General features: G+C 44.3%; 1 protein-coding gene across 2 annotated transcripts; it reads right to left on the bottom strand.

Moving 5' to 3' along the window:
- Positions 1–16,271: 16,271 nt before the first annotated feature.
- On the bottom strand, positions 16,272–116,736 carry LOC147709531 (fucolectin-4-like). 2 transcript variants are annotated; one of them, XM_086928074.1, is made up of 4 exons: positions 116,651–116,736; positions 76,557–76,624; positions 25,950–26,253; positions 16,272–16,605 (listed from the first exon to the last, which is right to left on the bottom strand). In XM_086928074.1, the coding sequence occupies exons 1-4, from the start codon at positions 116,719–116,721 to the stop codon at positions 16,458–16,460; spliced, it is 591 nt and encodes a 196-aa protein (XP_086784200.1). In that variant the 5' UTR covers positions 116,722–116,736; the 3' UTR covers positions 16,272–16,457. The 2 variants fall into 2 exon arrangements, with proteins under 2 accessions (XP_086784200.1, XP_086784201.1); XM_086928075.1 differs by lacking the exon at positions 116,651–116,736 and adding an exon at positions 112,539–112,616.
- Between the last annotated feature and the right edge of the window lie 27,443 nt (positions 116,737–144,179).

Raw genomic sequence — 144,179 nt, forward strand, 5'->3', positions numbered from 1 at the left:
CATTTTAAATTTGGGATACGTCTATTTCAATATCTGTGGTTGCATTATCAGGTATTGGCTTTGGAATAGACAGTTTATTAAGGTCTTTAATCTTAGCTAGGCCAAGACAGGTTGTTTGTTGAATTGTGTCATTCAAGAACATTATTTGTTCTGGGATCATGCAGGCTCGAAATAATGCTTCTAGGGCTTGTACCTGCCAATCTTTTGTACCTCAGATTGTTTTTGTTTCAATGTTATTTTTCCAGAAATCAAAACCAAATGTAATCATTTTTTCATAAAATGCTTCTGAATATATCAATTTAGTATTTGTCAGCATGGTTTTCGTCCCTGTTTTATCCAATAGTTTACAATAAAATGTGTCTGCATTACTTGTGTTGAACCCTGAGAAGTATTGGAATTTCTCAGAGAATGTTTTTGAACTGCTTTTAGGTGGAGTAGCACAATGTTCCCATTGGTTATATTTAAAAACATTTCTAGGTTGGGCAGATTCATGTAAGTAGTGGTCTGCGTAATGTGAAAAACAGTACATCTGTTCATAATTAGATGAACCTTGTAAATAATCATGTTCTGTAAATTTTGCTGACAGCACCAAATCTGACATCATATCATTTATACTTTTAAAGTCCCAATCATCAGAGAATGTACTCGGTTTTACAAAGTCACTTAATGAAACCTTGAACTGGTGAGGATATTTCAAGATCTCGACCGGGCCATATATTTCATAGTCTGTCTTGTCCCAAACTACCCCGTCGGGTATTGGAATGGCTGTTACATTTACTGATGATAGTTCTCTTTTCTCCACGTGAGATGATCTGTGTGGTTTCAGAACTAAGTTGATGTTCTGACTTGCTGTGTCCATTGAACTGTATTTTCCCTTAATGAATTTTCCTAAGCAAAGTACCATGATGAGCCAAAGCAGGAGGAAAAATACACCTAGCCCAATCCAAAATTCTAACCATGGAGAAATAAGATAGGTTTCTTTGAGTTGATGATAGAGTTCTGTTGCTTTTTCTTTAAAAGTCTTTGTGTCTGGCGTCATTTCAGGGTCGCTTTGATCTTCAGAAAAGTTATCGAAATTGATGAAGTAGCCAGATGCAGTTCTGTCAATTGTTGGAATTGTTTTCTCAATTTGCCTTTCATTAGCACATTCTGAAGCTACATCATTGGAGACTGGTGTTTCATAACGAACTGTTTCAATCTGTGTTTATAGAGGGACAAGTTCCATTGCATTTCTGCATAGACCTTTTTTATTCACTGCAGGTTTATCAAATGTGATTAGTCTTTCAGTTTGAACCTCTTGGATACTCGCACATTTGGGTATTCTGTTACTTCTTGGGAGTCCACTAGGCCTGCTGTTGATTATAGGCCACATGATTGTGGTTTTACCAGGTCAATTGATACAACTCTGTTCTCCTTTTTACCAGCAAGGGGCGGTAGTACTACTGATCTTGTTCCGTTGATTGCTAAGACAGGTACTGCTTTTCTGTAAGAAGGCCCAAATTCCTTCTTTACCGCTATTTTCTCTCTGACCAGATCCCCAATCTTTGGAATCCAGACAGGTCTTACGGGGACAGGTGGTGTGTCTTCAGTGGTCGTTGGCTGTTGTTTTAACTGTATTTTGCTCAGGGCTTTTCTTGTTTCATTTAAGTCCTGTAAAACAGCCAAACGATCTTTGATATCAAAGTCTTTATTCTTATCTTCTACCACTGAAGCAAGACTATCTAAGTCCTGAACATGCATTCTAGTTCCGAACAATAGTTCGTACGGGCTGAAACCTTTTAGAGAATTTCTTGGCAGGTTGTTAAGACTACGTTGGACACTTATTAAATGTTTGACCCACCCATCACCCGAACCTAATACCTTTGCTGTTATAGATTGCTTTATGTCTCGGTTTTTTCTTTCCACTACGCTATTTCCCTCAGGATGAAATGGACAAGAGAATCGCAATCCAATGCCCATGCTGGTCATGGCCTCCTTATAAGCACGAGAGCTAAAAGCAGGACCCTGATCAGAATGAAGCATGGCAATTGCGTATGTGCCAATAAAGACTCGCAAATCTTTTATAACAGTGTTGGCATCAGCCGAGCGCTGGGGCCACATTTATATAAATCCAGTCTTAAACAATGAATAGGACGCTGGATTACATGTGTAGATAGCTGTAGCAATCGCTACCATCGAAACAGCCGAATGCAAAAGATTCCGTATTGGCCGTCCCTTACGGAAATACTACAAGACCCAGAAGGCCATCCGGCGCTGGGGGTTGAATCAATGGGAGGACCTTATATAAGCTCCACCTCCGGAACACAACGGGGCTTGTCAATCTTGTTCCGTATTCTCTCATAGCAGTCTTGGGTGTTCTCTCTCTCTCGGAGTTGATTTTCCGTGAACTACGCTGATGAAAAGCCTGCGTGGTCATAATTTTGATCTGCACGACGCCGACGAAGAGCCAGCGTGGTCAGTCCTCGTTGGAGCAATCAACGCCGACGAAGAGCCAGCGTGGTCAGTCCTCGTTGGAGCAATCAACGCCGACGAAGAGCCAGCGTGGTCAGGACTCCAGGGGAATTCTTGTTGCAAGCCGTATTCTGTCGTGCAAGTATACCTGACGAGTGCGGGCTCGCCTCCTGTTCTTTCGTTTATTGCTATTGTTTAGTTTGGTACAAGCGCATCTGCCTTTATTGTTTATATACTGGGGATTTCCGTTTTTCTCTGCCCGGGTTTTACTGACACTACCTGCTACTTGGGCTACCCCGTTCCACAAGGTGTATTGTGGATCTTACAAAGCGTGGCTTTTAACGCTTAGTACAATTAGCCCTCCTGATATACTTTTGTTACCTATACAGTGTTGTAGGTCGAGAAGTGAAGCTAACTTCTCCGTACTTCTGGCAATCTTTTTGCTAGTGCGCAGTGCGTATTCTTGGATTCCTTCTCGGATACATGGGGTTGAGAAACTGGTGAGTGTTAAATCCAAAGGGGGGAACCAAAGTTCATACAGTTACCGTTGTGGCATTAATCTCTTGCTCTCTGTCCCCTCCTCTACCTGCAGTGTCCCAGTGCCAGTACCAGTAACCTCTTGGTGTAACGACCAGACGATACCAGAAGTACCATTCCCCCGATGCCAATCCACCTCCCGGCCCCTTTCAGTACAGGCTCGAATAGTGGGTGTATTCCATTGTTGGGGCTTGTGCGATGCGGAGTTGGGAGGACTATCGTCTATCGTCTCTGCTGGCCATCAGTGTGAGGTTAGTGGCGCTTTCGTATTCTTGCGCTGCTTTCAATCCCGACAATACCTCTATGCTACCTTCATACATGGCCATGGCATTACTCCACTTGACTCGTTACTGCGGTGTCTGTCGCAGTCTGGGCAGTTCTTTACAAATTTATAATGGTGCAGGCTCATCCCCGGCCACCAGTATACTGATTGTAATTCGGTCAGAGATTCCTTCATCTGTTTGTGCCTTCGACCTCCACCCATGTGTGCGTCTGCTATTAATAACTTTCTCCGTTTCGTGTTTGGAATTACATTATCCTCCACTCCAGGGATTCGAGCAAAAAGAATGGAGTTTGCATCAATTACGTGCGTATAATGGAGTGGATAGTTCACAGGTAGTGCTGCACAGTTGCCTTTTGAAGACGTTTTTACTGCCAGCATGGTTTCCTCGTCTATGTATTTTTCTGAACGCTTTTTTGTGGCTACGGAAGCCGGTTTACTTGCTTCCGTTATGGCTGTATTAGCCAATGAATTCCCTGCAACATGCACGCCATCACGTCGATGACTCAGAGTGTGTATCACTGAGTCTTTTGTAGTTCTTTCTGTAAAAGAACTACTTGTTTCCAAAGCATCTTAAGCTTGATTGTGGCACCTGTGTCATCCTTGTCATCATTTTGAACCCAGCTCTGCAAATCATTATTGCATGAGTTGACGCAAAAATGCGAATCGCACACGATTAGTGTCGGGAATTCACGTTCGGCATTTTCAAGCGCCATCTTTAAGGATCTGATTTCAGCTCGTTGAGCCGAACATTTTCTCAGTGATTCAGTTTTTGTTATTTTCGGTCTGAATTTACCGCAGAGCCAGCGACCTTTAATAATCGCGCAGGCTGCATCGTAGGATTTATCTTCTACATTGTAATGCTGTACAAATCTGTCTGTATAAATTATACAGGAGTACTGTTCTAGAGGGAGAATTTCGATTGGCAGAGGATATTCTTTTTCATATTTTAAATCATTCCGTTTTTTCATGTGCGGGCGAAATAGTATTTCACGTCTTCTGCAGCAAGAGAGTTTTCCCACTGTATCCATTTTGGATCCAGTGACACTGTAGGCAGGTTTACTGGGCTGAATAGTGCCTTGAAGGCTGATTCTGCTGTGAGAACAGTGATCCTTTTGCCTTGTGCTAGTGCTCGTTCTTTCGCTATAGCAGTTTGCACTGCCTTTACAGTATTTTCTGTGAGACTGAATGTTTTTTCTGCTTGTGTGTACAAATGTGATTTATAAGCTATTGGTACCGTTTCTCCCTCATTAGAGGTCAGGTACGTAAATCCGCATCTTCCTGGGATGACTTGGATTACAAGGTTGCATGTATTGTCACGTGTTTCTAATTTTGTTTTCGCTAACATGTCTGTTTGCAGTGATCTCACAATTTCTGTGTGTTTTTGAGTCCAGTTGATTGGTTTAAAATCAGGTTTAATTAATTTGTAGAGAGGTTTAATCCTCTCTGCGTAGTTTAGAATGTAAGTTCTTCCGAAATTCAGGAAGCCTAGAATCGATTGTAAGTTCTTCAGCGTTTTTGGTACTTGGAGTACAGCGCACTTCTCTAAGAAGTTGTCCGCTAGGCTTTTTCCTTTACTTGATAATTCGTATCCTAAGAATAAGACTGTTAGATGGGCAATTCTTGACTTTTTAAAGTTGAATTTGTAACCCTCTGCTGCGAACCCAAGTATTATGGTGTTCACCCTTTTCAAGTGAGTATCCAAGTCATCGTCTGTGAGATAGATGTCATCGACATAAGATAATGCCTCATCATCATAGATTTGTAGTAACTCTGTTACTCTGGCTTAGAATAGGCCTGGGCTGTTCTTGAATCCCTATGGGAGCCTACAGAAATTTTTCTGTGACCCCATTATTGAGAAAGCGGCCAAGTATCTGCTTTCTGGTGCAATGTTTTGGCAAAAGAACCCATTAGATATGTTTAATGTCGTTTTGTATTTTTTGCGAACTATGTTATTCATTAGTGCTGCACTGTGCGAATTTTGTACCGCAAATGTTTTGCATGTTTCAATTACCCCTTGGTATTCAAGTTGATCTAAAATCTCCCTGACCTGCTTTTTAGCTTCTTGCCTAATTGGGTACTGCCTTTGTGCAGTCCGTTGACTTTTTAACTGGATTTTGTGAGGAGGAGAGTCCTCATCCCATCCTACATGTTTTTGTATAATGCGCCCATTTCCTTGCATATATATATTTAGTGTGAATTGGAATGTGATTTGAGAAGGCAGGCATAATCATTTCTTCGCCATGAGGGCACTCCCTGACAAACTCTGGGGGCCAATCTTTCTCGGCTAACAGGATGTCATAGCCTTTTGAGAGGTTATCCCAAAATAGACCCCTTATTTTTCTAGTGTTATCTCCTTCTATACGCAGTGTTATTTCGTATATCTTATGAGGTTCGCTAAGTCTGGTGTCTGCAGTTTCTACCTGAATGTATTCATTCGTGTCCACTGTCTTCAGATGACTCATCAGGATCTTGCGAGCTATGCTGATTTCTGCTGCACTGTCTAGCATTGTCTGTGCCCACTCTCAGTTTTTCAGCTGTGTCCTCAGTATTCTCGGCATGTCCGATTACTCTACTACTGGCTACTTTCTTCCTTGGGAATTGTAATTTTTTACTTTGAGCTGGTTCCTTGTCTTTGGACTTGGTGTGCGCTTCCCTTGGGTCTGATCGTCCTCTTCCTTCCGATTTCTGCGAAAAAGATCAAAAGGGACGTATATGAATACTTTGATATCTATCAGGCTTTTTCAAGTTATCCCTATTTCTAAGGTTATATCTTTTCTCAGAGTGCTCCCTCTGGGGAGACTGGTGTTCTCAAGTCGGAGTTCTTTCCCTCCGTCGAGGAGACCCTCCTCTGGACTGAAACTTTTTCTTTGGGAGTTCAAGTTCAGGGATTTATATAGCGCACTACTCACCCAAAGGGTCTCAAGGCGCTTGGGGAAGGGGGGGTTCAATTTTTGTCGAATAGCCAGGTTTTGAGTTCTTTTCTGAAGGAGATGTGGTTTTGAGTGAGGCGGAGGGGAGTGGGGAGTGAGTTCCAGGTCTTGGCAGCCAGGAAGGAGAAGGACCTGCCACCCATGGTGGATTTTCGGATGTGCGGGACTGCGGCGAGGGCTTGATTGGACGATCTAAGTTGGCGGGTGGGTGTGTAGAAGGAGAGTCGAGTGTTGAGGCATTCGGGTCCTAGTTTGTAGAGGGCCTTCTGTGCGTGGGTGAGAAGACGGAATGTAATTCTCTTGTTGACGGGAAGCCAGTGGAGGTCTTTTAGGTGTCCGGTGATGCGATCTTGGCGAGGGATGTCCAATAGGAGTCTCGCTGATGCGTTTTGGATGCGTTGGAGTTTTTTCTGTAATTTTGCTGTGATTCCGGCGTATAGTGTGTTACCATAATCCAGTCGACTCGTGACCAGTGCGTGGGTGAAAGTCTTTCTTGTTTTGTGTGGATTGTTTATTTCCATCCCAGCTCTTTTTAGGAGTGTTTAGATTATTTTTAATAAATAATTTTTCAGGGTTTTCGAGTAGTTGGGGTTTTACTGGTTTCCCACCCAAACTATCTCTACCTAATTATTCATAGCATTTTTCTATGATTCTGGCAAGCTCAATTGGTTGATCTGTTATATCTGTTTCTTTCAATTTCTGGCGGATCGCCACAGATGCTGCTTCTCCTTTTATGTTGGCTAGTAATATAGCCGAGATCTGCTTGAAGTCTTTCAGTAATTTCATACCAAGAGTTAAAGCAGGTTCTCGACCGTATTCATTCTGAATTTGTTATAGCACATCCGGTATTACCGCCATGGACGGAACACCATGTGCTTTTGTGTAAATGGAAGCAAAGACTGTACCCCAAGTGTCACAGTCCTCCACATGTGGTGTCACCCCCATTGGAAGGCAGATAGTCAGAATTTTGTGTTTCTCAATAGGGGCAGTATTCGGGAATACTGCCTCTATTTGAGTAATTTTATGCGCTAACCAGAAAGGAATTTGTTCCCGTTTTGCGGGAGTTTTTCCAAGAAATGATTGTGTGTTTTGTGGTGTAATTTTATTTGTGTTCCCCTGATGAGGGGTCAGCTGTGGAACATTAACAGCTGTTTTGACTGTTGCAGTCCGCATTACATATTGGACTAACTGTCTATGTATTTTAATCAGTAATTTTAGCTGTGCTAAAAGTTCTTCTTTTGACATTTTACCAATGTCTGGATGTGGTGTGTAGCTGGCTAGGACCGGCCACGTTGCTCCAGGTCTACCTATTGGACCGAGCCTGGTGATGTGATCATTATGTTTTAGGGCGCCTTTAAAGCAGAGCAGGTGCTCTTGGTATTTTAATGGGATTTCAATCTCCTCGAAAGGAGCGTACTCTTCCGGTGGTTCCTCTATTTTGTAATAGTGAAACTCGTGTGTTGTAGTGTTTGCCGCTGGAAAGTTTATCCAAGAATAGAATACCTCTATCTGCCGATATTCGTGTGCCTCTATCACGAAAATGACTGTACCACCTCGTGATGTCAGTCCGTTTTCTATAAGTTTTAAAGTTATAGTTTTTCTTATGTTGACCGGAATGAGGATAGCTTTCTGGTCATTTTGTAGGAGGCTTGTGTCATCCTCCAGTAGTCGGGCTGCTAATCTAGCTGCTTCCCTTTCCTCGTCACTTTCCGACATTTTACATGCAGAAAGGTTTTTCTGCTTGCAGATCAAGTTTCAAGGAAATCAAAGATTAGGTGCACAATATTTTGGAACACTGTATCCTTCAACGTTGACTAAACCAGAAACTCTACATAGGAATCTCTTCCTACTAAGTTCCGGCGGATTTTAACCTTTCACCCACTCCAGACGTCTATTGGAGTATTTACGGGAGAACGGGTCTGTGTGAAAAAGCACAACTGAGTTACTCTAACGTCTTGTGTTAGTTTTATTGCCTTACCAAACGTTGGGCGCCATGTAGTGTAGTTCCTATTTTCCCTATAGGCCCTCCGCATTGGAATAACATAAACAGCAGTGTAGACGTAGGAGTGCAGTCTTCTAGGTCTCTACTGGCTATGTTAGACTTAATTTAGGTTTGCGCCAGCTAGCTCAGAGTTCACTGGAAACTTTCTTAACTGAATAGGAAGTGATCAGCTTCCCTGGCTCAGACAAAAAGGGATTCAGCTTCCGACAACCGCATAAACATGACAACTTTGCTCCTCAGAATAAGAGTCAATCTCTAGAGTCGTGTGAAACAATAGACAGCTATTTCACTCAGTCAGTTGTGCAGATTTTACTTTCACCAGGATGCAGAAAATAGAGAGACGGGCGTTTTTCAATAAAATATATTATTTATTGAGCAGTCTTTCTTCTCATGCAAGAGAAATGAATTGCCACAATTGCAAAACTTGTTATTATGAAAAGTGCGTACAGTAAAAGGAGTAATACGAAATAATACTGTAAGAGCGTTGATATGGTTTCCTAGCCATAGGATGGTTAAAATGAATAAAATATATACATTCATATATACATTAGCTAACGACCTCAACTGGTGCTTCTAACTATGCCTACCCCGGTGTATCTGACCTAAGCCTAATACATGGAAGGGATTAAGTAAGTAGCAGTTTAAGTTAAGTTGGTTTTGCCAAGAGTTTGTTTCAAGAATTCTCTCTAAGGGTTTAGTCAGCACCGTACCTCTGGAATAGAATGCAGGAGGTCTGGTATCTCCTCTCAGGACCCGATATCCCAGTTACCCGCAAGGGTAGGCTGGAAACGCTGGAGCTGGATTTTCTCGGCAGGAGAAAAGACAGCGTCTTTCTCAGTGCGTCAAGGAGGAGGAGGGGCAGCGTCCGTGGGCTTCTCGCATCTGCTGGGCTCTGCAAGGGACAGCTGTTCTGCTCCAGTATTCACCACCACCGTGTGCTTGCTTAAGGCAACATTGGTATATTTATACCTGAAAGGTGCCGAGTTTGACGTAAGTTTTTGGACATAAGACGACAATAAAGATGTCATTAAGAACTGGTCGTTCTTACAGTGCTCGCAGGAGTTCTATTACTAATCAAAACAAAGCAAGCGGGGCTTTCCCAGGTTGCTGGGGGGTTTGAGATGTTGAAGGAACTCAGTGTGTTATCTAGGAATCTAAGGAAGTGGCTTCTGCTGTGTCATGGACTGTCATGAGCTGCAGAGACGAGTTACTGAAATATGGTTCTGATTGTTTATGCCATTATAGGGATATGTATTGATTATAGCCGTATAGGGGCATGAGGTCACAATATTGATTGGGGTCCTAGATAGAACACAATAGGTCCACCATTGGGTGTTGGCGTATTCCGCTCAATTCCTCCCTAAACAGTGAACTTTTCTTCCGTACTAGCCCTGGTAGACATAACCTTTGCCAGATATGCGCTTGAGGCCCCATGGTTGCCTTCCATGTGAACTGCTACAGGCAGTCTAGCCAACACCGGCGCTAAGTCTACAAACATATTTCCCACCTTTCGTTTAGGTGATCTAGGGAAGAGTCCAAGTAAGCAGACATCTGCAACATGGCCAAGCTCCCGCCCCAGTGTGGTATTAAGTTTGGAGATTACTTCCTGCCAAAATGCTGCGGGACCCTACACTCCCAAGTCATATGCAGGAAATCCGCATGCATCTTCTAGGTTGCATCTTTGGGTATCGCCTTAGCTCTCCTCCAAAGGTGACAAAGATTCCATGGGGTGTCAAGTAAGTCATGTGTACATAGTTGACTTGGATGTATATCAATCTCGTGCTCCGCTCTACTTTCTTTGGGGATTCAAAGATTCAACTCTACTCTGCATCCGTGAGCGCCCGTCCCAAGTTTCTGTCCCATTTCTTGCGCAAGCGTAGCCGAGGCCTCGCGTAGCGACGAATAGAACCATTTAATTTGATGTATTGCTGTACCCAGAGTAATTAGCCAGTGCAACACACCATGTGTCCCCAGTTCCTCTATTCTGACCCCAGAGTTGGGCAAACGTGCGCCATAGTGCCTCATAAGTTAGGAACTGGCCCGAGGGCAAGTCACAGCCTTCCGCCAATTCCGAGAATGGGAGCAGATGTTTCTCATGGTAGCTATCCCCCACGTTTTCAAGGCCCACCACCGTCCAAGGTGCTAGTTGTTCCGCAGTAGTGATCTGTTGTGGGTCGCCATGGGGCAATCCCACAAGTGGTAACTCTGGTGAGGATTGGGAGTGTCAGGTATTCTTCTGAGGCTACGCCGCCAACACTGAAAGCTGTGGTCAGCATTACTGAGGTGTAAGGAACCTTAGTTGCAGGCACCAGAATCTTTGCCATCAACAAATTGGGGCTCTGGTCTGATTCCATTAGGAAGGTTCCATCAGTGTGTGCCCTCTCCAGCCATTGGGCCAGCCATTGCTGTTGAGCAGCAAGTTGGCACAGTTCAAAATCAGGAGCCCCCATCCTCATGGATGCTGCATCTATTGAGAATCTCAATATCTGGAGTAACACTCTGCGCCTACCCTCTCCCCAGATTAAGTCACTCTCCAAGGAGTTCAAGTTACGGAAATAAGCCGTGGGCATCAGCACAGGCATATTAGCAAAATAATATAGTACTCGGGAGAGCATAACTATTTTTGTCAATGATATTCTGGCATTTATAAGGAGGCATAGTGTCCCCACAATGTTATGTTAGACCGAAATGACCGCAGTTCCCTGCCCAAGTTTCCAAGGGTTGGGCTTCCAAGGGACGCACCAGCAGACTAGCCAGCGGGAACAAGTATGTTTGCACATGTTGACTCGTAAACCTGAAATGTATCCAAAACGTTGCAAAGCCGTTTCCACTCCCGGAGCAGTGTCACATAGGTAGACTAGTAGATCATCAGCATAGCGAGAGATAATATGCATTCGTCCTTCTATGGTCATCCCCATGCCTCCCCCTCCCTGTCAAAAGAACTTGGCCAATGGTTCTGTGGGCAATGCAAAGAGGAGTGGCGATAGGGTGCCACCCTGTTGGGTGCCTTGTGCAACCGGATATTGTGGGTAGATGTCCAATAGTCGCCCATTTCCAGGCACCTCATAACAGCCAGCAGGTAATCCCACCCCACGGTATTGAAGGCCTTCTCTAGGTCAATCGAGAGAATTGCTGCCGATCGATAGGTCCGCGCCTCCGGGGGGTACAACACAGAGTACAACCGGCGTAGGTTTTATGAGGTGTAGCTGGATGGGATAAACCCATTCTGGTCCGGGTGAACTAGGTTTTGCATACTTGGGAGCAAACATAGCGCCAATACCTTGCTGAGTATCTTAAAATCAGTGTTTAACATGTGGAGGGGGTCTATAGTTTGTCGGGGATGTAGTCTTAGGGATTGGGATCACCAGTGCATCTCGTATGGTGTCTGGCTGTTGGCCCAATTACAGCAACTCCGCATATAGGGTCACCAGTTTTGGAGCCAGGTCAGCCCGGTATTTCTTATAAAACTCGCTTGAGATGCCATCAGGGCTTGGTGTTGTCTCATTAGGCATAGCGACAATAACTCCCTGCACTTCCTGCAAGGTCACTGGCCCGCCCAACTCTTCTCGTGCTTCCGCATCTAATGTGTGGAGGCCTAGTGGGGTCAAGAAGGCATCAACAGTAATATTGGGGGACCCATGGGAAATGAATGCCTTGTTTACTACAAGACCCTTTATGCAGCCCTGTCCTGGGTCGGCCAATATTACTGTTTATGCCTTCTTGAATACAGAATTATTGCGGCATTTGTCCACACGTGCATAATCGGGACTCCTTGCGTTTCCGGACGAATCAACCAGGCTAGGAGACGACCAGCTCAACCCTCATCCCCCTGCACTCTATCTATATATGTCCTAAAATCAAAGGACCGAAGCTGCTCTAAAATGTCGCTGTGTTGTGTGCGTTTTTCCAGTAGCCGTGAATGAGCTTGCGCGTCCCGTCCCTGAAAATTATGTAGCATCTGTAGTTCTCCTTCTGTGGACAACGGCTCGTGGTGAAGTTCCCAGCGTACCCTTACACTATGCCCAATACAGGGTCCTGCACCACCACCTTAAACGCTTCCCACTCTATCAGAGCAGAGGATGCAGAGCGATCGTTGGTAGTAAAATAAACGCTGACAAGGGAGTGTAGAGCCTCTGCAAACGGCTCATCTCCTAGGGACTTCGGTCAAGACGCCACATAGGTATTGGGGGTCATGCTCCATGTGGCTGATAAATCAATAGCAGCGGGCTATGGTCAGACATAGGCTGTCTTACATATTCCGCATGTTCAATAGAAGCACCATGGGATGGAGAGCACCAAAAAGTGTCCAATCGTGTGTGGAGTTGGTAAATAGGGGAATAGAAGGAATACTCTTGTACATGCCCATGCTGGATCCTCAAAATATCTTGCAAACCCCAGTGGGGCATCCAGTCTCAGAGTCCAGCCGAAACTTGGCGGGTCTGGGCCCCAGGCAGGGGAGGGTGAGAGCGATCTAACTCCACATCCGGCACCCCATTAAAATCCCCCTTATAAGTACTGGGTTCACTATCATGTCCTCCACTTAGGTGGAAAGTTCAGCCATATAGGCTCTCTGGTCTTAGTTAGGGGCATACACACAATTCAACGTAAACTCTCACCCCCACAGTCTCCTCAGGAGGAAGACATATCTGCCCTCCTTGTCAATAGCAGACCTTGTTGGTTCAAAGGGCACTCCTGCTCTTATCCAGATAAACGTCCCGCGGGCATATGATGAAAAGGACGTAGCGTATACCTGCCCCTCCACCACCTATGCAGTCTGTCCACTTCTGGTTGGAGTAGGTGCTTCTCCTGCAGAAGGGCTATCTGCACTCCTCACCTCCTAAGGTAATTGTGTATGTAGTGGCACTTAGTCATGGAGCCATCCCGTTGATCTTCCACGTAGTTTTAACGTCTGGGAGTGTTTTGCCATTATCAGCAAAGTATTCTACCTCCCCTACCATCCTCCAGCCCCCACCCCCCTCAGCACCCACAAGACTACAAGCATGTCGATCTCAATACCACAGACCAGACAGGGCTTATATAAAGGTAGGACAAAAAAAGAAAAAAGGAGATCCCAACATGGACCAACTCCCCAGTCCCCAGAGCAGTGTGGCAACGGCCACCCGCCCAAACCCTTCATACAATTGTGGTAGACAATAAAGGACCAAACCAACTATGGTGAGGTCCTACAGGGGGTCGTGGCTTATTTCAATGGCGTGTGTCCGTAAGTATAGTGTCTAGAACCATACAAGGCACCGACTACTAGCTAACTCAAACCTGAACCATTTTACCTCAGTGTTCGAGTGTGGCTCCGCAGGCCCCAGTGGACCCGGATGTGTGACAAAGTTCTTTGTACCTTCCAGTCCTTACTATATAATGCTATCCGTAGTCTTCAGGGTAATCTGTGGCATGATTAGGCTGTCCACATTGGAGGAGACTGATTCTGAGCCCGATGAGCCCCTTTGCGAATGCGACCCTGTCTCGGGCTGCTGCTGATCATCCTGGATTATCTCAGCCACCGCCTACAGTGCCGCAGCTCTCACACTTTTTCTGTGAAGGACTTGTTGGGAGTATTCTTTGTTTGTTGCCTCCTGGTGCGCATTCTGGCCATCGGTTTTGGCGAGGCGGCGCCTGTTACTGGGAACCCCGCGGGGCCTCAGTCCTATACTCCTCCAACAGTGTTCTCGCAGAAGTACGTCTTATCATTCTATATGATACGCAGTCAAGCTGGAAAGATAAGGGAGTACTGAAGATCCTCTGCTCTCATCGCCTTCTTAATCTCAAGGAATGAGCCATGATTTCATTGCACCTGGAGAGCACAGTCCTGAAATATCGAGACCTTACTATTACCCACTGCAAACGGGTCATCTGAATGAGCTCTCTGCAGCAATATATCTTTGTCCTGGTAGAGCAGGAGGCGGGCTACCAACGGTCTAGGAGGGCAGAGTGGCGCCGGAGGCCACACTGGGACGCGTTGTGCTCTCTCCAAAGTATAGAACTGTGTCAATCCTTATGACGCAGCCACTATGCGGAGCCATGGTTCCAAATAGGATATCATATTACCATTTTTGATCCCCTCCGGCAGGCCTAGGGTGTAGATATTGTTTCTCTTATTGCACCCTTCACTATCCTCTACTCTGCGCTCCAGTATTATGACCCTGTCGTTTAGGTCTGCCATTTGTTTAAGCGTCGCCTTGTGAGACGGGGTCAGCTTTTCCAGGGATGTCTCCACCACTTTCACTTTGTCACGGAGTTTCTGGTGTTCAGCACGCAATAGTCCCAATCCCACGGACACTCTGCTTATGTCCTGGTGGAGAGTCTCCGTGTTCGATATGGTCTCTAAGTTCTGAGCCAATTGTTGATATATTGGGTCTTCAGGGGTTGGCTCTTCAGAAGCAGTCTGGTCCAGCTCCCGGTAGTCTCCCTCCCACTCTGGGGCAGCCTCTTGCAATTTTGCCCTGGTTTTACCCATGGCAGCCACTCTGGAACCCAAGTATCACAATACAATCCCAGGGTCTGTCCAGTGGGGTCCTCTTCCCACCAGCAGCAGTTGGAGAAACGAACAAGGGACCAGCTCAAGCTTCCGCAGGGTTCAGCGTTTCTTTCCTCAAAAGGTTCCTCACACCGTAGTAGTCAGGCCTCCCTAAAGTCACAGCCAGGACCAGCATCGCTACACCATCATAGGTGGGGCGGGTGGGGGGGAGAAGCCCTCTTCGAGTGGGCCTACGAGGATCACCCAAAGCCCACAGCCAGGCGCTCACCACGCCTGCAGGGTGACCATGTCATCGCCAGAGTGCCGCATCGCAGACAAATGGGCAACATGGGTTTGGCGAGAGAATAGGACAGTCACAGGCATCTCAGCTAAATCCACTCTCAGGTGCTTTCCCCTGGCTCACACCCCTACAAGGCAGTGCGGCTTCATAGTGCACATAAAGGGCCAGCAGCAGTCATGTGTAAACCAAGCATATCCCCCAGAGGCAGGGTTTGGGCCCCCGCCACCCCTACAAACTCCCAGTTCAGTTCCAGGCCAGCTGACCCCTACCGCCCCCAGGTCTTGTGGGCTTGTGTCATATCGCACTTCTGTGCAATACAGCAGTTGAGAAGGACAGGCACAGCAGCAAGCAGTACTCTGCTCACTACTGTCTGCATGAAGGAGGGGGAGAACACTCATGTTGCTCAAGGTGGGCCAGCATTCGGGTCTGTCCTCCACATAGCCACCGCTCTCAGGGGGAAGGAGGCTCCCAGGTCACTCCCAGTTCAGCTGTGATGCAGGTGAGTGCTCCCAGCGTCGTCGGCCGCACCAACTCCACCCTGATCTGCGGGAGCCACCGTAGGGCCGTCACAGGCCGACAGGCTCTCCCCAGCAGTCTTTCACTGCCTACTTAGGACAGGTACAGCTCACCGCAGGTGCTGATCCCCCGGACTCCACGACCCAGAACCAGCCCGACCCCCAAGGCCGCCGATCGTCATCTCTGCAGGCTCTTTCCATTGCAGCTCTCCGTATCTCCGCCAACACTCGTCGTATGTGGCTACCACAGGGTCCCTCCGGAGCCAACAGGCCCCAGGCTGCGAGTGGTCGCACCCAGGACAGTAGACAGTGATGTAACAGTCTTTTCCAGCCGATAAATGGGTGGTCAACGCGGAGCCTCTCGCTCACCCGTCCACCATTGTTGGCTGCTAAGCCACGCCCCCCTTTTATTTTGTAATATTGCAAAACAAAGCAAACAGACTGCCTTCAAGGGCCATCATGACACAAAAGTGGTCTTAGGAGTCAAAGTCCACTGATACTGCCATAAATAGGTAAAATGTTTGCTTTTGTTGTGATGTGTTTCGTCTATAACGAACAAACTAAACAAAAAGCCACATTGCTATGTTTAAATACCCAGTTATGTGTACAATTGTGAGTCATGTTCTACTTTTTCAGGCAGTCTTCTTACAATCAATTGAGTGCATCACGTGCAAATGGATTGAAAAAATTTATATTTATCTAATTACATCTTTATTAGAGCAATATATATATTTTTGCAAAATACACTTAAGTAAATACTCTGAACACATTCATTGAAGAATAATATGTTTGACAATTGTTTAATTAGATAACAGCACCTCAACATCTACTTCTGGATCTAACATTGAATAGCTGATTTACAATTACAATGAATCACTAGAGAGGCAAGAAGCAAATTTTAGTTTGACATTAACAATCTGAGAAATCAGGACTCATTATCATCAGTTGAGTTCCTCAGCCAGCATGGTCTTATGCAAAGACTCCAAAAACTTGAACTTCACAGAGTGTGAGCGATGCTGTTTTTCCAGGAATTACCACGTTCAGATATCGCCCAAGCATTCCGTGGCACTCGAATGTCATAGTTTCACCCGCACCAATATTCGTAATGACGGCACATCTAGGAATAAATATCAAAGAAATAGAGTTGAAAACATGATGAAAAATTCAAATTCTATAGACTTCCCCATTATTCATTAATAAGAGGCCATCAGGTTCTAAAGTCTTTGGTTTAACGTACACAGTAGCTCTAGAACACAGGCTTGGATGGATGTCCAACAGATTTTACTTTGACATATATTTGTCTTCTAACTCAACAATTGACTAAGGGCCTGATGTACAACCGTTTGTTTGCAGTCGCAAATGGGAAACCGGCTGGTTTGTGACCGCAAAATCAGTCTGCCCTATGTACAAACCCTATTACTGACTTGCTATTAGGAAGGGTTTGCCAAGGGCGTCCGTTCCTAATAGCAAACCCCAATGGTATATACCATTGTTTTGTGAACGCAATTGTGGTTTCAAAACTCTCGAAGTATACACCCTACTTCAAGTTGGTAGTAAGCAACTCACAAACGGGAAGGGGTCCCTAGGGGACCACTACCCCTTTGTGAATGGATGCGAGAATATTATTGTTCAAGAGCAGGCAGTGATCCCATGGACCACTGCCTGCTCTTAAACAAGCATTTGCAATACAATAGGTCTCGCATTTATGCAAGTTTGAGCTATTGACATTGTAAATGACAATGCCTTTTATTTATATTTTGGGTTTTAAAACATAAATAAAAGACATTTTCATTTAGAACACTAATAGCTTAAACTGTCGCAAATGCAAGACTTATTGCATTGCAAATTCTTCCCCAATGCGCCTAAGAGTAACATGGAATTACTCCAGAGTCATTGAAAATCCGTCCAGGTCTAGTCACTGTGTGGTACTCGTCAAGGTCACCGGTGTCTGCGAATCTGTGCATATAGCATATGAATCGATGAATATAGGTCTTATCATTAACAGAGCTCCAGGTGCGTTTTGGATATAACCTGGACTAAATTATGAGACAGTCTGTGCATTACCGTTGAATAATAACGCAGTGGGTAAAAACTAATGAGGTCACAATAGTGGAATGTAGCCACCCCTGCTCTAAACATTGTTCCATCTCCCCTCCCCCTCCTCTCTAATAGTGACTTATTGGCACTGCAGTTGAGTTGTATCATCAAAAGTTTTAAAGACAAGTGAACAGCCTCCGGGGCTGTGTTTTACGGCACCCTGGATTTTATTGAACGTACGCATGTAAATCCAATACCATGGGGAACGTTCTCTGAGGGGGTGGGTGATGCGACACAGAGGAGATGGTGACTTCATTTAATTGAGTGCACAAACTTGTCGTCGAGTGGAACAGTTGAAAGGAACTATCTCCCTCCTACGCTGCAAGATGTTTTCTCTTTCAGTGAAACATTTTGCTTAAATTAGTGGGGAGAGATGCCCCTCCCCGAGGAGGGATCGGACTACCCCCATTGTCAGTGCTCCTCAGCTGCCTTCCTCACTGAAGGAGGTCTGGCTGTACACCGCACAGGCCTTCCAGTTGTTTGCCCACCCAGTTGCAAATCCTCGCTCTTCAGCTGCTACCCTTGCACAGCCCCAACACAGCCCCTTGTACAATCAATCAGAGTAGCAAGGAAAGCTTGACCCGCACTCAGTGTTCCCTGGGAGAAAAAAGTGTGGTGATTCCTGACCAAAGCAGTATTCATGAGGTACATTATAATCTCCCCAACCCCATCTGCATATTTGTTCTAAAACATTCTTTAAACGTTTGTGTGTGAATTTACCCATCTCGAAATATTGGTGGGGCTGATATAATTCAATATTTATTACAGCTTTGTGGAAATTATTTAGATTCGCTGATTAGTATTGTGCTTTCCAAACCCATTACTACTATTAGAATGCGGAATTGCTTCAGATTACCCTAATACATTATGCTAATGAAGGACCAGTTATTACTTTTTTATAGTAACAAATGGGGGACAGAGTTACGAGAAAGTGAGCCATTTGGCTGCGTTGCACTGAGTCACTTTCAGAGCACAGGAATGCAACATATTTACAATGAAATGTTGTATTCCTGTGCTCTCCCCTGCGCTGGCACAGAAACAGCTGTCATGCACCATTTTCCTTTAAGGAAAACGGGCAGCATTTAAAAAAAAAAACCCTGCTTTATTTAAAAAGCATAACTGCAACAAATGATAGACGGAATGCTGAATGATGCAAACATTCTCCCCCAGTCAAGAGATCTGGATTAAATCCAGCGTTCTTTTGCCCACTACACCACTCAAATTTGGACCCAGCCATATGCAAATCAATCTTGACCCTTTGCCTCATGGGAGTAGTCCAGACCGAACTGCTAAGTCAGGACCTCCCTGGTCCGTAAACAAGCATCCTGGGACCAGTTTTGGGGAATGTCATCCTTCATCAGCCAGGCTAGCTTGAATCCAGTGCCACAGTGAGCAAGGGACCCACATCTGGGCATACCCGTCCCACTAAGGGTAAAATGTGTAATGCAACAAATGATGGACGGAATGCTAAATGATTCAAACCTCCTCCCCCAGGCAAGAGATCTGGGTTAAATTCATTGTTGTTTTGCCCACTATGCCACCCAAGTGTGGACACAGCCATATGCAAATCAGTCTTGACCCTGTGCCTCATGTGAACAGTCCAGACCGAACTACCAAGCCAGGTCCTCCCTGGATGGGAAACAAGCACCCTGGGACCGATTTCGTTGTATGTCACCCTTCATCAGCCAGGCTAGTTCGAATCCAGTGGTACAGTGAGCAAGGGACCAAAGTCCCATAAGGAACAGGGTCAAGACTGATTTGCATTTGGCTGGTTCCAGACTGGTGTGGTGAGCAAAAGAATGATGGATTAAACCAACATCCTTGTGACTAGGGGTGAATGTTTGCATTGTCCAACATTCCGTCCATCAATTGTTTCTTTTGCATCTGTCGTCTTAAGTGGGAAGGGTATGCCCAGACGTGGATCTCGTGCTCACTAAACCTCTGGATACAAGCTAGCCTGACTGATGAAGGGTGATGCCCTGAAACTATTCCTAGGATGTTTGTTTCTGGTTCGGGGAGGACCTGGCTTAGCAGGTGGGGCTGGCTCTTCCAAAAATCACTCAGCCATTCCACGTCTGCAAATTGTTCAACCACCAAAGCAACTCGTCCTTTGGCTCTGCACTCAGTAATATCCTGTCCTCATAGCAATTGCCTTTTCTCAATTTGTTCTCCTTTCAACCTCTACAAAGCGCGATAATGCAGAGGTCCTGGAAAAATCGCCTGGATAGAAGGAGATGACAATCCAATCATCTGAGCTAAATCTCTTAGAGTTAGAAACTCCCTTTTCAAAACCTGATTTATCTTGTTCCTTATCATCTTCCCCTTTCTCTCTGGGAACTGTAAAACCATCTTCTCCATATCTACTTGGAGCCCTAAAAACTCCAAACTCTGTGTCTGTACAAAAATAGACTTTTCCCTGTTCACTATAAACCCTAATTGCTCCAGAATGCTCATGATCTGCACTAAATGCTTCTCTAAGTCATTCTTGATTTGGGACATTATCAAAATATCGTACAAATATATAATCAGTCTTAAACCGCACACCCGCAAAAATTATATTACTACTCTCATGACTTTGGTAAAACACCACGGTACTGCTGAAAGCCCAAAAATTAAATACTGAAATTGGTACAATTGTCCTCTTGAATGGACCTATGAATATTTCTGACTCTCTATTCCCATGGGAATTTGCAATATGCGTCCTTTAAATCCAATTTCTCTAACCAATCGTTTTCTAACAAATCTCTCAGACAATGGATACCCTCCATCTTGAAGTGTCTGTATATCAAATATCTGTTCAATTCCATGAGATTGATCACTGCTCTCCAGCCCTTGTCCTTCTTTTTGACCCCAAAAATTGTACTCATGAACTGTTTTGTCATTTCCTCCAAACATATAATTGCTCCCTTTTGTAACATAGACTTTATTTCTAAGTCCACAACCTCCTTAAGTTCCTCGCTTACTGCCAATTCCCTTGGTTCTTTTCTTTGAATTGGCAAATAAACAAATTCTATTACATATCCTTGAACAGTTTCCAACACCCAGGGATCTTGAGTTAACTTCTCCTATTGTCCTATGATGTCTCTTAAATCTCCCCTCCTCTTTTTTGGGAAGAACCAAAAATAATCTCCCTACTCACCTTGGTTTCCTGTGCTCTAACCTTGGGCACTGAAAAACCCTCCTCTACACGCCCTTCCTGCTCTTACGTGACTTAGGTAGAAACCGGGAAAGGCCGGAAATCCTCTTCCTCTGTTTTGAGAATAGTATTTGAGTATCTCTTCCCCAAATAGTAGCCCCTTACCATCTATGCTGGGCTTTCTCTGCGACATGTCCCCCAGTTTTGGGCTTATTTTTATCAGTATTGTCTTTGTTCTCTCTGTAAGCATTGCCCTGTAACACTACTTTGGCTCCATTCTCTCAGTAGATCTATATCAATAGCTGTCTGATTCACATGCGCCTCTTCCACCATATCCATAATTCTGGCTATCAGAGGCATCACATACAGAACCTTATCTTGACAGATCTTTAATGATTTTTTTCCAATCCCTTTCTAGGATCCCTTCCTAATTTAAACAAAAAAAATGTATTAACTCCAGATCCAAATTTGGAGTACTAAAATTTTCTCTTCCATTATGGGTCAAGAGTACACCACTCTCAGCACCTGTCTCACCTCTCTGGTTAAAGGTTTCCGAATCCATTCCTAAAAAAACTTGCCCACATGCTCCATGGGCCGTCAATCACCACTTCGGGGATGTTTTATGTTGTGAAACATTTCCTCACCTAACGGGTTCTTAAGCACTTTCGCAAAAGCAACCTTTTCTAAATTGCCAAATTTATTTTCAAACTCATTCTCTTGCAGATCTAAAATATACTCATCCAAATCTTTTTTATTATCTGAACTTGGGCTTCAAGCAGCTCTATTGCTTCCATCTCTTTTTGTGTCACGATGGACACCTTCCCTCTGTGTGCAGATTGGGACACCCACTCTATGCATGCCACTCAGGGTATTCTCTTCCTGATGGAATTTAGACCATATGTTCCTCTTTTAGACATACAGATGTCCTCTACATGTTTAGTTGTCTTTAATCTCTTTCCACCTTCTCCCACTAACTGGTCATCTTCCTCTGATAATGAAAATATACTCTTATTCTGACTCCACACCTATCCTTCTCTTTTTTCATAGAATGCTTTTCACTGATTCCTGTAATTTATTTTTCATTTCCTGCTGAATAATCTTTCTCACCAAATCCTCATTTAATAATGATACAGCAGTACTCACACTGCTACCCTGTTCTGCTTCCATACTGAACCAAACAACATTAACCTAAACTATCCTTATTAACTGTAAAACCTAATCCCACCATGACACAAAGTTTCCTTTCTCAAACTTGAAAACACTGTCTGAGCACAGCTGACAAACGGTCTTACAATAGTTGAATCTCTTCAGCCCATTTTTTTATTTTACATTGGTGACACTCTGCTACTCGTGGCACTGTAACCTCTGTTCTCCTCAATGCAACTGATCGGAATCTAAGATGGCGGCCAGTTCCTGCGCGTGCTCTTGCGCGTATTTCCACACAAGCCCGATACTGCATGCGATCACAGCGGCAGTCGGCTCTTGTTAGTATGTCACGCTCGCGCTTAGTTCCACACATGCAATCCGGCCCGTTGAACCGGGCATTGTTAGTAACAGAAGGCCCCAACCTTAACTTGGGGCCATAACGCAGTCCGGCCTTTGAAATGTAAAACTAAAATTCCTCTGACATCACCACCATCAACTTCATCTCACCTCTGTCCATGTAAAAAATCTCATAAGCAAAATAATAAACCACCAAGCTTCCATAAATTAGAAGCGCCCGTTCCGCACCAGGCCAAATTTAAGTCCACACATCAACCTCTATACCTCGAAAAAACCTAACAAAAACACTCAACCACCAACAGTTCTAAAAATCAAATAATTTACAAAGTCAAGAACAGCATTTAAAAGAGGAAGGGAATTCTGAGAGGAGATTATTTATGAACAGCAGTGTTCTGGCTCTAGATTGTTGTTGTTAATGGTCTTTAATTGTCTTAAAGGTGCCACAGAGTGGCCTTAAAAGTTAATATGCTTGATGGTAACCTTCGGTCTTGAGATGAAATCCTGACATCTCACATCCTTTGTGACACTGGCGCGCCTGTATTGATATTGTTGGATGCCACGTGGACTGGTACCGGCATACTCAGTGTTTCAGAGGGTTTAAGGAATATTGTTCAAGAATGTGTAAGGGGTGGCGTATTTTCAGGCTGACATCTTGGTGTACGGAAGAGATCAAATGGAACATGACAAGAAATTGGCCACAGTGTTGGATATGTTGAAAGAAAGTGGGTTGACATTGAGAAAAGACAAATGCAGATTTGCAGAGGAAGGTTGACACCATGTATCTCAGAAGGAAGTGGAACTGCAGTTGAAGAAAATTAAGGCAAAAGGTGAGGCTCCCTCCGTTAGCAAGGACCAACTCAAATGGTTCAGAGAACTGTACCACATTTTGCTAGAAAAAAATGCACCATTAACGAATCTATCTGGGATGTAAGCACCATAACGGGTGTGAGTAATCATGGACTAGGTGAAGAAATGTTGATGTTAGCATCCAGAGTATTGTATGGGTGGAGCCTACATATTCCACCTTAGAGATAGAAACTTCGGCTCTCGAGTGTCCAGTACTTTAGAGCGTTTACGTGTGGTCAACTTTTACTTTGTATACTGATCACAAACCTCTCTTTGTTTTGTTTGCAGTTAGGGTGTAGGAGGAGCCACACCACACATTGCTAAGGAGCAATTTCATTGGCAGGAGTTCCAGTAATGTACTTTCCTGAACGGAAACAATTTGCTGCAGATTTTCTTTCCTGGTTGCATATACTACATAAAATGGAACAAGAAGAAGATTGCAGCAATATTGAAATACCTCGCATGATGAGTTATGCTGGGACACTTCTGGATGGTGCGTTATGTGAGGAGGAATGACAAGGTGCGTAGAAGAGGACACTGAGCTGGGGCATGAAATGAAACACATCATCAAGGGTTGATCTATCACTAGAAAATTGGATGGTGATGTAGTACCTTTTGTAACTAAATAGTCGACATGCAATGGTGAATTAGAGTGATGCCTGGGATTATTGGTAATTCCTGAGGGTATGAGAATAAAGGTTTTAAAACTGGCCCATTAAGATCAGGTAGGTATTCATGAAGACGTTTATTGGCCAAGAGTGGACAAGGCATTTGTTTTTTGTCCGAATCTGCATTGTGTGGGCTGAATGATAAAAAGCGTGTCACAACCCATTACCATTTATTCCTGTGGCGGCACCTATGCTGCTTTGGAACAAAGTGGCCTTTGATATTTCGGGTCCCTATGGAGGTTCGGGTGAATATCCATATTTTTCATATTAATGGTAGCTTGCAAGTTACGATTGCTGGGGTTGAAATTTGTTGAAACGGTAACCACCACAGGTGTATTAGTAGCATACAGGCTCTTTTCAACTGGGAAGGGTACCTAGATGAATAGGTTATGAATAATGGGGCCCAACTGGTATCGAGGGAGATGGAACATTAGATGGAACTATAGATGATATCTGAGAGGATTAAGCAAGATCCATTTTTCTGTTTTAGATTAATATGCACAGTGGGATTTTATTCTTGTATATTTTAATTATGTACAGTTGTATCTTTTATGTTTTATGGGGTCATATCAAGAGGTAAACATGATTGATTGAACTGAAAGAGGGTCTTTATGTTCTTTAGAGTTGGGGCTGAGGTAAAAAAAGAAGGCACCAATCTCAACTAGAAAGTTGAGGTATGACAATCTGGCCCTTACTGACATCTCTGAATGTCGGTAGACGAAGTCTCCACATCTACCAATCTCTTCACATAGGGAGGTGCAGAACCATTGTCCTTGGCAGATGCATTCAAGGGACATGTGTTCTACAGGTTATGCTACGTTCTTGGAAATTAAAGGGGCAAAGATGCCCTCCTATGAGACACTACTTCTGAGCTTCTCTTTGCACTAAGAGTGTGCCCTTTTCAGTTTGTGGAAATGGGGTATTTGAAGACATGGGATACATCAAGGATTAACCCACAGTATGGCCAGTGTTACTGCATCACCTTAGCACACACTAAAGCAAAGGAGGAAGAGAAACTCGACTTTACCTGCACTGTTAAACATGTGATGGATCCTACTTCATCGGTATCACTGTTTGTGGTTGGAGAGCAGCACCCAACAGCCAGCATCAGTTAGGATTTACATTGACATGAGGATTTCAAACAAAACCATCACGCAGCAATACCACCTCTTGTCCACTATCAGTGGTTGACACACACCACTATTTAATCTGTTCATTGGCTCCAGTACTGCACCCCCTGCCTTGCTAACTGTAGTAGGGTGAATGTTCTTCTTCTTTACCCTGTCCTCTCTTTCCCCTTGCTGTTCAGCCCGAGTATGTGTGGAATGTTGATTATGTCATGGAATGTTGATTGTCTGATGTGAGTCAGTTGATGTCAGCAGGCTGAGCAGCTAGGAGGCTGCTCTTGGTGGGGCTTACATACAGGCCTACTTACCATCTTGGCTATACTTAAAGCTTCTGTAACCTGTACCTGAATAAAGCTACTACTTGGAACCACAACCTGGCCTCCTGTCATACTATGACACTAACACACCTGAATCATGGTAAATGGACCAAGTTGCTGAGTGAGATGCCCTCTAATTGGCAGACTTTCACTTAAGCTGCTGCGATAGGCTAATCAGAGAATCTGTCTTTCGGCCTGGGATGGCACAGATATCCTTTAGAGAGATCTAGCCCCCACTTGTGCCAGCCTTGTGCAACACTTCAAGGAAAATGCCTAAGACTATGGCCAAAGTCTGCTTCTCTTCCTCCCCTATCACCCACCAGTAGCATGAGTTTTAATCATGGGATGGGAGACCTAAGCATGGAAGTACTTTCAAATAGCCAAGGGCTTGCAATCCATCTGAACCCCACAATGTGGCTTAGCTAGTAAGGCATGTCAGATGGCGGTGCTGTAGCATAGATTCATTATCTCTTCTGTCATCTTTGGAGGGGAAGTATGTTCTGAACTTATGTGCAAAGTTATGCCACCTTTATGTGGATGTCCACATACAGTCATATTTTACACACTTGTTGCAAAGTGCTGCACGAGGGGACTAATGCAAGTTGCTTCCCAAAGCATGTTACTCCCAAGCAGCGCACCAGTCCGCTCAGGTCTGTGATGGTTTAGTGATTTCATGGCCTCCAGGAAGCCTAACAGGAGCTGCGTCTTTTCTTGTGATTCACTTGATCGAAATTCAACAATGAATACTGAATATAGCTTTAATTTACCTTGGGTTGTTATTTCCGTTATTTGCCAGGGAGTTCCCGATGAGAATTTCTGCTCCATTCAGCCTTTCTGGGAATTCATTTCTGTTGGTGATTGAAACTCTAGTAATGTAGCACTCATCTAACATATCGAGCCTCCACCAGGGACCATAATCATCATGTGTATGGGAGCAGGAACCATGGTAGTAATTGGGATCCAGATTTCCGTCAATTGCGTTGAGCGCCAAGCCTAGGTAACCAACAGACTGTGCTCCGCCTGCAATGACACTTGACATGGTGGCTCGGCCTCTCAAAGCCAAATTTTTATCTGAAGAAAGAGAAAGTACTTAGTGAAGACATAACCAACTGTGGCACCAACACTTTTTTTTAAATGTACAAATATATTTATTAAAACTAGTGCAAACTAGTGCAAATATTGCCTCCTTTTTACAAGACACAAATATTTTGAAAACTGCCCCCCCATTCCAAGGTGAACAGTAAAATCACCTTGTTAAAACTGCCTGTGGAAAGTACCTTCACAACATCATTAACAGTTTTAATGGGTATTCATGTTCTTACTATAAACACAGTGTGCTAGGCAGGCTGTAAGCTGTACCCTGACTTGGCTAAAGCTGGTCACAGATCTACATGTCTGCGTGCGGTGTTTAGATTCTGGGTGAAAAAATGTGAGGTGGTTTCTGCTCCAATCAGGTTACCCACTCCAGGACCCTCTCATGCTTCAGGCCACTCTCAAGATCCAGATCAGTCTCAAGTCAAAGATGAAGTTGAGAGGCACAAAATATGTCTTGAGGACTGGTATTAATTTAACCAACTGGGTGAATTGTGCAATGGGCATCAGTGTTGTGATAAGATGTTGTGCCCGGATATGTGCCACAAGGGTTCCCGGAGACATGTAGGTGTGCCGTATGGTTATGACATTTGAAGATTTGAGGTTTTTTGGTGAGAAGACACATTTTGTGTTGGACCATTTGAAAGGCAGCCCTGCTATGACCTGCTCCATAGGCTTTCTTTCTCCACACGGCAGTACAACACCCTTGCAGTGGCAGTTTGTATCCATGGTTGTGCCCCACCATTATGGAAGGAGAGAGGAGATTGGTAAAAATAAACAAGCAATACAAGGGTTGCTGAGATTGTATTTTTTTTTAGTGGGGTGCAACTACACATGCGCCTGATGAGGCTCGCTATTGTTCTCGAGGCACAAGTCATGCAGCTATGTCAGGTGTGGGGCAAGGCCTGCATGTAGTGACTTGGGCATTGTCTGTCTTTGGGTACCGATTGGTGTGGCCCAGAAGGGCACAAGTTCTTATAAAATAGGGGGAACTAATTACAATGGCCAAAGCTCTTTTGTGCAATGTGGAGAGAAAACATAGGACGTGACGTCACAGGAAGAGATGTGACAATGAAATAATTTCCCTGACTTTAAAAGGAACATACTATTTTCCCTTCCCTTTTCTCCCGGCTACCATCTGTAAAGGATTACACAGTGTACACACATTCAAAACAAATTGAATACATTATTGTAGTATTTTTATTGCAATTTTTTTGCGATCATAGAGACCTGTGAACTCACAAATCAGGTGGGACACATTGCAAGCAGCAAACTTGACGGACAGACTCATTGCGATGGGATCATGTTTCCAAGGCGCTATAAAATTATCTCAAGCTTAACCTTGACAGTCTTATGCTCATTGAAACATGCTCTGGGAAAGGGCTAGCGTACATACAGTGGTCCGCACTGTCACTTCCTGTGAATACCTTAAGATCAGCATCCCTACCAATGACAACTGTATGTGCTCTCTTCACACCTTCTACCACCTCCCCAGAGATAAACACACTTTCATTGAACAAATCATGGAAATTAGCTCCTCTAACATTGACGAACCTAACACCCATATTTTTTCTTGGATGTTTCAGCATTAATTGGAACAACTCCATTGAACCTCCCGTGACCAGCTTTAAATCCTTCCTCCAGGACCCAAGTATTATCCAAGACTTCCTCAGCCCAACCCATAACAAAGGGGCTACCTTAGATCTAATTATCGAAAGAAAGGACACCATTCATATTGAACCGATCCTATCTTGTGGCTTGACTGAACACTATTGTATCAACTTCCTAATTTCTGAAAAGGCAACCATCACTATGTTGTAAGAAGAGAGAGGAAGCCCTTGAGTTGGTCAAGGGAAGTGCGGTGTTAGACTAGTTCCCTTGAGACATATACAGGATAAGCTAAAACTTAGCTTTAAAGCAACTAACGATAAAATCATGAACTACTGCAATTCTAAACATAAAGAACACATCAATTTATTAAAGTAACAGAAATAAAAACAGTTTACATTTATAAATCATACAATTGCTAAGAAACAATTAAAATTTCAACTAATAATACAATCTATTGTGACCTGCACAATGCAACAGACAGACAAAATGTTGTTGTAAAACGTAAAGAATTGTAAAATACAAGTGGTGCATTCAATACTACAATTTCATCACTCCCTAGTTTTATGGCCACAAATTTGTATATCAACAGGGGAGGAGAGGACTTGAATTGTACAGAAGTTTGGCGTTGGCGCGTTTCGGTGGTTCTGAAGTGAATATGTTCCACCTTTATCAAGACTAAAGTTCGATGTCTGTCTTGTTTCAGGGTCTGTACAATTCCCCTTACAATAGATATACATACAATTAATCTTCCATTTTCACAAAAAACGATCACAGTTATCATACTTGGTTGGTACTCCACAATTAGATGATCCTTGATTAGCTACTCATTCCTATTACAGGGAAAGTCTTACAGCTAACATAGTACATTCATTAGCTTCTATTTTACTGTCATACTATATCTCTGTAATCTCCCACATAGTTTGCTATTGCACGAATAACCAAGTCTAAATTGCTAGGGATTAAACAGATAAGAACACAGTCACTATTCTTGATCACTTCTTGGATACATTGTTGCCTAGTCCCTGTGAGATTCTTTTGGACTAACTCGGAAACCAACGGGTCCATTTAAGTTCTATATCCCTAATTGGGTATGATGCTACAAAGATCCTAATCAGGTACTGTTAGAATGTTACTGATATTTTCATGACTGTAAGAACCCCCTGTTCCTATTTAATGTGGGATTGGAGTGCATATGGGAGACTTTGAGCTAAGTTTAGCTTATCCTGTATATGTCTCAAGGGAACTAGTCTAATTTCTGGAACCATCACTATGGGCAAACCAGTAAAATCCAAACATTGCATTCAAGACATTCACAACATTAACCCACTCACATTGCCTACCTTTATTAACAAGTCCCTACTTACACCTTACTCCATGCATGGCGTTCATGACCTCACTCAACAATACATCAATTCCATGTCAAATATTATGGACACCCTGGCCCACAGACAGCTAAAGAGAATCCGGTTTAAAATATCTACAACCTATGACAAAGATTTGACTTTTATGTGATTTTGTGATAACTGTGTGTATATTTGATATATTTAGGGGTACTGTCATCCATAACCGTTTGTAGAAGACAATTATATGGAGATGGATCTGTGATAAATTGTTATTTATAATAGCATGTGATTTAAAATGTGCATTTTTAATGTAACATTGGTTACAAAACAAATTGCTTTATTTTTTTATATCAATGTGAAATGTTTACATAATACAGAGGTTGCTGTCTAGAAAGTGTGGATATACATTAATAGGTAAAAGAATACATTTCTTCTTTTTTTAATGAAGAGATATTGTCATATATAATGTGAATTGATGTGTGTGGAACAAAAGAGTTTTTTTATTTGTTTTGATTAACTTTGAGACTATAGAAGGAATAGAAGGGCACTTATCCCAATTTCTTTGGAACCATCACTAAGGGCGAACCAGTAAAAGCCAAACATTGCATCTGATATCTCTGCATCTTAGACACCTACAACATTAACCCACTCACTTTGTCTACCTTTAGTAACAACTTTCTACTCCCACCGTCCTCCATGCATGGTGCTCATGACCTCACTCAATGCCACATCAATTTCATATCAAATATCATAGACACCCTTGCCCCAAAACAGATAAAAAGAATCATGTTTAAAAGATCTAACCTCTATTTCAAATTGTCCTTAACGAGGAACGCCACTACCTCAGACTTGAGGAAAGAGCATGGAGCCACAGCCCCTCACTGTCCAATCTCAAATGTTTACGACAAAGATGGAAGGCCTAGAAACAAACAAGTCACGAAGTCCAAAGCAGCATTCTTCCAACCTCAACTCAACACTGCAATTAATCAACCTGAAAAACTGTTAGAAATTGTTAAAAAAGAGATGATCCGCAAACACGATTCTTCATCCTTGGAAAACAAAACACTACCTATCTGCGAAACATTCACCTCCTTCTTTGTGGAGAAAACTATGCTTATCACCACCAAGATCCAGAACAATATAAAACTCCCTCCTGGCGAGCTTCCCCTAACATCCCACCCCATTTGATTACAATCAATGCATGTGAAACTATCCCCTTATCCTTAAAAACAAAGCCGCCTGGTCCATTTTCAAATCCTTCAATGAAAATGAGGTTCTAAAACCTTTGACCTCTTTGAAATATCCCACTCACTTTAATGTTCCCCTACTCTCCAAACTCCTCTATGAGGCCATCCACCTCTTACTCCCTTTATGGATTATGATAAACAATTCCTCACTCACCTAAGGCTCTATGCCAGAATGCCTCAAAAGTTGCCAGGTTAACCCAATCCAAAATAAAACAACTCCAACCAGTCCGACCCCAACAACTAAGCCCCATTCCCACCATTCCAACTTTAGCTAAACTCTTAAAAAACATGAGGGCACTCCCAGTTCCGCAATGATATAGAGCAAATCCAACTGCTCGACCAATGCCAATCTGGCTTCCAATCGGCCCATAACACCAAAAAGGGCACGGTTCATACTTTTGATGGTGCCCTACACACTCTCAACCATTGTGAATCCTGCCTATTAACCCTACTTGACTTGTCGGCGGCGTTTGACATGGTCAATTGAAATACCCTATTGAACCTAATAGGGTAATATGGGACTTTCCGATACTGTGCTAAAATGGTTCCTTTTCCTTCATAACATATCTCAGTGCATCCTAATCCACCACGCCCTCTCCGATCAGTCACCAGCGTTACTAGGCACACCTCAAGGTTCTACTCTCTCTGCGACATTGTTTAACCTATACATGGAGCCCTTTACTGAAATCTTTAAACTAGCCTGCATTTCCTACCACATGCATGCTGATGACACTTTATGTTACATAAAATTCACTTCTCCAAATCAATAGTCTCAACAACATAGTTACTAAAATGCAACATTGGCTAACTTGCAAACACCTCAAACACAATTCCCTCAAGACCAAATTATTATTGGTCTCACCATTTGCCATTGCCCCTTAGATTAAGGACTGACTTCCTTAATCTTAATGCCTTGAGCTGTACTCCACACATCATTGACTCTGCGAAATCCCTAGGTATAATCCTGGAAAATGCCCTCTTCATGAAAAAGCACATCAGTGCCACCACCATAGGATCCAGCCTACAATTACATGCACTAAGGAAATGAAAACCATGTCTCCCCTTGGCAGACCTGAAAACAGCAGTCCAAGTGTTTGTCCTATCAAAGTTAGACTATGGTAGTGCTTCCCTGTGCCCTCCCAAAAATCACACTTGCTCCATTAAAAGCCATTCTGAATGCAGCAGCTGGGCGTACCACTGGATCAAAGAAAAAGGATCACATCACCCCGGACCTCCAAGCTCTGAAATGGCTACAATGTGATGCTAGGATCCATCTCAAATTTGCATGTGTGAACCATAAAGCACTGGACCACCATACGCCTTCATATTTGACCCAGAAACTGACCATATCAGGGGGTAACAGATCATTCAGAAGCACAAGCTGTCTACTTCTGAAACCAAAAAACATCTACCAAAAGATGATCTACAATGGATACTTCTCCAGAATTGTGCCCAACATCTGGTACTGTCTTCTGCCCAAGATCAGATGCATCTCATCTACTCAACAAATCCCTCTCATACTAAGGTCCTTTCTCCTCTGTGGAGCGACTCCTTCCTGCTGGCCTGGCCTTGCTACATGCTCACACCTTCGCACATATCCCTGATAACCACAAAATCTTCCTGTACTTCCCTGCCATCTTCAAACAGTTCTGACTCCCATCAGACATTGCCTATGCCAGAACCTCTGATTGTCCTTGTGTTCCAATCTCACTTCATACCTTTTTACTCTTGTATATATTGGCCTCATGTCTTACTATATTTAATTATGTATGCGTACTGCTCTGTACTCATATCTCCACACCGTTTGACACTCAATAAATTCTACTCAAACCATTAATGTTAATTGACTATATGTTCTTATCTCCCTTGCTCCTGTAAATACTTTCCCCATGATTTATAAACTGTTTTATTACTATTTCGCTCAGTCAGCAGTGCATACAGTTTCACCAGAATGCAGAGAAATAGAGAGACAGGTGTTTTCAATAAAATGTGTTATTTATTGAGCAGTCTTCTTTCTCATGCAAGAGAAATGAATTGCCACAATTGCAATACTTAAAGTAAAGTAAAGTGCGTACAGTAAAAGTATTATTATGGAATAATACTGTAAAAGCATTGATATGGTTTCTTAGCCATATGATACTTTAAAATAGATAAAATATATACATACTTAAATACATTGACTAACATACTCAACTGGTGCTTCTAATTAAGCCTACCCCGGTGTACCTGACCTAAGCCTAATACGTGGGAGGGGATGAGTAAGTAGCAGTTTAAGTTAAGTTGGTTAAGATTTGTTTTGTCAAGAATCTGCATCAAGAATTCTCCTACGGGTTTAGTCAGCTCCGTACCTTGGTAATAGAATGTGGGAGGTCTGGTATCTCTTTCCTCAGGACTCGATATCCCAGCAACCCGCAAGGGTAGGCTGGAAACACCAGAGCTGGATTTTCTCAGCTGGAGAAAAAGACAGCGTCTCTCTCAGTGCGTCAAACAGGAGGGGCGGCTTCCGTGGGATCTCGCATCAGCTGGGCTCTCGGGAAAGTAGATGGCCGCTCTGCTCCAAACCACCGTGTGTTTGCTTAAGGCAACTGTTGATATTTTATACCTAGAAAGGTGCCGGGTTTGAGGTAAGGTTGGACATAAGATGTCACTAAGAACTAACAGTTCTTTCTGGAATTCAGGAGTTCTTGTTCAAATCAAAACAAAATCAGGGGGGATTTCCCGGGCTGCTGGAGGCTTGGTTTGTTTAAAGAACGCATTGTGCTTGCTAGGAGTCGATGGGATTACCCGTGCTGTGCTTTGGACTGCATGGGCTATTAATGAATATGGATCTAATTCTTATGCCTTTATCAGGATATTATTGATTATAACCTCACAAGGGCATAAATCGGGAATATTGAATTAGGGTCCTAGATATAAACACAACACCCACTCCATGGATTGATGTCCATCATTACTAAAAATCTAAGCAATAGTAAACATTCAACGATGCATGTGTGTTTTCCGACCCACCCCAAAATACATATTTCGCATTTGAAATGGTATAAAGTAAATACACGAAAATTAGTGTTGGTACTGTACACTTTTCAAGCAGTGTCATCATTCAGATAAATGCATATATATATATATCAGCTGAATGAATTTGCGAAAATTACACATGAAATGGCTCTAAATACAGAAAAGAAGGTTGAGACCATTTCATCACATATTTATACAAATTGCTGTATATGTGCTAGAGGCTGAGGTAAAATATTGTCTCTAGTATCCTAAAAATAGAAGCTCTGTTCTCTAAGAATAGTTCTACTTTAAGCAAAGTACCATGTGCCAAAATAAAAAGGTAAATATTTTTTAAAATGGCCGAAAATATTTTCGCTTTCAGGGGAAAAAGAGTTCCAAATATTTTCTGTAGTTTTGTTTTTCAAAACTGAAGGCCGAATTCAGAGTTCAGTCAACTCTGTGCACTCATTGTTTTTATTAAGAGTTATTCTCGTTGATTGGAGAGAACATTATTTCAGACAGACCCGCAAAAAATTGGTCTACCACATCAGGTGAAAGTTCGACCAAGTTTGAAAATACTGCAACTGTGCAGTTCTCTGCGTGATTGCTATCATCAATGGTTGGATCAGCAATGCTCACAGAAGGCTGTACATGTTTGGTGCTGCTTTCCTCTCGTACCTCACCGCCATCTATTCTCAGTGGTGAAGTCTCAATGAATGCCTTTATCAGAATCGGTAGCCGCTGGGGACAACACGATGCATGAGTCATTACAGGACCTAGCAAAGTATCGATATCCATTGGTACTGCTGATTTTAGTGTAAGACAGACGTCCAACACGCATCCTTCTCGGCATAGCAGACATCGAAGCACAGGTATGGTGCAATCTTTCCAGATCGGTCTGAATGAAAGAAACCAGGTTGTACTCAGATCTCTTAGCGGGGCCAATCCGAGGACCTTAGTGATACGGTCTCGGTATCATATTGCTAGGATCGTTTATTCCATCGTTGCTAGAGTCTTGTCTGTGGATTGGCTTGCCATATCAGTGCAGAAGGAGCAAAAATAAAATTCCTGCCACGAGTCCCAAGATTAAGGGTAGGCTCAAAAGACAGAATGGACAAAATTCGGGAAGATGCCCAGAACTGTTTCAAATGGTGCTAATAGTCCCAAAAAAATTGTCTTAAATACATGTGCGATGCCACTGGTATCAGACATGTTTAAGATTTGGCCTAGTATTTCTACGAAATGCACGGGGCAATTTGTTGATAAAAGGGAATGTATATCTGCCGATGTCCTTGCCACTTGCAGATCATACATTTCTTTTGATGACGTTAAAGGCACAGTTGTCTGCAAAAGAATAGACTTCATTCTGCTTAAAGTATCAATTTGAATAGAAGAGATATTCAACCGAGGCCATAACGCAGCCCCCCATATCTGGATTGCTGTGTGGATACAATACTTGCATACAGCAAACGGCCCTGGAAGTTACAGTTGTCAGATAGGCTTTTCCTGGCAGCATGCCACAACAGCTGTGGCCATTTATTAAAACGTAACTGCCGTTAGAATGTGGTATAAAAATGGCTCCATCCATTAGCAGGCGTGCCATGCAGGTGACATGAAAGGTTATTTGAAGACCCTTTGCAGGCTCCATGCAAATTAATACCTTGACACAGAAGTGTACCACTTAGTGATTTTTTACAATTTTTACCACTAAGAAATACCTCCTTGTTCCCTTCACTATAACATCTGTGTGTATAAGGTAAATCCCAGGTTGATTTGATGTATTCTTTACCCAACCTTTCATACTGGCCTACAGGTATATACTCTTGACAGTATTTAAACTGGAAAGTTGTTATCGGAATTGTAATCGTTCCATGTATTATCCATTCAATGACAGGTCTCTCTGACATTGTCAATGGTAATCTCTCGAGTTTTTCAATGCTCAGAATCATATAGTCTACTCCTTTTTGTGCCAAACTGATTTGTTTATCAGTAACGTTAAAGATACCGAATAATGACGTTGTGTTGATTAAACGCTATGGTACGTAGCCTGAACACAGATTTTGCAACGTCCAACCAAGCTGTACAATAGAACGTAATTGAGACTGACTATGTTGTAACATTAGTAAGTCCTGCTCTATTATATCAAAAGCAGATGATACAATGCTGTCCAGTGAATGTATTCTGGATACAGAGTCGTTAACCCATTGTCGACAACAGAAAGTGATTTTTCCAAATTTATACGATCAATTTCTCGTATTTTTTCTGCTGTCTCAATTTGAATTACTTTCCGTGCTTCGTTGTACGCAGCGTATATACCGGCCGCTATGAAACGTTTTTGACGCTGTTTGCGTGGTCCCATTATGAAATCACGCAAGTCAGCACCGTCTTTAAGTAAAGTCAAGTGTTACTTAATTTCAGCCAGTGTGGATTCCTCTAGCCACTCAAGGCATAGTTTCCCTACACTGTATGTTGTAACTATCCCTGCATGTTGTCTCTGGGAGTATCTAGGGTCTGGTCTGGTAATTTTGAACCCCTGTGTTTTGTTCAGGAATCTATCTTGACAGTTATTCGTGTCTGTTGGCCAGATCAACCACTTTTTCCAATCAGGATGTGTTCTGTTTTGGTATAAACTATGGGATAAGTCAATCTCCACATCTGTAGTGCTGTCACTATCAATTATGGGTTTCGGAATAGACAGTGTATTTAAATCTTTTATCTTAGCTAGGTCAAGACAAGTAGTTTGTTGAATTGTGTCATTCAAGAATATCATTTGTTCTGGGTCAGCAGGCCCTAAATAATGCTTCTAGGCCTTGTACTTGCCAATCTTTGGAACCCCAGATCGTTTTTGTTTCAATGGTGTTTTTCCAAATTTCGAAACCAAATGTAGACATTTTGTCATAAAATGTTTCAGAATAAATCAGTTTAGTATTTGTCAACATTGTTTTCATTCCTGTCCTACTTAACATTACAAAATAAAATGTTTCTGGATCACTGTTATTAAACCCTGAGAAGTACTGGAATTTCTCATAAAATGTTTTCAAACTGCCTTTTGGTGGAGTTGGACAGTGTTCCCACTGGTAACAAGATAAAAAATGTCTAGGCTGAGCAGTATTATGCAAATAGTGATCACCATAATAGTTGTAACAGTATAACTCTTCATAATTCGATGAACCCTGTAAGTAATCATGTGCTGTAAATTTGGCTGACATTACTAAATCTGACATCATATTATTAGTGTTTTCAAAGTCCCAATCATCTGAGAATGTACTTGTTGTGACAAAGTCACTTAATGAAACCTTGAACTGATGTGGATACTTCAAGAGCTCAACCGGGCCAAAAATGTCATAATCAGCTCTGTCCCATGCAACCCCACCGGGTATTAGTTTGGCTGAGATGTTTACAGATGTCAGTTCTCTTTTCTCGATGTGAGAGGATGTGTGAGGCTTTAGGACCAAGTTGATGTTCTGACTTGCTGTGTCCATTGTACTATATTTTCCATCAATTAATTTTCCCTAACATAGAACCATGATGAGCCAAAGCAGGAGAGTACGTACACCTAACACAATCCAAAATTCAATCCATGGTGAAATCAGATATGTTTCTTTTAGTTGGTGAAAAGGTTCAATTACTTTGTCTTTGAAAGTTTTTGTTGGAGGCGTTTCTTCATGCTCGCTTGGATCTTCAGAGAAGTCGACGAAAGTGATGAAGTAGCCAGATGCAGTTCTGTCAATTGTTGGAATTTTTTCCGGATTTTCATTTGTTTTTGCATTTTTCATTCTTTCATTAGCATAGTCAGAGGCTACATCATTGTAGACTGGTGTTTCTTGATGAACTGTCGTTATTTGGGTTTCAAGAGGCACTAGTTCCATGGCATTATTGCATAGTCCTTTGTTATTCACTGCAGGTTTATCAAATTTGATTAGTCTCTCAGCATGAGCCTCTTAGATTGTAGCAAATTTCGGTATTCTGCTATTTCTTGGGAGTCCACTTGGCCTACTACTTATTATTGGCCACATGATTTTGGTTTTACCAGGTCGATGGATACATCTCTGTTCTCCCTTTTACCAGCAAGGGGCGGTAGTACAACTGATCTTGTTCCGCTGATTGCTAAGACAGGTACTGCTTTTCTGTAAGAAGGCCCAATTTCCTTCTTTAACGCAATCTTTTCTCTGACCAGATCCCCAATCTTGGGAATCCAGACAGGTCTTGCTGGGACAGGTGTTTTTTCTTCAGTGGCTGTCGGCTGTAGTTTCAACTTTATTTCACTCAGGTTTTTTCTTGTTTCATTTAAATCCTATAAAACAGCCAAACGATCTTTGATATCAAAGGATTTTTCTTCTACCACTGAAGTGTGACTATCAAGATCCTGAAGAAGCATTCTAGTTCCGAACAATAGTTCATATGGAGTGAGACTTTTTAGAGAATTTCTTGGCAGATTATTAAGACTACGTTGGACACTTGTTAAATGTTTGACCCACCCATCGCCCGAACCTAATACCCTCGCCATTATAGATTGCTTTATGTCCCGGTTTTTTCTTTCCACAACAGTATTTCCCTCTGGATGGAAGGGAGAAGAGTACCACAATGCAATGCCCATGCTGTTCCTGGCTACTTTGTAAGCTCGAGAGCTAAACGCAGGACCCTGATCAGAATGTAGCATGCCAATTGCGTATGTGCCGATTTAGACTCGCAGATCTTTTATAACAGTTCTGGCATCAGCCGAGTGCTGGGGCCACATTTTTAAGTGAATTAAGTCTTTATTAATTATGGGACGCATTTTGCCGACTGGATTTCTGCGCTATAGATAGCCTGATGCTATCTAATAGTGGTATCTGGGCTACAGGCTGGTCCGGTTCACAACTGCGATCTCTGTTGCAGTCCTTGCAATATTTTGCAAAATAGTAGATATCTACGCTCATTCCCGGCCACTAGTACTCCAATTGTAGTTCCATCAGAGATTTCAGGATCTCTTGGTGCCTCAGACCCAACCCCATATTAAGCATGGGCTGAAAATTCGTTCCGCTCGTGAAATTTGTGGATTTTCCGCGATTTTGCGATCCGCGAATCTCGCGAAATCGCGGTAAAATCCGCAAATCAGTGGGGACGAATTTTCAGCCAAGCACTTACAGGGTTAAAGCAGCAGGTGCAAAAGTTGAAGCTAATTTTTTTTAACCTTTTACAAAAGGGTTTCAAAGAAATTAACTTCAACTTGGGCACCTGCTGCTGTAAGCCTATAAGTGCTTCCTGGCGCCTCGTTGCCTACTTACAACTATTCTCTGACCCTGCTCTGACCCTTGAAGCAGGGTCAGAGAATAGTTACAAGTAGGCAATGAGGCGCTTGTCACGAAAATTAAACCTCAACAGGAAGCACTGACAGATATAAAAACAAGCATTTGAAAAGCAATATGTCTTGCATTAGGAAAGTTTGAGCTATTGGTCTTGTAAATGACAATTTTTTTTATTTATGTGTTGGTTTTCAAAATAGCTAAATTAATAGCATTGTCATTTACAATGCCAATAGTTATAACTTTCGCAAATGTGACACCTATAGCATTTGTAATGCAACATGTTTTGTATTTACGTGACTTAGCTGGATCAATATTACAAATTACAATGGCTTTTAATTTTTTTAAATAATACTTAAATAAAAGTGATTTTAATTTATAATGGCAATAGCTTAAACTTTTGTAAATAACTTTTGTGAAGATTATGTTCAGTGTATTTTATTGTGACAAAAATCCAAGAATAGATGTGAAATATTACCATCTTTTTGTGACATTTGTAATAAAGTTTGAAACATTGAGAGAACATATTTGAACCAGTTGTTGTTGAATGGTTGTGCAGATTGATGCTGGAGTGGCGCTGAGTGGTGCTGTGGTGGTGCTGAGTGGTGCTGTGGTAATGCTGAGTGGTGCTGTAGTGGTGCTGAGTGATACTGGGATGGTGCTGAGTGATGCTGGGGTGGTGCTGAGTGGTGATGTTGTGGTGCTGAGTGATGCTGTGGTGGTTCTGAGTGACGCTGTGGTGGTGCTGTGTGGTGCCATGGTGGTGCTGACTGATAATGTGGTGGCACTGAGTGATGCTGTGGTGGTGCTGAGTGATGCTGTTGTGGCGCTGAGTTGTGCTATGGTGGTGCTGATTGGTGCTGTGGTGGTGCTGAGTGATGCTTTGGTGGTGCTGAGTGATGCTGTGGTGGCGCTGAGTGGTTCTGTGGTGGTGCTGAGTGATAATGTGGTGGTGCTGAGTGATGCTGGGGTAGCGCTGAGTGATGATGTGGTGATGCAGAGGGCAGAAGGGCACAAAAAACAGTCTAACAAAGGACAGAAGGGCAGAAAAACAAGGGAAAAACGAGTCAAACAGAGGGCAGAAGGGCACAAAAAACTAGTCTAACGGGGCAGAAAGGCACAAAAACGAGTCTAACAGAGGGCAGAAGGGCACAAAAAACAAGTCTAACAGAGGGCAGAAGGGCACAAAAACAAGGGAATAACAGAGGGCAGAAGGGCACAAAAACGAGTCTAACAGAGGACAGAAGGGCAGAAAAACAAGGGAAAAATTAGTCTAACAGAGGGCAGAAGGGCACAAAAAACGAGTCTAACAGGGGGCAGAAGGTCAGAAAAACAAGGGAAAAACGAGTCTAACAGAGGGCAGGGCAGAAAAACAAGGGAAAAGCGAGTCTAACAGAGGGCAGAAGGGCACAAAAAATAGTCTAACAGGGGGCAGAATTAATCCCGCCCTGCGTGTTTGTCCATGAAGATGCCACCTTTTGTGCAATACCTGTACTCAACTGGTGTACTTTCTATTGTTTAATCAGTAAGTGCTCCCTCGTTGGCTAAATGTATAGGGGCAGATTTACAATAACTGGCGCATCCCCAGGGATACGCCAGTTATTGTACACCGCAGCTCCGCCCCCCAAGGTGCACCGCATTTACAAAGCAGCGCACCATGTGGCAAAAAACGGCACAGATGTGTCACGCATCTGTGCCGTAAAAGCAGCGCATTACTGGAGCTATGTCGCGCTTGCCACGCAACACCAGCAATGCTCTGGGGGGCCCTATCTTCCCAATGCTGCATCAAGCCTTGCGCCTGCTTCAAGCAGGCACAGGGTTTTGATGCAGCATTGACCTAAAATTGACTGAGTGAATTCTTGTAGATTTCACTCAGCCACTTTTAGGAGGCTTTCCTGCGCAGGAACGCCCTCCCCTGCGCCGGAACGCCTCCTTATGGCGCAGGGCTTTACAATGTGACGCATCTCTCAGATGAGTCTCGGTAGAGGGTGGGAGTGGTGAACCAGAGGGTGACAGTGATGAACCAGATGGTGGCAGGGGTGAACCAGAGGGTGGCAGTGGTGAACCAGAGGGTGGCATGAGTGAACCAGAGGGTGGCAGTGGTGAACCAGAGAGTCACAGTGGTGAACCAGAGGATGGCAGTGCTGAACCAGAGGGTGACAGTGGTTAACCAGAGGGTGGCAGTGGTGAACCAGAGGTTCTGTGATGAACCAGAGTGTGGCAGTTGTGAACCAGACGGTGACAGTGCTGTACCAGAGGATGGCAGGGTGAACCAGAGGGTGCTGTGATGAACCAGAGGGTGGCAGTGGTGAACCAGAGGGTGGCAGGGTGAACCAGAGGGTGGCAGGGGTGAACCAGAGGGTGGTAGTGCTGAACCAGAGGGTGACAGTGGTGAACCAGAGGGTGCCAGTGGTGAACCAGAGGTGCTGTGATGAACCAGCGGGTGGCAGTGGCAAACCAGAGGCTGGCAGTGGTGAACCAGAGGGTGACAGTGCTGTACTAGAGGGTGGCAGGCGTGAACCAGAGGTGCTGTGATGAACCAGAGGGTGGCAGTTGTGAACCAGAGGGTGGCAGTGGTGAACCAGAGTGTGACAGTGCTGTACCAGAGGGTGGCAGTGGGTGTACCAGAGGGTGCTGTGATGAACCAGAGGGTGGCAGTGGTGAACCAGAGGGTGGCAGGGGTGAACCAGAGGGTGGCAGTGGTGAACCAGAGGGGGCAGTGGTGAACCAAAGGGTGGCAGTGGTGAACCAGAGGGTGACAGTGCTGTACTAGAGAGTGGCAGGCGTGAACCAGAGGTGCAGTGGTGAACCAGAGGGTGACAGTGCTGTACTAGAGAGTGGCAGGCGTGAACCAGAGGTGCTGTGATGAACCAGAGGGTGGCAGTGGTGAACCAGAGGGTGGCAGTGGTGAACCAGAGGGTGACAATGCTGTACCAGAGGGTGGCAGTGGGTGAACCAGAGGGTACTGTGATGAACCAGAGGGTGGCAGTGGTGAACCAGAGGGTGGCAGTGATGAACCAGAGGGTGGCAGTGGTGAACCAGAGGGTGCTGTGCCCATACACGACCGCATTGGTAACTTCGCATGCAAGCGGCCCGCCAACACGCAAAAAGCCCCGCGAACACGCAAAAAACCCTGCGAACGCGCAAAAAAACCTGCGAACACGCAAATAAACAAAAATCTGCATATTCGCACGAATTTGCGGATTGCAAATTCGATTTTGTGCGAATTTGCGGAACGCGAATTCGCAAATTTCGCTCATACTTACCCCATATGTGCTTCTTGTAGTAAGAAGATTCTCCGGTTCATGTTTGGAATAACCCTATCCCCCACTTCAGGGATTCCAACAAACGGAACGGAGTTTGCATCAATTATGTATGTACTAATGAGTGGAAAGTTGAGAGGTAATGCCGCATAATCGCCTTATAATAAGGCTTTTACTGCCAGCATAGTTTCTCCATCTATTTGTTTTTCTGAACGCTTTTCAGTGGCTACGGAAGCCGGTTGAACCGCTTCCTCTGTTGCTGTGTTAGCCAATGAATTTCCTGCGACGTGAATGCCATCACGTCGATGACTCAGTGCGTGTATCACGTGAGTCTTTCGTAGTTCTTTCTTTACAAGAACTACTTGTTCCCAAAGCGTTTTATGCTTCATTGTAGCACCTGTGTCATCTTTGTAACCGTTTTTGATCTTTGTCTGCATGTCAATGTTGTATGATTTGACGCAGAAATACAAATCGCACACTATTAGTGTGGGGAATTTGCGATCCGCATTTTCAAGCGCCATCTTTAAAGTTCTTATTTCAGCTCGCTGAGCTGAACATTTTCTGAGTGATTCAGTTTTGGTAATCATTGGTTTGAATTTACCAGAGCGCCAGCGACCTTTAACAATCGCTCACGCTGCATCGTAGGATTTATTTTCTACATCGTAGTGTTGTGCGAATCTGTATATAGATTACGCAGGTATATTGTTCTAGAGGCAGGATTTCAGCTGGCAGAGGATATTCTCGTTCAAATACTAGATCATCTAGTTTTTTCAGTTTTGGGTCAAAATAGTATTTCACGTCTTCTGTAGCAAAAGAATTTTCCCATTCTATCCATTTTGGATCTCAGGCCACTTTAATCAGATTAAGTGGACTTGTAAGTGCCTCAAGGGCTGATTCTGCTGAGAAAACAGATATTCTTCTGCCTTGGGCTAGGTCTCTTTCTTTTGCTACAGCAGTTTTAACCGGTGTCAGATTTTTTTCTGTAGAACTGAATTTCATTTCAGCTTGAGTGTACAAATGAGATTTGTCAGCTATAGGTAACGTTTCTCCCTCATTAGAGGTCAGGTATTTGACTCCGCATCTTCCTGGGATGACTCGGATTACAAGATTGCGTATGTTTTCGCGAGTTTGTAATTTTGTTTTAGTTAACATGTCTGTTTGCAATGGTCTCAAAATCTCTGTGTTTCTGAGTCCAATTGGTTTGTTTGAAATCTGGTCTTATCAATTCATAGAGCGGTTTAACCCTCTCAGCATAATTTAGAATGTATGCTCTTCCGAAATTCAGGAAACCTAGTATTGATTGTAAATTCTTCAGCGTTTTTGGTGCTTGGAGCACAGCACATTTCTCTAAGAAATTGTCTGCCAGGCTTTTGCCTTCACTTGATAATTCATATCCTAAAAATAGGACAGTTAGATGGGCAATTCGTGTTTTTTTTAAGTTGAATTTGTAACCCTCTGACGCGAACCTAAGTATTATGGTGTTCACCTTTTTTAAGTGAGTCTCCAGGTCATCATCTGTGAGATAGATGTCATCGACATGATATGATATGATAAATTGTGAGGTGCATGTTTCCATAACCCCTTCATATTCAAGTTGATCTAAGATCTCCCTGACTTGCTTTTTAGCTTCTTGTTTAACTGGGTGCTGCCTTTGTGCAGTGGGCTGATATTTTAACTGGATTTTGTGGTGAGGTGAATCCTTATCCCATCCTACATGATTTTTGTATAAAGCAGGAGCTTGAGCCACTGCCCATTTTCTTGCCAACGTGTATTTTTTATGAATCGGGATATGATTTGAGAAGGCAGGCATAATAATTTCTTCGCCATGAGGGTACTCCCTGACAAACTCTGGTGGCCAGTCTTTCTAAGCTAACAGGATGGCATAGCCTTTAGTTTTTCCCAAAAGAGACCTTTTATTTTCCTAGTTTTATCTTCCTCCATACGTATTGGTATTTCATATAGTTTATGGGGCATACTAACTCGTGTGTCTGCAGTTTCCACCTGAATGTACTCATTCGTGTCCACTGTCTCCAGAAGATTCATCTGGGTCTTGTGAGCTCTGGTCACTTTTGCTGCGCTGTCTAGCATTGTCTGAGCCCACTCTCCGTTTTTCAGTTGTGTCCTCAGAATTCTCGGCATGTTTAATCCTAATACTTGCTACCTTCTTTCTGGGAAATTGTAATTTGTTACTTTGATGAGCAGGTTCCTCGTCTTTGGAGTTGACGTGCTCTTCTCTGTGTTCTCACCGTCCCCTTCTTTCCGATTTCTGTGAGGAAGATCAAGAAAGATTGAGCGAGCAGGATCGAGAGGGACGTGTATCAACATCTTGATATCTGTCTGGTTTTCTTATTTTATCCCTCTCTCTAAGGTTATATCTTTTTTCAGAGGGCTCCCTCCGGGGAGACTTGTCTTCTCGGCCTGGAGATCTCTCTCTATGCTGAGGAGTCCTTCCTCTGGACTGGAAATGCTTTTCCCTGGGAGTGGATTGTATATTACCATCCCAACTCTTTTTTGGAGTTTTTAAATTATTTTCAATAAATGTTTTTTCAGGATTTTCAGTTAGTTGGGGTTTTAACAGTTTCCCACCCAAACTATCTCTTCCTAGCTCTTTATAGGAATTTTCTATGATTCTGGCAAGTTCAAATGGTTGGTCTGCTATATCTGTTTCCTTCAATTTCTGGGGGATCGCCACAGATGCTGCTTCACCTTTTATGTTGGCTAATAATGTAGCCGAGACCTGCTTAAAGTCTTTCAGTAATTTCATGCCAGGATTAAAGCAGGTTCTGGACCGTATTCATTTTGAATCTGTCTTAATACATCTGGTATGACTGCCATAGACGGGACACCATGTGTTTTTGTGTAGATCGAAGCAAAGACTGTGCCCCAAGTGTCACAGTCTTCCACATTTGGTGCGATCCCCATTGGAAGACAGATAGTCAGAATTCTGTGTTTTCTCAGTAGGAGTAGTGTCTGGAAATACTGCCTCTATTTGAATAATTTTTTGTGCTAACCAGAATGGAAATTGTTCCCGTTTTATGGGTACTTTACCAAGACATGCTTGTATGTTCTGTGGTGTGATTTTGTTTGTGTTCCCCGGGTGAGGGGTCTGCTGTGGAATATTAATTGTCGGTTGGACTATTGAAGTCCGCATGACATATTGGACCAATTGTCTATGTATTTTAATTAAGAGTTTTAGCTGAGCTAAAAGTTCAGGAACTGACATTTTATCACTGTCTGGATGTGGTATATAGCTGGCTAGAACCGGCCACGTTGCTCCTGGTCTACCTAGTGGACCGAGCCTGGTGATGTGATTATTATGTTTTAGGGCGCCATTAAACCAGAGCTGGTGCTCTTGGTAATTTAGTGGGATTTCAGTGTCCTCGAAAGGAGTGTATTCATCCGGAGGTTCCTCTATTTTGTAATAGTGGAAGTCTTTTGTCACAGCGTGTGCTGCTGGAAAATGTATCCATGAATAGAATACCTCTGTCTGCCGATATTCATGTGCCCCTACCACGAATATGACTGTATCACCTCGTGGTGTCCGTCCGTTTTCTATAAGGTTAAGAGTTATAGTTCTTCCTATATTGACCGGAATAATTATAACACTTGGGTCATTTTCTTGGAGGGTTGTGTCTTCCTCTAAGAATCGAGCTGCTAAGGCTTCTCTTTCTCTCTCTTCGTCACTTTCTGACATTTTACTGACTGAAAGTTTTTTGTTGCAGATCGAGTTTCAAGGAAACAAAGATTAGGTGCACAATATTTTGGAACACTGTATCCTTCAACGTTGATCAAACCAAAAACTAATGCATAGGATTCTCATCTTACTAAGTTCCGGCGGATATTAACCTTTCACCCACTCCAGACGTCTATTGGAGTTTTTACGGGAAAAAGGGGTCTGTGTGAAAAAGCATGACTGAGTTACTCTAGTGTCTTGCGTTAGATAATCGCCTTACCAAACGTTGGGCGCCATGTAGTGTAGTTCCTATTTTCCCACTAGGCTCTGCACATTGGAATAACATAAACAGCAGTGTAGAGGTAGGACTGAGGCCATCTAGGTCTCTACTGACTATGTTAAACTTAATTCAGGTTTGCGCCAGCTAGCTCAGAGGTCACTGGAAACTTTCTTGAATGAACAGGGAGGGATAAGCTACCCTGGCTCAGACAAGAAGGGATTCAGTTTCCGACAACCGCACAAACATGACAACTTTGCTCCCTCATAATAAGAGTGTATCTCTAGAGTCGTGTGAAAACAATAGACAGCTATTTCACTCAGTCAGCAGTGCATACTTAGTTTCACTTGAATGCAGAGAAATAGAGAGACAGCCGTTTTAAATAAAAGGTGTTATTTATTGAGCAGTCTTCTTTCTCATGCAAGAGCAATAAATTGCCACAATTGCAATACTTGCAGTAAAGTGCGTACAGTAAAAGTAGTATTAGGAAATAATACTGTAAAAGCATTGATATGGTTTCATAGCCATATGATACTTTAAAATAGATAAAATATATACATACATAAATACATTGACTAACATGCTCGACTGGTGCTTCTAACTAAGCCTACCCCGGTGTACCTGACCTAAGCCTAAATACGTGGGAGGGGATGAGTAAGTAGCAATTTAAGTTAAGTTGGTTAAGATTTATTTTGCCAAGAATCTGCATCAAGAATTCTCTTAAGGGTTTAGTCAGCTCCGTACCTTGGTAATAGAATGTGGGAGGTCTGGTATCTCTTTCCTCAGGACTCGATATCCCAGCAACCCGCAAGGGTAGGCTGGAAACACCGGAGCTGGATTTTCTCGGCTGGAGAAAAAGCCAGCGTCTCTCTCAGTGCGTCAAACAGAAGGGGCGGCTTCCGTGGGCTCTCGCATCAGCTGGGCTCTCGGGCAAGCAGATGGCTGCTCTGCTCCAAACCACCGTGTGTTTGCTTAAGGCAACTGTTGGTATTTTATACCTGGAAGGTGCCGGGTTTGACGTAAGTTGGACATAAGACGTCACTAAGAACTAACAGTTCTTTCTGGACTTAAGGAGTTCTTGTTCAAATCAATACAAAAGCAGGGGGGATTTCCCGGGCTGCTGGAGGCTTGGTTTGTTTAAAGAACGCGTTGTGCTTTCTAGGAGTCGATGGGAGTAGCCGTGCTGTGCTTTGGACTACATGGGCTATTACTGAATATGGATCTGATTCTTATGCCTTTATCAGCATATTATTGATTATAACCTCACAAGGGCATAAATCGGGAATAACAAATTAGGGTCCTAGATATAAACACAACAATAGAAGTGACTTATAGGCTACTATGTGTCTATATATAAGGTAGATATGGATATACTATATCTAAGTAAGGGGTGATGATACCACCTTACCCAGGCTGTGTGAACAGACCTGTGGTGTCAGTTTGGAAGCCCAACCAGGGGTGGCACAATATATGCTGCAGCCCCTGGTAGGCCTTGGGTGCACCTATGCCCTGGGTACCAATGGTACACTATACAGGGACTCACAAAGGTGACCCAGTAACCAATCTGGTATGTACCTAAAGTACATGGTATCAATTTAGAAAGAGAACAGCTAGGCTGTGGGCCTGATTAGCAAGGCCAAAGCCAGTCTAATGTCGAAAAAAACGAAAATCACAGAAAAAGTGGGGGTGACCATTGGAAGCAGACCCTACTCTTCTACAATACTTTCCTTGTTGTTGTAGTTAATCTGATCCGTCACCCAATTCCCTCTTGTTTGCACTATATAAAACCCTAAGAAGGTAGCTCTGGCTTTGAGCAGCCAGGCATAAACTAAGTAACAAGTGTACAGCATTCAGAAGCACCAAAACAAAGAAATAGGAAAGTCACCCAACACAAAATAAATCTGACACCAATTTACAAACATAGGGGCTGATTATGATGGCAGTTTTCCCTCATCATCCGGGCCGATGGAAGCCACCACCGGCCCGAAGGATGCCGGAAAACCGCTGCAAAGCCTCCACAGACCCACCGCCAAATTAGGATGGCTGGTGGGTCTTGAATTCTGTCCGCAGCTTTTCCGCCGCGGTCGCCTTCCGACTGCGGCGGGAAAGCACTAACATGGCTGGTGGTGTCTATCAGACACCGCCAGCAATATTAGGATGGAGGGAATCGAATGCTTTTCCGTGGCGGCTTTTCTGCTGTGGAAAATCATACGGACATTCACTTTGGGGGCCCGTTGCGGGCCCCCTGGATGAAGGGGGGGGGTGCACATGGGGGTACCTATGGCCTTTGTGTGCACGAAGCAGCAGGCACCGCGTGGTGCCTGCCGCTTAGTGCGTGCAAATGCACTGCTTTCATTTTTTACATTGCAGCGGGTGCTGCTTCAAGCAGCACCCACCGCAATGTAAAAAATACAGCATGTGACCGCCAGGGTGGCGGTCACATACTAATTGCCATGGAGGGACCCATGCGGACGCTGCCCATGCGGATGGTCCCTCTTACTCAGGGGTGGCGGACGGACGCAAGTCCGTCCACCATCATAATAGGGCCCCTAGATCTTATTTTTATGAATTTATAGCAACCAAAATGACCAAAATCCACCAGAGGGTTCCAGAGGTGGAGATTTTTATGTAAACCAAAAATCACTGCTTTTCATTCGTAATTCCAACAATCACTGGTAACTTGAAAGTTTAGAAATGTTTTCACATTTTTATAAAGTTTAGTTAGGGTACTCTGGCCCATTTTGGGTGACCAAATCTGGCAGGAGGGGGATTAAGGGGGCCAGAAGAGGCCAGTAAGGATTTCTTGGACAGTTACCTTGTCACCAAAGCAGTCTCAAGTCCAGTTCTAAGCACTATGGGAAAACAGCAAGGCCACTAGAATTTTGCAATTTAGTGGCCATGGTATATTTATGGATTTGTTGCATTTGCCACACAATCCATCATCTGCTACATAATCTGCAGGTTCCAACAAAAAAAATGTGTTTCTAGCTCGAAAGGTTAAAACTTTACTACATTTTGCAACAGCTCTTGTTGTGGTGCTAAACTAGGACTAATGAGGTGCAACATATGCCCAGACAGTGGTAACAAGTATAACAAGCATTTACAATGCAATAGGTCTCGCAGCATTAAAGTTTGAGTTATTGGCATTGTGTATGACAATGCGTTGCATACATTTTTTGCAAACTTTGAATTGGTGAGCAGTGAGTATGTGTGCAAGAGTACGCTGTTGCTCGCAGCTGTTATTCACACAGCTCTGATGATGCACCTCAGGCACGGGGCTGACGCAGTTATTCACACAGCTCTGATGATGCACCTCAGGCATGGGGCTGACGCAGTTATTATTCACACAGCTCTGATGATGCAACTCACGCACGGGGCTGACGCAGTTATTATTCACACAGCTCTGATGATGCACCTCAGATACGGGCTCACAGCTGTTATTATTCACACAGCTGTAATGATGCACCTGAGCACGGGGCTGATGCAATTATTCACTCAGCACCGAAAGCTCCTGCCCAAATTAAGCGCTGCAGGCACAAAGTCTCATGTAAGCATATATAAAAGAATACACCAGTATCTCTACTTTACATACCTATAAATGTTTTTTGGGACTCATCCCCCTTGGTTCCATTCCTGGTATTTCTGATTATAAGTGAATGATATTTGTTGGTTAAGTCCCATACCCTTAACTGAAGCAAAAACAGACTGCAAAAGTAAAACCCTGAAAGCATTGATTTGTTAAACGAATGGCCAGGTCTGGAGCCTTGCCATGCAATGATCTTCCACCATAATTGGTAATGGCACAAACCTAATTTCTTATGTAGCATTTACTATTACTCAATTTCAAAGCACTCTAGTGTTGCCAAACGGAAAATAAATGTTTAATGAAAAGAACAATCAAAGTGAGATAAGCAAATTTCGCCTAGGATCGCTCAATGCTGGTCCATGTCACCTGGGACTTCATGATCTACACCTGTACATTCCGTTTAGGAACAAGGTCGTCTTAGTAGCTAAATACAATTAGTTTAAAAGAGGCAGATGAAGATTGTTTCCCAGAATGCATGAAGTTTTTCAGTGCATGACTAACCCAAGGACTTGTAACCTCGTGACTTGGAGTCATCTGTTACCCATATCTGCCACTGATCAGGTCCCAAACATTGTCTTAGAAACAAACTTCTGTTTGACCCCCAAACTGATATAAAACAAGTTTTGTTTGGATTATTGGTAGGGCTACCGGAATTATGGAATTCTGCTGCCACTTATTTTTTCACATAATTATGGATTTGCTACATTTGCCGCATAAGCCATCATCTGCAGCATAATTTACAGATTTTGAGAAACCAAGAGACAATTCTGTTTGTGTTGCTCGCTGACTAATTGGGTAAGAATATTATTGTATATTATGTGGGGTGCCTTCCTGAGGAACCAGGTGAAAAGGTTAGCATGTGAACTAGTAGGTATGCTAATTTAAAGGTTACCAGTTCAGCTGACTCCAATAGCACTAAAACTTCCACTCACATTGGCTGAGAAAAGTCCGAGCAGCTAAATTATAATCTGTTCAACCAGGAGACCTGGACTCTAATCTCTAGAAGCCCTCCCCGCCCCCCCTCACACCCCTGACCAAATTGGAGAACACGTGTAAATCGATTACTTTCTGTGTGCCTTTTCGAGCATCTTCCCATACCTGGAGTGTTTATAACAGACTCTCGGAGTACGAAGCGTTATACTTAAACCTGGATATTATATCAAAGATGTCTAGAAAGGTCCTACGTTAGCCGATCCTGGAAATCCGATATGAAGATATTTGGCTTTTAGTCTCCAATAACCAAAAACCCCATATACGTCATTCCATTTATGACCTACTAACGGGAGAGCCTAGAAACAGCCTAATTATGCTTATTACAATAAAATAACTGGACATTTATGAGACATATGCAGAAGAATGGAATTTCCTGCGCACCTATTAGCCCCTAATGAAAATGTAACGACATTTAGCCCCCCGCGCCCCAGATTAGTGAGGGGGAGGTCTCGGGGGTCCCCTCCTTTTGTATGCAAAGCATGAGCCCCCCGTTTTGATTGCTCCATCCTCTCCCCCTCTCGTTATGTCGATGGCGGAGGCCCCGCTTGGCCAATTCCACCCTCTCAGCTGTCCCCAGAGTACACAATGGGCAAAGTATCTTTTGTGGCATTAACGGCTTTGCAAAGGGAGGGGGAGGGGCAGTTGAAGAGGTTGCAAAACAATGTGTGAGAAGCCGAGGATGTGGATTTCCCACACGGCCCAGCCTGCTCCCTCCGCCCCCACCCACGGCCGCCGCCCCCACCCCTACAAGTGGCAGGCGCACAGCTGATCGTGCCCAACATTGGATTCTACGCCCGCTGTTTGTGCCATCGAGGGAAGCCAATCTTTGTGGCATCACTGAGTGGGTGTGTCCCCCTCCCCGCCCTTAGACTTGCCTCGTCATAGGATGACCAAATCTACTGGAGAATTTGGAGGGATGAGGACGATCGATGTATTGATATTGAGGTAGAGCAGCATTGATCGCGTGCAGGGCGGCGAAAGCGCGTCTCATCCCTGCGTTTCATGCACATTCTGTTACCTGCATAACCGGCGCCCCCAGGGTCCACGCCAGTGTCCAGCACAGCAATAACCATCCCGCGGCCGTTGTACTCTGGGAATGGGGCGAGGAAGCACCCCCCTCGTCACTGGCTCTACTGTCTGCTCTGCTTCCTGTGTGCTCGCAAAACGAAACCTATCGTGGGGCGGGACTTCCGTGTTGTGAAGCCCGCGCCCACGGAGTGCCTGGAGGAGTAGTGGTGACGCGGGGCTCCCATGCGCGGAGAGCCCCGCGGTCGGAGGCTGCACAAGTCCGGAGTGCCGGTGAGCAGGGAGGGGCGGGATGCGGGGAGCGGGGGGGTTGGTGCCTGTATCTGTGCGTGTGTGTGTGGGTGGGTGTGGGTGGGTGGGAGGGAAATGTCTCTCCGTGCGTGTGTGTATGTATGCTTGTGTATGTGACATACGTACAGGGAGAGACAAGAGCGAGCTGAGACGAGCATGCAGAATTGTCTCCTTTCTCTTTGCACGCGGTGAAAGCAAAGCACGGACCATAGTGTAGCAGCTAATTAATAGATGAAAGCCCGGCGTCTAAAAATGGAAGCGCTTGATCCTTTTTTAATAGAATATGTAGATAGGCGGAGGGAATAAGATTATGATGAGCACAAGCAGTTTGGTGGATGAACGAAGGAGAAATAATACGATGAAAAGTCTCTCCGTGTGTGTGTGTGTGCTTGTGCATGTGTGCGCATGCGTGCAGGGAGAGGTGTGCCTGTATATGTTGGCGCTTCCCAGGAGAAAGCCGCGCGCGTGGCCTGCGCCGATCGCCTTTTGAGAGAAGCGCGTCGCCGGCGCTGTCTCCTGGGAAGCAGAGTCAGTGACAAAAGATCTCGGCGAGTACAGTGCTTACGCACTGTATCGCTACGAGACCTAAAAATGAAGAAATAATGCATTAAGACTTCACAAGATTTGCCGCATTCTGCCACATAATTTTGATTTCCTTGCTGCATAATTTTATCAATCCGGCTGGGTATTTGGCCCTACTGTGCTGCAAAATTCCAGTGGATCTGGCAAACCACAATTAATGGAGTGGTCCTGGAGCCAGGGATGCAGGATGCTGAGGATGCTGAGAATGCTGTTTAGTCAACAGGGGTCTTTCTGGGGTTACTTCAAGGTCCACTGTCCAGGTGGGGTGACTTTGGCCACAGGGGTAGATGTCCCTCGAAGTCCTCTTGGGTCTAGCAAAAGTCCAGTTGCAACTGGAGTACTGGTGTCTGGTAACAGTGAAACCATTGGTTCCCTTTGGTGAAGGGTAGTGTCCATCTTGGGAGATTAAACTGTACTCAAACAGATCTCTAGGGTCCAGTAGACTTCGTTGCAAGTTGTGGGTGTCAGAGGTCAGTCTCTCGGGGTGCGTTTCAACAATCAATGGTGAACAAGCACTTGTGGCTACCAACGTGACCAAGGTGGTTTTTTCAGCTTTTGTAGCAAAGTTGAGTTAAGGACATACAACTGCTCTTCCCATGCACAATCTACTGGTGTGATCATGTAAAAAGAGGCATGTCCTTACATATCCTACCTCTAGTCGAAAGATAAGTAACTAACTAACACTCTAGTATTTCTCATCATCTAAGTTGAAAAACATGGAAAGGTCATCTGCAATGGCGTGGTAAGTCCCAGGTCTATGTACCAATGTAAAATCCAAATCCTGTAGGGAAATTGACTACCTCAACTATTTGAGGTTCTCTCCTCTTATCTGCATAAACCAGCCTGAGAGGTTTGTGGTCAGTTTGAATTCTGGAGGGAGTCCCAAACCGGTAGGATGTCAGACTCTTCAGGTACCAAACCATAGCAAAGGCTTCCCTCTCAATGGCACTCCAACACTGCTCTATGGGAAGGAGTCACCTACTGATAAAATCAACTGGTTGACGTTGGCCCTCATCGTTTACCTGTGACAGAACTGCTCCAATCCCATGTTCAGAAGCATCTGTCTTGACAATAAACTGTTTGCTGAAATCGAGAGCCTTTAGGACAGGTGCTGAGCACAAAGCTGCCTAAAGGGTGCCAAATGCATTTTGTGTACTGCTCAGTGCAGATAACATTTCTAAGTATTCCCACCATGGTATCATATCCTTTGACAAATCTTCTATATTACCCAATCAGGCCTAGAAGACTGTGACTTGGGTTTGGGTCTTAGGAGCCTCTCAGATCTGAATTGTCTGGGTCTTGGTTTGGAGAGGTGTTAGGTGACCTCCACCCACTTGGTGGCCCAAGTACACAACTGAGCCTTGCCCTATCAGTCACTTATTTGCTTTGATAGTCATTCCTGCATGTTGAAGGACCTTAAGCACTTCCTTGAAGTGGACAAGGATTTCCTCCCAGGTGGAACTGAATGCAGCAATATCATTTAGACGTACTGCACTGAAACTTCCAAAGCCTAAAAGGACTTATTTTACCAACCTGTTGAAGGTGGCTGGTCCATTGTTCAACCCAAAGGTCATCACTTTAAACTGAAAGTAGCTTGCAGGCGTAGAAAAGACAAAACTTTACTTGGTTTCTTGAGTAAGGGCTATTTGCCAAGAACCTGAAGTCATCTCAAAGGTGCTCAAATACTTTGCAGCCCCCAACTTACCAATAAGCTCATCAGCTCTGGGGATAGGGTGAGGGTCAGTCTCAGTGAATGCATTTAGGCCTCTGTTGTGCACACAGAACCTCATCCATGGTTTCCCCCCTTTGGAGTTAGATTTATGCATGAGCATCACTTGGATGTCCCAAGGAGTACTAGAGAGCTCAATTACCCCCAACTGTATGATTTTGGCAACCTCAGTGTTGATTATAGCTTTGACCTAGTCTGATAGTCTGTACATTTTTCCTTTAACAGGCAAGATGTCACCTGTGTCTCCCTCATGGGAACAAGCACTTGTACTTGTGCCAATGTCCACTGTAGCCAAAATCAAATGCAGACAATAGTGTGTCTTTTCTTACAATACCTATATATTTAAATCAAGTTATATGCACAAATCTTCAAACAACATACACAATATTCATTATTGACATGACATATGAGTTGACTGCAATTCTTTGATCTGTTACAATCAGATATTACATAACGACACACAAAACAATATTATGTTTGTTACCACCAGGCCAATAGAATGGGATTGAGAAAGGAACGGCGGGCCGACACAAGGAAAGATCTCTCCACTAAGAAGGATCTAAACCAATCCAGGGCCACGCTTTTCAAAATCCTGATTCAGTTAAAAACTTTGTAAAACTTTTTATAAAGTTGAGTTCTGGTACTGCGCCCGGGGTTACCCAAAATATTATCTGACCACTCCCCTGTACTACTGTCATTAAACTACCCACTGACACCCCATGACCATTTCAGTGGAGATTGCAGGCCTCTGCCCTCACAGATGCGGTTTTTAGAGATTGAATAAGGACAGCTATTATAAGATACTTCAGAGAAAATGCTGGATCAGTGGACTCAGCAAAAGTCCTATAGGAAGCCTTTAAAGCAGCCATAAAGGGCGTATGCATCGGTCTCAGAGCTGGTGTCTTATCATCACTAAGAGCTCGAATGACCCAACTAGAAAAGCCGCTCCGGACATTTGAGAAGGATTATGAAGCTGATCCCAAACCTCAAATATTAGCAGACATTAAAACGCATCTTCAAGAATACACAGAGACGGCAGGTCAGGAAATCTGCTATCTACCAAAAAGAAGGGTGGCAAGGTCATACTAGGAGGCCGGAATGCAGCCTAGCCGCTAAGATCAAAGGACCAACGGATATTCTCCACATCCAAACCCTCCCCACGCAAGAAGGCATGCAGATATATGACACCCAACACATACTCAAAGCCTTTGTAGATCTGTATGAGGAACAGCGGTCAGCCGTGACTTGCAAGACACACAAATATCTGAGCGACAGCACTGGCATGGCTGTCGCCGGGCCAAGTGGAGTTTCTTGTGCGGCCACTAACAGAGGAGGAAGTGGTGGATGCTATTCGCTCTCTACCTAACGGTAAATCGCCTGAAAGTGATGGGATTCCAGGTAAATTCTATAAAGCCTTCTGAGGCCTATTGATTCACCATCTACTAGCCTACCAGGAGGCATACAATAAAAATTCCTTGCCACTATCTTTGCGCTAAGCGCTATTAATAACCTTGTTGAAACCCGGTAAAAACCCAAGCAGGTAGTCATACCACCTGCTGTCTCTAATTAATACACCCATATAGATCCTGGCAAATATCATCGCTAAACGTGGCAACCACACCACACATGACAGAATTCCTGCTAGAATGGTCCACGACGTCCCTAAAATATCTAGGCGTATGGATGAATAGAGACACTGAGAAAGTCATATGACTAAATTGCAGGATCAAGTGGCGCGTTGGATCAGACTCCCACTATCACTTGGTAACAGACTTGCAATATTGAAGATGGTCATCCTGCCTACATTTTTATACCTATTCGGCAACATCCACATCCCCCTTACGTTAGAGTTTTTTAAAACACTACAATCCTGCATGACAACCCTCGCCTGGGTAGGCAAGCAACATAGAATGAGCTGACAGAAACTCAGACGCCCTTACGCACAAGGGGGCTTTAATTAATTCTATTGAGGTGCCCATGCCCACTTTGTCCATTATTGGTACCAACCCACTAATTTTATGGCATATGTTACAATTCATTCAGATTATGCGTACCCGGCACCCCTCAATGCAATTCTAGTGCATGAGCGTAAAATAAGAAACCATAAAACTGCAATCCCGCTAAGAGCACAATTAGAGCATGGCACACACATGCATTATGTGCAAACAAGATCCCAATCTACGCCGATAAATTAGGCTTGCTTCATCACCCCTTAATATCTGTCTCTAGTGAAACAGAGGGGCTGACACTACTACAAGAAGCAGGTGTCCGTAACTTGGGAGGTGCTTTCCCAGCAGGCAAGTTCATCTTGCTGGACAAGTTTATCGGTAGCCGAAGTGGCACCTTGATGCAGAAATGTGTGCATCTTAGATTGAGATCAGCGCTGAAAGCACTAGACCCCTGTTATCATAGATGCCGCCCGAACTGATGTCACTGCGAGCCATGTTAGTGAGCATTGACAGGAAAAGCCGATAAATAAGCTAATTAAGACATCCCAGAAGGAAAACAAAGCCCCAACTGACAGATAATTTCTTTTTAGGTCGAGCCTAGAGTCAGCACGCATGCGCTGCTCTGCGAGACTTTATGTATCTACAGGATACAAAGCCCATCCACCACCATTCCTTCTCTGCTGTGCCTTTGCGAAATGCAGGCCCCCTATTGGTGGACTGCTTTCCAAAGATCCACATCCAGGTGATTTCACTACCAGAAAAGATTTTGTTGGCCATCCACTGGTTTAAAGGCTTCTTTCGGTTAGAGCCTGTGATGGCCCCTCCTCTCTCCTCACTGCACAGGCCGTCTTTCACCGCTGCTGTAATTAGTAGAGCTTAAACGATTCCAAAGACTTTGATTTTCATTTCTACAGGCCAATCTGTTTGTCTTTCACAATCTGTAGTGCCATTTAGAACCCCAAAAGCTAAAAAAAATGTAAAACTCTCTTCCTATCCTATCACATGGGGGCAGGGGCAGGTTCCCAGGAGCCGGTAGCGGTAGCACTTTCTCTTGGTTGGAGGCCAAGAAAAAAAATCTCAGTGATGAAATGAACAACAACTTTATTAATTAAATACAATGATAGAGGCCCAAAACATACGATAGCGCTGGCAGCGTCTCACCTCTCCTCCACCCTGGACAGAAGACCTGGCGCTGGCTGGCACACTGTCATCTAATGATCCTGGAGCAACATGAAGGCAGAAAGGGGCTACTGAACTGGCGTGAGATGACATTTCAGTGCGGTGATGAAATGCGTGTGTCTAACCTGTGATGCGTAGCACTTGCCAGGGCTGCCACAGTAGAACTTGATAGTGACAGGGCGCTAACAAAAATACACAAGTTCGGGTTACATCCTTGATTGCCTCCTCAACCTCTCCCTCCCCCGGTGCAATGAACGAACAATCTTTTTTCCATAGATTTTAATAGAATGGAATATAATGGGAACATAATTGTAGCTTCCAAATGAATCACACTAAAGAGATTTTATGGAATTTGCAGAAAAAAGTTGCATTTCTGAAATATAGAAAAGTAAAAGGTAGCTTGACATAAACAAGCAGGAACAGCTAGGAGTGTTGCCTTTTCTTTGAATTTTCCTATTCTGAATGTATTTACATATTCTAGCACCCATTACTCTTCTTCTTGCAAGGAGGTTCAGAAATACATGCATGGACAGATTTTCAAAGGTTTCCCAAAGGGGTTGCATCACTTTTTTGACACAGACCAGATGCAAAATTCTTTGTGGTAGTCACAATGAAATGCAAATGTTTATTTGCATTACTTTATGAAGAGAATTAAGGCAACAAAGTGCTTCAAGCTGTCCAGTGTTACTTCGCGCCCGTAGGCATTCCATGGGGGTGCATGGGAGCACCAGTGCTTCCACCCATGAATGTGGACACAAACACTTGTAGATATGAGTTTGTACCTACATGATGTGCCTGACTGAGGCATTCTACAGCACTACAGTACAAAGAGGGAATAGCATTAAAGGATAGTTTTTGTGCAGGAAGCTTATTTTAGCTGGGTACTTGTCTTCGCAGTGCTATGATTCTGGCAGAAGCAGACCCACTGGAGCCTCTATCACCTGCATGGAGCAAAGTGCCTGCTTGCATTTTCCAGAAAGGTGTGAATTGAGGGTTCATGTGTAGCCATTCTGAGATATTTATCTATATACCTGCATGTGGATGTGTATATATATATATATATATATCTTGCAGTTTATGCTCCTATTCGAAGACGCACTGAAAGGCAGGTGAATTCTTTCGATTCTTTATTGAGACAAAGTGACCATTTCCCCTTCAGAATGAATTGTTTAACCTTATGCGTTTCAGGGCAGAAGCCCCTTGTTCACAGGCATGTAAAAAAGATTGTGCAGTAGTTTTCAAAAAGCACTTCCCTCTGCATGTCATTTGTATTTGGCCCCGAAGGGTCACTTGGGGGCCAACTACCCCTCCTGTTACCTCCAGTAAGTCCCACACAGTTGGATTGCTAAGAGGTCTTTGGAGGCCACGCTTACCTTTCTCCACCACTCTCCAAATGCGCCTCCTGGCACAGTACTAGTTGGGGGATTGAGTCCACTTTGCTCCTGAGGTACTTTGGCGGCCAAGTAGTGCTCCTGGTACCTCCTTTAAGGCATTCGCAATGGAATTCCTGAGCTCTGGTCGGAGGACCAGCCCCCTTTCTGCACCTCTCTACAAACACGACTACTGCCTTATAGTGAGAAATTAGTATTTAGAAAACCTTTGAAATTCACTGAAAAAAACATAGGTTTCAGGGACGTTATAGTTAGAAATGAACATTTAAAAAACCTTTGAAATTCACTGTAAAAAAATAGGTTTTTAGGGACATTATAGTTAGAAATGAGCATTTAAAAAAACCATTGAAAGTCACATATAAATTGGAAGCTCATTGATATAGAGAACCGCTCCAGAAGGAACAATTTGTAGGTACTTGGTATTTCGGAAGGAATTGAAGGCAAAGATATTCGACAATTTGTTATTGATTAATTTTCAGAAGCCTTCCCTGAACTGACTCAATGGAAGAGGGAATTTGAGTTGCAGAGAGTACATAGATTCCCTTTTCAAGTGCGGGGTGGGATCAGGGGGGTAGATAATGAACCCAGGGCTATACTGATTTGTCTGAATAACTTTCTGCTCCGGGAGTTTGTGTATGACTTAGCTAGGCTGGATCCTAAGAGAAGGGGGAAGGGTTGTGAATTCTTTGTGCGATTAGACTTTGTCAGGCCACAGTTCAGCAGAGATGGCATCTTCGTCAAATGAGTCCTTTATTTCAAGCCAAAGGTGCACAGGCCGATCGAAAATCTGTGAGAAGGTGGTTCTTCAACAACTGGAGAGCTTTGTTGAAACCTCCAATGCCCTCCACCCTGCTCAATCGGGCTTCAGGGCTGCATACAGCACCGAGACGGCGCTGGTGGAGATGACCGAGGCAATTCGGGACTGCCTAGACGGAGGCGGCAGGGCGGTCCTAATTTTATTGGACCTCTCTGCCGCGTTCGATACCGTCCCCTATGAGCTCCTCCTCGGCCGGCTGTCTGCCATTGGTATTGGGGGGGTTGTTCTAGACTGGCTGTCCTCTTTTCTATCTGACAGGACCCAGCAGGTCTGGATGCCTCCCCACGCCTCTGAGCCTAAACCACTGCTTACAGGGGTCCCGCAGGGGTCCACTCTTAGCCCCTTACTGTTCAATGTTTACATCACCCCCCTGGTTTATCTAGCGGAACAGTATGGGGCTAAGATCATAGGGTATGCAGATGATACCCAACTGCTGTTTACCTGGCCAGACGACAGTCTGGATACGTCGGCAGTTCATTTGTGTTTGTCCTCTGTATTTCGCGGGCTTACGCAGGCCCAGCTGAAATGCAATGAGGACAAATCGGAAGTGCTTTTTTATGGTTCCTTCCCCCCCTCGTTCAAGAACACACTGTGGCCCCCTAACATTCCCAGCCCGAAAGAGATGGGGAGACCTGCCAAAAACCTTGGCATCTGGTTCACAGAGGACCTCAGATTCGAGGATCATATTAAAAAGCTTACAGGCACCTGCTTTGCCACTCTGAGAATGCTCCGCAAATTTTTCCCCTTGCTCCTTAGGGATGCCAAGGAGACGGTTGCTCGGGCGCTCATACTGGCAAGGCTGGATTATGCGAATGCACTGTTCAGTGGCATTCCGGCCTATCTGGTGAAACACCTTCAAATTATCCAGAATGCGGCTGTCCGTCTACTATTCAACATCCCTAGATGGAAGAGCGTCCGCGCTGAGATGCGCACGCTCCACTGGCTTCCTGTTGCTCAGCGCATTTTGTTTAAATCTCTGGTGCTTGCGTTTCGTGCAACCCACGATCAAGGCCCCCTGTATCTGAGAAAGAGATTTACCAGCTATGCCCCCGCACGCACCCTCAGATCTTCCACTCTGTTCAAACTGGCCCTTCCCTGTTTCAAACGAGGTAGGCTCGGTGGCCAATCAATCTCCCTGATCCTGGCTCGGGCCTGGAATGCTCTCCCTCTTCATCTGCGTTCTATGCCAACAGTGGCTGCATTCAAAAAACACCTGAAAACACATTTGTACAAGAGTGTAATCTGAGATGCTTCCTCTTTGTTTTGCTGTCTGCCTCCCCCGTACCCACGCCAGGATACTCTTAAGTAACAGAGCGCGCTATAAAATGGTTGATACATACATACATACATACATATCTACTAAATCCATCAAAGCTTATCATTATTTACAAAGACAAAACACTATTTTTTTATCTCTGAGATATCCGCAAGGGATTTTCTGGGTACCATATAGTGGGAAGGTTGTATGCTTTCTTTTTTTATGCTAGGGGGATAGGTGGGTTAGTGGAGGGCATGTACCCGTTCTCTCCATCACAAACAGGGACTATTCTGTCCGTATGCCTCATTTGGGTGGGGGACCACCGGGGTGGTAAGGGTGGGGTGGGTGGAGGGGCTGTTAGGGCAAGGAGTAGTACAGATTGATTATGGCATAGGTGTAGCAGCAAGGGTTTGGTGAATAAACTCTTCACATTCAATTTTTTTTGTTGTGTTATTATATCATCTGCATACAAGGAAATCCGATCCTCCCAGTCAGGGGACCACCGGATGCCTCAATCGATGGCTCCCAGCGAATTCAGGCCACTTAGGGTTCCAGGACCAGTGAGAACAAAAGGGGGAGAGAGGACAGCCCTGCAGAGTGCCTCGACCGAGGAGAAAGGACGCCGAGACCCGGTTATTAACCACTATCTGAGTGCGCGGTTCAGTATATATTAAACGCGCCCAGCAGATAAAGTCAGGGCCAAACCCAAATTTAGCCAGGACTGCCCACAAATATGGCCACTCTATGGTATCGAAAGCCATTGTTGCATCAAGTGAGGCAATTACAGCCGGTTCCAGCAGGGTGTGAGCCCTGGCTATCACGCCATGTAACCTGCGTAGGTTTAGGGCCGTATTCCTATGTGGGATAAATCCCGATTGATCCGGGTGAATCATCCCGCTAAGCACCTTAATCAGACTATTAGAGAGAAGCTTGGCAAGTATTTTGGGCTCCGCATTCAAAAGAGAAATAGGCCTATTAGAAGCACAGTTAGTCTTCGGTTTACCCTCCTTATGGATAACCACCTCAGACGCCACTCTCTGGTCATAGGGCAGTATCCCCTTCTCCCGGGCTTCAACAAACATATCCTTAAGGCGAGGGGCCAGCCTATCCGGCCTGAGCTTATACAGTTCAATTGGAAGCCCATTGGGTCCCAGTGCCTTACCCAAATTTAAGGAGCAGATAGGCAATGCTATTCTGTCAGACATGAGGTCGCTATCCAACAAACCAAGGTCCTCCTTGGACAGGCATGGAAGCTGTATGTCTCGGAGCAGAGATTGGGAATCCTCCTCCATCCGGACGGAGACCGCGGTATACACTGTTTGAAAATAAGTTGCAAATCCATTAACTATACCCTGGGGATCAGTGAGCAGCGCTCCTTCAGCAGTAACAATTTCTGGGACTACTCGGTCCGCCCTTTCCTTTCTGTCCAACCAAGCGATAAGTTTCCCTGCTTTATCTCCAAGGTCGTAAAGTCAACCTTGCTGCTCCCTGCTGAGCGCCCTGGCACTATCAGTGACTAGAGATCTATAATCATGCTGTTTAAGAGTTAGGACATGCAGTTTAGCCCGAGTGAACTCACTCTCAAGTTCTCCCTCCAAGCGACCAATTTCATCCTCTGCTTCAACAACATCTTTATTCCTTTCCTTTTTTACCCCAGCTATCAGTGACAGAGCCTGACCCCTATTGACTGTTTTAAAGGCTTCCTGGAGAGACACGGAGGAGGATACCGAGCCTTCATTTTCCAAAAAATAGTGGTTTAAAGCCTTAATAAGATCCTTACGATGTCTGGGGTTACGTATATACCAGGGGTTAATGGGGGCTACTCTACCAGCCGACTCCAGAGCAATACAAAACCGGAACCAAAGAGGGGAATGGTCAGAGATGCCCCTAGCCAGATGGACAGTCTCAGTTATATAAGATGCATGGGCTGCAGGAACCAGGCAATAATCCAGGTGCGAAAGACTGCCATGGACCCCAGAGTGAAAAGTGTACTGCTTCTGATCAGGGTGGAGCAGTCTCCAGCCGCCCACCAGACCCATTGCATCGATAAAGTCAGGCAGCCATCTCTGGGCACATCCGGTATCGCACTGGGGATGCCTATCCATAATTCCAGAAACCACAGCATTGAAGTCCCCCCTCCCCAAGATCAAAAGCCCCACTGGCAGGTCGAACAGGAGCTTTCCCAGATCAGTAAAAGTAATGGCCTGCATACCCAGGTGGACATAGACTGATAAGAGAGTAAGAACATGTCCCTCCCAACGACCCGTCACCCCAACATATTTGCTTCTGTCGTCTTCTAACGTGGAGTCAATCACCAACGGGAGCGCCTTCCGAATCAGGATGCCCACCCCGTGACCCCAAAGTGAAACCAGCATGAGCGCGCCTGCTTGTACCCCATTCTATGCATCGCCTTACAGGAATTACCCACTAAATGTGTTTCCTGGAACAAGACCACATCCGGTGATCGAAGTTTGAGATACTGGAGAACAACACTGCGTTTGATTTTATCCCCCAACTAATTCACATTCCAACTCAGAACCTTCAACCCCCTACCCCCATCATCAAACATGTGAAAGAAACGATGATCCTCTGTCTGTTGCAAATCACAATTGCTACAATCACACCCGGTGCCTAAACAAATAAACACTAAAAACACATCAGACAAATCAACAATACTGAACCCCCCACCCCCTACCCCACACCCCTGCATAAAGCTTGCACTCATCCCCAACTAGCAGTGTGCCTGTCGCCCAAGAACTACTCTACCACTCACTAAAAGTAACAGGGAGGAGAATCGATATAATACGGCCCCCTCAGCTCTGAACCAGAACTATAATCTAGTTTTCCGGAGTCACCCTCCCGACCTCCACTGCCCCGCCACAAGCTCGCTATACAACAGTTGGGGCAGTCTCTGAGTGTTCATATCTCAGTGTCTCATTTCCGCCCTCCGTTATCACTCAATCAGTTACTGGTCTTCTCCTACCCCCAGATCGTGTCCTTCCGACCCAGTGGAGTGAAAACAATCAATCCAGTCCGACGCCACCTCAGGATTATCGAAAACCAGGTCTTTCCTTGTGCCTCCACTCTCAACTTCGCCGGGAACATCATTCCGTATCGTTAGCCCTTATCTCTCAATTTCTTCTTCAGCAGCTGGAAACTTTGACGTTGTTTCTGCACGAGCTGTGTAAAGTCTGGAAGGAAGGAAAGCAAGGCATTTTTATATTTCCATATGTCAACTGCCATCCTTCATCAGTTCTGCCAGCAAAACCTGCTCTTGACTGGCGGTGCAATAAGGGCTGAGCTGCACTACACTCCGCCGATTTCTGCGCTGTTCCAGATGCCTTTATGTATGACTCGAAGGTAAGGGGGGGACGTGCAATCTCAGCAACCCCGACCCCACCGATCACAAGCAAACCCCTGCAGCGATCACCGGCGCATTGCCTCCGGTTTCAGCCCTGGGCTCATCCTTCCCGCACCCGGGCGCTGCCTTTCAGTTGTTCCGCTCTTGTCCCCATTCTCACAACAAGATCTGAGACATAGAATTTCATCACCGTCACTTCATGCGGGCGTCTCGGGCACCTCTGGTCACCAGTTCAGCTATTATTAAGGCACGTTTCGGCCATCAGACCACTTGGATCCAGGGGCTTGTACAGGTCCTCAGGTCACAATCTTCACTTTTTACAGCTCCGGTCCCCGTCCTCACAGCGGAACCGGAGACACAAGCTGGAGCCTAAGCAGCGTTTTACCGCGGGCATCCGCTTCTATGTGCAAAAGTAAACATGCAGGCCGGCCCAGGCACTTCCAGTCGCCGGCGCCGCTGTTGTTGAATTATAACTCGGCCACCAATGTCACTCGGGTCCCCGGGCTTGACCGCCTCTCAGGTCTCAACTGGCACTCCATACAACTCCGGTCTCCGTCACCGCAGCAGGTCTGGAGTTACAGCGTGGGTATCAGCCGTATCTCAGAAATCGGGAGGTACACTCTGTCTACAGAAGGGATAACAGGATCATCAAGCTGGGGGGCTAGCTACGCGGAGCTGAGGTCCTATGCGGCCATCTTGTTCAACGCGTAGCTCCTCCTCCTGAAATTCCATAATTAACATACAAACAAATGGAAGAGCTAGATGACCATATTACTTGGGAGGAAGTGGAGGCAGAAATAACATCATTGACTGCCGGTAAGGCTGTGGGACCTGATGGCATCCTGCTTGAATTTTATAGAACCTTTTGGCATGTATTGAAAGCCAAATTTATGTCTTTATTTCAGTCCGCGCAAAGGGGGATCGCACCATTGTCCTGGTGTAAGACTATCATCAGCGTCTTTTTGAAAAAGGACAAACCCGATTGAATACTGTCATCATACAGAACCATCTCATTAATAAACTCCCACAGTAAAATTTACTCGAAGATTATACCAACACGCCTAGCTGGTGTCATTTCTGAGTTGGTTTCAAACTTTCAACACAGGTTCATCCCCGGTCGGGGTACACCAGACCATGTAAGGCGCGTGATATCACTTGTGGATTGGGCACAAGCAACCAATACCTCAATGGGGATAATTCGTTGGATGCAGAGAAGGCATTTAACAGGGCTTCCTGGCTATATATGTGGGAGGTTTTAAGACTGAAGGGATTTGGCCCTATGATCCGGCAAGCTCTGAAGATATTATATAGGACTCCGTAAGCCTGTATTCGAATTTCAGGCCAAGAGTCGGGCTTGCTTTCAATTGGTCGAGGTACACCGCAAGGAGGCCGTGCTCACCTTTTTTATTTGCATTATGTATTGATTTTTTTTTAAACAAGTTAAATCAGGCTAAAGATATAGTACCAGTCCAACTGCGGCATATGGATTATAGAGCATTGGCATATGCTGATGATATTGTTGTTGTTACTAGAGATATTATCACCTCAATACCAGCAATAGATAAATTGGCGTCTCAGTTTTGGCGTTTCACTGGGTATAAATGAAACATTTCTAAAACACAGGTGCTTTATATTGGTGGGGAACCTCCTGAAAATATAATTACGTTACTTATTTAAGAATTAGAATCTCGCTGCCAGTTAGTAAACATGAATCCTGTGCTCACTAAGGGGTATTCAACATTGGAGAGACTGGATCACTTACATTTATCTCTTTACGGTAGATCAAACGTATTAAAATGATGGTATTACCTACGTTTTTATACATGTTTAGAACAATCCCACTCGAATTTCCCGTTTTATGTTTTAAGAGGCTAGAGAGGATTAGCTCCAGATTTCTGTGGGGATACAGTCGGCAGAGAAGGGCTTATAAGATGATGGTGCAGCCAAAAGATCGTGGTGGCTGGGGCATGCTGTATTATTGGGCAGCAGTCCTGCAATTCACCAGTCCCCTGGTAGTTGGGGACAGGGCCAAAATTCTGCCATGTCATAGCCCGCCAATTTACGAATTTGGGCTAGGGGATGAGGCTAGGGAATGTTTGGTCAAAACAATAGAACCCAGTTATTTTAAGAAAACAAAATGTCAAATTCTTAAGGCTGCATATTCAGTTTGGAAACAGGTCAAGCGTCAAATCAGAGCTTTTAAATTGAATACATATACTCCATTCTCCGCTCCTGGGCTACTCCCAATAATCTTTTGTGATCAAGTATTAACTAGATGGCACCTAAAAGGAATTCACTACTTAGGGGATCTGTGTGATGAGGGACAGTTGGTAGCATTTGTAGATCTACAAGCAAAATTTGGTTTGGCTAAACATGAATTTTTTAAATATCTCCAAATCCATAGTTTTTTAAACAAATTAGGTTCTGGATCTGCACATCAACTGGGAAAGATCTAGCTTATTGAAAGAATGATGAAATAACACCCATTGGTCATTTCTATGCACAATTAATAGAGACACTTCCAGGTGATGTAGAGGTATGTCAAGGAAAATGGGTAATGAAGCTGGGGCAAGAGGGTGTCAATGTTATGGAATCATTAAGGCTTTCGAACATGGAACCAGGTTTTGATGACTGGAAGGATGCGTACTCAGCATTACATGGCTATGTATGACATGTACTATACCCCAAGCAAGATCTCAAAATGGGGGACATCTGCTGGGACTAAATGTAATAGATGTGGTCTATATGCTGCAGATGTATTCCATATGTTTTTTAAGTGTCCCAAATTAGGGGAGTTATTCTTTTCAATTGAGCGATTTTCAGGAATATTATTGGGATCTCCCGTTTGCATTACAGGGGAATTGGTTCAGATCGGGGTCAACATGGACACCTATGCACAGACAAGATCAAGTGCAATGGTATCTTTTTTGTTTAGCTGTATGGCAGTGGTATGGGCCTGTATTACCAAGGATTGGATTAGCCTCGACCCGCTGACATTTTCGCGCTGGCGCTCAAGATTATTAGCCATGTATAAATTAGAATTAGCAATATATAAGGCCAAGGGGAGGAGGAAGAGTGCAATGGGTGCTAAGATTTGGTCCGCTATTACTGACTGGATTTAAGTGTTAATAGGGGTTGGCTTAAGGTAGTAATGTTTTTGTTAAATTATTATCTATCATTTATGTCTCGTGCTTGCTTTGATCCATTATTGTTTATTTCATTTTTGCTTGTCTTTGGCTTAAACCAATAAAACAATGCAAAAAAAGAAAGTCACTGAACGGGACGTTATAGTTAGAAATTACCATTTAAAAAACCTTTGAAATTCACTGAAAGAACCACAGGTGTCAGGGCGGTTAAAGTTAGTTGGCCATTTCACTCGTATAAAACCAGAGAAATTCAGCTGTTATAGTTAGTTGAGCTAACTATAACTCGCACCCCCACAGTATACTGCTGATGACATCACATATTACATCACTTATGACATGGTCAGTGACATGTGGTCTGTGAGTGGGTACATGACTCTGAGTGGGTCTGAATAAAAACACAAGTGTCTAAGGGGGTCAGGATTGAGTGGATAAATCTCTGAGTGGGTCTGTGAGAATGTGCATGACTCTTTGAGATGACTCTTTGAGTGAGTCTGTGAGTGGGTGTATGAGTGTCCAAGTGGGTCTGTGAGTGGGTGTGCAAGTCTCTGAGTGGGTCTGTGATTGGATGCTTGAGTGCTTGAATGGATCTGTCAGTGGGTGCATGAGTCTCTGAGTGGGTCTGTGAGTGGTTTTCGAGTGGGTCTGTAAGTGGGTGTGTGTGTCAGGACCAGACTGGCTTTCGGGCTTTACCTAATAAACAATGTAAAACAAATATGTTTACAAGTAGGCTTTGAAGCTATTTGTTTTGCAATGTTCATTTAGAAGCACCAGCAGCTTCCCACCAGCAAAGTCAGCCCCTCAGCAGTGAACCTGTTCCCCACTCTGCCACCCCTGCAAAGAACACCCGGTAGCCAGTTTAGCCCTGGTGAGTGTATGAGTGGATCTGTCAGTTTGAGCACGGTAAAAGGAGGAGGGGCACACAGGAGCAGGTCCTTGTGCCAGCTCCCCTTGTGACGGTTCTCCTGTCCACCTTGCCTGCAGTCTGCTACCCTCGTTTGCCCTTGGTTTTCTGCCTCCTCTGCTTGTTTTTTGCTCACTTCTCTGTCTCTTCTCTGATCGCTCTGCCTGTCTCACTCCTGACCTTTATTAGGTCTCTTGCTGCTCGTTTCTGACCTCTATTCTGCATCTTGCTGTTTGTTTCTGACCTTTATTTTGTCTCTAGCTGATTGTGTCTGACCTCTATTTTGCCTCTTTGTGCTCATTGTGCCTGTTATTTTGACTCTTTCTGCTCACTCTTGACTTTTATTTTGCTTCTTTTTGCTCACTCTTGACTTTTATTCTGTCTCTTTCTGCTCCTTTCTGAACTTTGTTCTGCCTCTTGCTGATGGTTTCTGACCTCTATATTGCCTGTTTCTGTTCATTTCTGAGCTTTGTTTTGTCTCTTCCTACTCTCTTCTGACCTTTACTCTGCCACTTTCTGTTTATTTCTGACCTTCATTTTGCCTTTTGCTGCTCATTTCTGATCTTTATTCTGCCTCATGCTTTTTGTTTCTGACCTTTATTCTGCCTCTTTCCTGCTCGTTGCTGACCTTTATTGTGCCTTTTATCTGTTCATTACTGACCTTCATTCTGCCTGATGAGTAAGCAAAGAAATTCCTACTTTCTGAAAGTGGAATTTTCAAACACAGAACATATGCACTTTAGCACTGATCAGCATGGTTAAAGTGCCCAGAGTCCTCAAACCAACAATACTGATCAGGAAAAAAAAGGAGGAAAAAGCTAAAAGTTTGAAGATAACCCTGCAAAAAGGGCCATTTCTAACATAAAATATAGGGACATTTTGTGAAATTACCATGGCAACAGATATAACAAAGTTGAAATGCCTTATAACTTGAAAAAATAGTATGCCTAATTACCTGTAGCCCCCAAAAAGATCATCGGTACACCTTAATGCATAGTTCTGCAAAAAGTCATAGAAATATGTTCCGCATTTTTCGTGGTACATCGAATTCAAAAGTCTGTGGAAAATGTATTGATGAAAATAAGTATTTGGGGACCCCCTGTTATCTTTGCAATGTAGAAAAAGATATAGATCTGGAAAGTTTTGTGGAGATTTGTCAAACAGGGGCAAAGGTATTACAAGCACAATTCAGAGGAATTCCTATACCTGGGAATCCTCCCTATCACAACAGAGTGGCTACCGGACTAATTATATATATGAATTTATATTACCTAGAGGCTGAATAAGATCTGAATAGCTGCCACCACTTCAACTAGGAGGCAGAGTTTATATCTGTTTCCCTGCCAGCTGTGAAGCAGGCAAAGGAAACAGATGAAATAATTGCTCCTGCCGGGAGCAGACTTTTTATTTGTTTCTCAGCATGCTGTGAAGCAGGCAAAGGAAACAGAAAAAAATGTGTTCCCAGCAGGCTGCACCATTTTTTATGCTCTGGCCTGCAGGAAGCGAACTTAGGGCCTGATTACGATCCTGGCGGATGGGCTACTCCGTGACAAAGGATGGATATTCTGTCCACCAAATTACAAGTTTTAGCTGCTCTATGTGTATGTGAGCAGTGCCGACTCCAACTGAAGGCCCAGAGCTGGTTGAGGCTGTGGGGCATCCAGACACTCCCTGCAGTTTCCACTACCATTACAGGCTGGGCCCTGGTGGTTGGGATCCCCAGGTTCAAATCGACCCCGGGAGAGAGACCATTCAGCCCCCTCTCTAATTATTATGTGATGAGGCCCTGGGGGATGGGATCCCAGGGCCAATATTGGCCCAGGGATGGGAGTTGCATGTTCTACTCCCCTTTCAGAATAAGATCAGGCCCTGGGAGATGTGGTCCCGTGGCCAAATGGGCCCAGGTAGGGTGGCCACGCACCTCCCCTGCCATTATTAGTTAAATAGTCCCGGGGATGGGGTCCCGCGGGTCAGTATTGGCCCAGGGAGGGAGATTGTGTGTCCCCGTCTCCTTCTTAATATGGGTGCGCCCCAGAGGATGGGGTCCCCAGGGGCCAGAAATTTGTTGTCAATAGGTAGTTATAGCTAGGACCTACTTTCCATAGACTTGCTTATAACTCTGGCACAGTTTGACGAATTTTCATTTAAATTCTCCCCAAAAAATTACTTTCTGATTTTAGTTGTGCATGGAAAGTTTCAGGGTGACCTATCGAGCGAGGGCTGAGAATAATGGAGGGTAAAAAAATAGTGTGTTTTCTATGTTAATTCTCATCGAGATTTTAGACACGACTACAGCCCAAACGGCTGATCAGAATTACACCAAAGTTGGTAGAAAGCAGCCCTCTTGTGGTTTGTTGTAAATTCGTTCAGTAGTTTTGGAGATATTGAAGGAAAAATAAATCAGTGTATCTGAGTTGTCTAAGCACAGATCTCATTGTGAGATCTGATTGGCTGTCAACACTTCATTCAGTGCTGACAGCCATCTTGGGACCAATATACATGATAGCACCCCATTGAAATGCATTGTAGTGAATGTCAGGTTTTGAGTGTCACTAAAAGGAGAATGTATAAACGGTGATACTAGATTTTTGTTACAAAAGAAATAATTTGTTGTTGGTACCATACTAAATATTGGAATTGTGGTGTGTTCTAAGGTGATTTTGCTCTGTGAAAAAGCCTTCTGCTGCAATTTCATGAATCATGTTTGTGAGAAAATTGTTTTCTCATGATTTTCCCTCAGAGGTTAAGGAAGATGCTTGGGAAGCTAAAATGAGAGCATATTTTCTGTAAATTCACTTTATCTTTCTCAGCCATTTGAGAATGAAGTCTGACATTCTGAGAAAGACGTGTACTTCCAACAAGAGCAGGCAGTCAGTTGATTCCCTTGTGTTCTACTGCAGCCTCCCAGAATATTCTAAAGAATAACTAGAGCACTAATTGTCTTACTTATGACAAGAGTATGGCACACCTTAAGCCATCTTGATTGAATCAAACTGTAAAAACTTAAAACATTTAATGTAGAAAGAAACAAAATTTGGATTTTTTTTGTGAGTTCTCAAATACCTTCCTCTCCTATTTAATTAAAACATTCTGTCATGCAGAGTGAAACATGCACTTTCAACACCAGTATTAGACAGCCAGTTAACACCCTGGTGATCGGCAGCTTTATTATTGTGTTCAAAGGAGCAACTAGAGTGCTAACATTCTTGATTGATGCCAGAAATGTGGGACATCTGAACCCCATCTTGATGGAATCAAAGTGGAAAACTGAAAGCATTTTTCTACTGAGGATACTGAAGTAAATGAGGAATAATTGGGAAATTCATAACAAATAAGTCTCCCAAGCTGGCCACCAGAGAAAAAGAGATACAATGTTGCACAGATATCACCCAAATGTAGCCCAAGTAGCATGAGCAGCAGTTACATTAAGACCTTTTCATATTTATAATTTCTAAAGCAAATGCTTTAGGTATTACAGATTTGATGACATTAAGATGACGTCATGCGTGCCACACTTTTGTAATAAGTACCGAATGTTAGCAATCTAGTTGTTCATTAGAATACTGTGGGATGGCAGAGGTCAGGGGCCATAACTCGGATAATTGAGGGCAGAGAGAAGGGTGAAGAGGTAGCAAGTTGACCACGCTGGACAGGTGGTAGGAGCAGTGGAAGCACAACAGACCTTGGAGGGCAAAGAAAAGGGTACAGGGGCCGCAACCAACCATGCAGGACTGACAAGAGAGGCTATGGCAATATAGACCATTGAGGGCAGAAGGAAGAGGCAGTTGCAGTACAGCCATACATGCCAACAATCCAGATTCAGGCAGAAAACTCCTTTCATTTTACTGCCCAAGGGGGCTTTATTTTATCTATCTCCTGCCTACAATCTCCTCTTTTTCAGTGTAAGTCAATAGGGAAAATCAATTCCCCATGTTTTTTCCAAAATCTTCTTCTTACCAATTTCAAAATGTTGGCAAGTATGGTACATTGGATTACAGAGGGAAGGAGAAATGGGGTAGGGACATGGATTCAGATAACATAGGGCAGGAGAGAAATGGGCAGGAGCACCAAACTGCCCTTATGGGGCAGGTGTTATGGGTTGCAGCAGCACAATACTTAATATTGGGCAAGAGGGACGACAGTGTAGCAAAATGAACCATGGAGAGCATTAAGGGATGGAGATGAGGGGACAGGGCCATGCACATGGACAGCAGAGAACCGAGGGGAAGGAGTCAAGGGTAACAAGCTGACCATGTCAGACAGGCAGGTGGGACAGTTGCAGTATAACGAGGAGAATGACACGGGACCAGGCAAGTCAGAAGGGCGTGGATAGATTCCTGCACATGAAAAATGTAGGGCCGTGGGCAGGAGGAGTAGCAATCTAACCATGGAGGGCATGTGGGATGGGAACTAGCACTAGAAGCACAACACACCATGGAGGGCAACAGTGAGACAATGATGGCACACAGACAACAGAGGGAAGGAAGGATGGGGTAAGGGGCAGCACACTGACCCCGCAGGGAATGTGGGAGGGGCTGTGGCAGCACAGAAGACCATGCATGACAAGCAGGAGGGTAATGGCAGCACAACAGCCATGGTGAGCAAGAGAGAGGGGGCAGGGGCATGCACAAAGGAGCATGGAGGACAGAAGTGAGGGGTAGGTGTTGGACACTGATAAGAGATGGTAGAGGATTGGGCTTCACAACAGACCACGCAGGGCAGGCAGGAGGAACAGTTGCAGCACAACGGAGCATAGAGGGCAGAAGGGAGTGGCAGCAAAATGTTCAATGGAGGACTGAAGTATGGAACTTGCACAGGCAGTGAGGTGGTGGCAGGGTCAGTTGGCAGACATCTGACCATGTTAGGCAGATAGGAGGGTCTGTGTGCCCCTTTCCCCATTCTTAATGTGGCAGGACCCAGAAATCAGAAAGATATTGAAAGCTGAATGAGAGTCAAGTACATCTATCTAGGCCTACTGAGGAAACATCATATTATAGGCATAGTCCAGGGATTTACAGTCGGGGGGGAGATCGAGAACTAGCACTCCGACAAAAGCAAAATGGATTTGCCGCTTGAAGGCCACCCAAATGGGGCATAATACTGATAGGGAACTTCATTATTTCTTAAACTGATCCTGGGAATTTCCAACAATAAATCCCTGAGATGTGCCTGCATGGTGTCTTGCTCTTATAGTAAATCCCTGGACTATGCCTATAATATGATGTTTCCTCAGTAGGCCTAGATAGATGTACTTGACTCTCATTCAGCTTTCAATATCTTTGTGTATATGTTTACCTTGTTCTGTTTATTTATTGTGGTATCAAACATGATTTTTTCTGGTTGTACCTGTGATTTTAACCTGTCAGTCCGTGAGAGGTTAGACCTAGACACTGTCTAATTACTCAGTCAAACACAATTGGGGTTCACTGTGCTCATCCACTTTGTGACTTGTTGCTCTAGGGTTATCATCTCCCTTATAAATAATTATATTGAAAAAAAGTTTTCCATACAAATCCCTATGGTACATTGTATGTTATAGTTGTGTTCTAACAATAATTCTTCACCATTTGTGTTATCACACTTACGTTCTCCCAGGTATCTTCTGATACTTTAAATCGGGACGAAACTAAACAAGGACGGTTTTTCCCAGTGGGGATTATCCCTTAGGAACGGAACAGTGGGGTATAAGTGCTCTACCTCAGTTCTAATTTTATCTCTTTATACTTGCTTGAATCCGGACTGTAATTTCTCCCTTATCCCATTGAAACTACACTACATAATGGCGCCCGTTCAGTATCTGAAGCTACGCTCGGTCCTGTCACATGACGGGTGCCTAATGGGTGGGGCTAACAACGAGTAAACAGGTGTCCCTAATTCTTATTTCCGCATATAAACACCATGGCGCCCGCACTTCATTTGCAAGACGCCGTTTATGCCGAGGTTTCAGGAGCTGCTACCCTATCACAGGTATGAATGTTGGACGCAGGGACGGGGGGGCTATGCACACCAGAACGGCCTTTGATCAGGCTTGCTGCTTACTCTGAAATTACTGAGCAAATCCAGTAGACTTAATTGGGTTTCTCTCTATGCTATAGGCGAGGTTCCGCTTATTTGGCTTTAAATTCGGGCCATTACTGGACCGGTGGCAGTTTGGTGACACGATCGACTTCGACACCTTGGAGGTCCATAACGTGGGACCAAATTTATGCACCGCCGGACTTACACTTGGTATTATCTACCGACTTATCATATCGCAATGAAATAATTGTTGTTTATCACATGTTATTTCAATTAAGAACACGGTATTTGAGATATTTCATATATGCATACATGCATTTTTTATTATGCTTATGACCACCGATACATGTTTTTGTTTAACTTGTTATGAACGTACCTTGCTTTGTCCATATTCAATTTGAAACTGGATGATGAGGCCTCAAAGGGCATTCTCCATGTGACCTTGGCTCAGCTTTTAACTCATTCCAATTTACTTTACAGAACCTTGTTGAAGACGTTACAACCCTAATAAACTCAATGTTGCTTTTGCCTTTGGGCTGCCATTAGGTAAGGATGTGATTTTTAGACTATCCCTTATTAATCTTAGGAACCATAATGTGGTCTGAACCAATACCAACTACTTAGCTCATCTATTGGGGACTAGGGACTTTTTTCAGAGGGAAATGTAACACAATGTGGTGATTCAACATTTCTAATCGGAATTATAATGTGCAAGAGGTTATCATATATCACATAAATCTCACCAGTATGTACCCTGTTGTGTTTATGACCACGCTCATTAAGGCAATTTATTCTAATCGCCATTTACTGGCCACTCGTTCTAAATCCCTTTACAGCTTCTGGAATACATGGACTGTGCTATATCAACAGGACCCACTCGAGACCACGCATAGTGAGGTGCACTTCATCCAATTTAAGGTATATCTACACAATTGATATCCAACTTATTTCTTAGCGGGACACTATGAGTGACGTAGTTTCCCCGTTTTCATCAAACTGTATTGAGTCATTAAACAATCCCCCTCTGCTTTCCAGCCTCTGTGGACTACAATACTTTAATATCTGATTTTTAATATTTGACATTGAATCACACAATGCTGACTCCCCTATTCTAAGGATTTTAGTCTCCGTTCAGACGGGTGTCATTACCTATTCCGTACCATAATTATTGTCTCCAATGCCCGTGATGACCTGTGTATTGGATTTATTGTGCGGTGTGATTTCCCCCCTCTGTTTATTTTATTTCACCCTACTTTTAAAACCCTTTCTCCTTACCTTAGGATATCAATTCTGGTCCACCGAACAGACTACCACCTCCGACCTAATCCTACCTGGCTTTTGAGTCCAGCCCCTTTCTGGTATAAGAACTCGGTAAGCATAATCAGTTTACAGTTCTCTTCGTCTACCTCTCCATGTCATATCAGAACTCCTTTTCGTGTATGTTTCTACATCGTGACAAAAAATGTCTACCTCTTGGAATCTCAGTACTTGTCTAAAACCTCTACTCTGTGGGTATCCCACTTGTGGATTGCAAACATATGTCAAAGTCGACCTTAAAGTAGCAATTTCTTTCCTGCAGACACCCTCTTTCTCTCGTCTTGTATAATGTTTTTCATGTTGTATATGGAACCATTTAGATCAGTCCTCTTAGGTCACAAGCTTTTGTAAATAATATGTATATAATTATGTGTCATTACAGTTTTTAATTGTTGAGTGAAGTCTGTGGTAGCTGTTGTATTTCAGGAGGTGTTACAACACCCTTTTATTGGCTGATCGTAGATTGTATTTTGTATTGTGTTAGTTGCTGTTTGTTGGGTTAGTTATATCTATGTGATCAACTATGTCTATATGTGCCATGTTCAATGTATATTTATGTATATATATATATGTTTGTAATTTTTACAGCCCTGACGAAGTTCCTAAAAGGCAGAAAAAGAGGAACGAAACGCGTTGGCTGTGCCTATGGTTCATGAACACTTTGCTGAATAATGAAGAATTTACTTAAAATTACTACTTCTATTGACTTTATTTGGGTGCACCTTCCATTTTGTTCTTTGTATTCTAATAATTTGCACATCCTATGGCAGGGGATGTTGGAAGAGATTGCACCACTCTAACTTAAGAACTAAATGATCCGTAGTGCTTGACCTGGTCTGCTGCCTTTGGTCCTTTTGTTTTATTGCCTGGGATTCTAACCTGGAAGAACATGTTTGTACTGAATTGGCTAGAGGTTAAAAAAGTCTGACTCAGCTGCTTTATGAAATGGTAAAGTAAAAGGTGAATTCCAGATCCAACTGCGAAAAGAAAAAAAATATTTATCTTTAAAACACATGTATGAACTACTACATGATTTTCATATTACCTTTGTAGTCAGAGCCACTGGCAACCAGCATCATGCAGGCGAAGATGGCCTGGAGTAAAGCTTTCATTCTGTCAACAGAAATACAAAATATTGATAACCTCTATAACATGAAAAAGTCAGAAACAGAGCAGAATCCTATGTTCGGGGAATCTGTGACATACTGACAAGACACAAAACACAAGTACCCCAAAAGAAAATAAAAATATATCATGTTTGTCTTGGTTGAACAATGCCCATGGATGAATATTTCTCTAGCCTATTAAAGTTTAGTTCTTTGATATACATTCTTGTAAAACACTGTGTTAAAAGACACAAACCATTCCAGGAGGATTAGCAGAGACAATTGCCCTTCAACTGAGTGGTCAGTTCGTCTTCCATCCTGCCAGCACTGAGGTGACCATATGACAAGGTCAAGTCAAGTCAAATCACTCTATTTGATTAATTAGAATCATAAAAGTACACATATAAATCACATTCAATAAATACAATATTAAAACAATGGAAAAATCATAGGGAAATCCTTATAGTGATCATTTACAAATCTCATATATATATATATATATATATATATATATATATCTATACAAGTACGGAAAAATAATGTAAAATTCATTGTTCGATTATACTCATGCCTCTTAATTTCTTTGATCTTACGGCTGCTACAAGATAACTAGCAATATTAAAAATATTCCATATGTTGTCCAACAATTGCAAATACATTAAAGCAGGTTTGACCTGAAGGAACCCCAAACCTCTTAAAAGTGGGATAATAAACTTTTTCCTGATAGCAGAATAATGTTTGCAAAAGAACATGGTGGTATCTTGGGTTGAACAATTATCAAGTCACAAAATGCTGCCTTTTCGAGAGAAAGAAACAGAGCGGTTCCTTCAGATGCAGGGGAACATGGCGGCGGCAGATTGATGCCTGTCGCAGGAGCTCGCAGCGGCATGGCACATAGCACACAAAACGGATAGGAGGCAGAGGAAAGAGGGAAAGACGCAATGATGCAATAATGTCCGGCTAAACTCCCATAACCTATTTGGTGAGAACATGATGCTTCAAAGTGGTCCTTTTCTTGAGTTACACAGCTAAGATTCCTCTGTTTTTTTGGTTTGTCTTCCCTGTTTTATGACTCCACGCATGGAGGTGCTAGGAAGCCGCAGTAGCAGCAGCGGATTGGCAGAGAAGTGGTTTGCAGGAAGTCGGTCCCTTTGCAGTTGGACGTCCCGAAGAGCACCGGAGGAAGGAGCTTAGGAGTAGCCTGTGGTGTCGGGCCTGGGCTGCCATTGCGTACAGCTGTTCACGAGGGTTGACTTGCAGATACTGCCCAGTGCTGTCAAGAGGGGGATTTTCTCCGCGCACTCTAGCGAAACAGCATGTTATGTTATGTTATGTTATTTTTATTTGTATTGCGTACAGCTGCCCCAGCAAAGGGGTGTCCTGGCCCTTTGACAAGATCAGCACAACACAACACCACAGAAGACTAAAAGGGTCATAGAATACAGCGAGAGGACTAAACAAATAAGATAGTTTTGATGGCCTGTCTGAACTGAAGAAGATTGTCCATAGCTCGAATATGCACCGGGAGAGAATTCCACCAATTTGTCGCGAAGACTCGAAAAGAGCGGCCACCAGCTCTACTAAGTCTAAAACCCGGAACAACAGCCAAAGTTTGACCTAAAGATCTGAGGGCTCGCAAAGGGACATACGGTGTGAGCAAATTCTCCAAGATTTGGGGAGATGTACCCTTGAGAATTTTAAATGCCAGGCATAAAACCTTGAATTTAATCCTTTGGTGTACAGGAAGCCAGTGACGAGAGTGTAAAGATTTAGCAACCGAACTACGCCTTGGTAGACCCATCACTACTCTGGCTGCCGCATTCTAAACTCGCTGCAGTCGAGAAAGTTCGGATTGGTTGATCCCAGCTAGAAGCGAGTTGGCATAATCTAGCCGAGACAGCACTGATGCTTGAACCACCAGCTGCCTGGTGGGAGCATTGAAGAATTTAAGGATTGGCCTGAGTCCTCTAATAATGCCATAGCAAGAAGCTGCCACCTTCTTGGTATGGCAGATGAAACCGAGGGACGGATCAAGCCATACCCCTAGATTCTTTATCTCCGATACTGGAGATTGAGTCACACCCAGTTCAGAAGGCCACCACTTGTCACCCCACAATGCCGGCTGCTTGCCGACTACCATGACCTCAGTCTTCTTGGTGTTCAACTGGAGACAGTTGGTATTCATCCAGTTGGCCACCGCCCGTAAGACGTCACAGAACCTGAGGGCCTCCATGTCTGAGTCCCCACTCAGCGTGACCGCCAGCTGCCTGCCGTCAGCATATGAGACCATTGTCAGGCCCCACAGCTTGACGACCGCAGCCAGCGGCCTCACATGTAGGTTAAATAGAGTGGGACTCAGCAATGACCCCTGTGGGCCCCCCAGGTCTAGCGGATGGATTTTGACTTACCGGGCGGAATCGCGACCTTGAATGACCTGTCAGCAAGAAAAGATCGAAACCAGCACAGGGCGGAGCCTGTAACCCCCACCTCCTCAAGTCGTTGAAGCAGAATCCTGTGCGAGACCATGTCGAACGCGGCACTAAGATCTAATAGCAGCAGTGCCGCCGTTCGACCCGCATCAAGCACAGAACGCAGGTGTTCGACCATGGAGAGTAGGGCCATCTATGTGCTGTGGCCCGCACGGAACCCATTCTGGGTAGGGTCAAGAATGTTAGCCCTAGCTAGATGGTCTACCAGAATGGTGTTCACATGGGCCTTAGCGACTTTTGTGGCCCAAGGAAGCAACAAGATAGGCCGGTAGTTCTCAGGCTTGAGAGGGTCTAGAGTAGGCTTTTTCAGAATAGGCGTGACTACAGCCTGCTTCCATCTAGCAGGGACTCTCCCAAAGGAGAGCGATAGGTTGATCAAAGAGAGCACCGGAGTGCGGCATGACAATGATAGCTTCATCAGCTGGGCCGGTTTCAGTGGATCTGCCGGAGATCCTGATTTGATTTTAAGGCTAAGAGAATCAAAGGCCTCCATAGACAGGGGAGCAGAGTCATGAGACACTCACTGTCTCTCAAAGTACAGCTAACCCACTCTAGTGTTGGAGCTCCCGTCGGGAAAGAACGATAGATGGCCTGTACTTTCTCCCAAAAAAAAGAGGCTAAGCCTTCGCAGTGGGAATCCGAGCAAATTTCCGCCCCGCTGTCCTCTTCGTCATCAGATCTTTTAACACCTTAAAAATCAGTTTTGAGGGGTTCGGGTCATTCTGGAACTCGTGAGCATAAAAGGCTGCTCGAGCTCTACACACAGCCCTGTGGTAAGCTTTAATTTTGGCAAGGTAGCAGACCTTCAAATCGGGGTCGTACACTTTCCTCCATAATCTCTCAGCCTGTCTGCAAGCTCTTTTGAGTGACGCCAAGGCGCTGTCATACCATGGACTAGGCTCGTTTCTACGGCACTTTGTCCACCTCATGGGGATCAAAGAATCAAGGGCACCCGAGATCCACTCGCAGAAGCAGTCATACCCATGATCCACCTCAGTGAAAGGGCCTAGCGGTGCCACCTCAAGCAGGCGGTAAAAATCCTCCAGACTAAGTTTGTTCCAATGTCGTTTGAGGACGGGTCTGTCATGGGATATGAAAGGAGATTCCGATATGGGGCATGTCAGATTCACCAAAATATGGTCTGTCCAAATCAATTGGGTAGGACAGTGAGCCCTAACTCCCTCAAGATTCGTAAAGAAAGGGTCAAGTATATGACCATCTCTATGCGTAGGAGTATCGATCAGCTGAGAGAGCTGCAGGGCCTCTAGGTCGGCCAAGAAGCTCTTAATAGCGGGCAAGGACGGGCAGTCCAAATGAAGATCAAGATCTCCTATCACATTAAAATTAGCACATCCCAGTGCCTCTATACTAATAAGATCTGGAGGGCGATAGATTAGGAGGCCCGAAAGAGTAAAATGGTGGCTGAACGAGATTTTAAAACAAGCACTTTCACACCCTGGAAGTTTGACAGCCTTCCACTCACACGGGTAGCAGCTCTTGATGACCATGGCAATTCCCCCTCCCCTAGTGACCCGATTAAAGGTGAAAATGGAATAGTCCGGTGGGATTGCCAGATTAAGTATAGAAGCATCCGAATCCTGCAGCCAGGTTTTGGTAAGGAAGAGCGCATCAGGAGAGTCATCTTTAAGAAGATCGTATATCTCCTGGTAGTGCTTTGTCAATGATCTGACATTAAGACTGCAAATATTAAGTTCCTGTAATCCTACCTTACGATAAAGTAGAGAAGAACATTCCAACAAGCGAATGAGGGAAGGGGCATCTAGCGACCAAGCACCGCAAGTGCAGCGATACTGACCACATAGAGGGTCCACGGGCGGAAGATCACACCGGAAAATCCAATCTCGGATAGCCAGCAGATCAGCCCGTTGATAGGTAATAATAGGCAGAGTCATGATGTCCTGGTCTAGAGTCCTGCTGCGACCCGCGCTTCCTTAGCGCTGACGGGCGCAGACGGGCAGGACTCTGGCATGATTCAGGCACAGCGAAGGCACGCCCGCTGCACGTAACCGCTGCGCGGGAGAGGGAGCTTTAAGTAGGTATCCCTCTGATCGTCAGGAGCGCTAGACCACTCACTGCTGGTGTTCCCTCAGAGTCCACACCACACCTCTCCAAAATGGCACCCAAAATTACCCCACCACCCGGAACCGGACCCGTCAAAAAAGCGGTGATTGCCGATTAGAGTGCAGGTAAGGGGACCGAAAATACTACCCAGCTAAAAGCAAGGGAAAATACAACAGAATGCAACTAAAATATCAAAAGGGAGCGTTAAAAATAGCGGCGCGATAGTAGGAGCGCCAAGCGCAGTGCAGCGTTCAATGTTCTCATCAAAGGCTTTCCCCCAATTGGTCGCCTTAAGTAGGTATCCCTCCGGTCGTCAGGAGCGCTAGACCGCTCACTGCTGGTGTTCCCTCAGAGCCCACACCACACCACTCCAAAATGGCGCCCAAAATTACCCCACCACCCGGAACCGCCAAAAAAGCGGTGATTGCTGATTAGAGTGCAGGTAAGGGGGCCGAAAATACTACCCAGCTAAAAGCAAGGGAAAATACAACAGAATGCAACTAAAATATCAAAAGGGAGAGTTAAAAAAAGCGGCGCGATAGTAGGAGCGCCAAGCGCAGTGCAGCGTTCAATGTTCTCATCAAAGGCTTTCTCCCAATTGGTCACCTTAAGTAGGTATCCCTCTGGTCGTCAGGAGCGCTAGACCGCTCACTGCTGGTGTTCCCTCAGAGTCCACACCACACCACACCACTCCAAAATGGCGCCCGAAATTACCCCACCACCCGGAACCGGACCCGCCAAAAAAGCGGTGATTGCCGATTAGAGTGCAGGTAAGGGGGTCGAAAATACTACCCAGCTAAAAGCAAGGGAAGATACAACAGAATGCAACTAAAATATCAAAAGGGAGCGTTGAAAATAGCGGCGCGATAGTAGGAGCGCCAAGCGCAGTGCAGCGTTCAATGTTCTCATCAAAGGCTTTCCCCCAATTGGTCGCCTTAAGTAGGTATCCCTCTGGTCGTCAGGAGCGCTAGACCGCTCACTGCTGGTGTTCCCTCAGAGTCCACGCAACAACAACCCAAAATGACGCCCAAAATTACCACACCACCAAGAACCGTACCCGCCAAAAAAGCGGTGATTGCCGATTAGAGTGCAGGGAAGGGGGCCAAAAATACTACCCAGCTAAAAGCAAGGGAAAATACAACAGAATGCAACTAAAATATCAAAAGGGGGCGTTAAAAATAGCGGCGCGATAGTAGGAGCGCCAAGCGCAGTGCAGCGTTCAATGTTCTCATCCATCGCATTGCATTTCTCCACCTTCGATTCTGGTAAGGAGCTGCCGAGCAGGGGCTGGCTCCAGAGTGTATGGCTCGAGAGCCCGGGGAGGCTGACTTAGTAGGTCCCCCGTTTGGAGGGGGAAAGGTAATATAGCGCCCGTCGCTCGTTTGATTCATGGCACTTAGAAGATATAGAGAGTCTACGCCCCGCTTTTGTGTTGAAAGGAAGTACTGGTAAAAGTCCTATAGTGCCTACGTTGGGTCATTTAAGTCTGCCCCCTGTATCACCCCCTAGGAAAAATAGAAATAGGTACCAGCTGCGATCTCAACAAGAGTTGAAGTTCAAGGGAGTGCTGGACTGTTCAGAGGGGGTAGGACCGACACCCCTAACCCCGTATAAGAGGAGGAGGAAACCTGTAGATATAAAAAAAACTAAAAGGCCCTAAGACACTTCAACCCTCTCAAAAGAGCACTCCCTCCCTTAAAATATACTTTAAAATCATGGAGCAGGTTGTTGTTGGTTCCGGGGTAGGCTCGGCAGAAGGAGCAGATAAGTCTATACCTGTTCATGAGCACAGCACCCCACCTCTTTTGATGGAAAATCGTTACTCACCACTTGTAGGTATGGCAGACCCAGGAGTTTTTGTGAATACCGTTGAAGGGCATAGGGCCCCTACTGCGAGTCCACGTTGGGATCCGTCAGTCCATAACCAGGCTGATTGTTCTATTGGGGGGCCTTCACTCCCCTCCACCCACCATAACCCCCACATGGGGAGCAGTATGCAGGACGCCAGGGGTGTCAAATCAGATAATAAAGTCAGCGACAATGATAGTTTAAGCTCTCTGTTGCAGACATTAAGAGTGGATCTCATGACCAAATTCGAGATCTCCGAAGTAAATCAAAAGAGCATTCATGATAAGTTTGTTGCCCTTGAGGTTAAACTGGAGGACATATGTACACGCACCAGCTCACTTGAACTTAAAGTTACATCTTTAACCGAATCTGTCCAAGGCAACTCTAAGGATATTGACTTTCTAAAAAATCTGAATCGGTCCCTGCATATGGATATTGAGAAGTTGGAAATGTATGCCCGTAGGAACAACCTTAGGATCCTCAAGATACCAGAGGGAGCTGAATTGGAGGATATCAAAGGCTTCGTATGTAAGCTATTACGAGAAAGTTCTTAAGGATCGACCAGACATAGACTTAGAGTCTGAAATACAAAGAGTACATAGGGACCCCTTTAGATTGCATCCCGACAGGAAGGCCCCAAGGAAAATACTAGTAAATTTTCAGACCTACAGTATTAAAGAACTGATCCTGGGGAGATGTTTAACCCAGGCCACTCTCCACTATCACGCCACTCCATACCAAATCCGTTCAGATGTTGGAGGGAGAACGGCTCGAAGGCAATGGGAGTTAGGCTCGATAATGCCTGAATTAAAATCATTGGGCGCTCAGGTTCAAATGAAATTCCCGGCATTATTGAAGATAATGTGGAAGAATAAAATGCATAATTGCAGTCAGCCTGACGACGTTGATGATCTTTTATCCCAGATGCGAGGGTAGATGGCACACAGGGCAGTGAATCTCACTAGAGGGGGAAGAAAAGGTAAAATAAGGTAGGAATGAGGTAGGAGCAAAGAGACAGGGTGACAGAGGAAATGTCTCGCCTAGAATGGGCATGTCAGCTGGCCAAAATAAAGGGAGAAATGGGAAAAGAATAAAGGTTCAAGGGAAGGCTTTAAAATAAATAAATAAATAAATAAAAAATAAAATAAAAAATAAAAAAATCTTTCTATATATATATATATATATATAAGGATATGGCATTGAAAAACTAAAAAAAACAACAAAAAAACCCTGCATACTAATGGTTAAAGCATAGCTGTAGGTAGTATTGAATAGATGGGTTTATTTTTCTTTCTTTTCTTCTCTTTATTCACATCTCTCCCTCATCGAATTAGAGGAGGTGCTGTGCCACCCAAGGAGGGTTCCTTAAAGACGGTCACAACGCCCAAATTGAGGGGGGGTTCCATAAGGGAGGGGTGAGGGTGGTTTCTGGGAGTGGGGGGAAAATTTGAAAAATTGTCCTCTTACATGATTGAAGAAGGTCCTTTTTGCCTGTTCAGCTTTAGATGGAAGACATTCACTGTAAGGGTATGTCCAATTGGAAATGAGTGGGCCATTTAGTACAAGATTCCTCTCCTGGAATGTTATTGGGCTAGGCGGCAGCAAGAAGCTATCCCGGGTTTGTGATTTTCTACAGAGAAGCGAGGCACACATTATGTTGCTACAAGAAACCCACCTCGAAGCCACTGAGTGCAAACAACCCTTTCGCTATTGCAGCTGGTATGGCGATTAAGGACCCAAGGGCGCTCTGTGCCGATATCTACTGTGTGGGTCCTCTCTGTCTGGGGACACACAGAGCAAACCCCCTTCTTGTTTCTCTTCTGTAAATTTCCGTCTCCTGTCGAACCTTTTTCTTGATTCCGGTTGAGCGTGCAGTTTTTGGACCATTGCCAGCGTTGTATGACTGGAGCATATTCAAAGTCACATTATGCTTGTGTTAGAACTGTTCTACTAGTGCCTTCAACTTCCAGTGCCTTCTGATTAGAGCATGCTTTACTAATCTCTCAGCATGCTCGTGCTAGTGCTGTTTTTTTCAGTGTTATCAGTGATTACAGCATTAGATTTTGATCTTGAGATCACATCTTTTGTAGTTTGATCTATGTTTTAGACAGAGGGGTACACATATCATTGAGACCACCCCTGTGCGCCACATTCTAGTTTGAAATTGTAGATCAAGTTGCATGGGCTTCCGTGTTGAGCCCCAGGGGTGCAGTTTTCAACTCCTTCCATCACCCCAGATCAAGGCAATTTACAACATGCCTATAAGTTCCATTACGTAATACAATCACAATTTCAGTTTTATAAGTATAGTTCATCGGTAAGCTTGGCTAGCTTAGACCGCAACCTTTCCTTTTAACCCCTAGACATCAGAGATGATATGAAGAGATGGTTTCTGTCCCATTACATATTTGACATAATGGTATGTTTTGCCTTCCATTTCTTCAGAGCGGGCCTCTTTTACCTGAGCGAGTGCCAGGCGAGGTGAGGCCACTTCCAAGCAGATTTTGGGTAGGTGTTTAAGTTATTAACATTACAAGAGCAAATGCTCATAGGCTGTTGCATGTCAATTATCTTGTATATATTGCTTTCATAGTTTTACACTGTGTGCCCTCCCCCCGGACTACTACATCCTCCGCGCTGACCGACCGGGAAACCGCCCGGGGGGTGGGGTAGCGGCCATAATTTCCAAACATCTGAACTCCACTTCCACCTCATCCATCTCCCTCCTGGGAGTCGACAATCTCATCTTCAGCCTAAACATGGATAGCGGGGCCTTAACTTTCCTTCTTCTTTACTGCCCCCCTCAACCGATGCCAACTTTCGCGGCCACTTTGCCTGATCAGCTGATCAATCTCCTCACCTCCCATCCCAGTTTCGCACTATTTGGCGACTTAAATTACTGGTTCAATGACATCAATGCCGGGCCCCATGCCTCGGAGGCCTTTGAGGCCCTCACTAGTCTCAATCTGTCCCAACAAATTACTCTGCCCACACACATCAAGGGCCATATTCTAGACCAAATATGGACCCAAAACCTCACTCTATCCCCCCTCCGTTTCACCCTGTACTTGGTCAGACCACCATTTAATAGACACCACTCTCATGATCAGTGGCAAACCCCCCATCCCGCTGATGGCCGGAGGTCTGTCTTGCAAATGGAACGCTTATGATGCTGAAGGATTTCTCGCGAACCTATCAGACACCCGCCCTGCCCCTATCCCATCCACTAACGTGGACATACTAGAAAATGACATCTCCCTCTGGCTGCAGTCAGCCAGTGACAAATTCGCCCCCCTTACCAAAAATTTCCCCGACCAGACATCAAAACTCCCAAAGATGGTTTACGGATGACCTCAAAAAACTGAAATTGAAGGTACGTCAATCAGAAAGGGCATGGAGACGTAACTACTCCGATACAGCTAGATTACAATATATCTCAGCTCGCAGAGACTATAAAATTGCCATAGTCTCTGCCAAATCTACTCACTTCTCGGACAGAATCTCTTCCTCGGACAACAAATCCAAAGAAATGTTTCAAATTATGAATGAACTGGCATCTGACGACAGAACCCTCCCAGGCCAGACTCCCACCCAAGAAACCTGCGACACCATCAACCTTTTTTTCGTCCAAAAAATCAACAAAATTAAGGCATCGATCTCCACCACCCCTCAGATTGCCCCCCTGGAATCTTCTTTCAACAACCAATCCGATCTCCCTAGTACAGCTCGCATCCCGGGTAAAATCAGGTTCCCCAAACGATGGCTGCCCACCCTCAGTCCTGTGTACAGTATGTCACTCCTTACCTGAATGCATACTACCTCTCTTGAACAGCTCACTCAGCACAGGAACAGTCCCGAGATCCTTCAAAGAAGCCATCCTTGTCCCACTATTAAAAAAACCAGGCGCGGACCCAGCGGAACTCTCTAATTATCGCCCCATATCGCTTCTGCCTTATTTCTCTAAACTCCTCGAAGCACATGTCACCAGTTGCCTCTCCAATTTCATTGAGTCCTCTGGTTATCTGGAGCCTAATCAGGCCGGCTTCAGGCCGTCATTCTCTACTGAAGCCGTCATCCTAGCTGTCCTCGACACGCTAAGGAGAAATGCCGACTCAGGAACCCCCCAGGCTCTCGTACTCCTGGACCTCTCGGCCGCGTTCGACACGGTTGACCATAACATCTTGCTCAACCGTGTCGAACAAGCTGGCATCCAGGGCTCTGCCCTCAACTGGATCTGCTCTTTTCTATCTAACAGATCCCAAGCCGTCCGCCTGGGCCCCTACACAGCTCCCAAGACCCCCACAACCTGCGGAGTCCCCCAGGGATCCTCCCTGTCTCCCCTCCTGTTCAATCTGTACCTCCGGCCCCTACTCCATTCACTCCGTAACTGGGACATTACAGTTTTTAACTATGCCGACGATTTGCAGATTATTTTTCCACTCAATTCTCCCAATGCAATAGACAATTTTCACTCTGCTATGCTTCATATCCAAGATTGGATGAACTCCAACCAGTTGAAGCTAAACCCCGGGAAAACCGAGCTCCTCCACCCGGGCTCCAGCTTTTCTTCCTGGGGAACCCAGTTCTGGCCTTCTGAACTGGGCCCCTCGCCGATCCCTTCCACCTCTGTAAAAAGCCTCGGCGTAATTATTGACGCCGAACTCTTCCTCCGACCTCATATCGGCTCCGTGATCTCATCCTGCTCCTTCCAGCTCAGGAAAATCCGGAAGGTCAGCCATCTGCTTCCCGCACCTGCCCTGACCCAGGTTATCATCTCTCTTGTGCTCTCCCGTTTGGACTTTTCCAACTCTATCTATCACGGACTTCCAAAAACTCTCCTCCACCGCCTTCAGGTGGTCCAAAATCAGGCGGCCCGGATCATCTTTAAATCTCCCAAATGGCAATCTGCCAAACCAATGATACACAAACTTCACTGGTTACCAATTGAACAAAGGGTGGCCTTTAAGTTGGGCTGTCTCACGTACAAAGCCCTCAACTGCCCCAGCCCTGTCTTTTTGAGTTCCCTCATCATTCCTTACTGTCCAAACCGCAACCTCCGTTCCACCTATCAAAAATCACTTATCACACCCAAAACCAGACCTAACAAATTCGGTGGACGAAGATTTGCCTTTTTAGCTCCGAAACTCTGGAGCTCCCTTCCTCTGAACATCAAATCAAGCAGCTCCCTCCTTCATTTTAGGAAGTTGCTTAAAACTTTTCTTTTTCCCTCACCCTGCTAACCCTGCACTTTACCTCAGTCCCGGAATTCGATGTCCCATAGCGCCGGGAAACCCATGGTGTCAGCGCGCTCTACAAATTTCATTTAATAATAATAAAAGGAGAGGATTTTCTTCAACCATGACTCCTTTCCCTACCATTTAGCATCTACTTTATGGTAGGTCTTTTTTCTTAGCATGGTTTTTTGTTACTTGAACAATTGAAGTTTATTTTGTCTTAACAGTTGCAGTAGTGTCACAGTAATAGTTCCTGAAGAAAGCCATGATTGGCTGAAACATGTCGACCAGTTAATTTATCAACTGATAGTAGTATTTGTTGAAACACTAGCCCACACTCTGCTTTTAACCTTGTCATTATGGTGGCCCTACTAATAAAGTTTATTTCTTGGCACCATGATAGCCAATTTTAAATATTACTTTATACCATAACACACCTTTTTTTAGCACTGCAACTTGTTTCTTCCCACAGCCCTAAGCATCACACTCTTTTGGCTGCCCATCACTGGTGGATCTGACACTAGAGTGTCCTCACGATTTTCACTAGTGAGGAACATAGTGGATACCAGTGTACAGAAAAATCCCAGATGATGAAGCTCTGCCAATGGGTGGGCTGTTGGGTTTTCTTCTTCACATTCATTAGTTTGTGCACACACACTACACTTGTCAGAAAGCAGACATTGCATCAGCCTGTATAGACCATTAGTACCCCCTTCGTGTTCTTGCTAGTTAGATTAGGGGATAGGGTGCTACTGGGTCTCTAAACTTCTTTTCCCCTGTGGACCCTCCTCCCACGTTGTGTTTTTTGTTAGTAATGCACAACAGACAGCCCAGGTATGGGTGGGCATGTACAATCCAGACATTCCAGTTATAGTGCTAGAAAAGTAACTAGGCCCCCTTATTAGGATGCCATCTGAGTCTGTCAGTTGCCCGTGACACCTCCTTGGACAGCATCTGCTGTATCAAAACTCAGTACCATTCTCGTTCACATATTATTGTATTTGCACTCTTCACTGTATTTCTGCAAGTCAACACTGTATCCCTAAAACCCATTAACAAAGCCAAAAGGTTTGCCATTTGTAAAGTGCATGAACACAAAGATACAACATGCAGGGACCCCAAATTCACTGCTACCCTCACATAGGCAAATCCCTCACACTGCACTCACACTGGCATATTCCTCACTCTGCACTCACAAAGGCACAACTTTCAACCTGTAGGCCACTTACCCTGCATTCACAAAAGACAATGTTAATCCTGAAGCCTCACTGGCTCACACCTCCTAATGCACTCACTAAACATGGTGACTATACAACACTCATGCAAACACACTGCTCACACATAGGTACACTGATCACTAAGAAGGAGCAGTGTTTGGATAGATGGTGGCATAGGAGGCACAGGTTGAGTATCTGCTACAACGGTCCACTGGTACAATTAAAAGCTTTTGAGGTAAACTACATTGAAGCCTGCATGTCCAATGAGGTTATGTAATCACCCATTAGCCACACTTGGACTAGCACGGGGGACTATGTGAGTCTGATCTTTGTAGTGTTTTGTGGGGAAGAGACTTGGTATCAAAAAATATCCCATAAGCCTTCTAATAAGCAAGGTGGTTGTTGTTTCTGCAGTACAAGCATGTGCTAAAATATATGAAGAAAACCAAAAACCGGGCAACTAAATGTGGAGGGCATCTGCTTCAATATAAAACTTAAAAATAAAGCTTCACTCTGGTCTGCCTTCTTGGAACAGGGAAAATGTCTGCAGAGTATACAGAATACCGCGTCAAAATGTTGGCATGGTTGTGAAGCTTACATCAGGGATGCTCTCATTCCTCAATTAGCACTAGTCAGAATTTGCATGGGGGGCTAGGGAATGAGCTAGTGGAAATATCTCAGGAGGTCGGACTCCTCTGGATGCAGAGTAACACTTAGTAAGTAGGCAAAATAATGTTACGCAGACTACCTGTCATCCTACAGATCAGCGTTTGTCTACTGGGTAGAGCCAAACATTGACAACAAAGCAAATGGCGGAATAGAGCTGATCCCCTGCTGAATTGTATGTATGCTGTTCTGAAGAGCTGAGCTAATATGTTATTGACACGCTTTCTGATGAACAACTGAAAGCTTGCATATCCAAAGCCCATTTTCTCTAAGCAAGATTATGCATTATTTGGGGAGACGAAGGAAACTCACCTGCTTGACGCCGCCACGCCGCCACCGCCAGGAGTCTTCTTAAGGCACACAGGCACCTGGAAGCAAGCCGCCACCGCCAAGAGTCATCTTCCATCTGACTACACGCGCCGCCGCTCCGGGACTTCAATTCCCGGCAGCCTACGCGGCGGCGCGCTTTCCAACGACGCGAGGGCACCAGGAGGCGCACTTAAGCGGCGCAGAAACCCGCTTCGCGGGACGCGAGCGGGACGCCCGGAGCGAAGTCTGGGCAAAGGGCGGGCCCTCTACGGCCCTCATCGGCAGAAAGAGGCAGGAGCAGGGCCAAAACCGCTGCCCAAAAACATTCAAGTAAGTGAAACACTCCCCTCATCCCTGTAAGTGCCTGGGATACCATATTGATTTTAAACCCCACGGACCTGCATTGTTGCTACCTTGTAAAATGTCTAAAGCAAAAGCATCTTCAGCTCCACTTAACACAATAGACAATTACATGGTACAGAAAGTTGCCAAAATTAACCAGGACAGGAGATCATCTTTGGGTCTTAGCTATTCGCCAGACTTGCTTATTGACAATACGCCTCTACCTACCCCAGCTCTTGATATTAGCAATGAGGTGTTCCAGACTCCAGATAACAACCCACTGACCCAATTACTAGTAGCAATCAATGAACCAGTTCCCGAATGTACAACTGATACTGACATTATTACTTTAGAAGAAGAAACCCCTACACCGGTCCCAGCTCCCAGAGTAACAAAGGGATGGGGAAAGAATATACCAAAAAGGGGTGGTCTTCGATCAGGTAAAAAGTGCCTTGACGCTTCCCCTCAGGAGAATACTGGAGATGATACTAGGAGTAATGGGGGAGGAAAGGTCTATCTGGATGAAGATCAATTCAAGAAGCTACTAAATGCCATAGATAATAAAATTAAAACTATTACCAAACCACTCCTAAGCAAAATTGACCAGCTCACAGAAGAGGTTACTAGACTGGGGGTACTTTTGCAAAAAACAACAGAAGAAAGATCAAATACTGCTTTATCAAACCTGGTTACAGTTGACCCGAAAATTACCAAAATTGCACCTGGGTCAGATTTTTCAGCAAATACTTCCCAGAACACCATGTGGAGGCCTGTCCAAGGGGGGGATAGGTTGGGAATCCCAAACCCAGTTACCATTGTTGAGGACTCTGCAGGGCCCACCTCTAGAAGTACAAAAGAACTAGACAACATAGAGAAAGGGCCTGTTGAATTAATAGTGGAAGCTTCTCCACTAATATTGGTTCTAGCAAATGTCCCTCAATTAGAACCAGGGCAAGTAGAGAACATCCCTTCTTTGATAAATAAATCACTCCACTGGCTATCAAAGAATATGGCTTTTAAACCAGGAGGCAGGGACCAGTTGGCACAGGAAGTAGTAAAAGCTAGAAGGGTTGAATGGATCGGGGGTGGCATCAAAAAGTTTAAGGGGGATTGTGTGGTGCTACATTTCTCAGATCCTGAAGTTTTACCAAACATTCTAGCTAATATATATCCCCCTCAGCGTAGATCTACCGAAATAGTGCCACTAATGTTGGATTTCTTTTATATAAAAAAGGGAAACATTATAAATCCAACATTGTTAAAAACTAAATGGAACCCTGTAATAAGAAAAGCCAAAATCCCTGAAAATAAAAATAACTGGGGAATCTCGATAGAAAACAGGTTCTCTGCCCTTTCAGGGCTAAGTCAATGTGATTGACTGGAAAAATCAATGAGCTTAGGGAAACCAAAGATTGTAAAGGTTAAACATGGAAATACCAGTACTCTCACGACATTAGGAACAGATTGTTGTGAGTGCAAGATACCTGACCCTAGAGATCACACCTCTGATGCAGTAGAGAACAACTCATTAGTTGTTCATACTAGTATTAACGTAGTTGAAGTTAGTTCTCCACCTCGTGCGCTTCTCCCTAACCTGACTATTCCCTTAAATAAGAGGAATATGGAAAGGGAAGGTAGCATTAAGTTCATTTCATGGAATATTGCGGGTATCCAACATAAAATAGAGAATCCAGAATGGGGTGACTTCATTGACCGATACGACATTGTGCTGCTACAAGAAACATGGTCAGTGTCACCAGTCTTTCGTCAGGGCTTTCTAAACTTTTACGTGCCCGCGAAAAAGAATACCAAGGGATGCCCTTCAGGGGGTCTAGTCATGTGGATACGCCAATCTCTGCAATGTACCATCAAGCAGAGCCATATTACTAATAGCGACCTACTTTCTATTGTGCTCACCTGGGTTGACGGTTACAAGCTGGCAATATATAATATCTATGCAAGGGGAACCCAAGGGGGCACATCCTCTGATATAGTAGGTGCTCTAGATAATGACCTAGAGATGCTACCTACGCAGTACACTATCTTGGTGGGTGGAGACCTAAACACAACATTTGAACCTCTAGGCTGTGAGGATAGCGATCTGACACGTGAGGAAGACACCAAATGGGGAATTCCCCAGTTAGACCTTCCGTTGGTAAAAAAGTGGACAGAAGTAGCAATACAGGTTAAAAGTTTATGCCTATCCAGAGGACTGAGGGCAGCCAACGGCCGCACTCCTTCTGACCTACAGGGCAGGCATACCTTTGATAACCTAAGATCAAGTAGTAGGATAGATTATATTTTGGTAGATGTTAGAGGTTGGAGCAAAGTGGTCGACATGCAGGTCATACCCAGGTTGGAGAGCGATCACAGCCCCTTGTCTTTGCTATTCAACATGGAACAAAAAGCAACTTCAGAAAACCCAGCTAGGAACCTCACGACCCTAGATGTTGTTCCATCTAATAATTCCGTCACATTAGATGGCTAACTTTAGTAGACAATTCAGAGGATAGGCAGGTCCTTGAGGGGTTAGTCATTGATGAAGTAACCAGACTACAGGTTTTAACGAATGATTCAAATTTTAAACTACGAATTGAAGAGTCACAGCCAAAGTTTTTTGCTAACATTCAGAAGCTATTCCTTAAAACAAATAAGAAGAGGAAGGGCACTGGACCACCCATAAAGAGGGGATGGTATGACCAATCCTGCAGAATAGCAAGACAAAATCTTAGCATAGCATTAAGATCTAAAATAGGAGTTTTAAATGCTAGGGACGAATATAGAAAAACCCAGATTAAGGCAAAAAAGCAGTGGGATGAGAACCTTTGGCTAGATTTGAAGAAAGCATGTGTTGATAAACACCAGAAAGAGTTTTGGGCCATATTAAAGTGGGGCTCAGGGGGTATGGCTGACTGCCCGAAAAATCATGTAGCAAAGGAGTCCTGGGTGGACTTTTTCAAACCCCAATATGCAGACAATTCAGGTTCGCAAGCTGTTCCTCTTCTAGAAAGGGTATTTTTCACCAATTAATTATTTTCATTGAAAGATGTACATGAGGCAATGGATGGAGTGACCAGAGGTAGGGCGCCAGGAATCGATGGAATACCGGCAGATGTTTTCTCATCGGACAGGGATAGCTGGTGTAAATACTTTGTATGGCTTGGAAATGCCATTGCACAAGGGGCAAAGATACCAGCAACATGGAAAGGAGCGGAAATAATACCAGTCTATAAAAAAGGGGATAAGGCTCTACCAAGCAACTATAGGCCCATCAGCCTCATCGATTGCGCCCAAAAACTGATGGGCAGGATGGTACAAAACAAGATACAAGCCTGGATAGTTGATAAGGACATCCTCTCCCCATACCAAGCTGGATTTCGCCCTTTAACTAGCTCTGTCGATCAGGTATTCCACTTTTTAACTATATACTGGAAAAATGTAACCCTGCTAAATGGTCCTGTGTTTGCTGTTTTCGTTGACCTGAAGTCAGCATTTGATTTAGTTCCCCGGCAAAAACTTTGGGTTGTCTTAAGGGAACTCGGAATAAGTCCTGAACTACTAACTTTGCTTGTAAGGTTGCACGAGAACAATTATGCCCGGATTAGGTGGGGAGCCCAGGGAGACGGCACGGAATCCTTCCCTGTCGACAGAGGCGTGAGACAGGGCTGCGTCCTGGCCCCCACCTTATTCTCCCTTTACATTAATGGCATAGTGGACTTTTTGAAGCAATTTCCGACAGATGCTCCACTATTAGACGGGAGCGAGTTCCAGTACTAATGTTCGCAGATGACACCTTGCTGGTCTCGCGGACCCCCAGTGGTCTACAAAAGACAATAAACGCTTTTGGTGACTTCTGCCGGATTCGGGGCTTGGAAATAAACACATCAAAGACTAAATTTATGAATCTGAATCCCACTAAGAAATTCAAGGGGAAAATGGTTTACAATGGGGCTTTTCTGGAAGAAGTGGATGCTTTTACCTACCTAGGCATCTCTTTAAACGCTAACATGAACTGGAGATCACATATGGACTCTGTAGTGCTACAATTTAACCAGCTGGCAGGGGCAATAGCCCAAAAGCACAAATCTTCATTCACAAAACCAATTCAGCCCATAATGGAGATCTATGGTATGAAAGTGCTGGGTGCATGTCTTTATGGATCAGAATTATGGAGTTTCACCAATTTGAACACTTTAGTAGTTGCAGAAAATACATTTCTGCGGCGCATAATTGGTGTTCCACAGAGAACCCCCTTGACCCCACTCCACTACGATCTTGGGAGGAAAAGGATCGAGGATATGGTCAGACTGCGTCCCCTCCTATATTGGAGGCGCATAAAAACTACTCCTGATTTGAGTCATTACGCAGCTGCCCTATTGGATGTTGATAACTCTGACACTTTCCATAAAGTACTTTGGCTTAAAGAAGTGAGAAAACTACTTAAAAAACTGCACCTTGAACTGTGGTCTGCAGTAGACCCAGATGATTTTCCATCAAAGACTACATTGAAAAAATGATACTGGGACATGATAAACAATGCTGCATTGACTTCCAATCAACCATCTGTCCTGACATCCCAGTTTTTGGAAGTTAAAACGTCCCCAAAATTTGAACAGTACTGGGACTTGATCTCTAAGCCTCTAGATAGGAAACTGTATTTTCAGTTTAGAATTGGCTCTTTACCTCTAAATGCTTTCACTGTCAAATGGTCTCCTGATAATGTAAATACTTGTTTTTATTGTAAAACATATGTAGAGGATATCCCACATTTTCTATTTGTATGCCCCTTATATGCTGCCCCAAGGAATAGATGGTTGAAGCCTGCATGCAGAAACTTGGGCACAAGGAAATGTTTAGAGGCCTTAAGGATCCTGAAATCAAATTGTGCCCCTAACCTTGCAATTGCTGTGGCTAAATACATGGGGTGGGCATGGATAATACGCACGCGCACTTTAAAACTCCTATGAATTATTTGATCAACAAATCTTTTTTTTAAACTTTGTGCTGTGTCGCTATTTTAAAAATGAGCATTTTTTATTGTGTTATTCGCCAACAAAGTACAAACTGTATGGTATTTAATATGTTTTTTACTTTAGATTAGTATTTATTCTGTTTAGCTTAGGGACACATGCTTTTATGACAATGTTGTCGAATAAAGTATTTAAACTTGAAGCATTATTTGTGCAAAAATATGAGGCTGGTGAGACAGCTAAAATAGTCTTTTGCTTAGAGCAGAAAACGGAGAAATAGAGCACAGGAGCATGAGTAAAGGGGTTCACATGCATAAGACACACAGAACTGGTCAAGCAAATCACATTTTTTCTATCAAAAGCACTGAACAAGTGTGGTATTGCAGGACAAGTGCAAACTTCATTTAAAAACATGGAACCAATGTGGTACTGCTGGGTCAGTGCAAGCATTCTTCAAAAGCATGAAACATGTGTGGTGCTCAAGGCCAGTTCAACCTTGCCACAAAGACATGGAACAAGTTTGATACCACAGGGTTAGCCAGTGCAAGCTTCATTCAAAGACATTGAACAAATATGGCACTGCAGGGCCAGTGAATGCTTCTTTAATTAACATGGAACAAATGTGGAACTGTAGGGCCAGTGCAAGCTTCCACCAAGGACATGGAACAAGTATCGTACTCAAGGACAGTACGAGTTTCAATACATGGTACAAAATGTGGTATTGGAAGGCCACTGTAAGCATCCTTTGAAGGCATGGAACAAGTGTGGCACTATGGAGAACCATTTAATACCCTCCTTATTACAATGAATAAACAGGATTTCAGATTTGGTAAAAGTTTAAGGTACAGCACTGGGGTGTATGAGTGCAAATTTGACCTGCACATATTGCAAGATTTCCACAAACAAAACAGGTACAGTGCGGGGCAGAAGTACACTCTTTCCTCACACCCATAGAATGCATATCTATCTGGTCAGAAACAATGTAAGCTTCCCTCACATACACAGAATATGGACAGCATCTGCAGCAGTTATAAAACACACACACACACACACAATGTGGAGGATGAAGCATTTGGCAGCAGTGCAAGTTCCCCTCACATGCAGCACAGGAACAAGAGGGACAGCAAGCTAAGACAGCCTCACATACCAAACAGGTATCATACTGGCAGCAGCATCTAAGCTTGTTTCAGGCACAGAATACTCAGAATAAAGAATAAAGATTGGTGGCCCACTGAAGGTTTGAGCCAGATGCAAGCCTCTGGTTTAGCTTAAGTTCCTCTTGAGTCCCCCAGCCCAAAATACCCTGAGCTTTCTTGCAGGGGTGTAACCGACACCCACACATCCCTTACGACGTGGTAGGGGGCCTCAGTCTTCTCCACAAGAATGGGGACCCTCAGCTTGTCTGTGCAGAATGTCTCTGTAAAGCAGCAGCAGAGTCTATTATACTACACCATGCAGATTGAGGACTGAAAAGAAACAGAGGGGCATATTATCAAGAACGGCGTTACAATTATCGCCGGTTTAGCCGCAGAAAACTGCAGCTCAAGTGGCGATAACTGGCTTCATGATATGCCCTGGAGAGTTCCAATAGAAGTCCATGTTTACACCAGATCACGGACTTCTATTGGAATTCTCCAGGGCATATTATCAAGCCCGTTATCGCCGTTTTAGCAGCAGTTTTCTAAACCGACGATAATTTATAACACCGTTCTTGATAATATGCCACAGAATAACGTATTTGTTTCTCTTCAGTCCTAGCCTGCCAGGCACCTTACATGAGTGAGTGGGGCCACTGAAGGAGGGCATCCTCAACAGAGCACTGCTCCTCTTAGAGGGGTAGAGGTGTTTCTTATATGTTATTCAAAAAACGATTTTTGGGTGCAATTGATTGGTATTTGCATTTGGCCCTTTTTTCTGATTGCCTTGTGCAGCTGATGCATCACTTTAAACATGGGTAATAAGTGACGCACTGGTGGCGCAAGGCCTTCATAAATAAGGCCCTGACTTTGTTTGCTGTTGATTTGTTTTTGGATTTTTGATAATGCTTGATATCAACATTTGAAAGATAGAGGATTTGTATTTGGGGAAACAGTGACGTTTCAAAAGTGATATTCTGTGCTTGTACATAGGTTGTGCGCAGTGTTTTTTAAATGTTATTCAAAAAACGATTATGGGTGCAAATGAATGGTATTTTCATTTGGCCCTTATTTATGATTGCCTTATGCAACTGGTGCATCACTTTATACATGGGAAATAAGTGACACTCTTGTGGCGCAAGACCTTCATAAATAAGGCCCTGACTTTGTTTGCTGATATTGAGTGGTTGTACATAGGTTCTGCGCAGTGTTTCTTACATGTTATTCCAAAAACGATTTTTGGGTGCAATTGATTGGTATTTGCATTTGGCCCTTTTTTCTGATTGCCTTGTGCAGCTGATGCATCACTTTAAACATGGGTAATAAGTGACGCACTGGTGGCGCAAGGCCTTCATAAATAAGGCCCTGGCTTTGTTTGCTGTTGATTTGTTTTTGGATTTTTGATAATGCTTGATGATTTGAAAGATAGAGGATTTGTATTTGGGGAAACAGTGACGTTTCAAAAGTGATATTCTGTGCTTGTACATAGGTTCTGCCCTGTGTTTTTTAAATGTTATTCAAAAAACGATTTTGGGTGCAAATGAATGGTATTTTCATTTGGCCCTTATTTATGATTGCTTATGCAACTGGTGCATCACTTTATACATGGGAAATAAGTGACACTCTTGTGGCGCAAGACCTTCATAAATAAGGCCCTGACTTTGTTTGCTGATATTGAGTGGTTGTACATAGGTTCTGCGCAGTGTTTCTTACATGTTATTCAAAAAAACGAATTTTGGGTGCAATTGATTGATATTTGCATTTGGCCCTTTTTTCTCATTGCCTTGTGCAGCTGATGCATCACTTTAAACATGGGTAATAAGTGACGCACTGGTGGCGCAAGGCCTTTATAAATAAAGCCCTGAGTTGCTATTGTATAAACTTAAATATGTTGCAATTTATTGTTTATATTGTTTGCTTTTTGACATTACTTTGTTGTTTGCTAATAGTGGTCTTTCGTGTGTTTTTTTTACAGAACAACAGATTCAAATCAACTTCTGAAAAGCAAGCAAAAATGCCTTCAAGGCAAAGAATTATCAAAAATAGCATACGGAAAAGGAGAACATCAACAACAGAGTTTATGGAATCCTCTTCAACAACTACTTCAAAAAACACCAGAAAAGCTTCTGGTAAGCCAATTAAGTCTTTTCTTCGCAACATATGTCGTAGAAAAAGAAATGATATTGCTAATGTGCATATTCAAAAAAAAGTCAACAAATCTAAAAAGGAAGGAGAGGCCCACAAAAAATGTCTCGATTGGAGCAGGAGAGAAGAGAAGGGATAGCAATAGAAGGGTAAATCTTTTTAGGGACATTTGTAGGCGAATGTTTCGCAATAGGGTAGTTTAAAATTTGCTAAAAAATGATAAGAAAAGTAAACTGAGAGCTGCTTTTTACAAGAAAAAGAAAAGTGTAGAAAAGATTGTTGATCAGGCTTTTGAAGTTAAGAAAAAATTATTCATTTTAATAATCAATAGAATTAGGATACTTAATAAGGCAAATGATGTTTTCAAATCGAACAGTAGATGGAAAAGAATTATTAATCGGAGTAATTTTTGTGAAGTATTTTCTGGTGAATGGATGCATAGTTCAAGTTCTGAGCCGTTTTTCAATGAGGAGAGTTACTTTCAGGAAAATGATTTGGTGCATGCAGTTGACACCAGTGGTCGAGCATATGAGGTGAAAGATGGTTGTGTGATGGAAAAAGAGAAACTTGTATCTAGAGATGCAGAAGAGGTGTTAACTGATGAAGTTTTAGGGAGACGTACTAAGGGTCCACTGTACACATGGAAGTGCAGTAGTATTTGTAGTGTGCGACAGGATTCAATCGATTTGCTTCGAAATTTCTTACGTACAAAAATGAAGATCTTGCAAGAGTTAGATCCTTGCAGAGTTAGAGAAAGCACAGGTTTGCATGGGCATTCACTAGCTTGTCTTTCTAGAAAAGTATGTCAGAGTGTTTTTCATAATTTTAGGATGTTAGCAGTGCATCATAATAAGGTGAGGAAATTAGTGAGAAAGTTGTATTATGCAAAAAGTCCAGCACTTAAGCTTAAACAGTTAAACAGTGCTCTTTTGCATGGATCTGAAGTGGATGTGAAGACTATTTGTGAAGAAATTGAGTTTTGTTATTTTGGGAACAAAGAGGACAGTGTAGAAATAGATATAGTAATGGATGATAATGTGGAAGATAATGGACAGATTTCAAGTATAGAAAAGTTTGACGAGGAAATTACCAAGTTTAAGGTGAAATCAAGTGAAAGGCCTAATTTAACTTGTGTGTGTTGTCGATGGACTCATTATAAGATTCAGACTAGGTTAGTTGATTTATATGCAAAAAGTGAATTGGAAAATAATAGTGAATGGAAGGATTTTATAAGTTATTTGTTGGTGGAGAATTCTTTTGATTTGAGTTTTGATCAGTGTATTTGTAATTATTGTTTAAAAAAATTAAATGAAAATAGAATGCCTGCTAGAGCAGTTCATAATAATCTTCAGTTGATAGATATTCCTTCTGAATTGATGGATCTAAATACTTATGAATCTATTTTGATTCAATGTGTCCATCCTTTTCAGGCTATTGTACGCATGGAGTCTAAGACAGGGAAATTGCCTCCATCAGATTTACAGAGAGGATTAAAGGGAAGAGTTGTTTATTTGCCTCTAGATGTAAAGAAAAATATTGATACAATTGGTGTAGAAAGAGTAGAAGAGGATCCTCTAGTTATTCTAGTTAATGGGGTTCAGACAAAGAGTAAGAAAATCTGGCAAGACTTAGTGGATGTTGGAAAAGTCAAAAAGGCAACGTTGTATTTGGTCAAAAACAATGAGTACTACAAAGATGTAAGTGTTGGAGCAGAGGAAACAGCTACAGAAGAAGACAGTGATTGGTCAGTTGGTCAAATTGAAAAAGTTGATGTGTCTAGAAGTGAAGAAATATATGAACATTATACTGTTCATCCTTTGCATTCCAAAGAAGTAATGGGAAATGCAATTGACTTGTTTCAAATGAAAGCAGCAAAAGGAAGTCCCATTAGTGTATGGGAAGAAAGTTTGGAAGCTCGTTGTTTTCCACAATTATTTCCAACAGGTCGTGGTGGACGATATGATGATCGACCAGTTCAAATTCCTGCAGCTGAATACCGGACTTTAAGATTATATGCTGAAGATCCAAGGTTTGGTCAATGCATTCCATATTTGTTTCATCTACTGTTTGAAAGTGATTTGTGTGGGCTTTCTTATGCAGTTAATCATATACTAAAAAGTGGAGCTCATTTGCAAAATGTTTCTGCAAGGGACTTTATGGAGAAAGTTAATCTGCAAGATAGTATTTTGGAATCTCAGCTAATCAATCTCATGGCATGTCAACGTGGAACCAATGAGTATTGGTTCCGTCGTCATGGAGAATTGAAATGTATGCTAAGAAACTTACGAACTCCTACATGGTTCCTCACTCTTAGCTGTGCTGAGTATGCATGGGACGACTTACTTGAATTTGTACGAGAGGCAAATGGAAACATACCAAATATAGAATTGAAAACACCTGGAGAACTGTGTTCTTTGGGTCCAGTGAATGTTTGCAGATATTTTAATCATAGATTTGAAGCTATGATGTCTTTTATTACCAACAAAAAAAATCCTCCCCTTGGAGAGGTTTTGGATTTCTTTTGGAGGAAGGAATATCAAGCGAGAGGTGCTCCTCATATACATATGTTGTTGTGGATTAAAGATGCACCCAAATTTGGATCAGATTCAGATGAAACAGTGATGAGTTTCATTGAAGAGTATTCAACATGTGCTGTTCCAAAATCTACTGTAGAAAATAGTTTAAGGCAACAAGTTTTACGTTTTCAATCTCATCGTTGTGGAAAGTACTGTCGTTGAAAATTTAAAAACAAGGAAAAGTACTACACGAAATGTCGTTTTGCATTTCCACGACCAGTGATTTCTAAGGGAAGAGTAAATAATTTGATGTCATCTCTACGACATACTGTGACGAGGAAATCTCCCAAAAATACATACAATTTGAAAAGAAATGAAGAATCTAAGTACATCAACGATTACAACCCAGTGATTTTGTCCATGTGGAATGCTAACATGGATATTCAGTTTGTTGCTGACAACTCTATTGCTGTGGCTCGATATGTGACATCTTACATCACCAAAAAAGAAAAGACAGAACTGAAGGAAATTTGGGAGGACATTTCACATGAAAAGAGTCTAAGCAGGAAATTATACAGTTTCAGTCTGAAGATGTTGTCGCATCGAGAAATTGGAGCATATGAATGTTCTGATCGGTTATCATCAGCAAGTCTCTATGCCAAGTCAAGAACAATCATTTGGGTGAGTCTAGGTCTTGCTGCAACACGAAACCGAGTTTTGAAATCTGCACAAGAAATTGAATATTTGGCGGAAAAAGAACCAAACATTACAGATATTTTGAAGACAAATATGTTGGATACATACTATCCAAATAGAAGTACTCACCTTGAGAACACTTGTTTGTATGAAGTTCTGCAAAACTACAGTTATAAGAGGAACATCACAGAAGATATCAATAATGGAAAATATGCAGTCATTGGCTATGAAGGATGTCTAGTGAAGCAGAAAAAAGGCCATTTGATTAATCATCGAAAATTGAGTTGTGAAGCTCCAGACAAAAGAGAATTTTACTATTTAGCTCTTTTGCAACTCTTATAGCCATGGCGTACAGAAGAGGAACTACTTGGAGATTTTCTCTGTTATGAAGACTCTTTTAATGCAACTAAGGATACCATAGTATGTCCTATTTTTCTAAATTATCTGCAAATGTTGAATGAAGAAATGGAGCAAGAAACCACAATTGCTGAAGAGATAGCTAGAGACAGTTCTCAAGATAGTCAGAGTCCTACTTCATTGTCTCAGGATCCACTAGGAGGACCGATTATCCAAAATGAAGCTGCCACTGCCATGGATGAGGTGGAAAGAGCTATGGAACAAGCTCAAGAGGATGGAGTGAACTTAGAAGATTTGGTAAAGAAACTAAACGTTGAGCAGAAAAAAATATATGACGAAGTCACAGAGCAAATTGAACATGGATTCAGACATGAGAAAAAACAGTGTTCATGCACATCATTTGACCCTGTCCGACTGTACGTAAGTGGAGAAGCAGGGACAGGAAAAAGTTTTCTAATTAAAGCCATTGCAAGTTATCTACAGAAAAAGACTGATTCACCGCTGTCTTGTGTTGTAACTGCTCCAACTGGTTTGGCTGCACATAATATTAAAGGGATTACTCTACATCGTTTACTGATGCTGCCAGTTGAGCATGATAATAAATTGCATTACAACAAGTTATCTGGAGATGCTTGTTCTGAAGTTTCAAGAGTCTTGAAGAAAATGAAACTTCTTATCATTGATGAAGTAAGCATGGTCTCAAATCTAATGCTTGCTTTTGTGCATTTGAGAATGCAAGAAATTCTTAGAACAGAGTATGATGTGTTATTTGGAGGAAAACACATTATTGTTTTTGGAGATCTATTGCAGTTGACTCCAGTAAAAGGACAACCAGTGTTTAAAATGCTGACACATGAAGATACCAGGAAGTCCCTTGGAAGCATTGGAAACGTTAATATATGGTTAAATTTTAAATATGCTGAACTGCTTCAAAATATGCGACAGGCAAAGGATGAAGATTATAAAAATATTCTACAAGATGTAAGAATTGGAAAAGTAAGCGATCTTGGGAAAAAAGCTTTACAAGATCGATTAATTTCAAATTTGTATCCAAATGAAAACATTCTTCCAGAGAATATTTTTTAAAAAATGACTGAGAAGAAATCTGGGATATGTTTGATGCCAACTCTGCAAGAATGTTCCATCTTCAACAACAAAATGTTAGAGTTAGACAATGAAGAGATTGTGAAACTGGAAGCAATAGATAAAATAGAGCACATGGGTGCAACAATTGTTTTGTCTGAAAATTTGAAAACTAAATTGGATTCATTAGAGAAAAGTATTTCTAAAACAGCTGGTTTTGAAAAGACTCTGAATGTGTGTTTAAATTGTCGTATCATTTTGAGAAGGAATTTAAATGTTGAAAGAGGTCTGGTAAATGGAGCAATGGGTTATGTTGTTGATTTTGTGAATTACAGAAATAGAGATGGAATTGAATTTTTAAAAATAAAATTTGATGGCATTGAACAAGTACAACAAATAAGTCGTCGTTCTGCTAGATTTTTACTTGTAAAAGACTTATATGTTCGCCGAAAACAGTTTCCTGTATGTTTGGCATTTTGCAGTAACAATTCATAAATCTCAAGGTTTAAGTGTAGATAATGCTTTGGTGAACAATGGAAGATCTGTGTTTAAAGAGGGTATGGCATATGTGGCATTATCCCGAGTCAGAACTTTATCAGGATTGTACTTGATTGAGTGTGATGAGACAAAAATTTGTGCAGATCTAGATTGTGTTAAAGAATACAATAGGTTAAGAAGAGAATATGCTCCACATTTGCCTCAATATCCTCTGTTTGAAAAACGTGTGGTAGGCCGAAAAAGAAGAAATGAGGATAATTGCAGTGAGGTAGTTGCAAAAAGACAAAAAGTAGAGAAAAATGTAATTGAAAACAGGAAGAAAAAGAATTGTGAAGAAAATGTTGTTGGATTTCAGTTTGAAAATAGTTCTGGTGTCAACTGCTATGCTAATGTAGTGGTTAATGTTGTTTTTTTCCTTAAAAGTTTACAAGAACAAATTGTTGAAAATCGGGATCAAAGATTGTGTGGTTTATTGAATTCTGTGTTTGAGAAATGTAGCAGTGATACAGCAGAAATAGAAAGTGTAACAGTAATTCGAAATATTTTAGATGTGTGTTCTGGTCAAGATAAATTTTCACAGAACATTCAGCAGGATTGTCAGGAATTTTTAATGTATATGTTTGGTGTTTTGGAAGATGAAGGTGTAGATGTAGATAATCTTTTCAGCCTTTCTTATCAATGGCAGCATGACTGCCACAATTGTAGTTTATCAAGTAGTACTAGAATAGACACTGAAAGATTTATATATTTGACTTTACCTGACTGTAAATCAGTGTCATTTAAAAATCTAGTTAAAGCAGCAGATCATAATATGGTGTGTACCCAATGTAACTGTAAAATGCTGTCCACATTATTTATACAACGTTATGGGCAGTATATCATTTTAGTTTTCCAACGATGTAGACCTGATGGAACTAAATTGACAACTTCTATCAAAAATTTTGTGGCTTCTCAATTATCAATTTCAGGAAGAACCTTTACAACTGAAGCTATTATTTATCATGACGGTTCTTCGACAACCTCAGGACATTATACATGCTATTTAAAATCTGAAAAAGGATGGAGTTACTGCAATGATTCTCATTTAACTTATAAACAACGTTTGCCTTATGACTCTACAAATTCTTATCCAGTGTTTTTAAACCAAAGTTTTAGTAAAGGGAATTGGCCTTTGAAGACGGGAATAGACAATAAAATTAAGTTAGTTAGTTAGTTAATCTAATATTTTAAATTATTTATCTCATGTACATACTTTAAGTGGATCTCAAAGTAATAAATACTGACATATCTGACACAAATTGGCCGTGAGGAAAGTGTAAGGTATGATGTTCTTAGATCTTTTTTCATAGGAAGTTGATGAAATGGAAGTTATAGAGCACAGCAGACTTTTTTTCCACCAAAAGGACCTTCACTATCTTCTATTTGGCCTCACGGAAAAGTAAGTGAATCAAAGATTAGTGTACATATATGAGATGTATGTTTGAATGGGATTTTTAAAACAACATCTTTTAGATTGTGTTTTTTTTCCCCGCTGAAATTCAATATATTCTGAGAACAGCAAAAATAAATATTGTAACATATTGTACAAGTTATTGTGTAGTTTGCATTGTGTAATTTATTTTGTGTTCACATTGTCTCACACTCATTTTCCTTTTTCACCCTTATTTACCTCTCTTTACTAATTTACACTCTTTTTTCATCGCTGTTTCTTTACTGCACTTCATTCATAACTTCTCAATCTAATTGGAAATGTCTGCATTTCTCTCTTCCTTCCACCACTTTTTATCTTTTTCATATTCTCTCAGAACCACTGCTTTAGTTTTCTTACCCTCTCTTTCTTTTTCTCCTTTTTTTTTTCACACTCATTGTACTGTAGTTCACTCAGTCCGTCCTTTTGTTTTTCTGTGTACTTACTCTCTCACTCCTGTTTTATCCATCGTTCTATAATAACCATTCCTTTCATCCCTTCACTCTGTGACTTCACTTCACTCACTCTCAGTCATCTTCTATTCCTCCTTTTTATTAATAGTTTCTCATTCAGACTCCTCTCCTTTTCACTCATTTTCCTTTTACTTTCTTATCTTTACTGATTTTGTTTTGATATCTTACATTCTTTTAATATTTTACTTACCTTTAGGAATTTGTTCTCTTTCTATTTCTTTTTCCTTTTTTTTCTCAAACTACATTACTTTCTTTCTTTTTTTGTATCCTTCACTATTGCTTCATTTCTTAGTAAACTTTTGTAGTTTTTTAAACCTTATGAACTGTTTCTTCTATTTTATTATATATTTTTAAGTAATTATAACGTGTTTTTTCTTTTATCTTTCACAGATATAAGTTTTCATGAATTATATGGTAAGTGTGTTTAAAAAATGTTTTTTGTTATCACCTTTTGCTTTATTTTCACTATTTTTCTCTCACCCTACCTCACCCCTGTTTCTTTACTTTGCTTCCCTCACTTATTCTTATCCTCCATGTTTACTTCCTACCACATTCAACTTCTTTCAGTACCTCTGCTTATCCACACTCCTTCACTTACCTTTTTTACTGGTTCACTTAGTTCCTTTGTGACACTCCTTCTTTTACTCTCTCTCTTCTTTCTCTCTGTTACTCCCCATGTCTTACCCTTATTCACTTATATATACCCTCTTTCACTCCTCTTTACTTACACTCACTGCTATTTTCATTCCCTCCGTCACCGCTGTTCCTTTTCTCTGGTTCCGTCACTATCTGTCATTCCCCATACTTAACTGTCCTTCCTTTTACTTTCATCATCCATTCACATTCTCCCAGATCCTCTGCTTTAGTCTTCTTTCTATTTTTTCTCTTCTTTTGCTCCCCTATTCTTTTTCTTTTTCTCAGTTACTCCCTCTTACACTTTTTCTCTGTCTTACTATCTATTACACAGTCCCTCTGTGTTCTTCCCTCTAGCTCTCTTTCTCTTAACACCACTCTCTCTGTCCCCATTCCTTTTGGCTTCATACTTTTTTTTCCTTTTTTTTTGTTGGTGCGCTGACGGGACGCGCACCGGTACGCGCACCGGGAGCGCTCCAGAGATGAAAATATAAAAAAAAAACTATTTCAAAACAAAAACTAATATTATAATATACATTATAGCGTTCATTTTTATAAAAACATACCTTTCTCAGCTATAGACATTTTTGAAAAAATAAGCTTAGAAATTTACTAAAAAGTACATAGGTATGAAGCCCTATAAAAAGTAAAAAATTAGTATTAAAAAAACCTATGAAATTCACTGAAAAAAACCAGAGGTTTCACACCAGTTATAGTTAAGAATTAGCATTTAAAAAACCTTCGAAATTCACTGAAAAACCCAGAGGTTTCACACCAGTTATAGTTAGGAATTTGCATTTAAAAAACCTATTAAATTCACTGAAAAAAACAGAGGTTTCACACCAGTTATAGTTAGCTGGAAATTTTACTGACATAAAACCATTGAAATTCCCACGTTATAGTTAGTCGGACTCACTATAACTTGCGCATGCAATGCACTGCTGATGACATCACATATTACATCACTCATGACATGGTCAGTGACATCACTCATGACATCACTGATGACACCATCCTTGTGACACAGTGACAGACCTCCTCTCACTGTAAAGTAACCTTGAAAACACATATTCAAAAATAGAAACTAACATTTTCAAAAAAGTGGATATACCCATACCAGTTACAACAACCAATTCAGTAATTTCACTATCTATATACAAATTCACACATTCACCAACAGTTTTATATATTCACTCATACATATACTCATTCATCATATGTAGTGATACACATATACATCCTGTTACACACCGACAGTCATCAATAAGTTACTCACACATATACTCACACATGCAAATAAACGAATAAACATCCATTTATTTGCATATACAGATTTACACACACTACCACCTTACTTCTAAGTAAACTTACACATATGTACTCTCTTAAACAATCACTTATAGAAACACATACTTATTTAAACAGGAACTCTTACAATCTATCACTTACACATATACTGACTTAAATAAATCAATACTCACATATACTAGATTAAAATATATCTTGTTACTGATAAACACACTAATGAGACAGGCATTCAATTACTAACACACACATATACACACTCATCCACTCATACAGTCCTGCACATATGCAGTTTTCAAAAAACATACAAACAGTGAGTCAGTCATTGATACATCTATGTGCTAAGTAACACCCCCACCAAACTATACAGACACTCATACGTATACTAAAAAAAACAACTAATAACCGATATAGACACTCATGTAGCTACTCACCAACCCATGCAGTCACTTATACACAAAGTGAAACACTGATACAAACATTTAAATATTTAAATATTACTCTCTAATATATGTATTTACTAAGATACACTTAATAAGCCAGTTAACCAATCAATTTAAAAAAAATAAAAATACATTAATTAAGACAATAATTTAAACATTTATTCTTCCATCAACCTTTACATATACATATATAAAATATATTTATTTTTCAGAAAGACATACATTCACTGGATGGTGTCATCAGTGATGTCATGAGTGATGTCACTGACCATGTCATGAGTGATGTAATATGTGATGTCATCAGCAGTGCATTGCATGCGCAAGTTATAGTGAGTCAGACTAACTATAACGTGGGAATTTCAATGGTTTTATGTCAGTAAAATTTCCAGCTAACTATAACTGGTGTGAAACCTCTGTTTTTTTCAGTGAATTTAATAGGTTTTTTAAATGCAAATTCCTAACTATAACTGGTGTGAAACCTATGGTTTTTTCAGTGAATACATATATCTATATATATATATATATATTTATATATATATATATATATAGATATATATATATATATACTGAATTTATTGGAGTGTAGAGGCATGTGGTGGGGATCCCATCAGCATATATTTTAGGGGGGACCCCTCATGTTTTATTACACCACTGCTTTCTTGTGGTTCTGCTGCTGGCCAGCACTCCAACCTTATGCACCAAGAATGAAGGACAAACCATTACATTTTGATGTCAAACAGGAGTGAGAAAGGAATACCCATCTAGTGACTGAATTACACAGTGTAAAACCAGAAAACCTGGGATCAATCCTGTCTCAACCACTTGATCAAATTGTCTGATTCTAGGCAATTATTTTAGTTTATTATGCCTCCTATTGTTTTCGTTACTGTGTTTGAGAAAACCATGAAATTCATGCTGATATGTGGTGCACACAAATCTATCTCACATTTGACTTAATGGTCTATATTGTTGCTCCATGTAAAATAAGAATATAGACCAAATGAAGGGTGCACAAGACAACTAACTTGCCACTTAGATAATAATGATATTGCTGTTGGAGTGGGGGCATGAATGTTTCTATGTTCATGTTTACAAACTATTGCTTTTAGCAAACGCTTCCCAGCCCAGTGATATAATCTGATGCACTGGTTGAACGGCTTGTCAAAGAAATATACTTTTTGAATTTTGTAGACACTCTATCATATATCTATATAATATCCTTTGCTTGATTTCCATGTTGCCTTCGTTCAGCTCATTTCTGGGCTTTTAGTACCAAGACAGGCCCTTGGTTCTCCCTGTTAATTTTTTGGTTCACCCATGTCTGCTACTGTACAGTGTATACCAGTTACTTTAGTTCCCCTTCTCTTGGTGTCTCGCTCTCTGGAGCAACATCCTGGTTTATGTGACTCTGTCTGGTTTCCATGGGTCTCTAACGGATAGCTATTCCTACTTCTGGCTTTAATAAGGAAGGATTGTTCATTGCAGATACCAGGAAGTTGTTTTAAAGTTCCCTGTGCATTTCCTTTAGCATAACATGAAACAAACAACGCTTGCATCATTCATCAACCCAGTCTCTTTTACTAACTGCCATAGTTTGTCATCCGCCCATCAGGCTCAAAGCAGTGATTACTGTGACTGTCTTGTCTTCAGAAGCAACCTAGCTGCATGGGCACAACTTCTCTGGCCTCTGCTGGCATCTGGTAGCCATTGCCCTATGGCGCTCTCTGCATTTACAAAAGTGAGCATGAGCACTGCTCGGCCCTTCCGTAGGCGCGGAATGAGGCCTTTGCAGTGCCTCGACAGGCGCTTCAGTAGATTCTGTTCTTGGAGTCTGAACCCTGCTGCTGAGGGAATCAGACAGAGCTAAATGCAGGTTCCCAGTGCTGTCAGAAATCCTGTACTATATAACAAAACAAAAGCCACAGCTGAGACGTTTCTTTGGCCTACAAAGGATTTGAAAAATAGCTGTTTTGAATCAAGCAAAAACAACCTGCTTAACGCATACAAAATGTTAATCTTTTTAAATTTTTCTTTGTTTCTGACACTATATTTTAGTGCATGGAAATACAAACAATTATATGTACAATATATACATTAATAACGTGAATAACAAAAAAGACATTTACACACTTCAAACATACTTGGCCATTCAGTCATACACAACACAATCATACAATATGAACCAAAATGAAATGACAGAGGGTCCACGTATCGATCATAAATAAATGGAGGTAATCCTTTTGTGATTTCACAGTTTTTAAGAGTCTTTGCTGATAGCAATTCAGAAAAAATATCCACTTTTCTTGTTGATGATAAAGGGACCGTTGTAACACAAAGAGTATGAGCCAGATACGGGACTAAGGTGGTCGACGCGTTTCGAACCCCTATTGGTGGTGGGGTTCTCCTCAGGACCAGAAAAAGGTTCTTAACCAGTCGGTCAATGATCCAAACGTGAGAAGATCAAATTTCAGACACGTAGAACCAAGGTATTTCCAACAATTAAGTATACGCGGGGGCTGCTTAATCGGTGGCTTCTAACTCGCCAAGGGTTCCATGACTCTCCTTAATCCTGGAGGGGAGGGCTGCTCCTCCGCGGTGGAGAAAAAGGCTTCCGTACTTCACTCAGGAACATGGGATGAATCGGAAGTACGGAAGCCTTTTTCTGGTCCTGAGGAGAACCCCACCACCAATAGGGGTTCGAAACGCGTCGACCACCTTAGTCTCGTATCTGGCTCATACTCTTTGTGTTACAATGGTCCCTTTATCATCAACAAGAAAAGTGGATATTTTTTCTGAATTGCTATCAGCAAAGACTCTTAAAAACTGTGAAATCACAAAAGGATTACCTCCATTTATTTATGACCGATACGTGGACCCTCTGTCATTTCATTTTGGTTCATATTGTATGATTGTGTTGTGTATGACTGAATGGCCAAGTATGTTTGAAGTGTGTAAATCTCTTTTTTGTTATTCACGTTATTAATGTATATATTGTACATATAATTGTTTGTATTTCCATGCACTAAAATATAGTGTCAGAAACAAAGAAAAATGTAAAAAGATTAACATTTTGTATGCGTTAAGCAGGTTGTTTTTGCTTGATTCAAAACAGCTATTTTTCAAATCCTTTGTAGGCCAAAGAAACGTTTCAGCTGTGGCTTTTGTTTTGTTATATAGTTCTGGTTTGACTCAGTCGCGCTGAGTTAGGAGTCAAGGCCCTTGTGTGTTTTTTGTCAGAAATCCTGTGGTCTTAGTAGGGTGTGTACTCATGGGGAGTCTGAAAAATCCAAGCATCACACAAAGAGCAGGTGCCACAAATGTGCCATGCCCATTTAGGAGGTGAGTGGTAACTGTGTAGTATGTAGCTGGTGTTACATTTAGGAGCACACTGTCATATCTATAATATAGAGGCATGGTGCTGTAGCCACTGTCATTAACAGACAGCACATTTTCCTTTGATATGACCACTACATTTGTTCAAACATAGGGGCATATTATCAAGAACGGCAATAAAGTTATCGGCCCTTTAGCAGCAGGAAACTGCCGCTAAAACGGCGATAATGGGCTTGATAATATGCCCTTGTGAATTCCCATAGCAGCCCAGGTTAACACCAGAACCTGGTCTGCTATGGGAATTCACAAGGACATATTATCAAGCCCATTTTTGCTGTTTTAGTGGCAGTTTCTTGCCGCTAAAGCGGCGATAACTTTACCGCCGTTCTTGATAATTTGCCCCATACAGTTTTACTGATAAAGTTATATTGCGAAGAATAATGTACATACATTTGGTTTCAGCGGATATTTGTCATCTGTGCATCACAATCTGTGAATCACCAAGTCAAGGGTCTTGATTCGAATACATTCTTTGTTTCCATTACACTTCAGAATTTGTAAAAAAGCGCTTGATTTGTGCTTTCTTAAATGCTTATTTGTTTTGAAACACTTGTAGGGTTCATTTATTGGTATTTAAATGTTATTTTGTTAAAACAAAATAACATCATACAGCCTTACCTTCCATGCCAGCAAGACCGTTACATAATTCACTTTACAAAATCAGCCAACTTTGCCTTGAGTGAAAAAGTTAACACCAGTCTCTGTGTTAAAAGAATAAGCAGCAATTTGTCAGGAGACTAAACAGACATTTGACCTTTGTCTTTGAATGTGTAGCAAATGTGACAGGATAAAAGCAAAGTTTAAAATCTTCTTTAATGCAGTTTCACCTTAGGCACTCCAGCATGGTCATTAAGCTCAACTCTGAGGGCTTGAGGGGCGGCTGTAGTTGGTCCCCTTACACCTCTGAGCCCAAGTTTATTGCCCCAGCTGCACCATTGGTAACTAAGCCCCTGATTACCACATGACTCTGAGACTCAACTAGCAGTCCCAGAGAGGCAGAAAAGTTTGGACCATGCATGTATGTATACGAACCAGTGGTACTAAAACAGTTTTCAGTGTAGAGTGCTGCCATTAATGTTACACCACTAAAGTCAAAGGGATTTTAAAAATCCAAGTGTCACACAAAGAACAAGTTTAGCAAAGGAACAACACTCATTGAGCAGGATCGTGGTTAAGATGTGGGGGCGAATTTACAAGCCCCTCGCAATACTTTTGCGCCATCATTGCTTCACTTTTTATTACGGAGAAGCGGCGTAAACAATGTGCCAAATAAAAACGTGACACATCTTAGGACATGCGTTATGTTTTAAAGCCCTGCATCACATTATTCCTGCGTCATATATATTGTATGCAGGGTGGGCGTTACCACGCAGGATAGCCTTGTAAAAGTGACGCAGTGAAAACTACAAGATGCACCACTTCTAGGACGCCACTGCGTCATAACCCTACGCCTGCTTGGAACATGTATAAGGAGTGACGCATTGTATGCGGAATAGTCCGCCCATAATTGCTGGAGTTGCATTGTGATTGCAACACAACTCCAGCAATGTGTGACTTTTGCGCCAACATATTTGTTGAAGTTTCTGATGCATGTGTCAATCCTTGCACCATGGTGCACCGTATTGTAAATTCCATGGTGGCGCAAGGGTTTTATAGGCAGGCGCAGGGAAACTATCAGTTTCTTGTAAACCTGCCCCATGGTATGGTGCATTTTGTGTCACTGTTGAGGTATGCACTGCCACGTACAGACAGCACAATTTAAGTTGAAATGCCTACCAACCATGCATTGTCATACAGTGTTAACTTCTTCCGTGCTCATGATGGCTCCACGCCGTCATGAGTCACGGTAGGCGTGTGCTCATGACGGCGTGGAGCAGTCATGCTGCTGCTGCTCCTCCCACTCGGCACTAATTCTCCACATGTGCGGGCAAATTAATGAGTGGGCCTGGTTGTGACGGAACCACGCCGTCATGAGCACACGCCACCCGTGAGGCATGATGGCGTGGAGCCGTCGTGAGCGCCGAAGCACCCGCTCCCACCCTCCAGCCCCTCCCCACGCCAAGGCGGAATTTGCGGCACAGGTAAAGGGTTAATGATAAACCTATAAAATGCAGAAAGGATAATGTGTGGAAATCATGTTTCAGTGAATATTTATCAAATGTGCATCACCAACCAAAGTGTTTTGATTTCTTTTGATCCTAAGAAAATATTTATTTACATTACACTTCAGAACTGCAAAAAAATATCCTCATTTGTGCTTTCCTAATTCTGGATATATTTTTTAAAGTGCATAGTTCATTTGCATGTGTTTAAATGCTGTTATGTGTTGGAATACAAATTGACATCCTACAGCCTTTCCTTTCACTCCCTGTACCTCAGCAAGATTGTCACATATTTCACTTTTAAATTTTCACTTTTGTCAGTCAGAGAAAGAAAAGTAAACACCAGTTTCGTTTGTCAGGAGACATCACCTAAGATTTTACCTTCATCTTTTCACATTTGAGGTTTTCCTAGATAAACACAACATTTAAAGGCCTCTTTATTGCTCGTTCACCTTCTGCCCTCCAGCATGGTTATTTTGGGGTGTTGCACCCCTACTTCCTGCGCCTGTAGTGTGAACCTGCAGGACCTCCTGTGGATGCAGGTCATCATGTACAACATGATCTCAGAAGAGGGACATGTCTGCAGGTTGGGAGCTCCCACATGGAGGGAGGCGCAGTTCACCCATGTGCTACTGAGAGAGGTACATTTTGCAGCTACGGTGGTTCATGATGGAGAGTTCGGTGAGGCGCAGCCAGGGGTCGGCAGGGGACACAGAATTAATGGCAGGGGGGAGGAAACTGTTCTGCTGAGACAAACCATTTGAATAACAGCCGCCCTTTGACCCTGCAAATCAGGCATCTCCGAAAGTATCTCCTCAGTCTCCCGCTGCTTCTAGGTAGCTCTCTTGTGTGCTGTCCAGTCTACTAAATTAAAAGGATTTTGCTAGGTTTGAAAAGCGTGTACTCGAGACAAACATTTGTGTAGTTTCACAACACATAACCTGATGTTTGGAAAACAACTGTTGGATTTCCAAACTATATTTGAAGCTGATAACTGACTAATACATTATTACTTTGGTGCCATGGGGATTACAGTTATGGCTGTCATTTATTAACTATGTACACTTGTTGCAAATCATAAAAGCCTTTTTCCCACTACTGCCTGGGGCACTGAGGCGATCACTGCTGGTAACCCTGCCTGGCGCATTGAGGCATCACTGCTGGTAACCCTGCCTGGGGCACTGAGGTGATCACTGCTGGTAACCCTGCCTGGGGCACTGAGGCGATCACTGCTGGTAACCCTGCCTGGGGCACTGAGGCGATCACTGCTGGTAACCCTGGCTGGGGCACTGAGGCATCACTGCTGGTGACCCTGCCTGGGGCACTGAGGTGATCGCTGCTGGTAACCCTGCCTGGTGCACTGAGGCGATCACTGCTGGTGACCCTGCCTGGGGCACTGAGGTGATCGCTGCTGGTAACCCTGCCTGGGGCACTGAGGCGATCACTGCTGGTAACCCTGCCTGGTGCACAGAGGTGATCACTGCTGGTAACCCTGCCTGGTGCACTGAGGCGATCACTTCTGGTGACCCTGCCTGGGGCACTGAGGCGATCACTGCTGGTAACCCTGCCTGGGGCACTGAGGCAATCACTGCTGGTAACCCTGCCTGGTGCACTGAGGCGATCACTGCTGGTAACCCTGCCTGGGGCACTGAGGCGATCACTGCTGGTAACCCTGCCTGGTGCACTGAGGCGATCACTGCTGGTAACCCTGCCTGGGGCACTGAGGCGATCACTGCTGGTAACCCTGCCTGGGGCACTGAGGCGATCGCTGCTGGTAACCCTGCCTGGGGCACTGAGGCATCACTGCTGGTAACCCTGCCTGGGGCACTGAGGCGATCGCTGCTGGTAACCCTGCCTGGGGCACTGTGGCGATCACTGCTGGTAATCTTGCCCGGGTTGGCACTAGTGTAATCTTGTCTGATATGATCACTATTACCACACTAGAGTTATTAGTAGCTCGCTGTAATGTTCATTGAACATAAGTAGCTCTTATTAGAGAAAAGGTTGGATCCCCTGCTGTGAATGATGTGATTAAAACTAGAGTGATGTTGGAGGGATGGGGTGCACCCTGCAGATGCCTCTGTCATTCCATAGCATGTGGGGATCAGGCACACGCCTAGAAACCGCGCCTCTAACAGGAATGAGAGAGATTTGTTATACATCAGAACGTATTTTATATGTTTTGCATGAATGAGTAGGCAGGTTTTAGGGTGTCAAATAAGCCTTTGATCTAGCAGTGCATAATACATTCATATGTTAACGAAAACAATCAAATAAAGCAAACGAGCACCCTAGTATTCACACGAAAACCAAACAAATCCATCATTGCTGGCAAAATGTTGGTAATTATACATTTTGTGAATAATATCTGTTGGCATTGCCAGTGCTTGTTTTAATTCTTGACTTGTACGTTTCTAGTCTTTAACCACATGTATTGTACTCTCTTGCGACATTTTTTGAAAGTGCTTCAAAATAAAGTGCTAAGTTAGTGTTAAAAAGTAAAGGTACAACAATACAGAACAAAAATGTCATTTAAGATCCACTAAACTTGCACTTGGGCATGCAAACCTTTTGTTTTGAATGCACCGCTTTTGACCCCATTTCAGCCATTGTTGTCCAATTTCTTACCTGTTCTTTGAAGCGTCTGTCTCTTGGGGTATCCAGACGAAGAGATGTCTTGATTCGCACTGAGCTCTCATCCGGGCGAGAGCGCAGATATAAGTACCCCGAGTCAGCCAATGAGCGATCAGATCCTATGCTGACCTGGTATTATGCACATCTATACCAGGAAACCCTGTGATATGACCTCAACCTCATTCTTCGGCTTCCATCAGTTGGAGTCTTGCCAAAGGTATTGGTGCTTGTTTTGTTGGAACCTGGGGAAGAGGCATCCTTAGAATGCTGATGAGCAGGAAATGTGTCCTGCAGGCTTGGAGGATGACGAGGCAGAAGATTAAACAAGGGTTTGTTTCACAGCTGCTCAGTTTTCATTTTTTTTTGTGTCAGCGGGGAAATCTGCTCCACCTTAACTTACCCTGATCTTGCCAATGGCTCGGATCCGGAAGCGGTGTAGGCCCCATAGGCGCTGTGGTGCTCCCTGATTGGACCTGTCTCTATCTCTTGTAACACCCAGTAGAAAAAGGATACTGTAAAAGTCTCAATAAGGATAACAGACATGGGCCGGGGTTTAAGGCTTTAAAGAACGAATTATTTAGGCAAAATTCATGAAATATAATATCAGTCTGACTAGCAGCAAAGAATACAGATCATAAGTGTAAAGAACTCAGTAAAATTAAATTATAAATCAGCATGGATTCACTTTTTGAGAGGGAGGAAACAGGGGTTCATCAACAGAGGAAATGTGGGTCCATTTATTGGACTTTAGACAAACGATTTGACACATTACTGCACAAGGGCCTGGTTCTCCAGGGCGACCCAAAACCATGATACACCTGCCCCTGGATGTCTTGTGAATCTGGAGCCTGCTTGATAGAAGAACACCAGCCCAGTGACATGAGCCGATGACTGTATTGAAAATCTGACTCTTCCTTTGTATGAGAAGGGAAATATGATCTTACATTACACTTTACAAGTGTAAGTGCACCAGGAAGTGGCGCCATCAGACTCCACAGCGACCTTGCTCTGCATCTAGAAGTGACAGATCCATCCATCCATTTTACCTCTTTGGTTACAACATATTACTGGACCTGCTTAGGAGCCTTGATGCCCTTGGGCTAAGTTGCGCGATATAAGATTCCCATCATTCATTCAAAATGGAGGGTTGGTAAAGCCAGGGACCAAGAGAATATGTATTTTAAGAAATTAAAGTGAACGTATGACTTATTTTCGGTAACGCTCCTTCTGGTGGATCCTCTACCTAACCTCAAATTCCTCACCTTTTGTGTTTCACCAGACGCCGCAAAATCCAGAAAATTTCCAAAGCAATAGCTCCTGCACACCAGGAAGTGGCGCCATCAGACTCCACAGCGACGTTGCGCTGCATCTGGAAGTGACAGATCCATCCCTGCGGGATTACGTCAGTTTCGCCTTTAAACTCTTCGATGTTCTCAGACATGGATCCCCCATGTCAAACAAGAAGAATGTCTATGTGTGTTGATGCTAACTTGGGTACATTTTGGAAGTACACAATTCTACTTTTAATGGTAGAAAGAGGAAGGGAGGAATCTGGCGTTAGCTGGAGTATCCACTAGAAAGGGCATTAGTTAAGATAAGTAACTTGTTCTTTTGATGTATACTTCTAACTGTAGATTTGCTACCTTTTGAATAGATACCATAGCAGTTCCTCAGCACATATGGAGGGTCTTAGGAATGGAACTTGCACCAACAGTCCTAAAGGACCAAGCGGGAGAAATAGCCCACCCTGCAAACTCAACTTTCCAGACTGTAATGCCTAGTGAATGTGCGCACAGATGCCCTTGTAGCGGCCCGTCAGCCAGGCAGATGGCCACACTAGAACACCTCTCACCAATGCTGTAGTGGCAATCTTGGATCTAATAGAATAGGCCAGAAGGCCCACAGGAGGCGCCTTTTTGGTGAGGGCGTGTTAGAAAGGGGGTCTCTGGTTGGCGAACGCTTGCGCCAAAGCCAGGCAGAGACCACCACTCTAGTCAGGGCAAGGGAGTTACACTCCTAAGATAAACCCTGCTCACCCCCTTGGTAGCTTGGCATGAGCAGTCGGGCTTACCCCGGTGGCCATGTGTAAAGTATTTGTACCAACACTCACACAGCAGCAACCCACTAGGCACACTACAAAAGAAACACCACACAAGGGTATATCAAAAATAGCCTTTGTATTATCATAAACACATTAGAGTAGTCATCACACAATGCCACTAGGCATTATTTACAACTGGCCGGGCCAATCTGGCCACGGTCAGAACGTTCAGAAATGTATAAGTAACACATACTTAATGCACCACCAATAACTGCTGGCATAATACTGTACGGAGAACTAGATCTTGTATCATAAAACATAGGGCGCATAAATCCTATCAGGCATGAATCTCGTTGGCATACCACCTTAGGCATACATCCCATTAGCGGATAAATATCAACCGCATAATCACCGCCATGAACCACCATAGAGGATTAATCACAAGATGCGAGGGGCAGCGCCAGCATAACTTCATTATGTAATCTTCGCAGGAGACCCCAACCTAAAAGGTCATACCATGGGGTGAGGCAATAACTACATTAGCGTTAGACACCCTCCTAAGCATAACTCATATTATCTGATAAGTCTCAGCAGCATAATAAACAACATAAAGTACAGTAGGGGATAAATCACAGGATGCAATGGGCATCGCAAACATAGTACCTTATCCAATCATCACCTGAGGCAATAGGCCTCGCAAGTATAAAACACATTAGGCCATCCTAAATCATATTATGCCATCATCATTACACTAGGAGTAAAGTACATAAGCATATACACATTATGCCATAAACCTCATACATAAAACCACATTTAGAGGCATTAAACAGGGTGCGTAAATCATAATACATGCATCACATTTCCTAGCACCACTTAAATCACGTTAGGGTCTGGCGCCCTATAAACCTAACAGTCCCCCTGGCCAACTGGCCTTCTCAAAGGGGCTCAAATGCCCTATGTCCCAAATGTCAGGGTGGCTGCCAAGGCAGCAGAATCCATGTGCGCAATTGCGCAGACCTAAACTTTGCAGCTGGCACCAAGTGCTGCGCAGCTGTGAAAGGACTGAGGCAGGGTAGGGCATCTCACTCCTATTTCTCACAAAGATGCCTCCAAAGGAAATGTCAGCCTAAACGGTGCAGCTGACACTAATTGCTGTGCAGCTGAGAATAAACACGATGAAGGGGCCATGGAACATCTGTGCCTCTTCAGACCCACTGGGCCTCTCTCACCAGCTTGCCCAAAACTTTGCAGCTGGCAGCGCTCTCGCAGTACAACTGGGATCAGCCCTGGAAACACGGGCACTACTGTACCGCTGGACCCCCCTGGGGTCCTACGAATAACTCCTGACCGAATGTGGCAGCGGTCCGCAACGGCGGAACCGCTGTGGGGCATTATGGGGACTGGCATCACTGTGCCTGGGGGTGTGCCCGACTGGGACTTCCCAACAGATACGGCAACCAGTAATCGCTGGTAACCACTGTACTCAGCATCATCCTGGCACATAAACCACATTATGCACAGTATCACATTATGCACCAAATACCTTGTGCGCCAACCTCATCAGTCTAACAGATTAGACCCTAACCTCCTAAGCACCACTCACATTGGGGGTATACTCACAGTAGGATATAATCTCACTAGCATAAACATATTACCCACATCCCCAAACGCATTTAGAGGCATGATTCATTGTCGAGCATCACATTTCCTACTATCTCATAAATCACGGACACCCCTGGCCAATTGACCTTCTCAATGGGGCTCAAAGGCCCTGTGTCCCGATTGTCAGGGCTGCTGCCTAGGCAGCTGGATCCAAAGTGCGCCATTGCGCTAGGGCCAAGGAGTGCATCTCACTCCTCTCTCTCATAATGCCCCCCAAAGAACGGTGGCCTAAACATTGCAGCTGCCCACTACTTGCTCAGGGACTCTATATCAATCTGCACAAAATGTTGCAGCTGCCTGCACCCTCGCAGGGCAGCAGGGAAAGAAGCAAGCACCAACAAGGTGCACATTGGAGTCCCGCTCGGGGACTCTGGAATTCAACAATGGCCCCATAGGTGCAGCTTCCTGCTATCAGGTGGGATAGCTGGAAAAGGAACAAAGAAGCACTGGCACAGGGGGCGGGCACCAGCAATGTGCCCCAACACACCACCCCAACCCCTGGAAGACTGAGCCCCACTCAATGCCTCTTGTGGGTCACAGCGCTGTTCCTCTCTCGGCAGGCGGGACCAGCAGCACTTCTTCTGGTCTCCTCTGTGCAGGGGAACTCTGTTTCTCCTCTTGCAGCGCGGGTATTTCCTTCACTCATAGGAGCCCTGCGCTGCCAGCGGCGGCCTCTGCCGCCTTTTCTCTTCACCCGTGCAGTGCTCGTGGAGTCAGGGTAGGCTCCCGTTCTCCTTTCCTTGCCGGGGCTCCCATCTGCTCACAGGATCCCCTCTGCACAACACCAGCACCTCTTCCGGCCCTGTCGCCGGCTCCGCCCATGTCCCAGGCAGACGTGCCTGACTTCCTGTTTGCGGTGCGGGCCACGGGGGTGATTTTTCTCACGTTGCGGCGGTGATGAGTGATAGGCTCCCTCGTATTTTAAAATATAACGCAGGTGGGCTCCCGCTACCAAATGCACCTTAATGCGGGGTGGTCCCCCGCAACTAGGATCAATAAGCGCACCAAAAAATACGGGGTGGGCACATGCCATTTCTGCATCACTGGGATGCAGAGGATTCCCTCTCTCTCTACATATGCAACATAGTGCTGCAATAGCCCACTCGCTCCTTGCAGCAAAGAGACCAGTGCTTTTCAAAGTAAAAGTCAAGCGCTCCTAGGGCACTTAGAAGCAAACCAATTTCCGGTAGTTTAAGAGAATAAGTCCTTAACGATGAGGGGGCAATGCAGGGCCCAGGGAGGCAACCCTCATGGCAGCCCCCCTGGGCCCCAGCACCAGCATGCACCAGCACGAACAGCACACCAAGACTGAACTGAACAACCTCATGGGGTCACAGCCCCTTTACTTATGCCACAAAAAGTATTTGTTCTCAACAGTCACAAGTCACTGAACGCAGCCAGAACCAGTTTGGGGTGGTCCTGGAGCACTTTATTTACAAGGCTGCATCCTGCCTTTCAGGAAGAGAGGGCCTGCTATCAGACGCACAGTGGGAGGTGGAGCCATTATTCACCTTCTAGGTGTTAAAATCTAGTTTGCAGTGTCAACATTATCGGCGCCATCTTATCCCCTTTTTGGGCCCATTCGTGCACGTAAGCGGCAGCCATTTTAAATGTCATGGCCACTCTGCCCACCGCCGATAGCCAGCGCGTCTCTCTCTCTCTCTCTCCTGACCTCGCAGGCATCCCCCGCGCACTGACAGCCCCCGCTCTCACATGCTTGGGCCATAAACCCCTCTTCAATGCAACCCTGCCTCGGAACCCCATCCTGTTCCCAGCTCAGCACCTCCCTCCATTCCTTTCATGATCCCGGATCCTTTTGATAAAAAACCCCTTTTCCTCTGTGCACGATCTTCCTGCTCGTTCCCAGGCCGCCACCTGGCACTGCGGATGCTGTTTATTGCCCCCCATACAGTAGGAAGCTTCTCCCATCAAAGGATCCACGAGTTGATCAAAGCCCCCACCCCATGAGATCCGATCGACCACATGCATTCCGTGAATCAACGGAATGCCCAGCTGCGCGACAATCGTCACCTGTTGTGACCGGGGTGGTGACTTCCACTGTAAATGTGTGTGGGAACGGGCTTAAAGCGGGGATTCCGGGGATGCCTTTCCGTACTTCAAAGTATTTGCAAGAATGTGCCACATGCAATAAACTGTAATAAAGATCATAAACCTGTGTATAAGAGGCCAGGCCTCAGAGATGCGGTTAGAGCACCTCGAGAAGATACCCTGTTGTCTGAGTTGATGTGTTCTGCTCCGTCGGATTAAAATGTCTGTTTCCTGCCTTCCAGTCTCCAGCGCCTGCCTCTTTGTTTGGTAACTTGAGTGGTATTAGAGGCGGTTAGCGCCGGGCAACTCTGAAAAAGGTCATCGGCCCTACCTTTTTCCACAATTGGCGTCCCAAACGTGGGGCCCATCAGTGACTCGTGGATCCAGGGTGAGAGGTCCTGACGACAGAGTGAACGACTGCAACGATCGGGAGAGCTCCTGTCCGATAGACCCTCGTCTGACAGCCGATCATCCAAACTTCACTGGTTCCGAACAGACCTCTCTCAAGTGATCTACGGTCCTGACAGGGAACCATCAGGAGTGCCGCGACGGTCACGAAGAATAGAGGACGATCGGGCGCTGGATTCGGAAGACAAGAAACTGTCCATGCGGTCCGGGTAAGGTTGTGTAACACGACAAATTGCGAAATGATTGTTTGATTGTTTGGAAAATACTAGTATTACTCTTTGAATTGTTGGTTCTTTTTGGAGATTCGCTGTCTGCAAACGGAGAAGAACAGGTTCTCTCTTTGCAGGTAGTGAAAGGGTAGGTAACGCAGACTTTTGTCCCCGTTGTAACCCGTCGTGCCTACTTATTCTCCCCATTGATTGTTTGATTGACCGAACATTGACTGTTCGATATTGGTTCTTTTGAGGTATTCTCTGCCTGCAAATAACGAAGAATAGAAATATTCTGTCTAGTATTTGCATGCAGTGATAAGATAGGCAGTGCAGACTTTTGTCCCCGTTGTAATCCATCATGCCTATCTTCTCCCCACTGATTGGTAGCCTGTTTAGCCCGGACCGCTTATTAGAGATGAACCATCCGGCTCCACTGGAAGGCACCCCTAATAAGGACATGTTTATGAAGCATGGATTGATCGCCATAGCCTATAGCAAGCTGTGGCATAAATATACGAAGAAGGATCAGAAAAGTCAGTGGCCACTGATAGGATCCTTCGATGAGGATAAAATAAGCGCGCTAGAAACAGCCCTTGGGAACCACAAGACAACGCCCACTATGCTTGATAGTCTCGGCATGTGGCGCAAAGAAACAGAACAACGTAAAAAGAGAAATTAAATTAGGTTGGAGAAAGAGCTGCGAAAGGCAGCTCACATAGCTGCTAGGAAATTAGAAGAAGAGATTAAGGAGATAGAAGAAGCCAAACAGAAACAAGAATTAGCGACATCAAGTCAGTGTCCGGTTAGAACACCCTCTACGCTCTACCCTGAATTACCCTCGAAACAGCGAGCCAACGATGATCTTTTGTTAGGTCCTCCGATCAACTACATGCCCCCTCCATATGCCCCTTCCCAACCTTTAGTACAGCACCCACTACCCCTAAGCACAGGCGAGAGTAGTACCAGAGCTTCGGTCCCCATGGCCTCCGTGCCGGCCGAACCCCTTGTACTAGATACAGCACAAGCGACAGTGTTAGATGACACTGAGGCCCGAAATATAGATTCTGCAAGAACAAACAGGTTAAGCAAAGATGAGCGAGCGGGGATTGACAAGATAGTGAGGACATTGGTAGAAAGAAAGGAGAGTGAGGAGCACATCACGGATAAGTTCAACTCATATGCGCGGGAGCCACAGACGGCACTTTGCCGTACGATTGTGTTATCATGCCCTGAATGCGTATGAGGACCGATATTGAGACAAAGGTCCCGAGAGCCTAACGACTCTGTATAGAAAGGTCGATATCGGGGATGAGGGCGAGTGTGACGTGACGGACCTCCTCATGCGTATGCTCCAGGTTTTCCGCCACCTCACTGCAAAAGAATCGGAAGCTAAACTTACGACCCCCGTAGTGTGCGAATCACGAACTGAGCAAGCTAGCACCATGATGCCAATAAGAGAGGCTGCCCCCTACTGGGTTCCCCCACGAGGTCTGGGAACACACGATGACGTCAACCACCAAGATGCAAGAGGGAGGGTAGTGTACAACTGGGTCTACCAGCCATGGGATCGGCAAGATATTCTGACGTTCCGGAAGTCTCTGCCCGATTTGCGTAAAAACACCACTGCCTACTACACTGAATTAGGTACAGCCCTAGGTTCAACGATTATGACCCTAGCTGACATTGACTTGTTTTTCGGGTTATGTCTGCCAGCTGATGTGTGGAAGCAAATCCGGAAAGTCGACCACCTTGAGCTGTTTGGACATACCTGGTCACAACTCGATGGCATAGATAGACAGCGAGAGCCTGGACAGAAGCCTTTGAAATCCATTTTAGAACTCCCAGAAAAAATTGTACAGAAACTGAAAACCCTGATCCCAGAAAAGAAAGTGGACTGGTTGATAGTAACGGCCTGTCGTCAGAAACCCCTGGAAGACGCATCAGAATACTTCTCCCGGTTTGAAACGGTTTTCTCCGATTACAGCGGCCAGGACATGACCACTGCAACCGGACACCATCTGTTTGTCCAGAATTATGTAAAAGGTCTGTCGCAGGAGGTCTCTCAGAAACTACAGGCCAGCGAGAGTAGTTGGGCAGCCTCCAAACCCGCGGCTATCCTCCAGATGGTCCAATATTAAGAGCCCCAGAAAAATGAAAACGGTAGAGTGACAGAGAAAAAGAAAAAAGACTTAAAAGAAAGGGTGATGATAGCGCAATTGCAAGGGGTGACTATAGGACGAGAGCAGTTAAAAGGGAACAACCAGACAAATGTCCCTAGGAACGCACCCCCTAAAGACCGTACTCCGACACCCCATGTTGGACGTAGAGACATTAGGGAGGACCAGTGTGCATTCTGCAAGGGATTCGGCCATTGGAAATCCCAGTGTCCAGTTCTGTTGGAGATGAACAGAAATAGGGACCCCAAAGACATAGCGGGTGGACCGAGAAATAGAGGACAGCAATAGGGGTCCACGAATGACACGAATAACGATAGATCAAACAGACCGAATACATTTGACCGTCTCCGACAGAACCAGTACCAGCAGTCTGACTGCGACGATGCCCGCGACTTCGCATAGGACTGCCTAGGGCAAGGGAGGGATCCAGTCGAGCTCTATGTTGACCAGCAAGGTCCTTATGTCACCGCTAAGGTCCTGGGTACGAAGTCTCCATTCCTGGTAGACACTGGCGCGACACGTAGTGCGTTATCTAAACGACTGATTCCAAGGGCACCCTTGTCTGGCTCACATGTAACATCGATAGGTTTCGATGGGACGCCCTCCACTAACCCTTTATCCACACCGATCTCCTTCGACTTAGAGAACAACACCACTGACACGACGTTTCTGCTTTCCTCCAATACTCCTGACGCCATTATGGGACTCGACTTGCTGAAACATTTCCGAGCTACTATTAGATGTTCACAAGATGGAGTTTGAGTTTTTCTGTACGACAACCCAGCTCTGCTCAGATATTGCCCTTCCCGACGCATGTGTTCCATCACTGACACTGACTCGTCCCTACTTGACACTCTGCCTCCGTATCTGTGGGCCAAGACAGATTCGGACGTAGGACGCATGATGATTGACCCATTGCACATCACTGTTCGACCGGACGCAACACTCCCAAAACTCCCACAATATCGGATATCGCCCGAGGGCGAGAAGGCACTGGTAAAGATTATTCAGTCACTGATAGACGCAGGAGTGGTAGAGGAAGTAGTTAGCAATGTCTGCAACAGCCCTATCTTACCCATCATAAAGAAACAAGGAGAGGGAGATGAGTAAGCGTACCACTTCATCATCGACCTTCGAGAGATCAACAAAGTAGTTGTACCCCAGTACCCCGTGGTCTCAGACATCACCACTATCCTGACTTTGATTCCTTCTTCTGCCACCACCTTCACTGTCATTGACCTCAAAAATGCTTTCTTCTCTATCCCCATCCATCCAGACAGCCGATACCTCTTTGGCTTCACCCTAAAAGCCCGCTCATATAGATTATGTCGAGCACCCCAAGGCTACACAGAAAGCCCCAGCATCTACAGTCAGGCCCTCAAGAGACAACTGGACGAAGTCCAGTTACCCGATGGAGTGGTGTTGATACAATACGTCGATGACATCCTTTTGGCGGCCGATACCACTCCACTTGCAGTCACGGCCACCATTCAACTCCTGCACTTCCTTGCGGAAAATGGCCACAAGGTCTCCAAAAAGAAGCTGCAATTCTGCCAACCCCAGGTCACTTACTTAGGCCATCTTTTGTCCAAAGACAGAAGGAAATTTACTCCCGACCGGATCCAAACCATTCTAGAGACCCCTGTCCCTAAGACGCAGAAACAAGTCCGCTCCCTACTAGGCCTCACCTCCTTCTGTCGGCAGTGGTTGCCAAACTTCAGCCTCATTGTAAAACCGCTGCTTTCTCTGCTAGCTAAAGATGTCCCCTTCCCACTCCCTTGGACCCCTGAATGCCAAACCTCCTTCATAGAACTACGAGATGCCCTTTGTTCAGCCCCTGTCCTAGGAACCCCCGATTATACGAAGCCCTTCTCCCTCTACACCCACGAAAGGGAGGGATGTGCTTTATCTGTCTTGACCCAGTCCATTGGCCCAAAGCAACGACCATGCGCTTACTTCTCTGCCACTCTTGACCCCGTAGCCAGAGCCTTGCCTGCCTGCCTTCGAGCTGTAGCTGCCGCTGCTATCTCTATCCAACAAAGTGAGGGGATCGTGCTCTCGAATTTCCTCACGGTGTTAGTACCCCATGCGGTTGACACCCTCCTGAACCAGACTAGGACACAACACCTGACGAGTGCACAACTGACTGGATACGAACTGACTCTGCTTGCACCCCACATCACCCTGAAAAGATGCACCACACTGAACCCGGCAACTTTGTTGCCCCTACCGGAGAATGATCCCAATGTGTCCCCTGTACATGACTGTGTGACCCTCACGGACGAACAGACTAGGAGTAGGGTTGACCTCAGAGACACGGCTTTTCCTGACCCTGATGGAGAGCTGTGGGTGGACGGCTCTTGCATCAAACTCCCAGATGGCACCACCTCAGCTGCTTATGCGGTCACCACAGCCCGAACTGTAGTAGAGACAGCCCGCATCACACAAAGATCTGCCCAGGCAGCAGAACTAATTGCCCTGACACGAGCATGCATCCTAACAGCAGGAACCACAGCAAACATTTACACTGACAGCCAGTATGCCTTCGGGGTGGTTCACCATTTTGGGCTCCTTTGGAAGGAGAGGGGATTCTTGACCTCACACGGCACCCCCATCTTACACGGAGATCTAGTCTCCGCCCTGATCAAAGCCGTCCTCCTCCCCAAACGACTTGCAGTCATCAAATGCCAGGCACACAAGAAAGTGACAGACATTATTGGACAGGGAAATGCACTAGCCGACATCACTGCTCGGACCACCGCTGAGAATAGGACGACGACACGTATGTACGTGACCAGGTCACAAGCAGAGAAATGGACAGATGCTAGGGAAACTATTAGGGACATCCAAATGGCCAGCTCACAACACAAATTGACTGAATGGGCACGGGTGGGACTGAAAGACTATGAAGGCTGCTGGCGAACAAAAGACACGAACAAATGGTTGCTACCTGACTCATATCTGATTCCCATATTGACTATGGCACACTCCCCTGAACACATAGGATCAGCCCCCATGATCGAACTTGTCTCCAGAGTTTGGCACAACGACACAATCACAGACTCCGCCAAACGTCTGGTCCAACAATGCTTGATATGTTTGCAACATAACCCTGGGAAAGGAACTGTAGTACCCAGGGGAGGGTTTGGGGTTCCCAATCACCCATTTGAAGTCCTGCAGATGGACTACATCCAGCTAGAAAGATGCCAAGGCCTGAAATACGTACTTGTTGTGGTGTGTGCATTTAGCAAATGGGTAGAAGCCTATCCAACCCGCGACAACACTGCTATGGCCACTGCAAAGGTACTATTAAAGGAATTCTTCCCTCGCTACGGCCTTTGCCGAATTTTATGGAGCGACAATGGCCCCCACTTCGTAGCCGAAGTTATCCAGCTCATCTTGAAGGGGCTGGGAGTTAAACAGAAGTTCCACGCAGTCTTCCACCCGCAATCTGCTGGACTTATTGAGCGACACAATGCCACACTAAAACTAAAACTAGCTAAGATAGTGGCTACCACAGGACTGAAATGGCCAGACGCTCTCCCACTGGCATTGCTATCGATGCGTTCCACCCCCACCAAACACCACTTGACACCTTACAAGGTCGTTTTCGGCCGACCCATGAGCGTCTGGTCTGCACCAAAACCAACTTCCATTCATGACGTCCCGGACGTCCTAATGTCTGATTACTTGTATAAATTGACTGAAACCCTGTCTGTTATTCACCAACAGGTGCTGCATGCCATCCCTGACGCTTCCAGGGGTCCCGGACACAACCTGCAACCCGGGGACTATGTCCTAATAAGAAACTTCCAGCGTGCCAAGAGTCTGGAACCCCGGTGGATGGGCCCCTGGAAAGTCCTCCTCACCACCCGAGCAGCTCTTCGAGTGGAGGGAAAGCGCAACTGGGTACATGCGCACCACTGCAAGCGGATATCCTCGACTCTGACGACGACCGAAGGCATGACCACCCAGGAAGAGCTCCTGAACAAAGACCGACCATCACTGAACTGCTATCTGGACACAGAGACACTCGAACTGGCTAAGATTCCTGACCCCACTGTGCCATCCAGAGAAGGGTATAACCTGCGACGAAAGGAGGGAGTTTCGGCTAAGCAGACCATTGACTAAGTCATAATTCTCAGATCGGTGGCCTAACACTACAAAGGCTGTCAGGAGAGAAAGCCAGACAAAGTTTTTGGTTCTGCCCGCTACCGAGCTCCCTTGAAGGTGATGAAAGCGCCCGATAAGAACATGATGGAAGCGCCCGATAAGAAGATGATGGAAGCAGCCGGACCTCCGAAGATACACTACAGAAACCCAAAGACTGACAAAATCCACAGTTCAAAGACAACTGCACTCTTTATTGCAATCCTCTTTTGCCTCCTCCTCATGACCACCCTCTGGATTGTGGAAGAAAGCGCACCCGCACATGAGACATTCCTGACCACTGCACAGCCTACCACCATGAAGGAACATTATCTGATTTCTCTTTCACCCCAACTCAGAGAAAGGCGAAAGGAGTTTTGGAATAACTCCTTCGTGCAACTGCTGCACCAACACAATCTTGCTACCAATGCCACCAACTGCTGGATCTGTGGGTTGCTACCCCACGCCACTGGTCATTCAATACCCTTCATCCCTTCACCCTTCTCAATTCACAGCTCCTGCCTTGCTTGGCTGATCCTCTTGCAAGAGAGCTATAGGGATAATGTCACCTCCAGCAAAACTATGACGCATTTCTTTCATGAGGTCTGGCGGAACAAAACGAAGACACACTTCTGCCCACCGACCTCCAACGACTCTATCCACATGGACATCCCTGTCAAAGAACGAATCGAAATGCAGATGTTTAACAATCCGACCAGACCCACCTTCTCCTACCTCCGGAAACGAACAGCTGCCACCCTGACTGTGGCCCTATCCGTCATCAACGTCACAGGCCTTATGTGCATAGAAGGGCTTGGGACACAGCTGGTGGGCCGCAGTGCTTGCCGCATCACCAGAGCTTTGGACTCCACCGATCCACCCTCTTTTGTCTCCTCTCCAAACATGTACTTTGTTTGTGGCACAAAGGCCTACACCTGGCTCCCCAAAGGCTGGGGGTGCACCTGTTTTATCTCCTTCATCCTTCCTCCAACCTATGTGGCTCCAGCGAATCACCATAGACAGAAACGAGCCAAGGACATTGAACACACCGACTCCACAGGAGCACAGTTCCTCGATGCAATGAAGGGACTTGTTCCACTCTGGGGCCCGATGGCGAACAGCCGTGCCATCCGACATTTGACCCAGGCAGTCGAGACAACAATGAACATCACAGCTGGCATCCTTGCAAACAATACAGCTGAGCTTCAAGGGGTCCGCCTGGTGGCTCTCCAGAACCGCCTTGTTCTAGATGTGGTTCTAGCGGATCGTGGTGGAGCATGCCGCATTATTGGGTCCAGCTGCTGTACATATATACCGGACAATTCATCCTCGGTGTACAAAGCCATCGAACATCTCCACAGACTCTCCTCAGAAGTTCACCAGGAGCAAGAAGAATGGTCGCTTGGTGGATGGTTCTGGAGTACTGTTAAGAACTGGGGCTGGCGACTGTTTACTATTATCCTGATTCCTGTGGTTGTAATATGTGGGTTCTGCCTAGGAATTCAATGCCTGCCACCTCTGTGTTCACTATGTGCGAATTGTATCTGCCCTAAGACTGTGGACTTTGAAAAAGAACGCATGAGAGCACTGTATGATGTCGAGGTTAGGAATCTGATGAAGATAGACATCGATTAGATAAGCTGGCTAGATATGTTGAAAAGGGAGGACTGTTAAAATCTAGTTTGCAGTGTCAACATTATCGGCGCCATCTTATCCCCTTTTTCGGCCCATTCGTGCGCGTAAGCCGCAGCCATTTTAAATTGCCCACCGCCGATAGCCAGCGCGTCTCTCTCTCTCTCTCTCTCCTGACCTCGCAGGCATCCCCCGCGCGCTGGCAGCCCCCGCTCTCACATGCTTGGCCCATAAACCCCTCTTCAACGCAACCTTGCCTCGGAACCCCATCCTGTTCCCAGCTCAACACCTCCCTCCATTCCTTTCATGATCCCAGGTCCTCTTGATAAAACCCCCCTTTTCCTCTGTGCCCGATTTTCCTGCTCATTCCCAGGCCGCCACCTGGCCCTGTGGATGCTGTTTATTGCCCCCCATACAGTAGGAAGCTTCTCCCATCAAAGGATCCACGACTTGATCAAAGCCCCCACCCCATGAGATCCGATCGACCACATGCATTCCGTGAATCAGCGGAATGCCCAGCTGCGCGACAATCGTCACCTGTTGTGACCGGGGGGGGGGGGACTTCCACTGTAAATGTGTGCGGGAACGGGCTTGAAGCGGGGATTCCGAGGATGCCTTTCCATACTTCAAAGTATTTGCAAGAATGTGCCACATGCAATAAACTGTAATAAAGATCATAAACCTGTGTATAAGAGGCCAGGCCTCAGAGATGCGGTTAGAGCACCTCGAGAAGATACCCTGTTGTCTGAGTTGATGTGTTCTGCACCGTCGGAATAAAACTTCTGTTTCCTGCCTTCCAGTCTCCAGCGCCTGCCTCTTTGTTTGGTAACTTGAGTGGTATTAGAGGCGGTTAGCGCCGGGCAACTCTGAAAAAGGTCATCGGCCCTACCTTTTTCCACATAGGCAAAGCCTTGCTCAGATCAAAGGGTCACCCCTCCCCACATCTCAACTGCAGACCCCTCTATTCAACCCACGTCTGGCTCAGCCTGCCCTGTCCCTCCAAAACCAGACATGCAATACACATCAGGCAGGCGGACACATAGCACACAGAAATGCCAACTTCTACAAGTGGCATTTCTCACACAGTCAGAATAAATCTGCGCACACCATTGCGCAGCATTTATTCTCATAATTTCATACATGCCATACTTGACCATACTGCTCCTCTCTTAACAGGAATTGCCACTTCCACACACTGAGCAGGGAATTCCCCATGCATTCCTATGGGACTGCAGGCCACTCTCACTAAAGGTCGCACAGAGCGCACACACTTTACAATAAAACCACAGAGCTAAAGTGCCCAGAGGCCTAAACCTACTAACACTACACAGAGAAAGAAAAGGCTGGGAGAAATGCATAAAGTTTAGGGGTGACCCTGCAAAAAGGGCCAAGTCTAACAGGGCATATCATGTTTTTATGCACTGGATGATCCTCCTAGATAGGGTTCACTCCTGGTTCTCCTTTCTCTTAGCACCAGCTTAGCTGATCATGAACTGGACATGACCTGGTGCCCTTTCATGTGCTCAATGTAAACAGGCACGGCCCTTGACGGGCGTGCCACCGGGCGATGATGTGGGGCTGGGGAGGGGCAGGGTGGAGTGTTGTAAAATGTGGGAAACAGATGATTTCAGGTAAGTACTGAAAAAATAAAATAAAACGGATTTTGTTCCACGTGCTGCATTGCCAAATGTGATGCAGCGCGTGCAACAAAATTAGGTACTTACCTGAAATCGTCCATTTCCCGCATTTTACAACCCCCCACCCTGCCCCTCCCCCACCTCACTTCACCGCCCGGTGGCTCACCTGTCACGGGCCGTGCCTGAATGTAAAAGCTCTTTTTGGTCAAGTATGTGAAATCTCTCTCCCTCCTTAGAGGGGTGAAGCAGAGTGAAAAATGCAGCATGCGTCATAAACAATTCCACATAAAATAGCGATATCACTTTTGGCAAAAAGGAAACATGAGTTGGCAGTTCCAGTTTATCCAGAAAAAAGGTTACTGCACAAAGGTTCCAGGGACAGCCCTTGTAGCTTGCTAATACTTCACACACCAGTCATTGCAATAATAAGTATCATCTTGATAATCAGAAATATATAAGAACAGCTATGCATGGGTTCAAGGGTGTGCACATTTAGGGCCAGATGTAGGTAATTTCCATTTACCGAATGGAAAATACCGACTCATACCGAATCGGTATTCCTCAATCGGTAAATGGTATGTAGCTAAAAAGTTGGTAAAAGTTACCGACTCTGTATGACTCGGTAAGCCAAATCGGTAATTACCGATTCGGAATTGACAGAGTCGGTAAAATCCGAGTCGGTGAAACCCAAGCAATCCTATGGGCCACATTGCCCATAGGAATGAATGGGATTCACCGAATCGGAAAATCCTGAATCGGATTTCACCGACTCGGAATTTACCAAATCGGTAATTATCGATTTGGGAGTTTGAAACACGCCATGTGAGCCTGTCAACCAATCAGGGAGAGCCTACACACCCCACAGCCAAGGCCATGTGAATCCAACCAATGGGAGAGAGGTACCCCACCCCAGTACCTGGGAGTGGCCACACCCATGCAGGTGGAAACCAACTGAACAAACAAATCTGCAGAGGAGAGAGGAGCAGAGCATCCACAGGAAAGCAGACTGACAGAATGGAGGCACAGGAAGGACAGAAGGATGCTGCTGAGAGGAAAAAGAAGCTGAAGTTCAGCCCAGAGGAACTACAGGTGGCTGTGGATGAAATTGTCAGCCACTACGGCCAAATATTTGGGAGGCAGTCTCTGAATGTTGCAGAGACTGTGAAGAGGAACATCTGGCTAGCAATTCAGGGCAAAGTGAATGCCATAGGAGTCACCCACCGGGACATTGAGGACATCAAAAAGCGGTGGTATGACCTGCGTATAGTGACCAAGAAGAAGATTGCAGGACAGAAAAAGGATGCAGGTTTGACTGGAGGTGGCAGGGGCAAAGCCCCAAATCTTACACCAATTGAGGAGCAAGTTGCATCCACCATGGAGTCTGAATGCATCCATGGGATTGGAGACCTGGATAGCACAGCGAAAGCAGCCAGTAAACAAGGTAAGAGGCATGTACCCACATGCACCCCCAGCTATCCCAACCCTGCACCCCACTGTGTACACACATGACAAAGCAGGAGAGGTCAGAATTTCTTGCTGCAATGCATCATGGTAGACGTAGTCGTGTACACACAGATGCAAAGTACACCACACATGTCTCAGCAAGGCATGCCACACACATCCCCAAACAAGCAATGAGGACTGTGCAAAGGTGTGCAGACCATTTATTAAGAAACACACACAGACAAACTACAGCATTGACACTATGTCAATTTCATTCCACAGGAGAGTCGTCACGCAGTTCTGCACCGCCGAGGGAGGAGAGGGCAGCACCATCTAAAAGAGGGGAGAAAGAAAAAAGGAAAAGTCGTCACAGCACAGGAGAAGGTGGAGACGACCCTACCCAGGACTCCTCATCACCAGACCCACCCACTACACCGATCCCAATGTCCCCTCTCTTGTTTGGGTCTCCTGACCTCACAAACACGCCCATGCCGGGAGGGGAAAGTAGCCAGGTGAAGCCCCCGCAGAGGATTCTGCAGACCTCTGATTCAGAGGATGAGGAAGATGTCCCCCAGAATAGTGCGCAAGTGCCTGACAGGCCAAGACCAACTATGTCTGCAGGCTCCGCGCGCACTACTGTCCTTGGCAGGAGGGCACATGATGGTGGGGAGGGCCAGGATGGAGAGAGCGTGTTCTGTGGGCTGGAGGGCACGATGGTGAAGGTGCAACGCCTACAGGCCAAATCACTGCAAGCCATGCAGCGGCATGTGCGCGGTTTGAGTGCAACAATGTCCAACATGGATAAGGGCATAACCCAAATGGCTACTAGCCTGGACCTGATAGCACAGGGGATCTCTAACATTTCTACCTACATGGGGGTCCTCTCTGACAAGCTTGACAGGGAACATCTCCTGCGTGCCAGGGAACGACAGTACATGCGCCAACAGACCAAGGCCATGAACAGGTTCGCTGCCAACACAGCTCTCCTCTGCAGACGCTCCATCTCCATGAAGGAAGCAATAGAGCACTGCTGCACTGACTTAACCCGGGGCATGGGTAGACTGACCTCTGCAATGGAGCAGATGTTGACCTCGAACCTAGGCAATGCTGGTGACACGGGTGTGGAGGAGACTGAGGGGTCAACCAGCAGGAGTGGCTCCAGTACACCTGTCCAGGAGGTGCGCAGGAGCGGCAGGCACAGCCATGCAGAGTCAGGCACCAGCAGGGAACCTGAAGGACAGGCACCTAAATCCCGCAATGTGGTGCGAGGACGCAAGCACTGAACTATGCAGGGGACTGACTCTACTGCACACAGTGAGAGCAACTGAGTATGTGCAGCCAGTGACATTGACGTACAGTCATGTGACCATCATGAAGTAGTGCAGAATAAACTACTCATGTCCGGAAGTATACCTGTGTGTGTGTCATACTTTACCTAGAAATAGTGTTCTGTAATTTCAGTCCGTCTCAATCTGCCATCTACTGCGGCTGGCCCTGTTGCCTGGGGCTCTGCATGTTCTTGGTCCTCATCTATGTTCTCATGATGTGTCAACTCCACCTCTGTGCCTTCTTTGGTAGCAAGATTGTGCAATATGGCACAGGTCACTATAATTTTGCAACACAGGAGGGGTTGTGCTGTTGCGCACCTCCACTTTTGTGGAGGCAACGGAACCTGCTCTTCAGGAGTCCAAGGGTTCTCTCCACAACATTGCGGGTGGACCTGTGTGCCACATTGTATCGCCTTTCTGCTCTGCTGGTTGGGTTCAGGTACGGTGTCAGCACAAAGGAATGCAGGGCATATGCACTATCACCTGGGAGAGAATGAGAGGTACATGCGTTTCATACATATTCCACATGGAGCTGAGATACATTTCAGGGTGTGTGCTACATATTTACCTAGCAGATAACCATCTCCAAAATTGCCATTCTGTAGCCGTATGTATATTCCACTGTTCTGGAATATGTAGGAGTCGTGCGTGCTCCCTGGAAATGTAGCAACTATGTCGGTGATGATGTTCCCTGCATTGCATATCACCTGCACGTTGATGGAGTGTGTAGACTTACGGTTTCTGTATATGTGTTCCGTGGCTGCAGGTGGGCATAGGGGAATGTGGGTGCCATCAATGCAGCCTATCACATGCGGGAAGTGAGCCAGTCCATAGAAGTCTGTTTTAGTTTTGGCAAGTTCCGCAGGTGTGTCAGGGAACTGTATGTAGTCTCCCATTCTCTGAGTCATGACATCCAGGAACTTCCTGACGAAACGGGACAGACAGCTCTGGGATACACCTCCTACTGCAGCTATCACACTCTGGTAGCTCCCAGAGGCAAGCAGGTGTATGCTGCACAGCACCTGGACATGGGGAGGTATGGCGTGGGCCCTGGGTGTTGGATGATCCAGGTATGGGTGGAGGTCCCTTATTAGGTCCATGATGGTATTGGGGTGCAGCCTGTACCTCTGGAGTATTTCAGGCTCAGTCAATTGGAACAGAGTGATCCTCTGCCTGTACACCTGCTCCTCCTTTTGCCATACCCTCAGTCCTGCTGCCTGTAGCCTTCGCCTTCCTGCTATCACATAGAGTGCAGCCATTTTGACTGGAGGGTTGCATTTTGGGGGCCTTTTTATAGCATCCACATAGTTACCACCACCTTTCAGTCCATGGTAAATACCGACTCCGAAATACCGAATTTGGATGAATTCGGTATTTTTGGCCTTTCCTGCATCTCGATGGCCATGTTTTCCGATTCCTTATTTACCGAATCCGTGTATGCCGACACAGTATTTTTCCTATCGGTGAATACCGAATCGGTAAATATGAACTCGGAAAATTCCGAGTCGGTATTTTTCCGATTGATATTTACCGAATCGGTATTTTTTTGGCACCTACATCTCTTTCTCGCTATACCGCTCGGTAACGGCCAATTTTAGTGATTTTGGGCCGTTACCAACCGGTATTTGCCGACCTACATCTGGCCCTAAGAATGTAAGGCCCACATTTAGGTCCCATTGAAGCATAACAAAGGGTTCAATGGCAGACATGTATGTGAGACCCTTCAAAGAAGCCATCACAACTGGTGATTTAAATAACAAAGATTGATCAGACAAACATTGAAAGGCCAAAAAGGCATACAAGTAGCCTTTAACAGTGCCCACTTCAAAGCCTTCTTGTGCCAGAGATAGATCAAATAACAAAACATCTGGTAATCTGACCTACTGAGGGTCGATTTGATGGCACAAAGACACAAACATCACAGAATGACTGGAATAAACAGATTTGGTAGATGTGAGTCTAGCCACAAGGATGACACCCACTAGATTAGTTGGTGCCCTAAATCTCCGCGCATGGAGGAGTCGTTTGTGGACATTTGAGTGCAAGATGTTGCCCTGCGGCTGATAAAGGAGGTTGTTCCGAAGAGGTAGCTGGATTGGGGAGGAAATGCTGAGGCTGAGATCAGAGCTCCACAACATAGAGCTACAAGGATGATTGGAGTCCATTCTTTCACGATCTTCTTCAGGCAGGAGGCAGGAGAGGCAAAGGTTGAGAAGCATCAAGAAGTCCGGCATCCCACTGCGGTTGGTATGTGTCTCCCCAGGAACCTTTTGGTGGAGCCTCTGGTGTACAAAAACCATAATACTGCACATTCTCAGTAGTTTCAAAAAGATTCAACCAAGACATACCCCACCAGGCAAAGATGTCTTGTACCTGCTCTGGAAGAAGATGCCTTTCATGGCCCATCACTAGACGTTGGCTGAGCTCATCCTGGTATTCAGAGGGCCTGCAAAATTATTTACTGTTAAGGATTCCTCACAGGTTCATCCACTTCCAGATGACTCAAGATCTGTGACGCTACACTGCCCTGAGTGCAAAAGACACCAACTTAGATTAGATACACAAACTCCTGAAAAAAAGATTGTTAATTCAGAAAAATACATAAGCGTGTGTATGCAGCTCCTTGCAAAACACTCTACATTTGTGCAGAGAAGTTAAACAACAATCTCAAGATCTTGTAATTTGATGAATTCGATAACCAAATTAAGCAATATTAGAAACCAAAACAGTTTCAGTACAAATCATAAGTAAGAACAGTTCATCAAACTCACAGTAATCAAACCACCAATTGAACCCTACATCGCATAACCAAACAGCTCACATTCAGTATAACAATCCATCATGTAGCACAAGACCCAGAACTTTAATAATGCACTTGAACACTCAATCATCAGAATCATTCTGCTATATTTATACTTCCAATCTTTCAGGAGCAAGATCCCCATTGAAACTCAGTGGTAAAATAGATCCACAATGAAGCATCCACTAAACTAGGGACATTTGGAATAGGAAAAAAAAGAAGAGAACATCTCTACAGCAGAAAGAAGGTGCCTTCAACTCGGAACCAACCTCCACTACCACAAATTTGTGGCCTCTGGGGACCTTTGACATCCCAAAATGTTACCTCAATAGAATGCCCACAAGTCAATAAATTGGAAACAGTCCTAAGCTGCAATTTCATGGGCAATATGTCCACCGAGTTAAGGCACGACCCAAAACAAAACCCCAAAACATCTAAAATATTAGAAATACAGTCAACTAGCTAAAGAGCCCACTCAGTAACTGAGGTCGAGGTCAGTGGTCAGTAGTTTAAAGATTTATTACAACATTATAAAAGTAGGGTACAGGTTTTTTGCCTTGAAGGCTCTCAGCAGATAATGCATTACAGAGAAATGCAAATCAGAAATATTCTATGTCACAAGTGTGCAGGGAAATCAGGAGGAAAATGGATAGCATGCCTAGTAAATCAGGAAATTGTCTGGCTCACCCACAAAAGCCAGGCTTTTTATACAGTACTAGCTTACCTGTCGCACGTTGCTGTGATCTCAGTAGAAAGGAAATTTAAGGAAACTTGTTATGATAACATTCAATTTACATTGTTTCATTTTTATTGAAACTTATTAATTTTAATATGGAAAACATTTTAAAGTGTTTTAATTCTGTTTTTATTCGAGTGCTTGTGGATACACAGTATTTTTTGTTTTTCCGTCTGGTGCGTACACAAATAAATCAGAAGGTTTTCCAACGTGTGAGCTGGCCACATACAGTTGTCCATGTGAGAAGCACGGATTCTCCAAATCTAGTCCACACACTTGCAGCGATTGTCCTTGTGCTTTGTTGATGGTCATTGCAAAAGCGAGTAGCACCGCAAACTGTAAATGTTCAGTATTGGAAAGATTCTGAGGGCCCTGGGGGGCCGTGGGGGGCCGTGGGGCCGATATTCTTTTTTTTTGCCAGAAACCTTCGCGGGAGTGTACTCAACAACTTTTAACAATTTTTTTTTTTTTATTATTATTTTTTTTGTTGCCAGAAACCTTCACGGGAGTGTACTCAACAACTTCCCAAAGTTTCATGCCGATCGGATGAATGGTGTAGTAATGCATAAAGGAGAGACATACTTTCGTTTTTATATATAGATTTTGGCATACGAAGTTAAGAGAACTGCTGATTTACTGTGGTATGATCAAAAATGTTAAGTTCATAGAAAATCAGAGAACAATCTCATTAAATGTTATATAATGCCTTACCACTTAAGCCCTTTCCCACTACATGAATAATTATCCTTTATCTTTGAGATGCTGTTGAACCCGGCGGTGCAGTGCATCAGGCGCACCCGGAGATTCGGGCAAAATAGAAGAAAGTTATGCATATGGCCACATGCTATGGAGTATAGTGTGGGGCAAAAAGTTTACTTTGAGGTGGAGAAGATACTTCAGTTGTGCATCAATCAATCAATCATATCATTTGTAAAGCGCACTACTCACCCGTGAGGGTCTCAAGGCGCTGGGGTGGGGAATGTTGCTACTGCTCGAAAAGTCAGGTCTTGAGGAGTTTTCTGAAGGTCATCAGGTCTTGGGTCTGCCGTAGGTGGATGGGGAGGGTGTTCCAGGTCTTGGCGGCGAGGTGGGAGAACAATCTACCACCTGAGGTCGCTCTTCGGAAGCGGGGGACTGTAGTGAGAGTGAGGTCGGCGGAGCGGAGCTGGCAGGTAGGGGTGTAGAAGCTGAGTCGTCTATTAAGGTACGTTGGTCCGGTGTTGTGGAGTGCCTAGTGTGCGTGGGTGAGGAGCTTGAAGGTTATCCTCTTGTTGACCGGGAGTCAGTGCAGGTCTCTCAGGTGGGGTGTGATGTGGCTGCGGCGTGGGATGTTGAGGATCAGGCGTGTAGAGGCGTTCTTGATCTGTTGGAGCCATCTCAGGAGTTTGGCCGAGGCTCCTGCGTAGAGGGCGTTTCCATAGTCCAACCTGCTGCTGACAAGGGCCTGGGTGACTGTTCTTCTCGTTTCAGTGGGGATCCACTTGTAGATCCTACGGAGCATGCGGAGGGTGTTGAAGCAAGAGGAGGAGACAGCGTTGACCTGTTTAGTCATGGAGAGGGTGGAGTCGAGGATAAGATTTACCTAACAGTGGAGTGCAACATACTGTTAGGAACAGACACTTGCTGTACGAGATTTGAATTCTAGGAAATTATTGTTATTTTTGATCTTTTGTAATTTTGTAAGTGTTTTATTTGTATGGTGTAAATATTTTTGTTTGATTGTTCTTCTTAATTTTGGAAGAAAAAAAGACCATTGGTCCTAACAAGATAAGAAATAAAATATGGGTTTGGCCAGGAATGAATAATTAATGTGATTTATTAAGAAATATATATGAACCTGATGGAATTAGGATCCTATGCAAAGGAGTAATTAAATGTACCCTATTTTGAATGCTTTTGATATCTGTTCCTCCACATTGTCTTTTGAATATGTTATAGCCCAGAAAGTGGATGATTTGGGCGAACCCCTTATATATATGATGTAGTCCAGTCTGCTGCTGATGAGTGTATGTGTGACTGTTTTTCTGGATTTGGTTGGCATCCATCTGAAGGTCTTTCAAAGCATGCAGAGGTCGAGGAGACAGCGTTGATCTGGGGGTTCATTGTGAGAGATAAGTCCAGTATGATGCAGAGGGTTCGCGCGGGGTCCGTCCGGGTGGGGGAATTTCTGAGGGCGGAGGGCCACCAGGAGTTGTTCCATGAGGGAGTGGAGCCAAGCATGAGGACTTCTGTCTTTTCTGAGTTGAGTTTCAGGCAGCTGTTCTTCATCCAGGTGGCGATGGCTTTCATCCCTTCTTGAAAGTTGTGTCTGCTGATGTTGAGTTCATTGATGAGGGAGAGGATCAGCTAGGTGTCATCAGCATATGAGACGATGTTGAGCCCGTGGTTCCTGACAATGGTTGCGAGGGGGGCCATATAGATGTTGAGGAGGCTGGGGCTGAAATGGAGGAGCCCTGGGGCACTCCACAGTTGGTCTCTGTCAGTTCCCGCAGGTAGCGAGGGAGTCTGACCCGCTGAGTTCTGCTGGTGAGTAAGGAGTGGATCCAGTCGGGGGCCCTTCGGGGGATGCTAACGTCATGGAGTCTGGTGGCTATTGTGCGGTGGGAGACAGTGTCGAAGGCAGCCGAGATAACCAGAAGGATGAGGGTTGCCATTTTTCCCTGGTCGAGGAGGGAGCGGATGTTGTCGATGGTGGTGAGTAGGGTGGTCTTGGTAGTTGATGGCTTCAGAATCTGGATTGGGAGATGTCCAGGACGTTGTTAGCTTCAATGAAGTCTGCTAGCTGGGTGTTAAGGGCCTTTTTGATGAACTTGGCTGTGAAGGGAATCAGGGAGATGGGCCTGAAGTTCTTGAGGTCCGTTGGGTCCGCAGGAAGTTTCCTCAGAAGGGGGTTGACTTAGGCATGTTACCAGTCGTTAGGGAAAGTGGCAGTCTCGAAGGAGCAATTTATCATCCGATATAGTTCGGGTGCAATGGCAGAGGCAACTCTGTGGAAGATGTGCTGTGGGAAGTGGGTCTGAGCATGCTCGGGAGTGGATGCTTTTCATGGTCTTCAAAGTGTTTTCTGTCGTGAGCGGGATCCATTTGAGCATGGTGTGTTGGGTAGCGTCGCTTAAGGCGGGAGCTGGTGTGCTGAGGTGGTCTTGGTTGTCGAAGATCATCTTGTTCTTGTGGTAGAAGAAGGTACTTAGTCTGTTGCAGAGGTCTTGAGAGGGTGCTTTGCCTGAACATTTTTAACACTCATTTTACGTGAATCAACTCATGTTTTGGGCATTAATGTTGTTACCAGCGGTAATGCGGGCTGGAGAGCCATGGTTCTACTACTATGATCGCTAACATAAACCAAGTACAAAAAACTACACACTATGTTTTTCTTTTCAGAACATTATTTCATCAACCTTTGGGAAACATAAAACTGTGTGATTAATACCATGGTATTGTTAAAGTCTGCATTGCATGCCCTGGGTCTGGAGACTAAGCAGCATGGCCATGCACCTGCAGGGATGTAGTACTTGCAGTGAGGCATGCAACTAATATGAAGACACTGCGGGCAGACCGCATTAGAACGGCATTAGAACTGCAATGCATTTATATCAAATGAGCCAACATAGCTCAGCTAGAGTGGAGAGACTTTAAGGCCCATAACATGTACTCTTCTGCAGCATTCGGTACTCAAGGCCAGTTTTAATATCATACAGCAAAGAACTGCCTACTGTAAGCATATATCTCTCGCTTTGCGCTTCGCTCGGATATTTGCATCATCTTCATAAGAACCCTGGCATGCTCGTCTTTTGGTTGCACTTTGTGGGGGAACCTATGCAGCAGCTCCACATCTAAGGGGGCAAGCAATGTTCAGCCAGGGCCTGGGTTTCACGACGGGGGAGGTTAATATGGCGAGGGGTCCCAGCACAATATGTATAACAGAAGATTAGAATTCTAACACTTACCATTACTGACAACAAGGCACCAGATCACATCTGTTAATGTTAATGTTAATGTTAAGAAGAATTTGTACAGCGCACGTACACCAATTGGTTTCATGGCGTTATAGTAAGCTATGTGCGTTACACATGGAGGGGTCAGTTTAGGCTTGTGCAAATAGCCATGTCTTGAGGGACCTCCTGAACTGCAGGAGGTCAGTACATGAGCGGATCTCCAAGGGGAGGGAATTCCATAGTCTGTAGACAAGAATTGCAAATCTGCCGCCTCCCAGGCGTTTCCGCTTCAACATGGGAGTGGAAAGGAGACAGAGATGAGCAGACCGCAAGTTGTGAGAAGGGGTGTGCCTGAGTATCAGGTTGTTTATGAATTTTGGGGTGTGACCGTTCAAGGGTATAAAAATCAGACAGCCAGTTTTAAATGTGCAGCATTGGGGAATGGGAACCTAGTGCAGTTTCCTCAATAGAGGTGTTGCAGAGTGCCACCTGGGTTGTTGAAGAATCAGTCTGGATGCATGATTCTGGACTATCTGCAGTCGTTTGAGCAAGTAAAGTGGCATGCCCAAATAGACAGAATTTGCATAGTCCAAGTGCGACAGGATGGTAGCCATTACAACCTGAGTCAGAGCTTTCTGTGTGAGTAGGCGGTGAATCTTCCTGAACTTTCGCAGTTGGAAGAAACATTTGGAGAAAATCGACCCAACCTGCGGTTTTAATGACAACTCGCTGTTTAAAGTTACACCAAGTGTTTTTACTGAGGAAGAAAAGGTGGGTGGGGAGCCTAGTTCTGGTGGCCAGTAGTGTGGGCCTCAGAACTTGTGGCTGTCTCCTGTGAGGATTAGCTCAGTTTTGCCCGGATTTAGCTTGAGGTGGTTGTGGTCCATCCAATGTTGAATATGCAACATGGTGGACCAGAATTTAGTGATTGAACCGGGTGAGTTTTCGATTGTGAAAAACAGTTGTAGGTTGTCCGTGTAGTTGAAGACAGTCACCATCCTGTCTTTGAGGGATTGAATCAGGCGGAGGATGTAGAGATTGAACAAGTGGGGGAAAGGGTGGAGCCCTGGGGGACGCTGAATGTAATCCTACATTTAAGGGCCGTGAGGTGACCAGAGCGAACTGCCTAGGTGGGACAGATCTTCCAGGAAGGAGCTAAGCCAGCTAGCGGCTGAGCGCTGGATGCCGGCTTGCCTGACACATTCTACCAGAATGGTGTTGTTGACTGTGTCAAAGGCGGTGGAAAGGCCCAGCAGTACCAGTGCCTGAGGGGAGCATCGGTCAGGGTTGTCACGGAGAGTGTCCAAGACAGCT

The sequence above is a fragment of the Lissotriton vulgaris genome, chromosome 6 (genome assembly GCF_964263255.1).
Source record: "Lissotriton vulgaris chromosome 6, aLisVul1.2, whole genome shotgun sequence".
NCBI lineage: Eukaryota > Metazoa > Chordata > Amphibia > Caudata > Salamandridae > Lissotriton > Lissotriton vulgaris.

Coding starts and splice junctions, on each gene's coding strand:
- LOC147709531 (XM_086928074.1), bottom strand. CDS start 116,721: ATGAGAGCTCAGTGCGAATCAAGACATCTCTTCGTCTGGATACCCCAA. Junction 76,625..116,650: donor ACAGACGCTTCAAAGAACAG/GTAAGAAATTGG, acceptor TTCTGTTGACAG/AATGAAAGCTTTACTCCAGG. Junction 16,606..25,949: donor AACGGAAATAACAACCCAAG/GTAAATTAAAGC, acceptor ATTTATTCCTAG/ATGTGCCGTCATTACGAATA.